Source organism: Lepisosteus platostomus, chromosome 4 (genome assembly GCF_059453375.1).
Source record: "Lepisosteus platostomus isolate fLepPlt1 chromosome 4, fLepPlt1.hap1, whole genome shotgun sequence".
NCBI classification, from domain to species: domain Eukaryota; kingdom Metazoa; phylum Chordata; class Actinopteri; order Semionotiformes; family Lepisosteidae; genus Lepisosteus; species Lepisosteus platostomus.
Window position 1 is genome coordinate 34388098 of NC_142614.1, and position 144179 is coordinate 34532276.

General features: G+C 40.4%; 2 protein-coding genes and 1 pseudogene across 6 annotated transcripts; 1 reads left to right on the forward strand and 2 right to left on the reverse strand.

Moving 5' to 3' along the window:
• Positions 1-5224: 5224 nt before the first annotated feature.
• rad23b (RAD23 homolog B, nucleotide excision repair protein) lies at positions 5225-64678 on the forward strand. 3 transcript variants are annotated; one of them, XM_088629463.1, is made up of 11 exons: positions 5225-5464; positions 19494-19575; positions 37011-37090; positions 39559-39770; positions 40241-40296; positions 47010-47137; positions 47864-47999; positions 49082-49209; positions 57913-58059; positions 63444-63540; positions 64138-64678. In XM_088629463.1, the coding sequence occupies exons 1-10, from the start codon at positions 5399-5401 to the stop codon at positions 63504-63506; spliced, it is 1098 nt and encodes a 365-aa protein (XP_088485589.1). In that variant the 5' UTR covers positions 5225-5398; the 3' UTR covers positions 63507-63540; positions 64138-64678. The 3 variants fall into 3 exon arrangements, with proteins under 3 accessions (XP_088485589.1, XP_088485588.1, XP_088485590.1); XM_088629462.1 differs by lacking the exon at positions 63444-63540 and having other exon boundaries at positions 5228-5464; XM_088629464.1 differs by lacking the exons at positions 19494-19575; positions 63444-63540 and having other exon boundaries at positions 5228-5464.
• A 9307-nt stretch (positions 64679-73985) lies between these two features.
• klf4 (Kruppel like factor 4) lies at positions 73986-79845 on the reverse strand. 3 transcript variants are annotated; one of them, XM_088629460.1, is made up of 6 exons: positions 78428-78732; positions 78201-78309; positions 76715-77504; positions 76464-76628; positions 75786-75921; positions 73986-75507 (listed from the first exon to the last, which is right to left on the reverse strand). In XM_088629460.1, exons 1-6 carry the CDS (start codon positions 78430-78432, stop codon positions 75474-75476), a joined length of 1239 nt encoding a protein of 412 aa, XP_088485586.1. In that variant the 5' UTR covers positions 78433-78732; the 3' UTR covers positions 73986-75473. The 3 variants fall into 3 exon arrangements, with proteins under 3 accessions (XP_088485586.1, XP_088485587.1, XP_088485585.1); XM_088629461.1 differs by lacking the exon at positions 78428-78732 and adding an exon at positions 79728-79845 and having other exon boundaries at positions 73986-75921; XM_088629459.1 differs by having other exon boundaries at positions 73986-75921; positions 78428-78731.
• Positions 79846-127727: 47882 nt separating this feature from the next.
• Positions 127728-144179, reverse strand: part of LOC148673151 (uncharacterized) — a 20690-nt pseudogene continuing 4238 nt past the window's right edge.

Here is a 144179-nt window from a genome sequence, read left to right on the forward strand (position 1 = left end):
GAGCTCTTTTAGTTTAAGTGTGGTGTGCTTATGTCACAGAGTGAAAAAATGGGTGTGACGCAGCACATATCAGAAACTACGTTGACTTTAAGATTACATCAAGTGACCAGTGTTTCCCTAAGTATTGATGTGCTTCTAACTTTGTTCTCTGAGCTTCCTTCCATTAATGAAAGACTCTCCTAGCCTGTCAATTACCACACAGATTTCCACACAGTTCAGAATGGGATTGAAAGACAGATCTAACTGGGCCTCAGACTAAGGGAGGGAATCTCTAGATCAGGGTCCAAATACGCAGTGAATCCTTACACCTGACCTTCTTCTTACAGACATTTGATAAGGGAGTCTTGAGCTGTTTTATTTCTCCATACCCAAGGCATCAAAGAGACACTTCCAGCCCCCTCACCCATCCGAGAATGCGGAGTTATGCGAAGAAGTGGAGGATGGCCCAAGCAATGTCTTCCTCCCCCACTATCCAAAAACTGGACTTGGAGACAAACAGCATGGTGGGGAACATCAGGGACCATGTTGTTCAGGACAGCCATGATTGGAGAGGATGCCTAAGACTACACAGAATTTCTTTGCAGTAGTGGAAGGAAGCATGCCGTGTCACAGACTGGAGCTTTTTTTGTTGAACAATGGTGCTAGACTGCTCTTTTGGAATATTTGTTTTTGGTAACTGGGGTCCATGGGGTTCTTCATATAATCTGTTGATGATTCTTATGGGTAAATTATGTTGTGGGTTCTATGCACTGTGTGGACAGTCTTTGAAAGTATTGCATTATGGAGATACTACTGTGTGATAGATAGATTGATAGATTACTTGGTCTATGGGTGCTGCTCTTGCTTGGTTTATGGGTGCATGGATAGTTCTGTTGCAGAAGGTCCTAGAACCCTTTAAAATTGCTAGCTGGCTATAAAGCAATAGCTGTTCCTACAGGTACCTTTTAGAGGTCATCATCTGTGACACTTACCCTCTGATAATCGAATGGGAGATTGAAGAATAAATTTCCCATTTTAAATCTGTCTTCTGCTGGGCTGCAAGTACAAAGTAATGACAATGTCTGTGTGAGGATAAGGTTCCTAGCACCTTTGAATTGCAAGGCAGTATATTCCTCTACAGTTTCAGTAAGTTGTCACTACGTTGAAAGTATTTATAAATTGGGAGGTTTAACAGAAACAAAAACATCAGTAGGTATGATTCTGTTGGCATTTGGTGGTAAAAGAAGACTGCAAATTCAGTGCAGATTGTGCTCAGACAGTGCAGAGCAAAACAGCTCAGTGGGAGCTTGTCAAAGCTTAAACTGTAATATTTTATCTTAAATGTATAACAGTCTTATTTTTGGCATATGGATAAAATAAAGCTATCAAAAAACTAATTATTTTTTCAAAAGGGGTCTAAGTAAAACTGAATCAGAATTAATTTATATATTTATTTATACAACACAACAAATTTGATAGAGAAACTAGGACAGGCCACACATATCAAACTACGATAAGTACAAGAAATGCCTAAACCAGTCCTAAGAGAAGCAGAAATGCACTGTAGGTCAATAGGGCCAAGTCATAAGGGGTGATTACGTTTTGAGCATCAAAGACATATTGGTTGTCCTGGAATCATCCTGGAATCAGTCCAGGTACTTACAGTAGGTTAAGAATCTTTGATCCAAACCTTATAATTACAGTTCATGTTCACAATGTTGTGAAGATGATTTTTTATCTTTGTAATGTTTATCATGTTCATTTGTAACTGTTCTATCAGATGCCGAAAAGCTAATGCATACTTTTCCAGAATTATTTATTATAGTGCAGTGCTGGTAGTCCTAAGCATGTTCATAATGTGTGCATTTATTTCCTTTGTTAGCTTGCTTGCACTGGCTTCTTTGCAAGACTTTGTGCAAGAATTAACCACATTTTATTAATTTAAGAATAAAATTCAAAACAGTACAACAACAGCTACAGCTACGGCCAGTGTCACTTCATCTTCCTCTTCCGGGTCTTGACTTTTTTTTCTCCCAGCCACCATGTCATGGACTACAGGACAGATCTCTCTCTGTTTTTGTCGATTCAGGCTCCGAATAGAACTTCCTAGATTCTGGACTTGCTTCGTCCTGGAACATTCCCTGGTTGCTGGTCACCCCTCCCATTCGGGTCCTCACTCTTGATGGTTCTCCTCTTTCCCCTGGTCTGGTGAAGAGGCAGACCCCTCCCCTCACTCTTCTAATAGGCGCCATCCACCAGGAAGTCATTCAGTTCCTTATCATCCAATCCCCTTCTCACCCACTGGTTCTTGGTTTCTCTTGGTTACAGATGCACAAACCACACATTTCCTGGTCGCAAAGTGAACTCAGAGCCTGGGGATCCCACTGTCTTTCGCATTGTTGTCAGTTCCCTTGGAAAGTTTCCATTTCCTGTATTTTTCCATAGTCTCTAGGAGCATGTCTCTCATGTGCATGAGGTACTTCACCGTTTTATACAGAACAAACTTTACGCCAAACTAGAAAAATGTACTTTCCATGTTTCCAGAATCCACTTCCTTAGCTACATTTCACCCCTGGGCATTGAAATTGACCCTCCCAAGACCGACTTTATTACAGCCCTGACCTGAAAAGGTACTGATCAAAGTAAATGGAACCCTGAGGCAGACCAAGCTTTTGTTCATCTCAAGAGACTGTGAACTACAGCCCCCCCTCCTCCATCACTCGGATCCCAACCTCTCATTCGTTCTGGAGGTGGATGCTTCAGTCAACGGAGTCAGCGCTATATTATCTCAGGAGAGAAGGGTATCCTCCACCCCTGCACCTTTTTTACAAAAAGTTTGTTTTGGGACGAGACCAATTATGACGTTGGAGACCAAGAACTCCTGGCTATCAAACTCACCCTGGAGGAATGGAGACACTGGTTGGAGGGGGCCCTATGCTTAAATCCACGCCAGGTTCGCTCGTCTCTCTTTTTTTCTAGGTTCCATTTCTTCATTACTTACCATATACACCGGGATCCAAGAATGTAAAGGCTGATGCCCTATCTCATCTCCATGACCCTCCTAGCTTTTTGGATCCTCCTGAACCTATTATATCTCCTGAGAGAATCGTGGCTGCTCATTTCATTCCCCTTCCTGCTCTTCTGTCCGCTTCTATCCTGCTCTTCTATCAAGACGTGGCCGACCTCTTTATTCTTTACATCTTCAGACTTCACGGCATTCCTGCAGATATCGGATCGGGAACCCCAATTCATTTCAAGGTTTTGGAGGGCTTTTTGCAAATCTCTTGGGACTTCCACATCTCTCACATCTGGCTACATCTGTTCTCTTTCTTTTTCTTTTTCCCGTTTACAACCACTTTTGTGCAATATATGCCAGGGACCTGTGCAATACATTTATATTTATATTTATATCTAAGGTTACATCTATATTTATATTCATACGTGTGATACGATTTTCTGTGTACTGTTCTGCTCTAGTTTCCTCTTGTGTGTCTGGACTGTGAGTAACTCTTGTATTGTATTGTATGTATTGTACTATTATTATATAATTCGTTACACTGTGGCTGTGTTGTGTGTGTTAAGCTGCTGTTGCACTGCAATTTCCCTCACGGGATCAATAAAGTATCTATCTATCATCCAATGGACTGACAGAAAGAACCAACCAGGACCTTCTTACTTACTTCCGAGCTTACATCTCCGCTTCACAAGATGACTGGGTCTCTCTCCTCCCTTGGGCTGAATACGCACATAACTCTCTCTCTTCCTCCCCCTTCTATTGCTCCCTGGGATACCAACATCTCCCTTTTCCTGGACTCTATCCCCGAGTTAGACATTCCTTGCTTCCAGAAACACCTCACCTTCCTTAGGAGAATCTGGAGACACGCCAGGTCTGCCCTCCCTGCAACAGAAGACCACCGCAGACCGTCATCGACAACCTGTGCCCAGATTATGACAAGGACAATTCATCTGGCTGTCTACTAGGAACTTACCCCTTAGATAACCTTCACAGAACTTGGGACCCCGTTATATTGGACCTTTCCGCATCCTCTCCCAGCTCACCCCTGTAACCTATCGTCTTGCCCTTCCTCTGACTTTCAAGGTGCATCCCTCCTTCCATGTCTCTCTCTTGAAACCGTACCACAGATCTCCCCTCTCCCGTCCTCGACCCCCTCCACCCATCAGTCATGCTAATTAAGCACCTTGAATTGAAAGAGAAAAAAAAACACACTGGGGTCTATTCGGGTACAGTTGCACAGGTATAGGGGTAGCAATTGGGTACAAGTATAAAAGGGGTGCGAAATAGGGAACTATTTCCACGAATCCGGACAATCTCACCACTCTGTACACCCAATGGGTCAGCTGCACTGGTCAGCGGCCTTCCTAGTCTCCGCCCTGACCACTACTACTCCCGTCCTGCCCCTCGCCACGTACCCCAGCCGGGCACTCTTCAGCCGCAGCGCCAGGCGAATGCGCTACAATAATTTGAAGCCCCGCCCTGTTGAATATGTTATATATGTACAGTAGTCACTGATACTCGTTAATCTTAACACTCTATCATGCTTTATTAGCGCGATTATTTTAATTCCATCAAATTTATGCTTTTCAATAGTATCCAACGACACATCCACCGCCTTTTTTAATTAGATAAAAAAGCCAAGCATTAAGTGTGAAAATATTATTTTATGAATAGTTGCTACTAATATTCATTCAGTCTGATTGCACAGGTAAATAATATAATTGATCTTTGTAATAGCGGCCGCGCACAGGAATTCTTGTAATTAAACGCAGGTTTTTCTTTGCTTGTTACAGGATATTTTTGGTTTTACATGGAGGGGTGCTCAAGTTCGAAATCCCCCCAACCTTTTCCAGATTTCCTAAATTTAGTGTAAAAAAAGTAGTTGCCTTTTAGTAACTCTAGCTATCAAAAGCAAATTAACCAGAAAGGGTAGGTTTTTGTAACCCTTTCTCATGTTTCTACACCACTTAACACCCGTAATGAATAAACAATCCACATATATATAATTAATGTCGCATAAATCTGTAGATCTTAGATGGCTTTTCCACAATTATGTAGTTACAACTAAACAACACATCAGAACAAACCTAAACAAACGTCTGTGGTGTTACACACATTCATATCTGAGAAACTTGCTCAGTCATACTGGTATGTGCTCCTTCCAAACAACCCCGATTGCTACGCAATTCCTCCCCCCACCTCCGGGACTGCTTTGCCTCCACTGTTGGCGCATGCTCATTATGTTGGTTGGCAGATTTGTTTATGCGCTGAAAAAAGGTTGAGAGTAATAGTGGTGATTAGGCCGTGATGAGCTAGCGAAAATACCCTGCAAACTGAATTCAACTTTTCGACGAAACTCCAAGGGAAATATATTACACATACGGTGTAACGATAACTGTCAAAATGCAGATTACACTTAAAACGCTTCAGCAACAGACGTTCAAAATCGATATCGACGGAGAAGAGACGGTAAGAGGGGGGTTAAAATGGTGGAAGGTAGGGTTGAAAACCTAACATGAATACTCCCTAATGGAGAAAAAAGTTTCTGAAACGTTATCGGTTTTTGCTATGTGTGAGGTGGAAGTAGAGAAATCTGGAGGGAATGCTAGAGTTTGAAATCTTTGTTAAGGAGTTACTGGTTTTACGTTGTTGTTGAGTGCAGATATCCTGGCTGGCTGTGGCTGTGTCTCTGTCCTCAACACAGCCGTGAGTGAAAATGCGTACTTTATAGGCCTACTGAATGGACGTTCATTATTGTTTTTAAATCAACGCCACGAAAATGAGTTTAAGTTATGTTAAATTTAAAATAGTGTCGTTTTTGCCTTAAAGGAGAGCTTGGGACCATTCTGCCCCATGCATCATAATGAAAAATAAAAACACGGTTTAAGATAATTCAAGTAATTATAAATTGGCGCCGTAGTTGCCGATTCACGCAGGCCGTTTTCATTAGAACATTTAACTTAAAAAGTCATGACAATAGTTTTAACTCATATATTTTGTTTCTATATATATGTTCACAATTATGTACATGTAAATATACGTTACGTTATATTCATTGTATTTAGACTTTATTTTAATATTTGTTTAAGATGTTTTAAAAACAGAATCTTGTTTGAATGAAATCAAATTTATTTCAAGATTTAGGGGCATGTGGTAGTGATTTCTAGATGTATGTTCTTATTTTTAAACTATCTAAGCTTGTTTATTCATTTTAAAATGATAATGATGATTCTAAGAATGGACAGCATCCTAATCTCAGCTCTAAACTTTCACTGAGCTGTGTTCTTATGCAGAGTTATGACAAACGTTAGACGAGAAATGGATGGAAAGCTGTTATGGACCTCCTCTCCTTAATTGCAGCCTTCCATTCAAGTTATGACTGAAGACTGATTACATGTGGAAACTGAGCTGGAGTTTATTTTGAAAATAAACCATGTTAGAGGTGTAAAATTGTAGAGTTCTACCTTTCACTCATTCTAATATGGGGCTCCCTCCACATATCCTAATACTAGCAGTTCAAAAATGATTTGAAGAGATATGAAAGCAGTAATGTAGTATCTTCAGTTAGCATTAGTAAATCATAGAAGCTTGTGTTTCAGTAAAGATAAATTCTCATAAGAACAGTTAGGCTTAGCCTGCCCTGACACTGCAACAGATGTCTTTTCAACATTGAAAAGCAAGAATCAGCCCAAACTGATGATAAAATATCAATCAAGTTACAAAAAGACAAATTAAATGTATTCTAAGACTTTAGTTTTTTTCCAGTTAAGAAAGGAAAACTTGCTTTACTGGTTGTCCTCTCTTCACTACAGCTGCACTCTCAGACTACAAGATGAAATTTACAGTGAAACTAGATTGGGGTCAATCTAAAACTCCAGTGGTCCTGGATACCCACAGCCCTGCAGATCTTATAAGTCACCTGTCAATTCTTAGTTTTGAAAGACTTGGAATAATAATAATAATAATAATAATAATAATAATAATAATAATTGCTTACACTTATATAGCGCTTTTCCGGACACTCCACCCAAAGCGCTTTACAGGTAATGGGGACACCCCTCCACCACCATCAATGTGCAGCATCCACCTGGATGATGCAGTGGCAGCCATAGTGCGCCAGAACGCTCACCACACATCAGCTATCGGGGGAGGAGGATTATTAGGAGGCTATGATTGGTAAGGGCCAATGGGAAATTTGGCCAGGATGCCGGGGTTACACCCCTACTCTCGAGAAACGCCCTGGGATTTTTAAGGACTCGGTTTACACCTCATCCAAAGGAGTTTACGGTACAGTGTCCCCGTCACTATACTGGGGCATTAGGACCCACATAGACCGCAGGGTGAGCTGGCCCTACTAACACATCTTCCAGCAGCTACCTTAGTTTTTTCCCAGGAGGTCTCCCATCCAGGTACTGACCAGCCTCACACCTGCTTAGCTTCAGTTGGTTGCCAGTTGTGAGTTGTGAGTGATATGGCTGCTGGAGTTTTTATTTAGTCATATTGTTCAGTCATGAATGGCCAGCTGTTGTCCTTGAGAACTATTGTGATATCCTTTCCAAATGGTCACTATACAGCATAATTGTGCAAACGCCTTCTAAAGATTTTAAAAACATTGAGTCAAGGGTGACGTGTACAGTGTACTGGATTGTCACCAGAACCAGGTTTGTAATGTACGTAAAATGTCAAAAAGCATATTGGCAATTACGAATGTTTAAAAAAGGTCCCTGTGCAATGTTTGAAAAATCTATGTTTACTCATTTATCTAAATGTGTTCATCCATATTCTGAAAAGCAGCAAGTACAACTTTGACTATATACCTAAAAAAATCACTGACAGTTATGAGAGTTTTTCTGACACCAGTTGTATGATATCCAGTGTTAATTTAGTCAACAGTTTTTGATATATCATAGTCTTAGTCAAGTCAACTAAAATGCCTATTAGTATTAGTCACTTTCTAATCACCCCTCACTAGTTGATTAAATTTTGACTATTTAGTTTTACTTTTAGCCAACTAAAATAATAAAATGTATTTTTAAGAACCTTATATCAAAAAGCACAAGTCTTTGTTGCAAATCTAAAGTGTATTGATACCCATTAGATCACCATTAATCACCAGAGAGGTCAAATATCAAATACAAGAAATAATTGTGTACTAAATAGTTAATAAATAATCTACACAGATACTTCTTATGAATAAGAATCTGTTTTGGCACTGTAAGTAATGGTTCTTTACTTTTATACAATATTTTTTTGAAGTTATTATTTCAAAGCAACTTTTTTCAAAGTTTCAAAGCAATATTATCATTAACTTAATCAGGGGTGGCCCCTGAATTTGCAATAAATACAGGGAAATTACTGCATGAATTACTTAAAAATATTCAAACTGGACAAGACAAGTAATATATACATTCAGCTCACTGGGTCACTGGTGTAATATTAATAACAAGCCTGCCATATTATTTCAGATGGAAAACTACCATAGTTGACAAGTTGTCTAAGTGCTAATGTCTTTGTGCTAGTATCACGCTATTAAAGTGACAGGCCTGTGATCTCTATTTACTCTACAGTCTTTCTTCTGAAGAAGTAAGTTGGAATGCCTACTGTGCTATAAGATCAACAATAATATTTTCTTGGCTAGCAAAACACCCAGTCATGTTAACTAAATGCAATTAAAGAACATTTTTTTCTGATGACTGTTACATGTTGTGAAATGTACCATACACAAAAGCATTTTACAGACTCATTTTGAAAATAAAATATGAACACAATATTTCTGAAGAAGATAGATTATTATGAAGCTGAAATGCAGTACATGTGAGAGTTGGTCGAACTCACTATATTTTAAAAGTGTGACATATTTCTAGCCAAGACACAGAATTAGTAACTTCTAAATGTGCAAACAATAAAATATGGTTTATTCTTGTTTAGTTTTCTATTAAATGTGTTGGCTAGCTACAAAGTAAAAAACGGTTCTCTTTTCAGTGTAAAAGTGTCTGGGTGCTGTGATTCATATGGCGCTTCATATTTGTTGTAGTTTTTCACTCATAATGTAGCTGCATTCCGTTTCTCTATCTTCAGTAATGTCTTACAAGAGCTTTTCCTGGTTTTCTTATTGTGTATGAAGTCCTGCCAGACTCCAGGTGGAAGCATAGAGTGCCATAAGCATCTATGTTTCAACGGCTTTTCTTTTTCTAAGCGATGTGCTCTAGTTTTAATATTTAATCTAATTAATATAGCGTATACGTCTCTTTGTTTATTTGTACCAATCAATTAAAAGGTAAGAATTCATTACATGAGGGATGGAAAAGACCAGCTGGAAATGAGGGACAATTATATAACAAAGGTGGAGAGAGATTGGTACAGCCTGATACACTAGTATCCCTGAGGCACCACGCAGTCCATACACAGCCAAAGCCCTATGAACACCAACTGGCACTGTGTGGAAAAAGTAATTGTGAAAAAGTATTAAAGGGATAATTAAGCAGCTGATTGAACACAGCCAGGTTTGATTACAGCCAGCCCTGCTCAAAATAAACCTCACTTACTGTATTTTGACCCTTACCATCAGAGTCAAGTTGCCAGCACAAAGATTCAACAAGTACATTATACCATGATCAAAGGCAATTCCTGAAGAGATCAGAAAAAAAAGTTGATGATGTCTATCAGTCTGGAAGGGGTTACAAATCCATTTCTAAGGCTCTGCTTAATACTCTGGGACTCCACCGAATCACACTGAGGGCCATAATCTCCAAATGGAGAACACTTGGAATAGTAATGAATCTTCCCAGGAGTGGCTGGCCTGCCAGAATTTCTCCTAGGATGCAGCAAAAAATCATCCAGGAAGTCACAAAGGATCCTAAAAAAACATCCAAAGAACTGCAGGCTTCTCTTGTATCAGCTAAGGTCGGTGTTCGTGATTCCAGAAAGAGACTGGGCAAAATTAGGCTTCATGGGAGAATTGCAAGGCAGAAACCAAGAAGAGCTAAAATGCTCGTCTCTCATTTGCCAAGAAGCACCTGGATGATCCCCAAGCCTTTTGGGTGAATGGTCTATGGACAGATTAGTCAAAAGTGGAACTTTTTGGATGACATGGGTCCCATTATGTCTTTCGTAAAGCAAGCACAGCATTCCACAGTAAGAAAATCATGACAACAGTCAAAAATGGTGGTGGTAGTGTGATGGTGTGCGAATGCTTTGCTGCCTCAGGACCTGGACAACTTGCCATAATTGAAGGAACCATGAATTCTGCTATTCTCTATTAGAAAATTCTTAAAGAGAATGTCTGGTCATCTGTCCGCTGAAACTGAAGCGTAGACATGCAGCAAGACAATGATCCAAAACACAAAAGCAAGTTCCACACCAGAATGGCTAAAAAGAATCAAAATTTAAATTTTGGAGTGACCTAGTAAAAGTCCAGATGTAAACCCAATAGAGATGCTGTGCCAGGACCTGAAATTAGCAGTTCATGCTTGAAAACTTACCAATGTTTCTGAATTAAAGCAATTACTTTTTCACACAGGGGATAAGGGTGTTGGATAACTTTGTTTATGTAAAAAATTAAATAATAAAAAAATGTTACTTGTTCACTTTGGTTCCCTTTATCTAATTTCAGATTTTTTCTAAAGACCTGAAAACATCCACTGTGAAAAAATGCAATATAGGAAATCAAATACTTTTTCAGGGCACTGTAAGGCAGCATATCACAAGCTCAAAACGGGTTATAATATCTGTGAATTTTGGATTTAACGTTTCTTTGATTAAAGAAAAACTAAGGAAAAATGTATTCTAGGTTAGGGCTGAAACAATTATTTTTTTGTTTACATTTTCAGACAGGCTTCCAACCTCCAGCAAGTTAATGACTTAACCTGAAGAGGGCAGCAATGCTGCTATAGCGTTGTAACTATAGAACAGATCGGAGAAAAAATATAGTTGTGGAAAACTAATAGTCTGGTTATAAAATAACATTTGTGCAAAAAGGTTACTATTAGCTAATTAAAACCACAGGCTTTTCATTACTAAGCAACTAGGTGTGGATTTATTTAATTTATAATTTACAAATGCATGGCGTTCGGTGGCATGGGCGGTGTTCTGACAAACAGCTACCCACTCAAGGTGAGCTCAAGGTGAGCTACTCAAGGTGAGCTACCCATAGTTCGAATGGTTGGAGTAATTCATACACAGCTCATCTACTGCCATATATAGCTCATCTCGTGAAATAAAAATACGATCAGAATAGAATACGGTGTTAACACGGTTAAATGATACTGCAGCCGAGAGAGAGAATCTACATGTTTATTATTTATCAGTGTTCATCACTGCAGCTCATATTGGCAAATCCTACAGTCAATCGAAACATTTACTTACTGGTGTTCTGAGTTCACAGTTGGATTTCAAGTGACTTATTTGAAGTTTATTTTGAACTTTGAACTTATTTAAATCCTGTTTTATTTATTTTACTTTTTATATTTAAATCTGAACATTATTTTGAATTTTATTTTTGTACAAAAAAAGTATTTTCCTGAAATTTATGTGAAAGACAATGCAGTAAAAAGTAGGAAGATGTTAATGAAGTTTAGACTTTTTGTTTCTCATTATTTTATTGATTAAAGGTTTATGGCTACTGAACAATGCCAAACATTGTCACAGCCTTTCTCATTTACAAGCCATAAGTTTCAGCTAAGCCAATTTATTATTGTAATATTTGACTGAATAATCACTTATGCCCTATTCTAGATACTGTATTAATTTTAAAAACTTTTGCCCAGTTTGTGATAGTCAAATTTTCCCCTTTAAGGGAATTAAATGGCAGCTCTTAACCAAAACCATATTAAGATATTGCAGATTTAAAACAAACAAAACCATATTAAGATATTGCAGTTGACACAAACAAAAAGAAAATACTGTTTTTTCAAATCAAAACATCCACCCCCACTATAATATATAAAATTTATACAATTGGCAATGTAGTGTACATATCATTTGAAATATTATAGGGCTGGAAATTCATTTATGAAAATAATGGGGAATTCCCCCTTTACATGAAGGTCATTTGGGGGATTTCAGCATCTTGTGGGGGAATAATAGACTAATGAAACGAGTGTATTGAAATAATTAATATACAACACAAACTGCATGAGTTCATTTTAAATAGTGCTACCTAAATACAGATTGTTGTCCGTCTTTCATTGCCAGCCTCCTCTAAATTGAAGGTAAAAGAACATTAAAGGAGAAGGATGATAGTTTTTTTTCTCTTCCTCGTCAAACCCATGTATCTGCTTCTCATGTTTTCAAAGGCAGGCTCTTGTGTATGACAGTCAAACAGTTTGTCTCCTTCAAAGTTGTTACCTTCAAGAAAGCTGAAAAAATCCTGCTCTGAAGGACAAAGATGGACTAATACCTCTTTCAATGCCTCTTTAGTATGCTGGACTCTGGAGAAGATGGTCTTCCCTCTGAAATGCTTTAAGAGGAGGAATACATACACCAGTACATCTTTCATCAAGTGACAGAGGGCCACAAAGTTGAATTGTCTGACACCAATGTAGGCATCCTCTCACGAGGCAGCAGTAAATGTAGGGGTTTTGTGCTTAACTGGGACAATTATTAATTGTAGCAGCAAGTCACAAAATGATTCTTCTGATGACTATTAGAATCAACCCTGCGGGATAACTCAAACAATGCACACTGGATCCTTTGGTTACGTGCTGGCAACCTCCGTTCTTGACTCTTAGAACAAAGGAAAGTTCTGGCACTCTGACACACTGGCCGTTACGTGGTGGTCTGAGGTCTGAGGATGTTCAGGAGGCGCTCAGAGTCAGAAATGTCCAGCAGGCCCCGAACTGAGGGGGTCTGTGCTGCCTGTTTTATCTGGAGGACCTACCGGTGGTTCATTGGTTGAAAGTTTCATGGGCATTCAAGACCCTGTACTTTAATAAGCCTCTCCGCTACACCAATAAGAAGGCCTTTGCTTTTATCAGTCCTGAGTGTTGGAGGCAGCCATGTGTTCTAGTACATCTCTCATGGCTTTTAGTGATCTCCATACAACTGAGACTGCACTTTGAATTGAGAACAACCTCACTGTATGCAGTAAACTTCAGTGTTGGCTCCTCCAGTTGTTTCTGCAACTCATAAAGCTTGTTGCTTCTTCTTACTTGCCGTCAAGTCTTGCTGGAACCTTTTCACTTTCCACATATGTGGCTGCATTGCTCGGAGCAATGGCAAGCAGATTACACTGTATGGCTCACCTGGTTCATTCTGAATTGAATTTTTTCCTGAGTTTTTGAACAACTCCTTGGGGGCTTCCTGTCATAATAGCAGCTTCATCTGTGCATACTGCAACATATTTGCTCCCATTTCATTTTTTTTTCACTCATTATTTGCTTCATATCAAATGGTCTCTGCCCTTCCATCTGCAATTTCAGTTTAACTTTCTCATGTATGTACCTTACATAGGTATGAGCTGCTTACTGTTACTTATATCAGTGGACTCATCTGATATTAAAGAAAACGCAGGACTTGTCCATACAGCTGCATCTAATTCTTCTTGGAGTGTGTTTGCAATAGTTTGATGCATTTCTGACAAACCTTTATCATCCAGATAGCTTCCACAGTTCATCAATCTTAAGATGCTTTAAATAACGAAACTCCATTTCTTCTATGAATCTCACAAGTTAAATGAAATTCAAACTGCTAACTCGTTTTATGCAACAAAGTATGCAGCTTTAAGTAGCCCTTTAACCCGTTCCTCACCACATGATTGTGCAGCTTTGATTGCACTAGCCACAGCATTACGTGATTCTGCCTCGCATTTTCTTTAGAGTGCTGCGTAATGAGCAACTGCATTCAAGTGTCTAATTTGTGATTTTTTTTTAAACACCAACTAGTAAACCTCACACTATTGAACATGTTGCAATCTGAGCAGCTCATTTCTCTGTCTTTCATTTCAAGCCATGGGTATATTTCCAGCCAACTTGCCTGAAACGTATCTTTAAGCGCTTACTCCTCGCTGCTTCTTTTGGCAATCTCCTGATCACCGTCATTGCACTTTGTAGTTCGAGGGGCATTTTTTCTTGAGAGCTTGCCTTTCCAGAAGTAGACTTTCTTTTCAACCATCGCTCCATTTTTTATCAAATTGACTAGCTAGATTTTGAAGCTTTCATGTTGAACTAATGTAAACCATTTTAATCAAAATCAACCCATTTTCTTGTCCTTTTCGTCTGCCTAAAACAAATGTGAGATGTGCAACACAACCACACAAATAGTGTGAGGTCACCGAATCATGCAGTAGTCCCTTGCAACATCCTGGAAAAACACAATCTTGACAAAGTATACATTTGAAAGAGTTCTCCCAGGACCGATGTATTAGTGTTGTAATGAAAAGATCAGTAAAGTGGGCTTAACGCATGGTAAACTAACAAAAAACTTACCAAACTGTGCATCAGGAAAGTAGTGTAGTTCACATTGCTGCAGTGTTTATGTATTTTAAAAAGGAAATACAGGGGGTACCTTTAAAGCGGAGACAACGGCACCGAATATTTTTGGTGCGCCCTCTCTTTAAAGCCCTGGCCAAATACGAAGACAGTACGTACGGTTATAATTCAAACTGAATTAAAAACTACACATCCCAGTTACCATGGTGGTGCTTGTGATCATTGCGTTTAACCAATGAAACAGGGCGAAAAATCAGTCACATGGCTTTGGGGCTTAACCTATCAGCAACAAAGCGAAATCTACACGATAGGCTACCTCAAACTGTCAGTTACACGACTGTGTATGTCGCTTAAGCCAATCCTATTTGGCATTTTAGTTATGGAGGCAGGAAGACGCCCCCCCCGCCTCCCTCTGGGTGCCTGAGTTAACGCCATCTTTAACTGTTCTTGTGCCGAGCCGCAGCGAATGAGAGAGACCCCGAGAAATAAAAAAAAATGAATCCAGAGAAAACGCTTGTGTGCCCTGGTGGTAAGGGGAAGCAATACATCAGTAGCTACTTCGAGGAATTGGGGATAGATGTAGAGTTAAAATTTGAACGAATACAAAAACTAGATGTTAAAATCTTGACGAACAGAGCGATGATGGAGATCTACAAATTTTCCGGTGCCAAAAAATCAAATAGCAAACAGATGCTTTTTGATATCTTAAATCATAATTTCGACCTAGGTTTAAGAAATGAATATTTTCAGCGAGTTATTAGTTTGTATGTACAGAGGATCATCAATAAGAAATCCCACTTAAGAAAAAGTGAAAGGGAAGATTTTGACCGCCAGATCTTTGCTCTGCCCCTAGTAAGAAAGGAGAGCAGTAAAATTTCAGCTGCAGAAGATGCACAGCAAACAGCTAGCGCTAGCTCAGCTTGTGATGTAAGATCAGGAACGAGTGAATTAAATTATGTAAAGTGCACTAATGAGGTAGTTAGTGAATTAGGAGCACAGTTTAAAAATGTGCATAGGTTAATGGAAGAATGCAGGAAGCTGGATGATGAAAGAGCTAGGTTAGACAAGAAAAAAGAGAGAGAGGACTTATGCTTTATAAGGCTAAAAATGAAATTCAAGCTCTCAAATTAAGCAAGGCAAATGAAAAGTTAGGACATGGAAGTGTTAGGAATGTGAATAAAAGGCTTAGACGCAGGGATAGTAAAATTCGGACAGCAAAAAGTTGTGGAGTGTGAGCAGGTAGTCATTTTGAATTAACAGGAGAAAAGTGAGTCAGAGAAGGAAAAGGCACAGCTAGAGAAGAGTATTGATGAATTGCAAGAGCAGTTGGAAAAGCTTAGATATACAAAAAAAAGGAATCACAGAAGGTTGCGTATTATAAAAGGAAATGTGATTCTGAAGCAAATTTAGCACATAGGGTGAGGGACCTGAATGAGGAGGTACAGTTCTGGCAGGGAGAATATGAAGGCTTGAAAACAGAGATAGACAGGCTAGTGAGTCACAATGTTAGCTCAGTGCATATTTGACACAGTTAGATGGTGCAAGATCAAGGATTCAGATGCAGCATGTTCTGAGAAGGAAATTTTCTGATTTCTGAAGCTTGAATCAGCACCCAAGATGAATGTTAGCTGTGAGAGTGATTTTGGAATCTTTGATAACTTTAAGTAAATTAAGGCCAGAGCAACAGCATTAGCTGTCGAGGGTATGATTATGTTCAAGGAGAACAGATCTTGGCAGTGGCTTGAAAAACTGGATTCTGAAAAGAAGACAGAAGTTTTATCTCAAGCTATAGAATCAGTTAAAGAGCAGAGGGTTGTGTTTTGTGAGAGGATGGCTAGGATAAGAGATGCCAAGTTGCAGACACTTAGAGAGAAGATGGAAAAAAAGATAGAAAAGGAAGCAAGAGATATAAGGACAAAGGAAGTACTAGCGGTAGAGATAGGCAAGTATGGGGGACTTTGTAACAGCCAGGAAGAAATAGATGCGCAACTGAGGAATTTAGATGAGGACAAGAAGCTTCCTGCAGTTACAGCACAGTTGAAGTTTAGGAGATTTGTGATAGGAATGAAAAATGAAAATAGAGTTTTCAATTTTTCAAAGGACAGGAAAAGGCTTAGTCTAGAACAGGTGATTGTTAACTTAAAAAGTGTTGTCTGCAGGCCAGAGGAAATCCCAGCTACATCTAGAGAAGACAAAGATTGTTTGGCACCGTCAGAACGTATTGTTGAAGAAAAGGCAGAGTTATTAAAGGAGGCTGTTAAGCAGCATTTTAAGGCTGGAGATCTAGGTGAAAAAAGGTTGGTATGGAAGGATTAAGAATTTCTATGTTAATTAAACCAGAACACTTGTTAGGAAAGAGAGTTAGACATGCTTTTGATGAGAAAGGTAGGAAGGTGTGGTACAAGGGCACAGTTGCTGAAATTAGACTAGGTGGCCAGGAGTATATTTTTAAAATAAAATATGATGGATTTAGAAAAATGTGGTGGTTTGCTTTGTGGAAAGATTATATGGATAGTTATTTAGAATTGCTTAGTGCAGAGGACTTTGTAGGCAAGAAAGTAGAGCACATGTTTGTGAGTAGTGAAGATGGGAGTGAATGTTGGTGGCCAGGCAGGGTAGTAAATGTGAATAGAACAGGAGACTTGTTTGTTGTGGATTATGTAGAGGAGGGCGATGATGAAGTTAGTGGCATAATTGAGTATCCATTGTTAGATGATTACATGAATAATGAGGTGAGGATTGTTGCTTAGGTTTCTTAAATTCCAGGCTATTGCTAATGTTACACTGTGTGTCAGATACAGATAATTTTGAGGAATACGAATAGGAAAACATCTTGTAGCCGATGCTAATGTGCCAGGGAGGCTGGTGAAAAGTTGATCCCTGGAGCCAGCATCTTAAGATATCTGTATTTGTAGATACCTGGGAAGTAAATTAATTTGAAAACATGCAGATTATGGATGCTGATGCACCAGGGAGGTCAAAAGGCTGATCCCTGGAGCCAGCAATATGAAATTAATCCTCTATATATAACTGCTGATGCAACTTTCCCGTGCCTTCTGAGAGGTGGTTTCCAGCACTGTATATAGTTACTCGTTAGTTATAATTTTTAACATTTACATGTTCTTCTTTGAATATGTTTGCTGTTCAGTTATAGTTTATATTTCATTATTTACTTTTTTGTTTACTTTCATTTTTTGATATTTTTATTTTGTCAGATCAAATGCACATTTGACCAAAGTCTTGTAAATGATTACGTTTTAAAAGACAGAAAAAAGTGCAAAAACTAATTCCAGCACAATTTTAATATTTCTATATTTGTCATTCATACCTTATATTGTGTATGACAATTATTATATGTATAATTTATGCTAACACTGTTTTGTATAGATGAAACCTTTCCAAAATGTATAAATCATTAAAGATTATTAAAAACGTATTATTTTCCATGTGTAATATAATTAGGAAGTACAATAAGATGTTGTTTTAACAGTTATAAAATGATACGTCTAATTTGTTGAAACAGCTGTTTGTTTAATGATAAGTAAAGGACTTAGAAGTAAAAAGAGATGCTTCATATTGCTTGATTAATTTTAAAAGTTATAAATGCAGAGGCAATTGCTGCCACAAGTGCTCCAGGCAACAGAACGTTCGTTCTGTACTGCTGAGCTCCGCGCCTCCTCACCTCTCTCGGTGCCGCGCCCCTCTCTGACGGAGTGCAGTGGGCGGTATGCTATTTTCAGAGCTTCTGATTGGGGAAAAAAGACCTGCTGATCAGTTTCACACAACAGGAAGAGAAAAGAATGGGATTGGGACCCAGACTGGAGTGTAACCGCTTCTAAATAACATAAGAGTTGAATCAGCAAGTTTTCACATAAGTTGGCAGCTGTTCAGAAAAGCTGAGATGTGAGTGTTGGGACAGTTGCATGCTGAGAAGCGGCATCCAGGGGTGTCGGGTTTACACCCCATCTTCTCAGCATGCAACTGTCCCATCTCAGCTTTTCTCGACAGCCTTATGAGAGTATCTCCCTTTTTCAGAGTACCTCAAGCTCCAAGAACTTTGCAGTAACAATAAGGACGGTTACATAACCAAGCCCTCAAAATGCACTCTTTTTTCATTAACAGAGCCTTAAGTACATATTGTGTAGATAGTGAGGAAACCATCTATTGTCTGTAAGGGATTTGCAACAAAATACTTAATTTCAGAATGTATAATGTATTTTCAATTGTACTATTTTAATATTGCATTGTACTTTTATATTTTAATCTCAAGATTTTAAATGCAAATTGATTCACTGTTAAGCAACAATAATTTCTCAATTTGCTGTCCCAGTACATGAGAGGGTCCTGTAAATGACAGAATACTCCATTATTTTACCTGATGTGTGGGAATTGTGTGCTGTCATTATTACTTAAATTAGTTCTTGAAGTTCTTATTTTGCTGTGCTTGTAAACTGACTTGAGTTGGGACTATTCAGCAACACTTCAAAGTAGGCAGGTTCATTGATTGCTTAGGTGAGATTTTAATAAGAGTAGTAGGTTCATTACGAGCATTTAAAGAAGCATGTAAGTAGATTGTGTTAAGTATAAGTAGTTTTGCACTTAGTACTGCTGTATTTGATACTAACATGGGACACTTTCATTGTAACATTTGTATGTTCTTCCCAAGGTTGAGTAGGTTTTGCTAGATGTTCTGGATTATTCCTACCTTTCAAAGACATGCTGGCCAGGTTAATTGGTATATCTGATTTGTCCCTGTGAGTGTGTATAGTGTGTGCCATGACTTGTATCCTATGCTCCCTGGAATTGGTACCAGATTACCGTGGCACTTACCAGGGATTTAGTTTTTTAGAACGTTTTGGAGGATGCAAACATATTAAACAATTAGCATGTGAAGGTCTACCAGATCCATTGAAGATTTTTTTTAAACCTTAGAGTGATACTTTGAACCAGTGTTGCACCAAAAAATCGTATCCTATTAAATGCATTCATTACATGTGCTGTTTGTATAGTCATACTTTGAGTTTGGAACCAGGTTTGTTAAACTTTTCATTCGTAACGTTTTTTTTACCTAGGTAAAAGCCCTAAAGGAAAAAATTGAAAATGAGAAGGGAAAAGATGGTTTTCCAGTAGCTGGACAAAAATTGATATATGCAGGTATGTTATCCTTTGTACAACTGTTTTTTAAAGTTTTAAAGTTGTTCATAGTAGTAATTTCTAATTTAGTTTAATATTGATTTCAGTTTATACAAAATACATACTCTGTTCAGCTCATTTTTGTATTCGAATTAAAAATCAAGGAGAAAGCCATAGACCAATGATAACTTTTCAATGTTCAATGTCTTCTGTAATTACTTTTTAAAATGTGATTGTATGTTATTTTTAGAAATTATAATAAGTGGTTCAGTTTTCAAGGGGAAGCTCCAGGGTAAGATAAGACTGAAACTTCATATATAGTAGGGATAAGCATAGTAGGGATGCTCCGATCAGGCTTTTAAGAGCCGGTACTGATCACCGATTCCATGTCATTAGAATCAGCCGATACCGATTTTTTTCTTTTAAAAACATTTCATTAAGCTCCTACTTAACCAGCCATGTACAAGCCTCATGCCCAATTGTAAAGTGTTAACCGTGTTATTTTTCCCATTAAAATAAACTGTAGACCACAGGTGTTATTAACAAAATGAAATGTAGTGGGTTTATTGTTGAATTACAATAAAAAAAACACTTCTTACTAAAATAAATAAAATAATCGGTTAAAATAAAGACACTTTACTAATAAAACACGTACACAAAACATGTATATAGATATACATATGGCATATTTATAGCAATAACAAAAAACAAGCTAAAACAAAATAAAAGGCTTGTCTTCATCAGAACCCACAATTCTAATAAGATGTTCAATAAGATGCATAACAAGACATAGCAGCCTACTACAACCAAAAGGAAACAAGTCAGCCTAATGTAGCTCTTTACCTACTAAGCCTATTGTTTACTAATCATCGAGGGCAGATTCTTGTTTATGAATATGAGCGTCTCTGCATGTTTTGAAGACAATCTGTTCCTCTTCTCATCCAAAATCTGTGCTGCTGAATAGACGGTCGCTGTCCACACTCATACAGGGAGTGTAAAGTAGACCCAAGCTGCTGAAACGCCTTTTATTGCACTTCCAGAAGGCCATTGGCTCTGCGCTTCCTAAGATGAGTTGCTCACTGAGGTAGAGGTTACCTCCGACGCTGTTGAGTCATTCCTATCCTAGCCGTCCCTTTTATATTCATTTAGAATTTCCTCATACATCGCTTGCAAAGATCCTGTCTGTAGTACTTTCACTTTCCTACTGTAAGGCTCGTTTTTTTTAAAGTGTTGCTGTTATTGATGGCTGAGCGAGAGTTGGCTTGCTAGTTGGCGCAGCTTTTGCACATGCTAATTTTTCATACTCTGCATATTCTTTTTGGTGTTGACTTTTCAAATGTCTAATAAAGTTTCCGGTGTTGCACATTTTAGCTGATGATCCCCCCACGAGCGACTTCTTTTGCACATGTATTGCAAACTGCAATTTTTTTGTCTTATGTAGATGTGTGGTAACGTCGGAAATTTAGTCAGTGCAAAATCAGTTTTTGAGATTGGTCAATTTAGAGACCACTGATTGAGTCATTTGGAGTGAAAATCATCCGATGGTAGATCAATCGGAGCATCCTTAGTACATATGTGCTACGTTTGTGCCATTAAATACAGTGTTTATGGTGCATTCCTCTCTAAGATATAATGCATTAATTTCAGGTAGTAATATTGGCTTAAGAGAACCAAATCTGTATTGTTGATAAGCGCTGCAAAGCTGCATTTGTGCTGTTCTGGATTCTGAGATATTAGGGATTCTTTTTTGGGAGAGTGATGCTACTCAACCTCTGAAGTTGCTTCCCTACAAACTGGACAAACAGGGACTCCCAGCTCATTTAGAAGTGAAACCAACATTCTTGCTTCTTTGATTTCCGAGATATTAAGCTGCTAAGATCTTTTACTCATTGTAAAACTCTTCTTGATTTTAAGTCAGACTTCACCCCAACTGAAAGATGTATACAGTCAACACAAGAATTATTGGCACCCTTCATGAAATTGAGCAAAATATAAAATAAACGACATACAATGAGTCATATTATGGGCTCAAACATATGGGGAAGCCATGTTCTTCGCAATACATTTTCAAACAGAAAACATTTTATTGAGTAGTACAATTTTTTTCTACAAAACATAGGTTTCTAAATTATTGGCACCTCTACAATCAATAGAGGTGAAGCCTCCCCTGAAGAGGATAACAATACTGAGCCTCTTCCTGTAAAGTGTGTGACAAAGTTGGAGCACACTTTTGGAGGAATCTTGGAGCACTGCACCATGCAGAACATTTCAAGATCCTTGATAGTCTTAGGTTTTTGCTTGTGGACTGCCCTCTTAAATAGGATTCAAATCCGAAGACTGGGATTGCCATTGCAAAACATTGATTTTGTGTTCCCGCAACCATTTCTGTGTTGATTTTAATGTATGTTTGGGATTGTTGTCTTGTTAAAAGGTCCATCTAAGGCCAAGTCTCAATCTTCTGGGTTTTGGGCTAAAATATCCTCTTACTTAGTGGAATTCATGATCCCATCGATCTTAACGCCTGGGCCACTAGCAGCAAAACAGCCCCAAAGCAACAGTGATCCACCACCATATTTTACTGTGGGTATCAGGTGCTTTTCCTTGTATGCAGTCTTTTATTGGTTGCTCTCAGTAAGGGTTTCTTTTGTGCAACCCTTCCAAAAAGCTTGTTGACATGGAGGTGGCAACTAACAGTTGATTTTGAAACTCAATAACCCCAAGATTTCACTAAACTGTGATCCTTGGATTCTTCTTTGCCTCCCTCACCATCTTCCTCACTGTGCGTGGTGGCATTATGCACATGCATCCTCTTCTTGGGAAAATTTGCAACTGTTCCAGACTTTTGAAACTTTATGATAATTTCCCTGACTGTGCTTAATGGTATTTTCAACTGATTATGTATTTTTTTATATCTGTTACCTGATTTGTGTAGGTCAACAACCATCTGTCTTTTTTCAGCTGAAAGCTCCTAGGTTTTAACCATGGTGATGGATGACAAAGGGATTTTACATGTGTGCAACTTCATAATTATATGCCAGAAACTGGTGAAAGGCAGCAATACAGTTCCTGGAGACTGTTTGGTTTTATTTCAAATATTCTTTAGGGATGTAAAAAGAATAACTTATTAGAACAAAGGTAAGTAGTTTCCCCAAACATTTGAGCAGAATATTTGAATCATTGTGTATTGTTTATTTTATACAGTAATTTTTGCTCAATTTCACGAAGGTTGCCAATAATTCTTGAGTTGACTGTATATAGTCATTGGAAGAAGCAGTGACTATCTTTCAGCTGGGGTGAAGTCTGGTTTAAAATCAAGAAGAGTTTTATAATGTACCTACCTTTTTATTTCTTTGGAATATTGTATTGTTCTGTATTATGTATTTGTTTCATATAATGCCTGCTTAAAAGATGTTTAGATATAAAATACATAAAGTTAACAGCTGCTTGATTGTGGTCTTCAAGCTCTAAAATGGTAGAAACTTAACTGATGTGCAGTTTGGCCAGGTATGACCTGATGCAAGACTGTCAAGATAATCAAGATACAAATGCATAATACATACACATAATCTAAACTGTATATAAGAACTGTAACAAATTCTGTGGTCCCATAAACAATTGTTTCAGTTGTTTATGGGACCACAAAAGAAGATACCCGAAGAAGGCTCCACAGCCAGAAAGTTTTTTTCTTTTCTTCTATTTTCAGCATGGAGAAAACCTTTACTTCTTCAGTTGTATTTCATTTAAATTACATTTATGAGGTTGTAGCATTATAATGTTTTACTGACTTGTTTTAAAATAGTTGTCTCAGTACATAGTAATGGCAGTACGAAGACAGACAGTTATCCAGTCGTCTGGTATTATTCTATGTTTATATTTTAGCAGAGCTCAAAATACCACATAGTTATTTCGGTAAAAAAAGGAACACATGCTGTTTTAATGGCTCAAAAGGATGAGACCTGTTGGGTACTCCTTCACAGTTGTAGGTGGAATGAGTGATGTGGCACCTTAAGAAAAGAAGAATGAGCTACAGATGCAGCCATCTTGAATACGCAAGGTGTTAACAGTGTTTTTATTCTTTTGAATAATCTGATGCAGTACTGAACTACTCTATAAGACCGCTGGTCTACGCAGTTTATCCTGCTAGATAAATTAGAACATTTTTTAATATTTATTAAACGAGAAGCTATTACTCGTTATTACACAGACAAAAGTCTCTAAATTGGTTTTTAAAAAAGCAGGATTAAATTGCATCTGGCTAAATAACTGTAGCAACATATCCTCTGTTCTTCACCTGCTTCGAGGAGGTTAGTTTTAACTGAACCTGGCATTATGGTTAAGAGCTCAGACCAGTCAGCGCCCTGCAAAAAATCACCTTTCTTCAGGGATCCTGCTGACATTGAAGCAACTGTCTGGAAAGCTTTACGTAAAGCAAGAATAGAGATCACCAAAACCGCTTACATTTCACCGATAAATTTATTTTCAGAGTGTTTCGACAGAGAGGGTATGCTTTACCTTCACAATTTCTTAAGCCCATTAAATAGTTACCAGTTGCACCACAATCAGTTAGCAGCTTCCCAGCACACAGAAGCATTTCAAACTACTGCATCACCATTTATCTCCAAAGGGGGAGTTATTGCAGTATGTTTTTCTAAATATTAGATATTAAACTGAGAGAAACATACTGCAATAACTCCCCCTTTGGCAGTTTTTCTTTGCAGAGTCAGCAGTGTAGGAAGAGAGGCAGAAGACAGTAATTGCAGTCACTGACAATTCTCTTTGCGTGCGTGCTAGTCACTAAGAGGAGATTTAGAAAAGAAGCACTGAGAGGAGTAACAGCTGCTGCACGGGTTGGCGGAGACGAGAAAGTGTTTTTGTTAAATAAGACTATTTATTATGACTTAGATGAAGATCAGATCAGATCACATTGTAGGAGACATTCATGTGGAAATCCATATAATTCCTAAGGGTTCACAAATTTTCTCAAAAATGTACACACACATTCAATTACAGTTTCTGTTTAAGGACATCTTTAAATTCCCTTACTCTATTCAAGCACACTGAAGATTGTTGGACCAGTGGCTGGTAAAACTGATTCTCTTCACTGCAAGACTCACACATTTGCTAGGTTTTATGAAACACTTAAATTTTCTTTAAAAAGATTTAACCAGCATTTCATAATAATAATTAAGAGGTTATAAACTGTTTTGCATCTTGTTTGGTTCTTGGTAGCAGCTAGAGAAAATAATTTTACTGAATATTAGAAATTTTCATCTTGTTTCACACAGACAAGTTTATTCACCTTTCAATCATGCTGTCCTGCTTCCCCTCCAGGAACTTGCCCAAGACACAAACCATTTCATTCTCATCTGAAAAAAACAGACTGGTTGAGAAAAACATCCCCCTGCAACAACATAAATATGCTTAACATGCTCACAACCACTAAGTTTAATCTGTTTCAAATTACTATGAATCAGAAATTGTCTAGTTAAATTGTATTCAATTGTTCAAACTAATTATAATTTTGATTCAAATGGTGATAACATGTATTCAAAATTTAGCTGCAAGTACATTTGTGTTAAATATTAAATTACTGTGATATTTATTAATTATGGATGCTGGCTATATCACCCTACAACTCACAACTGACAGCCTTAACTAAAGCTAAGCAGGTGTGAGCCTGGCCAGTACCTGAATGGGAGATCTGGGAAACACTAAGGTTGCTGTTGGAATAGGTGTTAATGGAACCAGTAGAAAGTGCTCACTCTATGGGCTCTGTGAGTACTAATATCCTGGTATAGTGACAGGAACACCACACTGTAAAAAGCTGTCCTTCAGGTGTGATGTAAAATCGAGGTCCTGACTCTCTGTGGTCATTAAAAATCCCAGAGTGTTTTTAGAAGAATGTAGGGGTATTAATTTCCCCCTGGCCTTTACCAATCAAAGCTTCCTAATAACCCCATCTATGAAATGGCGACATTACTATTCTCCTCCCCTCCGATCACTGATGTGTGATGATTGTACTGGCGTACTTTGGCTGCCATCTTTTAATAATACTATTGCTAGTACAGTTTGAATACAGTATGATTAGACAGGAAAGCACTAATGGGTTAAAAGATTGCACAGTTAAGAATTTGTATCTGATTTACCTGTTAATTCAATGTATAGTGCAGTATTGTTAATACAGGTTAAGTGCGATTATACTGTTTATTGCATAATATAAGATGACTTTATTGGCCATATACAATTTCTTGCATTAGGAATTTGTCTCTTCCCATACCCCAGCTTGCTCTCTATGAGACACACAGGCACACAGATGGGGAGAGAGGAGTTTAATGTCAGAGCGCAGGGTCAGCCATTTATACGCACCTGGGGTATAAATGCAGCTGGGGTTAAGGGCCTTGCTCAGGGGCCCAACAGAGTAGGCTTCCTCTGACGGACGATAGATTTGAACCGGCAACCTCCCAGCCACAGGCACAGATCCTTGGCCACAGTGCCACCGCACCGCCCATATAGCGAGTTATACGTGTGTTGTATCAGTGATGTGGTTGGGTGTACATGTTCAGTCTTAGTGTTTTCACAGAGAACATTCCGGTTTTGATGATTGTATTTATTTGTTTATTATGTTCGTTTCCATGCAAATCCACACAGAGAAATGCTTATTTTTTAATTTGTTTGTTGGCTATGATTATTTGATTGGAAAATCTTCTCAATATGAATCTTGATAAATTTCCACCTGTTAACAGATACTACAAATATCAAAATCCCCTGACAGCAGGGAGTATTTCTAAAGAAAAAAAGGCATTAGAATAGAATTGATTCATTTTACTTTACACTTCAAAGTGGCATTAAAAAGACAATAAACAGCAAAAATTTAAGATTAGTGATATTATGAAGCCAAACCAAAAATGTTTGCATCTCCTTTGAATCTCCCTCCTCCCCTTTACCTCTTTGAGGATGAGGAGACTGGGCCTCCTTGCAGAGTGAGAAGTGACCAAGGGGTAGCTGCAAAAGTAGAGATGAGATCGAGGAGGAGAGCAACAGATTAAATGTGAAAAACGAGGAATTTGATATAATGAGAAATTCAGTAAGATAAGTCATGCTGTAGTATGAGTTATACTTTACCTGGCCATGTTCTTAAGCGTGAACCTTAACCTTAACTAATAAGAGCAAAGATATGAAGAAAAATGCTGGATTTGTAGTGCTAAAGGGGACTTAAGGTGACCGTGTTCCCTTATCCCCAATTTTTCCCATTATGTATAAATTATTTCATAAAAAAGAAAGGACAAACTGTCTTTTCATGTTTATTTTGGTTTCCCTTTATCATTTAGGTTGTGTAATTAGCATTAAGACCAAATATAACTTATTTTAATACATATGTAAACCTGAAAAAACAGTGTTCACAACAGACTATATAATAAACTGTTTTTAAATGTCAGGCTAACTGAGTAATCTTACTTTGTGAAACAGCCCCAGAATTTTATACTTGATGTACTGTACACAAAAGACATTACAAAAGTCAGGACATTCTTAAAAGTCCTGACTCTCTGTGGTCATTAAAAATCCCAGGGTGTTTCTCGAAAAGAGTAGGGGTGTAACCCTGGCGTCCTGGCCAAATTTCCCAGTGGCCCTTACCAATCATGGCCTCCTAATAATCTCCCTCTATGAATTGGGTACATTACTCTGCTCTCCTCCCCCCTCAATATATTAAAATACTGCAATATATATGCAATAATATTGTGTGATGTGTGGTGAGCGTTCTGGCGCACCATGGGTCGCATCATCCAGGTGGATGCTGCACATTGGTGGTGGTGGAGGGGAGTCCCCATTACCTGTAAAGCGCTATATAAGTGTAAGCAATTATTAATTATTATTATTAATTACAAGTGCTCTTTTACTGATTAGTTTGCCCAAAGGCGATTGTGACGGTATTTTTGTTATATGTAATTTAAACTGTGCGTGGGACAATATTATTGCATATATATTGCAGTATTTTAATATATTGTGGCAATATTTCCACAATGTTATCTGTCCATACATTTTTGCTCCGCTTTTCCTGGTGAGCGTCGCAGTTGCAGCAATCCGAGTAGATCAGCCCAGACTTCCCTATCCCCAGCAACAGCTTCCAGCTTGTCCTGGGTGTTCCCCAGGCGCTCACAGGCCAGCCGAGAGATATAATCCCTCCAGCATGTCCTGGGTCTGCCACAGGGTTTCCTCCCAGTGGGATGTGCCTGGAACAGCTCCAGTGGAAGCCGACCAGGGGGCATCCTAATGAGATGCACAAACCATCTCAACTGTCTCGTCTTGATATGGAGGAGCAGCAGCTCTTCTCTGAGGAGAAACCTAATTTCTGCTGCTTGTATCCACTTGTCCCTGCCTCGGACAGTGTTAACGGGACCTGCCCCTGGGTGGCGTTGGTCGGTGAGTGCCTGGTGGTTGGGCAGCCCACATAATTCAGCCGGGCTTTGCCCAAAAAGGCAATTTGGGGCCGTCTTCTGGGCTCACCACCTGCAAAATGAAGGGTGAGGGTTGGGTAGGATGCCACCCTAATGGTAGGCATAAATGGAAAGGACTTAGATGGACTAGACCCTGGTAATGTAATTATGTCATTTAAAATCCCGATGCGTTTTTCAAAAAGAGTAGGGGGTGTAACCCCGATGTTGTGGCCACATTTCCCCCTGGCCTTTACCAGTCATGGCCTAATAATCCCCATCTATCCTTTGGCTTCATCGCTCTGTTCTCTTCCCCACTGATCACTCACCACACATCTTACATGTGCAGTTTGGCTGCTGTTGCATCATCCAGGTGGGTACTATACATTGGTGGTGGCTGAATGGAGTCCCCATTACCTCTAAAGTGTTTTGAGTGGGTAGTCTAGAAAATTGCTTTATAAGTGCTTTGTAAGAAATTATTGTATCTTGAGAATAAAAGTAGCACAAATGCTTTTTTTAGTGGCACAAACAAATGTAATGGGAGTCATGATTGTGGGGGAGAAGGGGACAATTTCACTAAGCTAAAACCAACAGCTCTTGTGGTCAGATGGACATGGATTAGGAAAACCTGTTCTGGAAGGTTACATTTAAAAATTAAGGTAAAGTAAACCACCTGTAAAACCAAGTTAGTTTGATCAGTGAATAATAAGTTGAAAATACTAATTCATACTCCAGTGTTACTGCATTTGTCTTGCATGATCTTGTCATCTGTGTATATAAATGCTTTGAAATATGGAACAATGCAGACCCAAAAATGTCAGTTTAGCTTTCTCGGTCCAGGCTGCTGCTTTCTTCAGAGTTTACTGTACTTTCTTATAGCTGTTTTATATAGGTTAGATTGTATATGTGCATGTACAGCAGTTGGAGATTTTTTGGTTTTGGCTATCAAACGTGTATAAATGTATGACTGTCATTATTGTTTCTAGATATTAAGTGCTGTTTTGTGATGAACACAATACCTTATTATTCATGAGAACTGATGTTTGTCTTACCTTTGTATACTGTTAAGCATTTCAATTTTGTACAACTGAACCTGAAATTACCTGATAATTTCAGAATGGTGTTCTACCAATGATTTTGTTAGTGTACATTCCTGAGCTACCCTTTCTGTTCCTTTAACTTTTTTTAAATGAATGCTAGTACTTTTATTGCCATCTGCTGGAAAACCAACAGTTGCACAAAATTAAGTTTTTTTGTTTATTGATCATAAAGTGGGACAGTTGCTGGTGTATAAAATATTTATAGTTCCTGGCTGTTAAGTCACAGTGCATTAATTACGATTATTTAACTCTTAGAAGAAAATATTTTTCCTGAGGTATTCTTGTACAGTTTGGTGTTAGTACAGTTGGAAAATTGTGATATCTAACGGGTAACATTTTCAAAGATTCACTTATTCTTGAAGAATTTAATTTGTCCTTGAGCTAAGCTTATATGAACTGGTTGTCTGCAAATTTGTCTCTTGTTTGGGGTGGATTTCAGTCATTGGCATTCCTCGGGAAAGACAGCAGTCTTGGCAATATTGGGCAATACCCATCCCCCCACAGCCACACGCTCCCTAACCCTTCACAGCTGCGACTGCCCAACACCTCCTCCATCCCCCCACAAACATGGCCGCCTACACCTACAACCCCGACAGCTACTCACCCACCCATCCCCCACAGCTGCCACTCTCCAACACCTCCGCCATTAACACCTGCAGCACTGAAAGCACTATGAGCACCATCCCCCAGGCCAGGCTGACCATCACAGTATGTATTGTACTATTATTATATAATTCGTTACACTGTGGCTGTGTTGTGTGTGTTAAGCTGCTGTTGCACTGCAATTTCCCTCACGGGATCAATAAAGTATCTATCTATCTATCAATGAGAGCTAAAACAAAAAGCCAGTATAAAATATTGGACTCTGAAACGTCACTATTTGCGAGTTCCACATTTGCATTTTTGTATGTTTGTGCAAAATGTTTCCACATTTGCAGACAAAAAGTGTCTGTTCTTGGGTTGCACAGTAGGAGAGTAAATGCAGATACCCAATTACCCATCTTAATGTAACGCATCTACTTTGCCTGGCCAGGGTCGGACTCTGTAGTAAAGGCATACCAAGATTTTACATGTTTGTTAAGCTTTAGTTATTCAGTCGAAAAAGAGTTAGATGTACATTGTTAGATGTACAAATTAAAGAAGAAAATTAGACAAATGCAGGAGCAGGGCACTGGGTTGATTGAGTGGGAAGAAATGAGTACACCTAATTTACTTTCTTATTATTGTGCTGTTTATTACAGTACATTACTACAAAATACAGTACATAACAGCAAAATCAGTTTTCCTCCTCAGCTAGTAAAATGCATTTCACAGTGTTTTACTCAATCTCTTTGGGGTTTAATGGGTGAGGGATCTCACTATATTAAGAAGCACTGCATCTCTGAAGAAGCGATGAAAAATATTTGATCAAGTAATTTCCAAAAGTCAACATCTGTGTTAATACTATTAGAAACCTCTCAATAGTATTAACTTCCCACCTTGTCATTTGTACAGACTAGCCCGAGAAGCTGTTTGGTAGTGGGCCTTTGACAGCAGATTAAGTGTGGATTCTGACTATATCCTACACGAAGGGTTTTTGTTTCAGGTGCATAAGGCATGTTTTTCCACACAGACCATGGGATTCATTTTTTCATTAGCTTGGATTTTGTAAGGTATCCTTTTTAATTCCCTTCAATTTTGATTTGAATGTTCCTGTACAGTCCACACTGTAGCACAGGAAGGTAAGGACTTCCAAGTTCGGAAACTTTCAGAGTTAGTCCTGCTGCTTTTCCACATGAGTGCAGCTGTCTCCACATAGAATCAATATTGACTAAAATTTAGATGTAGCTTTCACTGGCAGCACTGCATTAAATCACAGCATTGCTCTCGTGGCAAAACTAGTCATTGGAGGAGAGATAGCGTTTTGGGTTCTGGAGGGTGAGGTTTGCAATCATTCAAAGCTCTTACCAACCTAAATCATCTTAATGCACTTAATTGAACACCAGTTTCCAATCCTGAAGTGCTGGTGTTTTGAAGAGACCTATACCTGCTGACGTGCCAAAAATCCAGAAGCAGCACAGTCCATACCTGAATTAAAGGGTTCATGTTGTATTAATTTTTACATTTGTAAATTTCTAAACCATATATTTGTATGAAAGACATTTCTTTTGTTATATAGATATTGATGAGTTAAAGGTCCAGTAATATGTAAGTTTGCCCTGAGAGCTGTATAGCCATGAAGGATGTGAATGTTACTCGATGTAATTTTTTTTCTGTTGTTTCTCCACATATCATTTTGTTCTAAACCTTAACATTCTTAAATACTCTATTCAAGATTGTATTGATTCATCAGTTCCTCAAACATTTTGTGGACTCTTTCAACATACTATTTATGATATGTATGTTGCACAGCGTGTCAGTGCTTGAAAGTTAATTGTATTAATTGTAGGACTTTGTTATAGGTTTATATAATAGAGATTTATTTAGTTAGTCTAAATAACATTTTGCACAACGTGCAATGTATATACATCTCTATATCTACAGCGGTTTGAATGTTTCTTGTATCTGGATGTGCTCAAAGGAATAGATTTTGATGTAGTTTACATTAGATAGATCAAATAGATTTTGATGTAGTTTGTACTTTTCTAGTTTGAATATTGAGAATTTAACAGATTATTTAGATCATTTTCAGTTGACAAGTTAAAAGTAGTTACGCTATACATCTGTTGTTTAACAGACTCATGGCTCCTGGTGTAGATTTTGGAGACTCGGCACGCAGAGCAATAACTTCTAGTTAATTCCAGAAAACTAAGTAGTGGATGCGTGTTGTTTAAAGTACTCCCTTCTATCTTATTTTCATTTTTTCAAAATGGAAGCAGCCATAAGCACAATTTATTACTCGAGTGCTTTTTAACTTACAGCTATACTTTTTTTCTGATCCTTTAAACGTTTTAAACTTTAGAAATAGGCTCATGTTTGTGCACTTATTGAAGATACTGTTTTTATTGTGAGGCTCTTTACCAGCTATTACTCCTTGTCTTTACTACTGCTGGGGTTTTCAATACTAGTCTTGGAGAGGCTTGGTGTATCTACTTAAGCTACTGCCTGCCTTAAGTGGATGTAGGTGTTGCTGCTTCAAAGAGACCTTGAAAACCTGCCGATACACAGGCCCTCTAGGCCCAGAATTGGACACCCCTGATTTACAGCACACTTCTTTTTCATGTTTGTGAAACCAAATGCCAGTCAATCTTTAGTTAGTGGACAAACCAAATGGAAATGCCAATGTTATAGAATATCCCAGAAGTAATTGGATTCAGATCTGATGACTGATAAATGCCTTGACATAGGAAGAACAACTGTGTCACGCTAATCAAACCTCTGGTTTGCATTGTGGATAGGGGGAATGGTCATCTGACAAGGCATCCCTTTTGGCTAAAAAGAAATGCTGCAACATGGGCTGAAGATGATCATTGACTATCAATATGTTGCAGTTACCACTGACCTGGTCTTCTAAGAGAATGAATGGTCCCAAACATGTAAGAAAATTTCACCACACAAAATTATAGAACCACCAAAACCCTTGTCTGTTGGAACAGTTCTCAGGATTGCTGTTTTGATTGAGTACTTTAGACTGGCATCACACATGCACTCATCCAATTGTTGAGAACATAATGAAGAATGATTCACCTGACCATATAACATTTGTTCACCACTCTGTAGCCCATTGCCCGATATCTTTGCACTGACAAGCAAGCATTGCTAAGTGTGATGAACAGTTTGTGAACTGCAGCTTGACTACAGTATCCTGCTCTGTGGTGTTCCCTGCAGACCATTGAGGAATTGAATATTCCAGCCACTCGGCTGTAAAACGAGCCTGAAGACAAGTAGCTGTGCTCCTGCACAGGCTGCTGTATTGCAGAACCAGCTACTGACCTACCATTCAAGCCACAGGGCTGAAGATACAGGCTACAGCATTAAGGTCCTAATAATGCATTAATGCTGTAATAACTCTACAGGTCACCAGACTACCATACTTTCTGCCTGGACCAGAATACTTATCCACTGCTTTTGGTATGTCGGAACTAAAGCCCGCAATGCGTTGTGTTGGGGTGTGTCTTTGGTCAGGACCACCTCGAACCTGTGTCCCTGCTGCGAGCCACTTCATTAAAGTCATTAAAGCTAGGCAGATGGCCTTAATTCAAGTCAATTCAATGTATTTATATATAGCACATTTCACAACAAGGTTGCCCCAAGGTGCTTAACAATACAATTGACGATACTTTTTGTCAATACAGAACAGAAGACCGGAAGACAAGGAGGAGGAGAGGAACCAAAAGCTCCTTAGTAAGGAGAGAAAAAACCTCTAGGGGTCCAAGGTCAACTGCTTGCCCAACCCCTTTGGGCATGCTAACATTATATAATTTAAAAAAGTAAACAATGAGGGTATTAATCCATCCATCACGTCTTCTGTATGTTAGCACTCCATGCAGATCTCTGTAGACCAGTAAATTCCTCCTAAACGATGGCTATATCCACGATGTCCCTCTTGGATCCATGGCAGTGATGCGGCATCCAACTCAGATGGTACCCAGCCCGGGCACCATCTAGACATGTGGGGAGGAGAATAGGATAGTTTGGTCAGAACAGATGTATTTACCTGGTTGGCCACCATAGAGATACACAATGGCATGTACAGCAGCACCAGCAACCATGGTTGCAGCAGGCTATAATGTAATGTTCAAATTGATTTCAGGTTACCTTTGCAAACAAAGTTTTGCTTCATGATTTCAGTTAAATCTGCCTAGTCATGAGTTAATTAAGCCGTTACTCCTAAGTGGGAAGTCAGCAGTACTATTGATGAGAGTGTGTTATCTTACCTTTTTTTTAATTTGTAAAGACCGCGTTAAAACATTTATGGTAATTACAGAAGTTAACTACATGTAAAGAGAAACCATGTTGAGGTTGTTAATGTAGTAAGGAGCAATTGAATATATACATAACCTAAATGTATATATCGGATGTGGCATGGATGCAGCATAATTTAAATTCAGAACACGGGTTCTAATTTTAGTTGTGCTCCAATGTGAGGATATTAGAAAAGGTAGATAATACATTGAAAAAATGAACTTCTTCTTTACCATATCCCTTCTGTACTTTTCCAAATTTAATTTATTCAATAGCACTGAACATTCTTGGAAATGTCTCTCCTCAAGAAGTGGCAATTATGGTTGTCCTTTAAATGAAGTATTATCTTGTCACCACAGCCAATGTTGTATTCTTACTTTCCATTATGGAATTAACCTTAAGTATTCCTTTGCAGTTCCCCACTCAGATCTCTTTAAAATAATTTTGTTAAGGGGGCAGTTTGATAGAGGTGTCTCCTTTTTATGAAGTATGTCATCTGCATAAGTATGTCATCTGCATTTCAGAAGCAGCTCTACAGCCCAATCCTTAATTTTGTTAATCATTCAACAGTGGAGGAAATTGTTAATATTCCATGATGATTACATAATTTAAGATGTATCAGGGTGAAAGCAATCTTGGTAGCTAAGGAACAAGTAAAGTTTTTTTCTACACTGAAAAGAGAAGAAAAACATTTCGAGCTGTGGAGCCTAAATATATGAAACATTTCTTCTGTTTTCAGTGTGGGATAAACCTTTCCTTGTTCCTTTAATAATTATAATAATTGCTTACACTTATATAGCGCTTTTCTGGACACTCCACTCAAAGCGCTTTACAGGTAATGGGGACTCCCCTCCACCACCACCAATGTGTAGCATCCACCTGGATGATGCGACGGCAGCCATAGTGCGCCAGAACGCTCACCACACATCAGCTATCAGTGGGGAGGAGAGCAGAGTAATGTAGCCAATTCATAGAGGGGGATTATTAGGAGGCCATGATTAGTAAGGGCCAATTGGAAATTTGGCCAGGACACCGGGGTTACACCCCTACTCTTTTCGAGAAGCGCCCTGGGATTTTTAATGACCACAGAGAGTCAGGACCTCGGTTTTACGTCTCATCCGAAGGACGGCGCCTGTTTACAGTATAGTGTCCCCGTCACTATACTGGGGCATTAGGACCCACATGGACCGCAGGGTGAGCGCCCCCCGCTGGCCCCACTAACACCTCTTCCAGCAGCAACCTAGTTTTTCCCAGGAGGTCTCCCATCCAGGTACTGACCAGGCTCACACCTGCTTAGCTTCAGTGGGTTGCCAGTTGTGAGTTGCAGGGTGATATTTGCAGCCTACACATGCTGATGCAGCTACCTACTTTAACTATCTTGGTAGCTGTTTCTTTAGATGAAAATAAATAATAATTGCTTACACTTATATAGGTAATGGGGACTCTCCTCCACCATCACCAATGTGCAGCCATAGTACGCCAGAATGCTCAACACACACTAGCTCTCAGTTGGGAGGAAAATGGAGTGATGAAGCAAGTTCATGGATGGGAATTATCAGGAGACCATGATTGGTAAAGGCAATGGGAGGTTTGGCCAGGATGCCGGGGTTACACCACTACTCTGTTCGAGAAATGCACCAGGATTTTTAATGAGCACAGAGAGTCAGGACCACTGTTTTATGTCTCATCCGAAGGCAGTGCCTTTTTACAGTGTAGTGTCCCTGTCACTATACTGGGGCATTAGGACCCACATAGACTGCAGGGTGAGCACCCCCTGCTGGCCCCACTAACACCTCTTCCAGCAACCTTAGTTTTTCCCAGGAGGTCTCCCATCCAGGTATTGACCAGGTTCACACCTGCTCAGCTTCAGTGGGTTGCCAGATGTGAGTTGCAGGGTGAATTTAAATAAAGGGAATTTTCAACACAATCTTTGATTTTTATGTCAGCCTTGGGAAAAAAAGGTATTAAACTATTTTTGAAAATTAAACACTCAACATAATATACATACTGGGTCTTAATCTGACTTTATTCAATTTTAATCTCAAATTCATTCATTAATTGAGAGATTTTATTGATTGAGAGATCTAAAGTTTTTCTAACAGGAAAGAGCTTAATCGGATTTAATTTCTCATTTCTATGCTGATGATACTCAAACCTACGTGCATACTGAACCTGACACTAAAGTGGCTGTCTTTTCACTCTGATTGCATCTGTGAAATAAAAACCTGGATTACTCAATTTCCTTAATTTAAACTGATAAGACTGAAACCATCAACTTTTTAAATCTAATGCAACCTGTGTTTGTGGTTGGCAGTGTACTTGAACTTCAATCTAAATTGAAGAATATGGAAGTGATATTTGATTCAGATTTGACATTTGTTACTCATATACAATATATTGTAAAAACATCACTCTTCCATCGAAGAAATATTGCCAGACTGTTCTATGTTGTCTCTGACATGCTGGTCAACACATTTGTATTTTCTAGAGTTGATTATTGCAACATCCTTTTTGCTGGGGTATCTACATCCATACTGAACAAACTTCATTATGTCCAGAATTCAGAGCCAGTATCCTGTCCAAGTCGCATGCACGTGATCCCATTACTCCTGTCCTGGAGCCTTTTCTCTGGCTTCCTTTCAGGATTCGCTTCGACTTCAAAATCCTCATGCTTACCTCTATGGCTCTACATGGCTTGGCACCTCAGTGCCTGTCTAATATATCGTCCTACTCTCCACCTTGCAACCATTCTTCATCTGACTATGGTCTCCTCTTTGAGTCTTAAACTTGTCTACATATTAAGGGTGACAGGGTCTTGTCTTGCTATCTCTTGCAGACTGAAAACCTTCTTCAAAAAGGGTTTTACTTAATTGGTCTGTGTATGCCCTATTGCATTTTCTACCACACTCAAAACCCTTGTATTTATTGTGCTATCTTCAATCATTATTTTTCCTTACTGTAAAGAGTTTAAAGAAGCTATTTTGAAAGGTGCCATATAAAATATTTTTGTTATATCCTGCTCAAAGGTTCCCTTTTGTTTTAGGTAAAATCCTGAATGATGATACAGCCCTCAAGGAATACAAGATTGATGAAAAGAACTTTGTGGTGGTCATGGTGACAAAGGTGAGCAGGATAAATTTGGAGATGGATTGACAGATTGTGTTCTAGGTTTATTTCTGCCTAATAAAGCTGTAAAGTGCTTTTCACTTTTGAAGGATTGTGTCTTTCAGGACGATTTGGTTCTCTTGGACTTGTACCTGTTTGACTTAAATAACGTTTTCACGGGTTTACAGTTACCAACAAGAATAACTAGAAGAATACTGTGTGTTTATCTTCAGTTTGAAAAAATATGTATTAGTGTTAGAATCTTTATTGCATGAACTCATTTATAAGTAGTAGGGATCTTCCGAAAGGGTATTGCTCATCATTACCAGACCCCCCTTTTCTCAGCAACAGTCTCCAGCTTCTCCCGAGGGATTCACAAGCAATCCTAGGCCAGTTAGAGATCAATCCAGTGTGTACAGAGCCTGCTCCAGGGTCTCTTCTCAGTGGTAAGGTGCCCAGCAGGCATCCTCACTAGATGCCTGAAGCACCTTGATGGCCTTAGCTCTATCCAAAGGTCCAAGGTCCTCCCGGACCTCCTGACCCTGTCAGAGAGAGTAAGGCTAGCAGCCCTATGGAGAAACCTCATTTCCAACACTTACACCCATATATTTTGTTTCGGTCATTACCCAAAACTCATGAGCATAGGTGAGGATAGGGACATCAATTGACAGGAAGACCGAGAGCTTTGTCCAAAATCTCCTGCTTCACCACCACTGTTCTGTACAATGTCTGCATTACTACAGTCATTGCACCAAGCAGCTGGTTAATCTCATCATCTCCTCTACCCTTGTAAACAAAAGACCCTGAGGTACTTAAACTCCACTGTTTCTCCTCCTCTATTCCTCTGTTCCCCCTCACCTGGACAGAGCAATCCACTCTTTTCTGGGAGAGATATAATTTAAGACATTTTACTCTAAAATCAGTGATACAAATGCTGCATTCATGTGAGATCCTACATATGAAATACATATATGATAAACTGTTAAAATTAATATATGATTATATATTACGTAATAAATATATCATTATATAAATTAATAAAACTGTTGTAGTTAGTTTATGAATTATAGATTAAAATAAGTTTGATATTGATGTCATTTGAAGTGCTTCCTCCACCAAGCAGACTCAGTCAATTCTTAGCTGGTTTAAGTCTAGGTATTTTCTTTTGAAATGGAGGTGCGCAACATCATTTACTTATAAAATCACACAATGTGAAAATGGGTTAGATTGTCTTATGTAGGGAAGTGCTTTTTCAGTCATGATTACCACTTATGTGACTGCCTACTGTGTGGTTGTAGGTTTGCCACTCTGCGTGAATTGCTCAAAGTTTTTGTGCTGATGGTACTACAACACAGGTCTTTCATCTTTGTTGAAAATGTTGTGCAGTCATCAGATGTGTTTCCACCACCGAGAAGATTCAGTCAATTCTTATCTGGTTTAATTCTCTGTATTTTTTCTTTTGAGCTGGAGGTGTGTGACACCATTTGCTTATGAAATCACACATGTGAAATGGATTGTCTTAAGTTGCAGGTCTTGAACTTCATTTTGAAAATAAGGGGGAATTCCCCCTTTAAATAAAGCTCATGGGGGATTTCAGCATCTTGGGGGGGGGGATACTAATAGACTAAACTCGTGTGTGAAATAATATGCAACCTGAGCTGCATATGTTCATTGTAAATGCAGTCCTACCTTGTTGCCAATCTGTCTTTCATTGCCATCCTCCTCTCCATTGAAGGTTAAATAACTAAAACTATTGTCCTTCTCAGTGTTTCTCTTCTTTGTGCTTTCTCTTCTCTATCTGTCTCAGGTGCTCTCTCGCTCTAAACTATAAACATTATTGTTCTTCTCCTTATTCTCTCTCCCCACTGTCTCCCTTAGTTTGTCCCTATTCTCTCTCTCTTCCTCCTCATTTCCATTTCATAACTGCCGTGTTGAAATTGAAACTATCCTCAAGAAGGCCTAAGCTCTGAAATGAGCATTGATTTTGTGGTGTTCGTGTTTTTCAGTGAATTTCTGAATTTTGTTTAAATTCTGTTTTGAGCACTGAATCCACATTCACATAACACACTTGCAACTAGTATCACCATGGCTATTTGAAGTAGCTTCTCCATTTCAGTGTATACACCACTATGCTTATTCAGCACAGTCTCTTCAAACTGTTGAAAGGAAAATGAAGCATATGAATCAGTGGACAGCAGTGTGAACTCTGGCCTAGCTTCCTCTGTACTTGCAATAGATGAGAAGTGTTTCAGCAGGTTTTCGAGTTTCTTTTGACCTTAAAGGCTGAAATCTCTAATTAGACTGTCTGGCAGCTAACCCTTTCTTTGGTTCCAAAACAGCAAACCAGGACAGAAGATCCATAGTATGAGCATCACGTATGCTGAGTATGCAAGTATCTGTCCAAATGAATCAACTTTTTTAGGGAGGATAAGCGTATTGGAAGTTTGTTAAATTTTTTGATGGCTCATTTTAAGTTCGTCTTGCAGCCTAAGGCAGCTCCATCTGCTGCCCAGCCTTCCTCTACTACCAACACAATAAGTACTATATCTCCCAGTGCTACAGCTACAATATCAGCCCCTCCACCTCCTGCATCAGCAGCTGCTGCACCAACCAGTGCAGAAAAGGGGGGCAAACCCTTTGAACAAGTGGAGGATAAACCACTAGCAGCCACAGACAACCCTACAACATCTACCATCAGGTACTAAGTATAATCATTAGCTTTCTGCAGGTTATTTATTTTGTATGATTAATGCTACAATGAATTAGTTTAAAAAAGGAAGCACATTTTGAAGGAGTATTGCAAGTTTCGGTTTCAGGAATGTGCTCTTCCTTTAAGGTTCAATGGCATTGTGTGTTTTTCACTTTAAACTAATTCACTTCTAACCAGGTATTGAGAATCAGGCGTGTACTATCCATCACGTCACTCTTCAGTATTAACTGTACAAAACATTTAATAAAATAAATTCGTAGAGATTTGAAAATTGCTTGGCCTTTTGTTTTACTTGCAAGAATCCAAATTCTAATCATAAATTGACTTTTGTTTTAGTTTCTTGATTGTGTTTTAAAATGAGAATAACAGCGCAATTTTATCAATTTTGAAACTGTCCTTGGTAATGGTGTTTTCGAATAGGTTTGTATGAAAACATCATTTTTCTTGTTTTTCTGTAGCTCTACAAATCCAGCTGGAAATGTTAACATTTTTGAGGAGGCCACTTCTGCTCTTGGTAAGCATTTTCTATGATGCTGTGTCAAGCAAATGACAGCAATTTGGGTGTCCATGTAGCAGAAGTCTTCTTTATTACATATGCATACGGGAGCCTAGCTCTTGCAGGACAGACTCAAAGAAGTATTACAGAGTGGTCTTTTTATACAGTAAGGTCTGTAAAACTTGTCCATAAAAGGGATTTGACATTGACATATGGCAGTTATGCCTGTCAACATAACATACGTTGACAATTCAACATAAATAGACAAAAGCAGAACTGCATACTTTCACAACAGTTGGAGTAGAAAGTTACAAGTTACAAGATACAAGTGTTTAAAATATAAAAGACTAATCAACCAAGGAATTAAGAATAATTTCCTAAGTGTGAAACTAAGAATACTAAAAGATCTTATGATTTTAGACATTAATATTTTTATTTAGTCCTGAAAGTAGTAGTGGATGTTTGAACTTCCAACATGCATTTGCTTCTTAGAACTTTGAATGTGTAATTAATTATTAATGTATTGGTACTTTTTTATGTATTAATGTATTAAGTACCAGTAGTTGACAGCTGCTTTTTGTGCCCACTCTCTATTGTACAGAAGACTTTGCAATAACTGTAGTACACAATGATATAAGAAAGATTACAAATGTGAGGATGCCATCTAATCTGTTAGATTATCTGTTGACTAAATCTAAATTCCATAGCCATGTGGCTATACCAAAAAAAGGCTTTATTCCCCTGGAGCCTAGTCATAGGTACGAGGAGGTTTCAGATTTCCATGTAGTTTGCACGGTAAATTTACAGGGCCAAACAAGTAATGGCAAAGCAATTTCTGAAAGACTTCGTCATGGAATTAGCTGATAAATTTGCAATTAAAATTTAACATTGATACGTTCAAAGTAATCCGCACATAGTAATAGTGTGTGCCCACCATATATTGTGTGTGTCATTCAGAGCTGCAGGAAGCTACACAGAAGGGATCTGGTCACTTTTGTAGATACTTCCATGTCCATATCAATACAATATGGGTAAGGAAAGTAAATGAGATGCTTGGGTATAAAGCAAAAATTGTCATTTAAATCCAGGTAAGTGATGATTAACATTTACAGTGCACTAGTGAGTAATTCATCCCAGACTCCTGTACCACCATACCCATTAGTAGTTGTTAATCCCCTCTGTCTTGTATATGTTACCTTGAGAGTTTCAGTGAAGACATGGCTGCTTTTTTGACTGTACTTTTGTTTTGATTAATTCAAAGGCCTTGAAAAGCAGTATGGCATGAAACCCCAATGCATCTGAAAGTAGTAGTGTAGAGAAGGATAGTCGTATGGTTATGACAGTAGCAAAAAAAAAGTAAAGATTATGAATAAGCTAAGGGGTGGTATGTGTGTCCTAAGATTTCACCATTCAGATGTTAACAACTATTTACTATGTCAGAATTGTTTAATTTTATGGGTAGTATATGTTTTCATTTTGTGTACTTTTATTATTGGAAGGGCCATTCATTTGTGCATAAAACTACAGATGCAGCCATTCAAAACGAGCGAGGTACACTGCGTGTCGCATCATATCACGTCATACCACATTTTACTACATGCAAATTAAATTAATAGTATCCGGAATCACCTTGTACAACCACCAGCTGGAGCTAATAAAGCTTAACCTCTCATGTACAGCATTTGAACTGTCACCAGAAAACACCCAGTTTCAAATCCCGATCACCGCTGAGGAACGATCTTTATCCAATTAAGAATTTAAGTTGTATACTCTTTAGACTTTTAATTTTAAACTGTATTACAGCATGTTAATCATTAAACATTAAAAAGTTGGTATATTTTATAAAAGCAAGATTGCTCAGTTGGACAAAAGTACACAACCTACCACCTTTATCATAAATATTTTAATTATGCAGAAATATTTTGTGCATCAAAGTCTTTACTGAAGATATTACTAATAGTTTTAATAATGACCTTGGACAAGCTGTAAACCCTGGTCCAATTTCTTTGTAATCGTCTTTGTAAACAAAAAGACTATTTTTTCATTGACAAAAAGTAACACCACAGAATTTCGTTGATCCGATCACGTATTTGTTTCCAATCATACCAAGTAAGTTTTGTATCACCATGCCTTTCACATGCTCATAAACGATATTAATTTAGGAACATAAACATCTCATGTAAACTGTATATGGTTGGTATTGGTATTTTAAAGAAAAAATACACACCAGTATTCCACTTTCTCCCTAAGCATCAAAGTCTTACATGTGGTTATTTTGGAAACGTTTTTATGTGCTCCTTCTGACCATATTAAGTTTATATACTTTGTGAAAAGTGATTGTGTTTTAACCTTTTCTGTGAATTCACTTGTTATTGGCGTAAACAAAAGCATACTTTTAGAATTTGCTTAACAGGGAATATAATATGGAATCGTGTATCTAAACAAATTAATAACGGTATAATTATATTCATGTACTGTAACACAACCAGTAGTATAAGACTTTCTATTGATGTGTACGGATGTTTCACTGCTTTCCACATGACTGCGGCTGTGGCATGATGGCTTAAGCGTCTGCCTTATGTCTTGAGGTCTGGCATTCAAACCCAGCTATCGGCATGAGTTTTCTTTTAACAAACATTTCATTGAAAAACTAGAATAGCAAATATTATGGACACTATATTGACATTTTTTATATCACAACATGTTTGAAGCTAAGTCATTTATTAATAACAAGGAATAATTCCAAACTGCTACTGATTTTATTACTGATAATAAATATAATTGACTATATTGAATTTGTTGGTATTTCTAAATATCACAAAACGCATTTTAAAGACCTTGACTTGTGAAACGTTTCACAGCTTCTACATAAGACAGTGAGATAATTCTCTTTTTGTAAACCTCAGGTTTTTCATCGATGCGTAATTATGCACTAACTGAAACACTGGGGGACCACTGTGTACACACGTTCACAACACAAGATATACTGCTCAATACGTCTTAGAACCATAGGAAGCAGAACAGTGCAGTCTGTTTGATTTCTGAAACCCTTTCTTTATTTCCTGTTTTCATTCAGCAGGAAAATTCATATTCTTTACTCAACAGCTTTTTAAAAACAGCACCTAATGATGTTCAAATCCATTATTTTCTTACACAGAAGACTGACAAAGCTATATTCGGCTAGTGTGAATTGTCAGTTTAGGGTTCTGTAGCATTCCAGTTGTGTTTGTACTTGCAAGAATAGTGATTACAAACATTAAAAAACATACTTGCTTTCTACTGTCCAACTGAGCAATCTTGCTTTTATAAAATATACTGACTTTTTCATGTGTAAGATGCTGTAATACAGTTTAAAATGATTAAAATTCTAAACAGTATTAACTTGAATTCTTATCTCTATTAATGTAACTTATCAAGTTGTATTAAATAAATACAACTTTTTAGTATGGATTACAATTTTCTAAAATGTATTTAAAATATAAAAACGATTACAATCTAATCTTTCCACGTTTGATCCCAAGAGGAAGTACAATACACTCCTGCTTTGAAAGGATAATCCTTTCTCAGATAGTTGGGCATTCAGGTAGATTACCAGGTGAAAGGATTTGTAAATATATTTTGTTAAAGCAATTCAGTTTCTTACAACACATAAAGACATTTTTCCAAGAAAGATCTTATGACGAAGAAAAATCGCCCGTTTTTCGCGCATAAAAAGTGGTTATTAACTATCGAAACCTGCTTTTATAGCTTTTAAAGTCATGCAATGTCTAAGTTAAGCAGGAACACATCATCTAATTTTTTTTCTTTTTTAAAAATTAAAAAAATTGTTTGCCCAGCCTAAGTGGGGGGGGGCACACTCCTCCATACACTTAAGTGAAAAATTAACGCCAGTGTAAACATCATATTTACAATTTGTTGATAATAAAAATGTTAAGTTCTCTAAAGCTTTCTCAGTCAAGTATCATAATTCACCTAGGGAGCTGTGTAAGCATGCGTAGGCAGCAAAAGATCAGCTAAACGGGGGAGAAAACGCTTTCAGAGAAAATGTTTCAGGTGTGAAGAATACAGATCCCCAATTCAATTTCAGGCTAAATCTGTCCCCACGCACCCTGTCCCCACTGCAATTAGAATATACACAAAGCACTGAAATCTTTAGAGCAAATGATCAGGTGTTTTGCAGATGTAGGCATAGTACGTAATTCAGGCTTTATGAACTCTCGCCTGGGCAAATTAGGGTTATTATTAGGGTTCATAAAGCCTGAATTACGTACTATGCCTACGTCTGCGAAATACCTTTGCTAGTTAATGCTACTTCACTTTCTCTGGTGTGATTTTTTTAAGCGAAAACCAGGCTAATGGGCTTGTTTTGTGTTCTTTCTACGATTGTTATGTGCAGTGTCAAAATGTTTCCATATGAAAGCCTTTGTCATTAATTAAACCACTAAAGATATATAGGAATCCCTACATTACAAACTCCAAGCGTTTCATTTTGTCTGTTGCTACAATATCGGCAGCAGTGTAGTTTATTTAAGCATAGCTTTCTCACCATTTAGATTTATTTTTCATAGCAGCGTTAAACACCGGGGTAAAGTTAGCTTGAAGTTAGAAAACGATTTTGGCACGCCTGTAGCGTTTTCACGAAACCTCCTGTGAGAACATTTGCTTTGTGTATAAAGTACATTGTGAATGTTTTCACAGCCTTCACTTTGTCATTTTTATGCCATTTTTTTTGACCACGCACGAATATTCTTATGTCCAAATCTTCGCAAAGGAAACGCAGAAAGCCTTCAAACCAAATGCATTTTAAAGACCACAACTTGTGAAAATTTTCACAACCCCTACATAAACATATCTAATTATTGTGAGCTAATTATTTTTTCTGACACTCGGGGAAACTCGAGGTTTTGATTGATGCGCAATTACGCACCATCTGTTGTCAGATTGTGAATAAAATAGTATGCTTTTGTTTACTGTGATAACGAGCGTATTCGCAGAAAAGGTTAAAACATTATCACTTTTCAAAAAGTATATAAACTTAATATGGTCAGAAGGAGCACGTAAAAACGTTTCCGAAATAACCACACGTAAGACTTTGATGCTTAAAATGTTTAGGGAGAAAGTGGAATACTGGTGTGTATTTTTTCTTTAAACTACCAATACCAGCCATATAGAGCTTACATAATATGTTTATGTTCCTAAATTCTTTTCATTTATGACCATCAGATGCGTTATGCTCCTCTTCTTTTTATGCTCAGCTACTAAAATTTCCCTTTAGTTGTAAAATTCCATCTAAATATTCAATACTAAACAGATTACAATGTGCACAGTAAAGAGATTAAATGATTAAATCTTTTCCCTAATGACCAATGCACCACGAGTGCCCCTGTTGGTCATTTTGGCCAGCCAATCATGTACCGCGGTACGCCGCAGTGGCTTGTGGGTAGTTGCATGCAGTACGGGTTTGTACCATGCATTTTGAATGGCTGCATCTGTATACACGTTGTAATACAAGTATTATTGGTTGACTTTACAATCTTCTGCATGTGCTGAGGTAGATTTTATGTAAGCACTGCATTTTCACAGTCGCACTACTCATAACACTATTTTTGTGCAGTTTTTCTAAAAATTTTATTCGGTCACATTATTTAAGGTGATCTGTGTGTGTGCATTTTTGTAGCTTCTTAAAACTAAGCGAAGTACCACGGTCGAAGTTACAATGGCAGTGTCATCCGAACCCACAGTATTCAAATTAAGAGGTTAGAACCTTAATTACTGCTCTTTGCGTGGATAATTAAAAAAACACTAGAAGGCAATTGCACTATATTTTTTTGCAGGATGTCAACAGAATTCTAGTTTCAGGTACTGTAATAAGAGCAAAGATGGGTAAAATAGGATGTGCAACTCCTGGATATATCTTAACTGCTGATACCCAGTTAAAGAGCAAACAAGTCATTGTTTTTCAGTTTTCTTAATTTTTTAATCTTAATCTTTTTATACATAGTATTATGTATATAAAAAAATACTATAATGCATCCATTATTAGGAAAATGTAGTTACATATTTTGTAAATTGATTATGCATGGCTCACCATGGTACAATAAAGTGACATTTTTCCAATGAGCACTTAGTCAGCTGATTGAGAGAGTACATTGGACATGGGTAATGAGATGATTCATTTTGTAGAATGTCAAACCTTATATGAGTCAAGAAAGCAAAATACAGAAAGGTGCTATGTTTTTGCCATTTTTAGACACAAGACTATATCAACGCACTGAATTTGAAGTGTTCACATTACAGACATACATTCTGACACTTCAGCGTTGTGGTCTTGAAGACCATATGGCACAAGGTTGTAGGTGGAGAGGTCCAAATGGACATTGTACAGTTGCTCCCCCTGAGAGGAGTGTGCTGATTGCTGTATGTAGCAGTTATTAATGGCAAGCTGATTGTGCAGTTCTGCATTGATAATGTGTCTTGGAACATATTGTTTTGCGTGCAGCCATTCCCACTAACTCAACCTGACACTACAGTATTCTAGGAGGAGTGGAAAATGTCCTCATGCTGCTCATGTAACTATCTTTCTTGCATTGACAGGTATACTATGCAAGACATATGCTCCAGCCCTGAGCCCCATTGAACATTTGCTGAGGAGCTGGAACATGTGGCATCTTGGGCTTTTGTGGAGTGTAGAAAGAGCTTGTTCCCTCATAATTCACTTCCTTTATTTACAGTGACAGGACAGTCCTATGAAAACATGGTAACCGAGATCATGTCAATGGGGTATGAAAGAGAGCAGGTTGTTGCTGCACTAAGAGCCAGCTTTAATAACCCTGACAGAGCTGTTGAATACCTTCTTACGGTAAGTTTAGTGCCCCTGCTCTATGAGCCATAACTATTTATAATTTATTAATTTTATTAAACTTGCATTGTTTATGCTATGCTTCCCTTTTCTTTTTATGTAAATAATCTGAAACAGTTTATTTAATCATTCCACCTGTATGCCTACAGCTCTTCAATTTAATCAACTAGTAGCTATTAAACACCTGAGATAAAAGTCTGAAGGTATCAACCCATGTGGTTATCCTAAAAAAATATATTTTCTTTATCAGAGTAACTTTGAAATAACACATTTTTAAATATTCATCACCATTAGTTTTGTGGCATTCTTTGTATTTGTATTTAAATGTGTAAAGCTTTGACAAAATTATTTTACTTAAATATAGTGCCATCTGTGGTGTAACGAATACACAGCCCTATCCTACCCCATTGCAATGTCTACTTTTTTCCATGAATGTCATGTAGAATGTCATGTAGAAAACTGTGCCAGACAATATTTCCTGCCATTCTTTAATCTAGATAACAAGGCTATACAAGGCCAAATTTCTGCAAAGTATTGAAATCTCTGAATCCCTTACAAAAATCTTTTTTAAAACTCTGCAGTTTTTAAATGTTGGATTTCTAACTTCTGAAAGAATGTGTATTTATGTGATACTGGTACCGCATAATAAGATATTTACATAAATAAAGCAGTACGGTTGTTCTCCCTGATTGCAGTGTGCTCATTGCTATGTTGCCTTTCCCCTAGGGTATTCCAGCAGAGAGAGAGAGCCATACGGTGGCTGACCCAGTCATGCCTCAGGTTGGTACTCCTTCTTCCATCACAGGTTCCTTGTCCTCTCCTTCCACCACAGGGTCTGTGCAGCCAACTCCAACCACAGAGGGTGAGTTGTCTCTGTACTGGAGCACCTGTTATATTGCTCTCTTTGCTGTCTGCCATCTCTTATGCATATTAGATCATGTCATTATGGTTAAAAATGCATTAACAAAAAGTTAATAGATTTTTTACTGAGGTTTCTGTTGTCACTGAGTTCATAAGAATTACTTAAAAATTCTTTAAAAATGTGTGACTGGCTGATCAAATAACACACCATTGTCTTTCATCAAAAAGGTAGATCGTAAGCAGTCACTTGTTCTTTTGACTAAAAACTAAATTAAAACATAAACATTCTGATTCATCTTCTGATAGTCAGTTCAGCTTTTCTTTTTGGGCTCTTGTAGTAGCACAAAATGATAGCCAGACTGAAAATTGCTACTTGTTGTTGTTTTGAAAATCTAATTTCCTGTTGTTGCTTTACAAATTGTGGCATTTATAAGTTAGAATACAAATAATACAATATATAAATAAAATTGTAACAGGCTATTTTTCTTTCCATGCCTTTTCTTGATTATTTTATATTCTACGCTTTTAAAATTCTACTTCTGTCATTTTTCTGCATTTATAGTTGGAACTACATATTACATGGAAGCAGAATTTCAGCAGTGAAGGGATTTTTTTTCTATATGCATTACTTTGACTCTAAAATGATGTATTCTATATTTAGTTGTGTAAAATTATTTTTTTCCTTAATTTAGATATTGTTAAAGGGGGGTGCTTCAGCCAAAGTGGCTTTTTCTCAAGGCAATGTTTTTGAAAGTATGAAAAGTGCTTTGGGGATCATTTTATTTAGAGTGTACTCTTGTTTGTCTCCTATTTTTCATTTTCAAATTCCATTAAGAATCTTTAGACATGGTGTGGATTAGCAGATATGTTAATTGAGTTCCTAAATTTAAGGTCTGGTATTTTGTCTATTAAAATAAAGCTGAATTCCATGTTTTAGCTGGGGGACCCAAAGTTTGAGCTTTGTAGCATCCGAGTAATTGAAGTGATATTTAACTTATTAATACAGTATTAGACACTGCAGCAGAATCCAGAGTGCCCTAATGAATGAAGGCCTACCTAAGAGCTATCTCATTGTCTTCCTAGCCAATCCATTGGAGTTTTTGCAGAACCAACCTCAGTTTCAGCAGATGAGACAAATTATTCAACAGAACCCATCTTTGCTTCCAGCCTTACTGCAGCAGATAGGAAGAGAAAACCCTCAACTACTACAGGTACTGCAGAATGGAGTGAGAGTTCATTCCTTTTTTAGATTTTAAACAAGTTTCAAGTATATGTAAACAACTATTATACAATGGAACAAGTAATAGGTTTATTCCATGCTGAAAAAAAAGAAGAAAGAAAACACAACGTTTCGGCCGTGGAGCCTTCTTCGGGTGTGAGAAAGACAAGGCAGTAAGCAAAGATAATGTAGCAGGAGAACAAAGACTGGGAGAGAGGAGGAGTGAGAGGTGGGAGCAGGGGACAGAAAGAGGCCAATCAAGAGGTGTGAAGTCAGAATAGGTGTAGAGGTGTGAAATGAAACTTCCAATGAATGGAGAAAATTTAGAAGAAAAGTAGTCTGTCGTTAAGAGAAGGGGGAAGGTGTGATCCTAGCTGCAGGATAATTTTGGTTTCTGTAGTCTTTCTGATGTATGAAAACCATCTTTGAGAACACAGACGGAGAGATTAGAGTGGTCATGGCCATCAAAGGTGAAATGAGAAACAATGGGCTTGGAGAGATCTTTAATCTTCACAGTCCTGACTTGTTTTCTGAAGCGGTCTCCGAGTCTCCTTCCTGTTTCTCCAATGTAGATGGCTGGGCATTTACTGCAAGAGATACAGTAAATAAGGTTGCTGGAGGTACAAGATGCTATCTGGGTGATCCGGAATTGTCCTGAGGGGCCTTGAATGAGTGTGGTGTTAGATGCAGGTGTTACAGCGAGCTCTGTTGCGAGGGAAAGTGTCTGGTGTGGATGGTTGCTGAGGGCGGTCAAGGGAGCTGTGAACAAGAAGGTTGCGCAGATTAGGTGATCGGCGATATGAGATGATGGGGCGGTCAGAAAAGAAGGCCCCAATGGAGGGATCATCCTGTAGGATGGAAAAGTTGTCGTTAATAGTCCTGAGGATAGGAAGTGTGTTGGGGTTGTAGGGAAGCACCAAAGGAATGCGGTTGTTACTACGGGAGTTCCTGATTGAGTTGATGAGTTGAGTTGTACGCATGCTGACGCAGCTACCCATCTAAACTGTTATACAATGATTGATGCTACTATCAAATCCTGATCCATGTTGGTATCATTTAAAATGGTTATCAGATTTTACTCCAAAATCATTCAGACCCTGAAAAATAGGTATTTTTATTTTAACAGAAATTAACAAAATTTGCATTATAGAAAATTATCAGCATTGATTTAGCCATCAAAGATGTTCACATTGTAAAATCTGTAAATAGTTGTTTACTTTTGGAACTTTTTTGTTTACGTTTTGTAAACAGTAATCCTTTGTCAGGTAATTCTCAAATAAGATAAGAAGCTGTTCTAGTAAAGTAGCTAATTTGCATAAGTTATTTGCCAAAATTGATATCCCTAGCATCTTAAAAGTTCAGGTGGGTAGCTGCGTCAGCATGCGTAGGCTGCAAAGGAACAAGTAATAGGTTTATTCCATGCTGAAAAAAAGAAGAAAGAGAACACAACGTTTCGGCCGTGGAGCGGCCCTGTGAGAGAGACAGGGCAGTAGGCAAAGGTAAAGTAGTGAGAGAACAACTTTACAACTTTAGAACAACGACAGAGAGAGAGAGAGAGAGGGAGAGAGAGAGAGAGAGGCAGCACAGAAGATGAGCTCCTAATTTCTTTGAGATTTTATTGTTTTCTGGAACTGAACAAATAGTCTAGGAATAAGGCAACATCTAACAAAACTAAAGAAAACTACAGAAGTAAAGTAAATTTGCCATTGGAAAAAAAAAAAATCAACAAAGCAAACATCTAAAAAACTGAAGATCAACTATAAGACACAGCTACACCTGAGGATAAAGGACCTGAGGAAAAACTCCAAAAAGAAAAATCCCCAAGAGATGAAGAGGAACAAACAGAAAAGGAATCATTAAAACAAGGATATAAGAATAAGAAGACAAGAAAGAAAGAAAGAAAGAGAAAAAGTACACCAAAGGAAACAAGAAGGAAAGGGAAAATACAAGCAGCATCAAGAGAAGCCAAGAACTCAGCCATCAACACGAAAAACACCTGGTAAGCCCTGTTCTTTCTTCTCCTTTCTTGAAGAAGCCTCTAAAAAATTGAACTGCTTTGCTAGATAAAAGTTTAAAAAGTCTTTAGAAAAAGGTACCTTAAAGTTTAAATTAAACAAAATACCACTTGGGCCCACTACACTCAAAAGGCCAAAGTTGAAGAACCTGTTCCCAAGCAACAGGGGGCTGATTGTATTCAAAACGCCCGAGCCAGGCCGTCTGTTTGCTCTTCTCACCTGGGCCCATTGTATTTAAAAGAGCAAGATGAGTACAGAGCAGAACACAGCCCCACTGGACCAGCCCTGCCCCCTCAGCACAGTACTCCAGTACCCTGAGGACGTGAAAACCGTTAAGACCAGGAAACAGTACAAAGACTCCTGGATGAAAGAAAACCCAGAGACCCTCATTGCTGACTACTGCCAGGCAGGAGAAAAACACATAAAAACCAACCTGCTCTTTTTTACTGAGCATCCGAATGCCTGGCACACAGCTGTGTGTAAGAATTATACAAACACCACCAGAAGGGGCATCAGCAAAGGCAGGCAAATCTCCATAGGGGGCGACAGTGAGGTAGAAGACACTGTCCTGACTGTCAACACCTACCACAATGTTACAGTGATGATACAGGGCAGTGAGGCCGCTCTGGAGCTTTTCGAGGAAAAGTTCACAGACCTTAAAACACAGGCCGACCTGGAGAAACCTCCCCCAGAAACAGGAGAGAGACCCAGCAGCCTGATGCCCGCCACACCGGAGAGTTCAGCTCCACCTGACTCGGAGCCCACAAACACAGCCTCAGCCACAGAACAGCCCAGCAAAAGTGTAGCCCTCGGCAACACGGAAACACACCACCCGGACACACACAGCCCACACCAACCCCCCTGTGACCACAGCACAGTGCGCCTCCTGAGAGAGAAACTCTCTGCTCTGGAGCTGGACTTCACTGAGTTCAAGGAGCTGATGCTGGGGAGACTCACAGAGGGGCAGACAGCACAACAGCTAAGAGATGAGGTTAACAAACACAGGAACGAATGTAAAACCTCCAACAAACAGCTCAGGGCACAGATGGAGGAGCTGCTGCGGGACAACAGTAAGCTGCAGTCGGAAGTAGCAGAGCTGAGAGAGGAGCTGCAGCTCGCGGAGAGGACAAGCAAGACTCTCAAAGACCAGCTGAGGAAACTCACTACTTCCCACTGCAGCCCTGACTGCAACAGAACAGCCCTGAGACCCAGAACACACAACTCACAACACCCACCACCAACCCGCAAAGACACACCCACCTCCACACAACCTGACACCCCTACAACCCCCACCACCAACTCCCACTTACCCAGTACCCCCACCGTAGCAAACACCACACCCACTGCACCCCCCGGCACCCCAAATCCCCTCACAACTCTACTGCCCAAAAGCACACCCACCTTGCCGAACACTCAGGGTGACCCACACACACACCCGGCCCCACCCAACTCCTCCACCTCACACACTGCACCCCCCCAAGCAGCCCCCCGCCCGGCAGCACAGCGCCCCTCCAGCAGACTGGTCACCAGAGGCAGACGCATGGAAGTAGCCCTTCTCATCGACTCCAACGGGAGGTACATCGATGAGCACAGGCTCTTCCCGGGATTACAAACAGCAAAGCTCTGGTGTCCGACGACAGAGAAGGCCCTGCAGCTGCTGTCCAGGTCGGTACTGGGAGCCCCTCAGCACATCATCATCCACACCGGCACCAACGACTTGAGGACCCAGAGGGAGCAGGTGGCCCAGTCCATCAGGAGAGTGGCAGAGAGGGCCATACAGGAGTTCCCTCGCGCCCGAATTGTCATCTCCACCCTGCTGCCGAGACAGGACGAGCAGCACCACACCATCCAGAGAATCAATGCCGAGATCTCACGGTGCTGCGCCCTGCTCCCAAACGTCTATCTGGCCCATCACTCCACCCTTGGACCACAGCATCTACACGACCATAAACACCTCAAAAAACAGACCATTGGACTCTTCACAAAAACTCTAAAAGACACCACACTGGGCAGACACCCAAACAGCATCCCAGAGAGAAACAGGAGGACTACCAGAGGAACGCCCCAGCACCCACACCCCCAACCCAGACCAGCTCAACCCACAAAGAACAGAACCAGCACCACCCTACAGCCCTCCAACCCAGACCAACGACCGAACAGGACCAGAACCAGCGCCCCACCCCATGCCCCTCACCCAGACCAGCAGCTGAACCGGACCAGAACCACAACCCCTCCCCACCCAGCACAACAACAGAGCCGGACCGAGCCCCTCCTGCACAGCTACGCCGCAGCCCTGGCCAGACCAGCAGTCCCGAGTGGTTTGGAGCTGGGAGAAATCCGGCAGCTCCTGAACCTCATCTGCACCCGGCTTATGAGCTGAACTTCCATCACCCACAGCGACAGACAAAAACCCAGCACAATACTTGTTTCTGTTGATGATGTAAATGTCCGACACAAATTTGATACAGTTCCAGAAAACAATAACAAATTGCAAAGATAATTCAAACGATAACAATGAGATCTCTAAAGATAAGTATGTGGAACATTCAGGGTCTGGGCTCGTCAGCATTTGGGCTGAAGAGCACTGATCCTGAATTTATCAAGGATGTAAAGGAGACAGACATCATGATCCTACAGGAGACATGGTGTCGGGGAGACTTGGCTACCCACTGTCCCCCAGGCTACAAGGAGATCATGGTGCCCTCTGTCAAAAAACCCCAAATCACCCGGGGCAGAGACTCTGGGGGGATCATTGTGTGGTACAGAGCGGAGCTCAGTCACTCCATACAATTAGTAAAGAAAGAAGAGTCACGAGTTTGGCTTAAAATCAAAAGAAATACCATCTGTACAGAAAACGAGGTTTTCCTGTGTGCTGTCTACATCCCGCCCTCAGAATCCCCCTACTACAGTGAGGGAATTCTCCACAGTCTCCACACGGAGATCGGTCACTTCCAGGGCCAGGGAAACGTGCTGCTCTGTGGTGACCTCAACGCACGAACAGGCACACTGGCAGACTTCACCAGCACACAGGGAAATACTCACATATTTGGACAATCACCTCTGTACCACACACCGGTCACCTCACACAGGTGCAGCCATGACACCACGGTCAACAGCACCGGGCGCGAGCTGCTGCAGCTCTGTCAAGGGCTGGGCCTGTACATCATCAACGGCAGGACTAGAGGGGACTCTCTAGGCAGGTTCACCTACAGCTCAGCTCTGGGCAGCAGTGTGGTGGACTACGCCATCACCGACCTGGACCCCTCCTGTATCAGTGCCTTCACTGTCAGGCCACAAACTCCCCTCTCCGACCACAGCCAGATCACACTCTACATGAAGAGAACACACCAGCACAGAGACACACTGACACAGCCCAGCCAGCTGTATGACCTCAACCAGGCATACAGATGGGACACAGACAGCCTAGACAGATACCAAACTGCACTGGGCCATGACGAAATTCAGACACTGATGGACACATTCCTAAACACTCCGTATCAAACCAACAAATTAGGCATAAGCTTGGCCACACAAAAACTAAATCACCTATTCCACAAACTAGCATCAAAATCTAAGCTAAAAACAACTACATCAAAAAACTACCAAAAAACAAAAGCAAAAGAAAAGTGGTTTGATACGGAGTGCAAAAACATCAGAAATGCACTACGAAAAGTCTCAAATGAAAAACACAGACAACCACACAACACAGATCTGCGACTCAGGTACTGTGACATGGTAAAACTTTACAAACACACGCTGAAAAAGAAAAGAAACACATACATAGACAAACAACTTGCAGAAATTGAGGAGTCACTAAATCAGAATTGTTTCTGGGAGAAGTGGAACAACTTAAACAAATCAAAACCAGAAGAATTGGCCATCCAAAATGGAACAATCTGGCAAACATACTTTGAAAATCTCTATGAAAAGCTCCCAAATACAAATCAATCAGACCAAAACACCATCTATGAAAAACTCAAAATTTTGGAATTGGCTATCAAAGACAACCAAAACCCCTTAGACTCCCCAATCACTGAGCAGGAGCTACTGGACAAACTCCAGGCCCTCAGACCACGCAAAGCCTGTGGCCATGATGGAGTCATAAATGAGATGCTGAGACACAGCAGCACAAAGTTGCAACAAGCCCTGCTCAAACTCCTCAATCTCATCATGACAGCTGGATGTTTCCCCGAGGCCTGGAACCAAGGACTGATCACGCCCATCTATAAGAGTGGAGATAAACTCGATCCCAACAACTACCGGGGCATCTGTGTGAACAGTAACCTGGGGAAGGTATTCTGCAGTATCCTAAATACACGAATACTGGCCTTCCTTACCGAACACAATGTCCTGAGTAAAAGTCAGATTGGCTTCTTGCCAGATCACCGCACATCTGATCACATTTACACCCTACACACACTGATAGACAAACACGTCCACCAAAAACACAAAGGAAAAATTTTTGCCTGCTTTGTTGATTTCAAAAAAGCATTTGACTCGATTTGGCATGAGAGATTGTTTTATAAACTACTCCAAAGTGGCATAGGGGGCAAAGTGTACGACATAATTAAATCAATGTATTCAGAGAGCAAATGTGCAGTGAAAATTGGAAACAAAAGGACTAAATTCTTCACCCAAGGCCGCGGGGTGAGACAGGGCTGCAGCCTGAGCCCAACACTGTTCAATATCTATATCAATGAATTAGCAGGAATGTTGGAGCAGTCTGCAGCTCCTGGTCTTACACTACACGACACAGAAATCAAGTTCCTGCTCTACGCAGATGACCTGGTCCTGCTGTCGCCCACAGAACAGGGGCTGCAGCAGAACCTGGCACTGCTGGAGCAGTACTGTCAGACCTGGGCACTGACAGTCAATCTGGACAAGACCAGAGTTATGGTTTTCCAGAAGAAAGCCAGACCTCAGGGAAACAGGTACAAATTCACACTGAACAACAACACATTGGAGCACACATCCAGCTACACATATCTCGGTCTCACCATCAGCTCTTCCGGGAGTTTTGACCTGGCAGTGAAGGCACTGAGGGAGAAGGCACTCAGGGCTTTCTACGCAATAAGAAGGAGGCTCTTCAACATCAACCCACCAACAAGAATCTGGCTCCAAATATTTGAAAGTGTAATCCAACCCATTGCCCTATACGGCAGTGAAGTTTGGGGTCCCCTCACAGACCAGGATTACACCCAATGGGACAAACACCCCACAGAAACTCTGCACATGGAGATCTGTAGAAACATCCTCCGTGTGCAGAGAAAAACTCCTAACAACGGGTGCAGGGCCGAATTAGGCCAGTACCCACTATTGATAAACATACAGAAGAGAGTATTAAAGTATTGGCTACACCTAAAAAACAGTGACCAAAATTCCTACCACCACAAAGCCCTGCTCAGCCAAGAGCTGAGCCCAAAACAGAGCCCCCTGAGCCAGCTGGTCCTGAGGCTCACCGACCTGAGCCACACCAACACTAACCAGCCTCAGGACAGCACTGCTAGAGCACCACAACCCAGACTCAACCACATCACAGCACAGATCAAACAGCAATATCTCACACACTGGGACACACACACACACAAACACAACATAAACTGGAATGCTACAGAACCTTAAACAGACAATACACACTAGCTGAATATTTGACCAAAATAAAAAATAACAAACAGAAACAGACCCTGACGAAGTACAGGCTCAGTGACCACAACCTGGCCATAGAAACTGGGCGACACAGGCAGACCTGGCTGCCCAGAGAGGACAGGCTGTGCTCCCACTGCCAGCAGGGAGAAATAGAGACAGAGGTGCACTTCCTACTGCACTGTGACAGATACTCTGGGATTAGAGAAACATTCTTCCCGAAATTCAGAAATCTAATCCCAGAGTTCCCACACCTGCCAAAACCACAACAGGTCCCAATCCTACTGGGAGAGGGAGGAGGGAACTCAGTTGATCTGGCAGCCCAGTATGTGATCTCCTGTCACAGCCTGAGGAACAGTGAGTCCGTCTCCCAATAATGCTCCAGCCGCCTACAGTATATGTCGATATTATATAATATGTCTTTGTTGTAAATGTCTGTAACATGTCTGTAGATTTTACTTTACTTCTATTTTTTGTTTTGTTCTATGTTAATTTTATTATTTTTATTTGCTTTGGCAACACTGATTGTACCCATCGGTCATGCTAATAAAGCACCTTGAATTGAATTGAACAAAGGTTGGGAGGGAGGAGGAGTGAGAGGCGGGAGCAGGGGACAGAAAGAGAGGCCAATCAAGAGGTGTGAAGTCAGAATGGGTGCAGAGAGGTGTGAAATGAAACTTCCAATGAATGGAGAAAATTTAAAAGAACAGTAATCTGTCGTTAAGGGAAGGGAGAATGTGTGATCCTAGCTGCAGAATAATTTTAGTTTCGGTGGTCTTTCTGATGTATGAGTTCGGAAAACCCATCTTAAACATCTTAAAAGTTGTTCACTGCTTTCGTCTCTCCCAGCTAATCTTTCATAATGTTATGCAACTATTTTCAACAAGAAAACTTTCCTTTTCTGAATGTTTTGAACCAATGTTAAATTGATGACTAGAGACAAGCAATGCAAGTTCAATGTAAGTTCAGAACTTTGGCTTTATTAGAGTAAACTCACCTGTAATAATGCTAAAATGATTTTCTTTTCAATGCTGTAGCAAATCAGCAGCCACCAAGAGCAGTTTATCCAAATGCTGAATGAGCCTGCGCAGGAGGTTGCAGGTCAGGGGGTGGTGGCTGAAGCTGGAGGTGGACCCATGAATTACATTCAAGTAACGCCTCAGGAAAAAGAAGCCATTGAAAGGGTAAGTTCTTAATCCATTACTTAAATGTTATTTTAAACTCCCCTCTGTGTTGGTTTAGATGTAGATTTAAATACTGTACATCCAGATAACAAGGTAACTTTCTCCTCATTCAAATAAGTTACAATACCATCAGGCAGACAGTTTTAAATTCTTCTAGCAAAATTAGCTGTTTTAGTTTGTCAGAATCACATACTTTGCAAGCAGTGCATGCGTTTTCAAAATGAACCCCTTTGTCTCATGAGAACTCAACAAAGGTTTACAGAATTTTGACAGTATGCCCAAAGACTAATTTGTAGTATAAACAAAATACCCACTGGGCACACTGATTTCACATGCAGATGTGAAATAAAGTAGCATTAATAACTTCTGTTTTAAAATATTTTGGATTTGTTTCAATATTTGTATCTGTTGTAATTTTTAATACAATGGAGAATATTATATATAAGGATATAAAATCTACTGTTTATCATATTAATATTGCGATATGCGATATTAATATGATTTTGGTTGGGCATACAATATTACTAACAGTTTCAGTCTAAGCGTTTTCACATTGAAAAAAAAATGCATGTGCTGTGTTGTCAAATGGTTTTATAATAAATAATCCTGCTTTATTACTTCATTTTTCGATAGCATTTCCTGGTGCCCAGCTTACATTTTGCCTCGGCCCTAAAAACCCACAGCATAAGAGTTCCTGACATCTCAAGATAAAAAAGCTGGTGACTGAAATAGATTCAATAGCTGCTGTTGCCCCCTTTGGCAGATATCACTTCTTGTAGGCGTTTCTTGTAATTGTCCATCAGTCTCCTACATCGACTTGGGGAGATTTTTGCCCACTCCTCCTTACGGAACTCCTTCAACTGTGTTATGTTTGAGGGCTTTCTTGCATGTACTGCCCGCTTCAAGACCCCCAACAGCATTTCTATGGGGTTAAGATCTGGGCTTTGACTTCACCATTCCATAACTCGGGCCCAATGGAGTAGGATTCCTCTGCCAATCGCGGGATATGAACCGGCAACCTTCCAGCCACAGGCACAGATCCTTCGTCACAGAGCCACTGCACCATCCCCCTTTTCCGCATCTTGGAAATTTACAAGTCATTATTCAAATGTACGTTAAATCTGACTATCAGAAAATAAGTAAAATCCAAAATGAGGGTAAAATATAATTTAAAATGTTTTGCTAACAATCAATAATTATTAACATTCTTACAGCTGAAACGTTTCTTTTTTATTTTCATCATGGAATAAACCGTTAGTTGTTCCTTTGCAGCCTACGTATACTGACACAGCTACCTACTTGAATTTTTTCTTGAACTTGAACTTTTTCTGTATATTGTATGTTTATTTTTTTCGGAAATACAACAGTAGCACCAGTCGTCTCGGTGGCTTTCAAAATTAAATTACGCATGCAAATCTTTGAACTAGAAAGATAAGTATCTATCCATACATTAACACCAGCAGTAATATCACAGCTGGCAACCCACTGAAGCTAAGCAGGTGTGAGCCTGGTCAGTACCTGGATGTGAGACTTCCTCGGAAAAACTAAGGTTGCTGCTAGAATAGGAGGGGTCTAACTAGGGGTGCTCACCCTGTGGTCTGTGAGGGTCCTAATGTCCCAGTATATCGAGGGGGATGCTATACTGCAAAAGGCGCCATCCTTCGGATGACATGTAAAACCGAGGTCCTGATTCTCTGTGTTCATTAAAAATCCCAGGGCTTTTCTCGAAAAGACTAGGTGTCTTTCTTGGCCAGATTTCCCATTGCCTTTATCAGTTATGGCCTCCTAATAATCTCTGTCTATAAATTGGCTTCATTGCTCTTGTTTTCCTCCCCACTAATAGCTGATGTGTGGCGAGTGTTCTGGTGCATTACGGCTGCTGGTGCATCATCCAGAATGATGCAGCACATTGGTGGTGGAGGGGAGTTCCCATTACCTTTAAAATGCTCTGAGTGTAGTGTCCAGAAAAGTGCTATATAAGTGTTAGGAATTATTAATATTATTTCTAATTGTGGTGTAGTGTTCAGCATTGCTATCGCTGGGGCCCTAGGTTCAATTCCTGGGGTATAATACATGTGGAGTTTGCACATTTTAGCTGGGTGCATGTGGGTTTTCTCCAGCTGATCTGATTTCCCCTGGCAGTCCAAAACATACTGGTAGGTTAATTACAATACATACACTGGTAGGTTAATTACAATTACAGTAGGTTAATGGGAAAACTGGCCCTGGTGTGAGTGTGTGTGTGTTTGTCTGTCCTGTGATGGACTGGCGTTATGTCCAGGGTGTATTCTGTCTTGCGTCCGTTGCTTGCTCAGATAGGCTCCAGCTCCCCTGTATTGGATAAAGAGATTGAAGATTTAAAAAGGTACTCTAACTATACACATTGATAGAAATCCACTATGAGATGGCAGCATCTCACTGAGAATAAATTATTTTATAGTGCTGGCTTAAGGAAACAGAAGATGCAAAGGAACAAGTAAAGGTTTATTCCATGATAAAAAGAGAAGAAAAGAAACAACATTTTGGCTGAGGATCCTTTTTAAGGTGTAGCTCCATGTAACAGCATCAGCTATGTTTGCCCATTCCTTCAATTTATGTGCCTCACAGTTCAACACTAGCAACTTCACAAAATCTAAAATAAAATCTTATTTCAGTATCTATGTAAACATTCAACAGCGGATATTCAGCGAGTTCATTAACTTCATCTTCCTCTGCAGCCTATAACATCTCCTGTGTAAAAGGTATAAAAACAGTTATAAGCAATATACCTATTGTACTGCTTTGAGATGCTGCTTTTAAAGTTGCTATATAAAATAAAGTTTATTATTATTATAGAGAAACATGATCATATTTTCCATGGTTCAGAAAAAAAAGATCAAAACTATACTTTTTAGTCCCGGTACCAAAGAAAGGGCGCCCCTCTGTCCTCAACGACTACAGACCAGTTGCACTGACTTCTCACATCATGAAGACACTGGAGAGACTGGTCTTATCCCACCTGAGACCCATGGTCAGCTCATCACTGGACACCCTACAGTTTGCCTACCAGCCCAGTGTTGGTGTGGAGGATGCGATCATCTACATGCTGCAAAGGGCCTACTCACACCTGGACAGGGCTGGCAACACTGTAAGGATCATGTTTTTCGACTTCTCCAGTGCCTTCAATACCATCCAGCCCTTACTTCTAAGGAGGAAGCTGGAGGAGATGCAAGTCGATGCCTCCATGACCTCGTGGATCACTGACTACCTGACGGGCAGACCACAGTCTGTGAGACTTCAGAACTGCGTGTCTGAACTGGTAGTGAGTAACACAGGGGCACCTCAAGGGACAGTTCTTTCTCCATTCCTCTTCACTCTCTATACTTCGGACTTTAAGTACAACTCAAAGTCATGCCACCTGCAAAAGTTCTCAGATGACTCTGCAATTGTGGGATGTATCAAGGGTGAGCAGGAGGAGGAGTACAGAGGACTGGTCAGCAGCTTTGTGGAGTGGTGTGGGGTGAACCACTTGGAACTGAATGTTACAAAGACAAAGGAACTGGTGGTAGATTTCAGGAGGAAAAAGGTCAAACCTACTCCTGTCTACATCCATGGGAGTGGCGTGGAGATGGTGGACTCGTACAAGTACCTGGGAGTGCACATCGACGATAGACTGGAATGGTCTAAGAACATCGAGGCCATCTATAAGAACGGACAGAGCCGACTTTACTTCTTGAGGAGGCTCAGGTCCTTCAATGTGTGTAGTAAGATGCTACACATGTTTTATCAGTCGGTGGTAGCGAGTGCCATTTTCTACGCAGTGGTGTGCTGGGGCTCTGGGATTAGAGCAGTAGATTCCAAAAGGCTGAACAAGCTCATCAGGAGAGCGAGCTCTGTCATTGGGTCTGACCTGGACCCCTTGGAGGTAGTGGCTGAGAGGAGAATGATGTCCAAACTGGAGGCCATCATGGACAACTTCTCCCATCCCCTCTATGACAGGCTTGCAGGAATGAAGAGCACGTTCAGCAATAGACTGATTCACCCACGGTGCGACAGGGAGCGCTACAGGAGGTCATTCTTGCCGTCTGCCATAAGACTGTACAATGCATCCACCTTGCGTCTTGGCAGAGGCAACAGCGACAGTGACCTGTTTCTGGACTAAACGCATATACACATATACTGCTACATCTGTTCTCTTTCTTTTTCTTTTTCCCGTTTACAACCACTTTTGTGCAATATATGCCAGGGACCTGTGCAATACATTTATATTTATATTTATATCTATGGTTACATCTATATTTATATTCATACGTGTGATACGATTTTCTGTGTACTGTTCTGTTCTAGTTTCCTCTTGTGTGTCCGGACTGTGAGTAACTCTTGTATTGTATTGTATGTATTGTACTATTAGTATATAATTCGTTACACTGTGGCTGTGTTGTGTGTGTTAAGCTGCTGTTGCACTGCAATTTCCCTCACGGGATCAATAAAGTATCTATCTATCTATCTACTTGTTTGTCACAAATGGCTTCGCATACTGATCAGATCAAACAACTGCGACAAAATATACACTGTGATCTTTTGTAACAGCTGTGATTTTTTTTGGTATATCTAAGCCTTTGCAAGTGTTCCTGCATCCCTCTTCTTCACAATGTCTGGTCATGGCTTTTGCCTGTTTTCTTATTTCAGTGCAACACATGCTCCATTTAAAAAATGTTTTGCTCATGTGCATTTTTGTATTTTTATATTTACATCTTTAACACTTTAACATCCTACATTTTCATTTGCCTTAATTTTTTAGACTGAATTTTAGACTCAGACTAAAAAAGCTTGTATTCTATATCTTTTGTTACTTGTCCTACAGACCTCTTTAATTGTGAAGTTTCCAGCATTTTAACATTGCTCAATGCAGTTTTTAAACTTTTATTACTGGTCACTAAAGTTATTGCACTTGACAAGGCTTAATTCACCCTTTCCTGAACATAAGAAGAGCTACAGCTATCTCTGGTGCGATCTTCTGCAGCTGAAATTTCACTGTTTAAATGAATAAGAAATGAGATTGCTTATAAATCTAACTTATTCCATGTAAACACTCTTTCTTTTTCGTTTTGGGGACCTTGACTGAAACTGATTTGAGATGTCTAAAAGCATTTATTTTCTTTTAGTATTTCTGCTTCAGAAAAAGTGTTTCCAACATTGCTCTGTTTATAGAGATTGTAACTTTATATTTGGGCTCAGATTTCAACTATAAATCTTACACTAATTACTTGAGGTAAATACTGATGTTTTGTTCACCCTTACTACAAAAATATATTTGTATTGTAGCTGGGATTCACTTTTTTCTGTACGTGTCTATTCCTACTCTCTCTCTCCTATGCTGCGATTCGGACACATAATGGTTAAAGATGGCAAGAAGTCAGGCACCCAGAGGGAAGGGAGGGGGGTCGTTTTCCCGCCTCCATAACTAAGCGACGTACACAGTCGTGTAACTGACAGTTTGAGGTAGCCTATTGTTTGTAAATTTCACTTTCACTTATAGGTTAAGCTTTCGAAACTCAGCACCAAAGTCATGTGACTAAATAATTTTTGCCCTGTTTCGTTGGTTAAACGCAAGGATCACAAGCACCACTATGTTTACTGGGATGTGTAGTTTTTAATTCATTTTGAATTTTGAACTGTGCGTACTGTCTTCGTATTTGGCCAGGGCTTTAAAGAGAAAATTTTCGGTGCCATCGTCTCCGCTTTAAAGGTGTCCTCCTTATGGACGAATGTTCACCTCATACGTTTTCCCAGCCAACTTACAGATTACTTAGTAGTTAGTGTAGCCCTTGCTGCAGAATTGCTTGGTGATGTTGTCATTAACAGTGGACAGAACAGTCACTATCAGCATCTCTGCTGAGAGGCTGCCAGCAGTGAGTCTTTCTCAAAGAGAGCTTGTAATTTCTCAGATGATCTTCAAAGCTTTTTGCTTGTTTATGGATTTTGATAAACACAGAAAACTACACTATTGTAAACCTGTAAGTTCAAGTGTAGGGCAATTCTTAATATGTAAACCTTAATTTGAGCTTACTAACCTCTTCTGCTTTCTTTCTCTTTCAGCTCAAAGCGTTAGGATTCCCTGAAGGACTTGTAATTCAAGCCTACTTTGCCTGTGAGAAGAATGAGAACTTGGCTGCGAATTTCCTTCTACAACAGAACTTTGATGATGATTAAAGGGGAGATAGAAACTGCATTTTTTTCAGTTTAATATTATATTGTACACAGGCTACTTTCCTAGATTTTGCAATATATTTTCATGGTAACACTGGATGAACAATTTATATTCAGGAAAATGATCTTTCTGACTTCATAACAGGCAGTGCAAGTCAACTTGCTTTGTTAGAAATAACTGGTGTGCGCAACCTTTTTAATTTTTAAAAAACTAGGACAAACATTATTGTTTTCTTCATAAATGGGAAGCAAATCCAATTTTCAATGCTGATCATTGTATATGTTTTACAAATTACCATTTGGGGTGGGAGGGTTCTATGGTCATTCTTATGTCATTTTCCTGTTTACAATTTTTCTTTCTTTTGTTTGGTTAATTGGGATTCCCAATACTGCTTAATTCAGTTTGAAAGAGTAAAATTTTTAAACATTGTTTCTTTTTCATTTGCTTTTCTATCTGAAGAACATTTCAAGATTTTTTTCCCGAACTGGCATTAAACCAGCTGTTAAAGGATGTGCACAAAGTATATAAATATTCCCTATAAGGTAAAATAAACACTTTTTAAAACATGTAAGTTAGAATGAATATTGAGACGACTTTAATGCAGGCACGAATAGTGTATTTTGAAGTGCTTGTTAATCTTCATGACCTAGAAAGATTTAATCTTTAGATATAGCTCCCACCTGGGTAATGTACAGCAGTCACACTATACAGCATTAGAGAAGTGAGAAACTGTTTCACCAGTTGAATGAAGGTTTTTTTTTTAAGGCTGTATGTAGCCCTTTTGGGCTTGGATACTCCAGTCTTTCATAAAGTCTCATGGTCTTTTTAATGACAAATAGTCAGAACCTCCATTTAATGTCTCATCTGAAGAACAGCACCTACTGCAGCACAGTCTCTCCATTAACCATACTGGGGCACCAGTTTAGAAATGTTGGTCCATAGGGAAGACTGGTCCATTTAAGACTTCAGCCTGTTTTATCTTGGATGTCTCCTATCCCAGGACTAATTGCAATAGTACTCTTCACCACATTGGTTACCCCTCTTCCAGGGAATGCGTTTGTGGTAATTTAATGATGAATCTTTTACCTCGTATTGAAATATGTGCATAGTTCTAGTGATGTCAGTTACATTGTGATATTTCTGTAAGAGACAATTAGATATGTTTTCGATCTTTATGCATTAAAAACGGTACTTATAAAAATACAGGGATCTGCTGGGATCGTGCTAGAGGTCAGAACACAACTACACTAGCCCTTTGCTTGCAGAATCCCAGGCTCAGGGTCCCAAGCACTAACTCCTCTCGACACTGTTGTACCCCTTGGTTTTTCTCTTGTGGACTCAAGCCATCAGGGTATGGACAACTGTTTCACACCTACATCCTTCACTTGTAATTGCAGTAGAAATCTGATTCCTTTTCCTTTTGGCCAGTACTGCTCTAACACCTTCCTAATATTACCAGTGGCCAGAAATGGCACTGACTGAGTCAGCTACAAGTTATGTAACTTCTGATGTTAAATTTTGAGTCCTCATCTCTTCAGTAAACTCTGCACTTTTTACTCCAGTTTACTTGGAGCCCTCAGTTCTGTGGTGTATTATTTTGGTGCATCCGGCTCTGTGGTGGATTCATCTATACCATTGTTTCTCAAACTGTACATGGAGTGCCCCCAGGTGGTATGCCAGATGACCCTGGAAATGTGTTGTGTGCACTGAAAATTTGGGAATTAAAAGTTTAATAATGAATAGTTAGGTAAATTTATCATCTGTAATTTACTCAATCGGTTTCAGAAAGCTTGAGATGGGTTTTCTTATTTTATATTTTAATAAAATTAGTTTATGTATCAAATACACAGCAGTACTTAGCTACATCGATACAGTGCACGCTAATAATTGAGTGTTCATACTCTCGAGCTTTCAGACACAGCTTAGCGCCACATTCGCCAACTATGATCAAGTGATCGAAAATTCAAGATTGCAAAAATCAAGTATGTCATGGCTGAAAGAAATAGATGCCAAGAGTTCTGACACTAGCTCCAATAGATCATGCACACCTGTTGAGAACGAGGAGGATTATATATCAGCCACTAAGGTTAAAAAAAGGGGGACACCCTGAGAAACATTCCTATTGCCTTATCTGTGAAGGGGGTCCGGATAAAGAGGGTTTTTAAAATATCCCACGTTTATGTTCATTGGTAAAGTAACGTTGATGATGTTTAACTGTGTGCAATGCTGCAATAACAGTACCCTCTGTTTTGCTGCCAGATTTTATAAAAGAATCTGTAAATTTGGTTTAGGAACTCTCTCCTCGAATTGCCTTTTTGTGTCTGTCTGAGTCAACAAGAGCTTGCAAGCCAAGTACACCTTTATTAGCCACGGAGACAAAACTACCAGGCTTACATACCAAACATTCAGCTTCCCAGTCTTCCCTGCCACTTCGAATACACTGAAATTATTTTTTTAGTTCTGCTGTGAATTGACACTTTCACTTTGGCATTGTGTTTGAGGGTAGGAAAATGAGAAACAAAATAGGGAGCCTTTCGAGGAAATGCTTCTGCACTGCACAAACTGAATAAAGACACTAATATTGATGCCCGATTTCACTCTTGTTACATAATCATACATGTACAGGACAGAACCTGAACGACAACGTAGGTCATGAAGCAAACTAGAGTTCAGAAATTCTCTCTCTTTAACTTTTATTATTCTTTAAGGTGAAAATAATGGGATCGAAATCCCTGACATTTCTGGATATTTCAAAATTCCCCCCAGACGGAGATATAAGGATCAAAACAGAAGACGTGGCCGGGAAAATCTGGATGTATGGTAAACCTATCAGCCACCGACACTAGCTCTTCTGCTGAACCTGACACAGACAGCACTGGTCATGTTAGAAAGCGTCGGAAAACAAGGCAGTACGATCCAAATTAACTTAGTACTCAGTGCTATTTTTATGTGTGTGTGCACACGCTCATGTTGGTCATTGAGTTTTACTGTGGTTCCTTTGAGAAGATGACTTGTAGGTGGTATTTGGATGCTTTGGTTTGATCAGGGGTGGTACTTGGTCAAAAAAGTTTGAGAACCACTGATCTATACTGACTTACCAGCCTGAGACTCATCTGTTGTTGTGTCAGGCTGTCCTTTATTTTTGTGTTGGCATGCAGCAGCTGGCGATTCCACTTTGTATTGCACATAACAAAGACATTGGAACATAAGGCTCTGCAGTGTTTCTGCTGCCATAGTAGGCACCCACCAATTTGTTGGTGACTCACAACCCTGAACATTTAAGAACTGTATGCTCTGCTAGTGGCATTATTGCAACAATAAAGACTTAATGAACTGCACCATGTTCGGCAATGGCCATTGTAGTATATCATTTTAATCACAGTCAGGCATGCAGGGGCTTTGTATCAAAAGTAACCTTTAAGATGGAGAAGTGAAGCAAGAAGGTAGTAATACAACAGAATCCATAAGGGTTAAAGTAGAAAAACGATTTAACAACCTAATGCGAATATGGATGCACATAGCTTACTCTCTCATGACATCAGAAAGCTATTTAGTAAGTTATTTTTGTCAATTTCTGCTTTCCACACAGAAAATGGAGTTTGTGATGGAGAACACAGCTGAAATTTAGGTGGCTGAAGAGGTTAATGATTGCGTTTTCAGTTAGTTTTAAAAACACCAACTAGACGAGGTTCTTATTGTCTTTAAGTTATTGGTTTAATAGATTTCTTAGTGATTTAAAAAAAAATGTATAATTAAGGGAAGAGATGGCACAGAACCACTGGAATGAAGGAATGAGAGACTGTGAACAGATGCATATAGAGTCAATGTCAAATACAATGTTAAAGGTCCAAACAAATTTACTACTTAAATGGTGAAGTCGAATGCCAGGAAAATATAGCTTAAATGATTTAATGGAGATATAAAGAAAAAAATCAGAAGGAACAGAGGAGTGGACTGCATTGTGTGTCCATGATTCAGGGATATCCATGCATCCATTTTCTAAGTGCTTTATCTAATACAGGGTTGTGGAGTATTTGGAGCCTATCTTGGAAACCAGAACACACAGAGGAAACTACACAAACAAGGGAGAACGTACTTCATGTAGATGGCTTCCCAGGAATTAGATCCAGGGTCCCAGCACTGTGAGGAAACGATGCTAACCACTGTACCACCATGCTGCCCATTTCAGGGATATAAAAGGGTATATAGATATATAATGCACAAAATAATAAATAATGTAATGAACAAAAAAGGACAACTGAACCAGGAAACTACAGACCAGTTTTATGTTACTAGAAAAATTATGGAAATGATAGTTAAATTAGACGAATACAATTTTAAAAGACATGAACAAGTCTTTCCCTTTCTAAATCTAACTTGCTAGAATTATAAGATTAGCAACTTGGACATTAGGGTACAGTAAAGATGATATGATATATTTAGAAAAACAATCTGCGATATGGAAGTAATAATTTCAACATAGCCAACTAGTGAAATTTGCTGGTGTGACTATACATGTGACTATACATGTCACATGCGCTGGTCCTGTAAGAAGTTACATTGAAAGGGATGTTGGAATTTAGATTATTTTATGTCCTTAAAATATGGAGGAAAATAATCAAACAATGCTTGGATATATAGGAAAAGGTTTGGTATTTACTGTACATTCAGGGAAATTATAATTAAGATCTTCAGTCCAACAGAGACTGTTTTCAGTTTTAGTTGGTATACCACAGAAAAGAACAACAAAACTCAGGGGACAGTCATATGGACAAGTTGAAGAAACTAGATCTCTTCAGTATAGAACAGAGAAGAAAAGGGAATTGCAGTCCCAATTTCCCAGTTACGTTATTAAATCTTGTTAAAATCAATTTAATCAAATACATTCATTGATGGTATAGAAAAAACAATTTTCAAATTAAGTACATTAATTTCTGAAACTACTGTAAATCACCATGTTATCACAAACCCCTGATCTCTCCAATGGTGAGAGCAAGAGTTCCCATGAATTGTAACATGATGGGGCCCTTCCTGCTCGCTAGTCACTGTAATTAATGTAATGTGATGTACAAGCGAATTACAGGTTGTGCAGCAGATATTTCACTGCAGAAAGTTTCAAACACGATCTACATGCAGAGTTAACAAGTAAGTTCCATTTATTGGCAAAACTCTTCCAAGTCGAAGAGCAATATTTCTATTGGATTAAAATATATACAGTATGTCTTGAAGAGCAGTTCTATTGGATTAAAAGAGATATATTCACAAGCCTGCTTCTTTACGATGTAATAAGGCCGCTTCACTTCACTGGACATTCATTCTGAATCTCAGAATATGGTGTTGTGCATACCTGGAAATTATTTATTTATAATGTAAATTGGAGGTTTTACAAGTTAATGTGTTCATTTTACTTTTATTGTGGTTTGAAGTGTACTCATCAATGCTGATTCTTTCTAACCTTGAAATATAAAAATAACATTGCTGTTCCCCTTTAATGGAGATAGTGCAGGTCTAAAAATATAGGTATAAAAACTCCTAAGTGGTATAGGTATAGATAAAGTCTCTTATGTTGAACCTTTTTCACTCTGTAGCGAAACAATGTGGCTTCCCATTAAGGTGGTTCAGGTCCAAATTCATTAAAACATAAATAGAATAAAAATAAGAGTTGTTTAAATGACTTAGCGGACAAACTACCAAACAAGTAAGATGGGCCAACTGGGCATACCTCATTTCCCCTTCTCATTTCTTCTTGATTAGCATAAAGAGAAGGATAGAATTATGATCTTATGTTCCTCTGTGTCATTATCTTTTTTTTTTTGCTATAGAGGTGCTGATTAAATAAAGAGCATGTCTCCAATCATATGGAATTTGCAAGCCTGTTTCATCTCATGGTGCTCTCTCAGTTGCTGGAGCTTCTTCTGGAAATTTCTGGACTTTCACTTTCACTTTTCAAAAGAGGAACATATTTTGTTTCTTTATAGATGTATGTGGCAACATTTTACACCTAATCAGCTCCACCTATGATTCTAAAGCTCTCAGTGACATCAGTATAATGCCTCTGGTCTCCAAATCTTCCACTAACAATCAGCAGTCCAGAGAAGTCTCTCTTATGGAAAAAAAATACACAAAGGCATTAAAAAACAAATATTGCAGCTTTGCTTTTATGCTTTTTTAAAATGTAACAAGTTGTGTAATATGGGAAGACGTTAAATACTGAACTTATCTCACTGCTAATAATGGCCAGCAGCCATATCACCCTGCAACTCACAACTGGCAACCCACTGAAGCTAAGCAGGTGTGAGCTTGGTCAGTACCTGGATAGGAGACCTCCTGGGAAAAACTAAGGTTGCTGCTGGAAGAGGTGTTAGTGGGGCCAGCAGGGGGTGCTCACCCTGTGGCTCATGTGGGTCCTAATGCCCCAGTGTAGTGACGGGGACACTGTACTGTAAACAGGCGCTGTCCTTTGGATGAGATGTAAAACCTTTTAATGTGGTCATTAAAAATCCCAGGGCGTTTCTCGAAAAGAGTAGGGGTGTAACCCCGGCGTCCTGGCCAAATTTCCCATTGGCCCTTACCAATCATGGCCTCCTAATAATCCCAATCTATGAATTGGCTTCATTACTCTGCTCTCCTCCTCACTGATAGCTGATGTGTGGTGAGCCGTTCTGGCTCTCTATGGCTGCTGTCGCATCATCCAGGTAGATACTGCACATTGGTGGTGGTGGAGTCCCCATTACCTGTAAAGCGCTTTGAGTGAAGTGTCCAGAAAAGCACTATATAAGTGTAAGCAATTATTATTATTATTATTATTATTAATTGTCTACTGTTAAGAAGATGTTTTCATACCTTCAAAGCAGAATGCAATTCTAGTATAATCCACAAGGTGGAGTTAGAGGTACTTGTGTCAGTCATTCTGCAGAATCCAATGTTTAATTTTTAAAACCAGCAATAATGTGTTTTATTTATATTTTTGTGAATCTTTTGTTTTTTTTAATTCTTTAGTTTCATACCAGTTGATATGAAAATGCTACAGATCGTTCTAGAAATATTAAGATAAGCATCTTTAGATATTAAAGTTGTTTCACTATGTCTTGAAGAAACACAGAAAAGAATCTTGAGCCCTACAGTTACACTCACATACCAGGGACATGCTGGAGTGCATTAACATTATAATTTTAATTTCCATCCATCCATTCATTTTCTTTTCACCGCTTTATTCAGTACTGGGCAAGCCAGTGCCTATCCTGGTAAGCATCAGACACAAGGCAGGTTACCCTTGTACAAGATGCCAGTCCTTCACAGGGCACACACAGACATACTTTCACACCAGGGCCAAATTTCCCAGAAGTCTACTTATCTACCAGTATGTCTTTGGACTGAGGGAGGAAACCAGAGAAAACCAAGGGAGAACACGCAAACTCCACACAGTTAGCACCCCAGGTTCAGAAATTAACCCATTGCTGACCACTCTGCTTACATGGTTTCTTTTATCACTTACTGCTCAATAAACCATGCACTTTTTACTTTAAGACCTAGTGGTATACGAGTCATTCATCTTAGAACCCATGATGAAATGCTATGGTAATTTGGGTAGAATGACAGAACCTTACTCTCTGGATGCAACAGGAGCTCCCTGGAAATGTCAGTCTCCAAAGACTGATATCTTGGTAGCAGTAGCAGTATAGCAGAAACAGTGCTATACATGTTGAGAGGGTTCCAAGTAGCAGAAAAGACTACAGGAAAGCAAGGCAAATTTGACTGTTTCCCAACAAAAAGCAATTTGTGCCACCCAAGAGAGAATTAACATAAATACTCCTTTTACAGGGCTCTGTTTATTATTTTCTGCTCAGTAAAGCCTGCTTTTGTTGCTCTTAGAACTTCTTTATCCTACAACTCATGAAATATTTTCACTAAAACCAATTTAAGATGTTCTCCTAATAGAAGACTTCTGTATGCTGTATACAATATACTGTATAGTTTTTCCACATCATTAATATTATTATTCACTATGACTCAAGTCTCCTTTTTGTCATTTAAATTTGTGTACTTTTAACACCAAAAGCCACAAGTAATTGTACTAAGTGGTTTTTATGTTGTTTATGACCACCTAAAATGTACATTTTTAACAATCTCACAAGTGATATGCATGAATAGCTTAAGCTGTTTCATACTGTAAACATGAATGGATATAATAATGGTATGCTTTATTATCTCTTTATATTTACTCTCCTATTGAGAGTATTGAATGTAAGCAACTGAACAATACCAACTCAAACTTCAAATAGCTTCAAATGTTTTGAGTGGAAGAAATTAGATGTTTAGTCCTAAAGGGGCAGTAAAGGTTAGAATTTGTGGATTGTGACTGATATACTACCAGAGGCTTAGTACTACAGCAATGACTAAAAGCTTTGTGATACTGATGGTATTATAGCAGGTGATACAAGCTTTTAGCCATAGCCATAAATACATTACAGACTTCTGGCCCCTTCCAAAAACAGTTTTCCAAGAATTGTGTCCGAATAAGAGAAGGGTAAAAAGACATTGATAATGTCACAATAATGCAGAACATTTCGTGTTTTTATCCTACTTCCTTTTTGTTCTAGTAGACAACGGAATCTGTTTTCTTTCTTAGAGCTGTAAGAATGTTGGAACCAAATCTTTTAGATAAGATAAGTTCACTTTATTAGCCATATACAATTTCTTGCATTAGGAATTCATCTTTTCACATACCCCAGCTTGCTCTCTATTAGATACAGACACACAGACAGTAAGAGAGAAGCCTGGGGGTCAGACATTGTACAGTGCCCCTGGAGCAGTTAGGGTTAAGAGCTTTGCTCAGGAGCCCAATGGAGTAGGATCTCTCTGCCAGCCACAGGGTTTGAACTGGCAACCTTCTAGCCACAGGTGCAGATCCTTAGCCAGAGTGCCACCACTCCTCCCTCAACATGCCTTTTGATGCATATTTGAAAGAACAATGCATACTCTAAGCTAACACTCCCACTATTTTTTGGAGATGGAAATATGGCTTTTTCCTAATACTTCACAATTGCCTGATTAGCTGCCATCACCACATTACTTTAAAAAATGCCTTGGTTTTGGACAATTTCCTTCTCCAAAACTGATGTTTCTTTTAATGCATTTTAATTGTCTATCAAGTCATCCTTTCTGCTAATAAAATCCACATAAGTCTTGTTGTAAATCATATTTTATATGGGTTCTTAAAAATAGCAAATTGAGTCTGGGGAGTGTACTTCAGTCAGTGTACTGACAGTCTTGTTCAGTATGTGCCTTGTTCCAGACCTGCTTTTGGACATATGCAGAAAAACAAAAACATTTTAAAACATATTTGGTGATTAATGCATCAAAGAAAGCATATTTCCTCTTAATACAATGTGCGGTTGTGTAAAGGACTTAAATGAATTTGTTATTAGGTGTTAAATCTCTATCAGGGCTTCTTTCACTATTTATTTTACCTTAACTTGTTTATTTGACTAACTTCATTATGTACAAAATTATATTCATTTGAGAAGAATGCAGGTTAAGTTAAATGTGTTTGGTAGAATTAATACTATATTATTTCAGGTTGAAAAATGTAAATTGAAACTTTCACAGGACAATAAGCAAGAACTGAATAATAACTTACACATATGTTGCACATATGTTGTACTGTATGTGGTGAATCTGAGTACGCTTGGTAAATAGATTACATAATGAAAAAAAAGAATAGCATGGAAACAGGTTTTGTTAATATGTTCTCTTCAGGGTATAATTTTTATTTAGCTATGATGTTGCCTAACCATGCTCTGGGCAAGTTTCCCATTAACTTATGAAGACACTTGCGAGCTGTGTTATGAAATCATTTTAGAATAACAAAACTTTTTTAAATATTAAGCTTTTATAGGAAATATGCTGAAGACTACAATATAATTATTATTTATAGTATACATAATATATATAATATTCATATTATATATATTTATAGTTTTGCTTTATCCCAACATATGTATACATTATGAATTAATACATTGAAGTGAACTTAATTTAAGCATAAATAACAGGTATATGCAGAACCTCTTGCTATGGTCAAATTCCTTAAAGTTTTTTCTATTTTTAAAATTTCCCATTAACAAGTTATTAAGGGGAAAATGTTATTAGCTGGAATGTTATATTAGCAACAGTTTGTTGATATTTCTTAAGAAATTTGAGGCTTCCCACAAGCACATTCAATAGACAATGACTGGGTATTCCTATTTGTCATAGACTGCAATGCATTTACATTTACACATAAGAACACAAATTTATTTTTTTAAAACAAAAAACAAATATATGGTAGTGACATCACACTACTTAAAGGGAACCTATGGATATAACAATCACAGTTTATAAGGAGACTGCAATGTGCAGTGCATTATTTTAGATTTGGAAATTTTCCTCTTAGACAAATATTTGATTTTATAAGGTTATATGAATACTTCACAGTAAAAATCTTTTTCGTAGTTAAAATATCTTTAGGCATTTATATAAACCTCTTTTGACAAGTTTGGTTGTGTCTGTCAGGGACAGAGTGGAAAATGAGAGAGGTGTTCCTTTCTAGAGCAATATTGAAAAAAACTGTACATTGATATGTTGATAAGAACACATTTTTTTTGGAAACATTGTGAAAGAAAATGTATTTAAATACTATTGTTTTATTTAGGGAATTGTAAAAGAATACATAAAACATCATCCTTAAGAAATAAGTTTATATTTACAGATGTACAAAACTAAACATTACTTAAAAATATTTTACATTTTTAAAACAAAAATACTTTGTTCTGAGTGTTTAATGCATGTTGAATTTACTGTAACTAAACTTTATAGGTTATTGCACATTGCACCCACAGCAGATAGATTATCCTCACCATTAAAAGGAAAAACATTTACCTGATTTTGGTCAAGTACAGTATGTGGGAGAGAGATTTCAAAAAAATCACAGACAAGCATGCGGCACTAATGGCTTCCTTTTCCCTTTGGTACCTTTAAATACATTTATATCAATGAGCACCATCCAATAAAATCCTATAAAATACTTTTGTACCTGAAGAATATATGTAAAAAATGGCTTTCAAAAGTAATATTAAAAATATCTGTTTATATATGTTTAATGAACAACATTCAAGGGAAGACAAAGGGAATGTTGTTTGTCAAAGTCGTTCTGTTTTTTTCCCTGATGTCTACTATTTTCAAGTCATGTTTTGGCACCTGGTCCTCCAAGTCTCGCCCTGTTAAAAGCAGAAATTCCAGTTCAGAAGACCATCACTTAAACAGAGAGTGATCGTCTTGGGATGACTAATATCTGTGATATCTGTAGTGAATTAGGAAATCTCTAGGCTCTGGAAGACTAGTGTCATAGCATTGAAGTTACAGCTCTGGCAGCAGTTCCTTGCCCCGAGGAGATGAGGCTAGAATGCAGACTGTACAAAGGCAGTTTAGTACAGGTCCTATTTTTTGACTGTCAATTTACAAGTGCCGCTTCATGTGCAATGCCAGATGATCTGACCTTGAAAAAGCCCGGTCACATTTCTGACACTGGAATGGGCGATGTCCTGTGTGTTTCCTGTAGTGGCGTGTCAGTTCATCAGAGCGGGCAAATTTCCAGCCACATCCCTCCCAATCACAATGATAAGGCTTCTCCCCTAAAACAAAACAAAAAACACATTGCCATTCCGCACAAAGAATAAAACCTTTAGTAATCTATACATATAGCACCACCTTGTCTTTACGTTCCCTGGTATGAAAGGGTAAATGCAAAGCTGTGCCCTTAAATATCAAAATAGGTATTATTTTCATCAGCCTGAATGGTTCTATTCTACTTGTCACATGACAAAAAACATAGCTCTCTCGTAGTGTGATTTCTTAAATAAAGCATTTATTTTATATTTATTTATGTTTCTGACTGCATACTGTTGCATACAACATAAAATAGCTTGCTAAAGTGAGTTATAAAAACATACACACTTCATATAATATAGCATTGTATTAAGCCATGCTATGTCCAATACTATGAACATTGGTGAGTTAGTATTTAAAATAGTGTTGTGCAGAACATGCATTGGATTGACACAAATTGAACACTTTCTTTATTATATTATATGTGCATTTTTATATTACGTTTGCACTTTCTATATTTCAACTATAGGTGCATTTCATATTATTTCCTGTTTTCATCAAACCTTACCTGTGTGAGTACGATGATGTGCCTTGAGGTGAGAGCTCTTAGTGTAGGTTTTGCCACAGCCCACATAGTCACATGTGTGGGTTGCTATCCTTTTCCTTGGCCAAGATCGACGGCCTCGTCTGGGTTTGGGTTCCTCTGGCAAGCAGTTTCCTTGGGACATGAGCTCTAAAGTGAAGAGGGAGGAGTCAGCATCACCCCTTTAACCAGATGTGGAAAGTTTAAAGACTTAAACATTTTTAAATAGGACTGACCTTGGTATTGCAGTGAAGATTGCTGCTGGAAAGAAGGGTAGTTAACAGAAGTATGGTAGCCCTGGGGAAGAGACAGTGGTGGGTGGTTTAAAACCTGTGGGGAGGGATGTTGTTCTCTATTCATGACTTCCTCTGCAGAGAGTGATGTGGAAGGGCAACCTGTCACTGGCTGCCCAGAAGGAAAGTTGTGCTGGTCCACCAGGGATCTTTGGCTACTCCCAGAGGCTGACTTACTTCCTTGGTGCAGATCCACAGGTCTGGTGACGGTGCAAGTGCTGGGATTCTCCTGTTTGATTCTGTGACAGGTGAAGGGCAGAGAGGCATTTGCGACAGTACTGCTTTTGCTGATATTTATGGTCTGGCTGTAGTCCGCCATATCCATAGTGGTCTTGACAACAAATTTTCCATGTAGACTAGTAATCTGCAAATATGCTGGATCTAGCTCTGGCCTCATGAGCTCTGCCACAAAGCCCCCAGAGGGGGAAACATCATTGATGTCTGGGATAGTGAATGAGGCAGAGGTGTCCCTGTTGTATAACACATTGCTGGCAGTGCCCTGGGGTGACGGCAGTTGATAGGGGTATGAGCCAGGAGATGAAGCCAAGTTCTTGGAAGTGGTGATTACTGGCTCTTGTTGCTGCATAGAGTTTGACAGGATAAAATCATAGTCCAACAAGTCCAGGTCTTCAGGCTCTTTTTTGGTCAAGGCAGTGGGGTTATCCTGGCCTGGTCCTGTTGCTCCAGCAGGAGCACATGGTCTCTTCAGATGGGACAGCTCCTCTTTCCATCTCTATATATCACAAAAGCTTTGTGTCATTTCATAAAGTTGTCACTTGGCAGTAGTAGTAATCTGCTTTTCTTTGTTGTTCAGATACATACAGTGTACCATGTGACATAAAGTCAAGTATGGAATACCATTAAAATTTGGCCTACCATTAAAAAAATGAGAATAGTAATACTGCATTCAACAGAAAAAGACATCATTGTGTAAAGTGGTTCAAGTAGGTAGCCGGGTCAGCATGTGTAGGCTGCAAAGGAGCAAGTAAGAAGCACAATGTTTCGGCTGTGTCACACCCAATGAAGGCCCCATAGCTGAAACACTGTGTTTCTTTTCTTCTCTTTTCAGCATGGAATAAACCTTTACTTTTGTCATTGTGTCAATACTCCAATCTAGAAACAGTACTATATATACATTACTGTGATTTGAAACAAACGACCAGCTATGGACAATTCACTTTGCCATTAGAGACCGAACTCATGCCATCTCTGTTTTTGTATTTTTTGTAATTACATAACCGCAAACGATTCCCACTGAGGTAAATAAATATGATCACGATAGACGACTTTAACATAATTTTACCGTTACATCCTGAAGCGGTGCAAGAGAACAAAATCTTATGTTATACTGGCACGCGTGTAGCTTGTATGATCTGTCTTTACCGTCCTGAACACTGACGTTACGGAGGTAATGTTTAAGTCTACTCACAGTGTTAGCAGGTTCAGGTCCCATGGACTTGTCCTCGACGCCGGCGAAAGTAGATATGGATGGCAAAAGCGTCCCGGTCAGAGCCATATCGAAGTCACTTGGTGGCTGCCTATGAAAACACAGAACAATGTAATCATTCTGGTTCTACTTTTCCAGAGCCTGCATGAATTAAACAGAAAGTACTAAAAGCAAAAAAGAAGGAAAACATCAGCAATATAAAAACGCACCTCATCAATAAATAACTTGTTTTTGTATTCGCTTCAGAAATTTCAAATATTCTGTACAGAAACTGCACAGCCTGTTTTGCATGGGTTTATACAGCGGTAGTGTGCGTTATGCCAATATCTAGAGGAAGCAGCACATGGAGAAGTTCAGCAGCAGTTGTGGAATGGTGATGCAAATTGATCACGAAAGAGGCGAGACCCGGGGATTCCCTCTACGCTTTGGTATAGTCGCTGCCATGGAGAGACTGGCTTCTATTGCCCGAACGACTGACAGACCGCGTGAAGAGGGCTTCCCTACTTATTAAATCATGTTCAAGGACACGCCTTCCTTGTTGCTCCGACAACGGGAAAAAACAGTAACTTCGGCGGACTGGTAGAGGCAGTGACGAAACAGCGCCTTGGCAGCAGCTAGTTTGCAAAGAAGAAAAAAAAAACGAATGACGTCTCTTGTTACTGTGTTTGTATCAAAACACAGCGATAGCAACAGGGAGGCCCTGTGTGTGCTGTTGTTTGCTTTTATTTATTTTTAATGCGAAGAACCGGATTTAGCAACCCAACAGAACAGTTTGGACAAATAAAGACCATAATGGATGGCTAAAAACTGTTGAATGAATACAGTGCAGGATTCCTATATCAGTTTCATATAAACAAACTTATATACAATAGTTTTTTTAAACAATGGAGTGCCAAAGGTAGTTACTTATTTTTGCTAATTACGCACAAGCGTATAGAGTTCAATATAAGGATGAAACTGTACGGCTAGCACCCAGACGTCCTTTCGGAGGAGCATTGTCTTTTAATTCAACCCAATAAAGATAAGAAAACTGCACTTTTCACAAAATACTCCCTGGTTTAAATGATACTCAGCCGTTATACTCTCCGCCACATTTCATATTTTTCAAATGGTCGTGGTGTAAAGAATTCCGGTTTACCAAACCGTGATCCGGGTTGCAGCTTTTTGACGGAATGACCACCTCGAGCTCGAGATGTTTGCTGCTGAACGGGTTTAATGACGGTAAATGTACTGTAATTCTGTGTACTGTAGTTGTAATGTGCGATGGTTGCATTTGTTGTGGTTTTAAAAATAGTCAAAAACAGCAACTCCTTGTTCCTTGTTTAATGTTCTCCAACATTAACAATACACCAAAGAAACATTTGATTATTGTTGATCTATAATAAAAAATTCCATAATATATTAAATTAAATAATTATTTGTATATATTTAATTGTGAGTTGAAATAAATCTATCTCTCAATTCAATTTAGCGTTCCTTTTATAACTTAAATGTAATGAGAGAACGTACCGCAGTGCTCCAGTTAAAAATGTTTTGCTCCATGAATATCAAGGTGTGTAGTCGCATAATGCATTAATTATTCAAATCATTTCCGCCTGCAAAAGTCCGTTGAGGTGGCAGGTTTATGTATTGCGTGGAGTCGGTTTTATATACAGTACGTGTGTGAATCTGTTTCTACATTTCGAAACACTGCTTTCGGATATGGCTCCTAGCCAGTTACAGAGGTGTGTCATTGAAATAAAACTATGCTGTAGTCAAAGTAAAGTAAGAAAACTATGCACAATGAAGTAAACACAGAACCTCAAAAGCATGTGAATGTCACGTACATTTTGATGTATTGAGAATGAGAAGTATAACAGGGACATTAAATCAACAGTATATACTGTACACAGTACTGCTCCAGATAAAGCTTTGTTATAAATAGAAAAATCTTCACAATAATCATATCATTATGCCCTGTGATGAAATGTACATTGAAGGAAATCTTAATTCACCAAGAGACACAAAACTTCCTAGAATAATCTGTTATCATTGTTCAAAGGTCTAGTTAAAATCAGAACTCAATAAAGTCCAAAAAGGCAGTGCCCCTTGCCACCAAAACAAATTACTGAAAACAAACAGCAATTAGGAACATTTTTCAGCGATGTGTGAAAACCGTGGAGGATTACTTACTTGGAGGATTCATTTATTTGCCAGACACTTTTATCCAAATCAACAGTTTGGTCATAATTCAGACCAAACTGAATAACATGCTGATAATGTGATGTTACAGAAGATTCATAAATCTATGGCTATAAGACTTGGCTTCCAAAACTTGATGTCTTTGTATATAATGTTATTAAGGCACCATATCTGTCTCATGGAGTGATTCACAGTCACATATTTATTTCCATCTCATGTCATTTCAGTGCCTAGCACAACTGCTTCAATGCTTCTGTGTCCTGGACAGTTTGTGTGGTGTTTGCGTGTTCTCCCTGTGTGTAGAATACTTGATGTAATTGTAAATTTTCTAGGTGTTCTGCTTTCCTCCAACTTCAAAGGCATGCTGGTTAAGTTTAATTACTCTGATTGCTTCCTGTTCTCTTGGGGTGGTTAGTTGTTTTCATTCAAGGTGGGGTGTGTGTGAGGGTTGTTTCCAGTGCAGCCAGTACTCCAGTGGTTTCTGTGTGATAATAAAGAAACAGAAACAATTGAACCTGATGGATTGAATGATTTTCTCTTATTTGTGGCTTTTATGATGTTCCATGTATGATGTTGCCTATATTTATACAATCGGTCAAAATTATATAGACATCTAGACAATTTCATATAATTAAGAAAGAATCAATATACAGTAAATGAATATGAAAATTCAGTAACCCTCAAATTGGGACGTTGAATGGCATTTTACTGTAGACACGTCTCATCCAAAGTGCCTTATTAGCAATTACAGATTCACATTTTCTGGATACTATGTTAACCAATATTAGAAGTGTATCACCATCTGTTGCTGTCCAATATAACATTTTAGGTTCCTACTGTACATCATACAGTATGTTATGTGGTTACAATTTTATGTCAAGATTAACTAAAACAATCTTTAATGGAGTTAAGGTCAGGAAACAAGTGAAACTAACACCAGTTTCAAAACCTGTTATTCTTCATTATGATTAACATATTTTAGGTTGAGCCTGATTGTGTTTTAGTTAATTTATTATAATGAAAACATTCACACAAAAGTTCCTCTCCTTAGGGTTTGATCAATCCTGAAGAATATAATATTTTGCCTTTATATGTGTACCTTCTATTTTAACGGCATATCCTGTATGTGTAATAGATTGTTTTCACATGACAATCTCCATGAGCTATGCATAATAACTGTTCACAAAGAGGGGATTCTGTGAGAGGAGTACCAGGATATAAAAAGGAAAACTATAGAAGAAGAAGACAGCTGAATACTTACGGTAAATATCAGAGGCTAGACTAACAGAGGCTGCCATTAATCATCAACTAGAGCAGATAAATCTCTTTAGTATATCAACACTCTTAGACTTTAAGGCACGTGGTGCTAAGACATATCCAAGAAAAACAGATAATGAGTCGGTTACCCCTGTCTTACATATATGCTGAACTCCATGTGCAAAGGCATCAGGTCTGGTACCATTTCAAAGTCTTTGATATGCTTTGGTTTGCTTTTGAACCACCAGGTCATAAGATCTAATTTACATATAAAGATAGATACTTAATTGATCCCGTGAGGGATCAAATAAAGAAAACAATACATATATACATACAGATAGAAACTTTTAAAGATAGAATACATTTTAATTATTAAATTATAAACATTTAATAATTTCTTACACAGAGCAGTATTTGCCATTAATTCTATTTATTCTATTCTATCACAAAAAAGGACAAAAATACAGATCATGCATCTGAATAATGGTATCCTTTTAAAAACATGTAAGATAAAAAATGCACATGTAATAATCTACAGGGGGTAATGATACCCCATTTGATATAAAGTTTTAGAAAACTGAAAATCACCCATCCTCCAATTTCAGTCTGCCCCTGGTGAGGGTCACAGCTAAAGTGCTAATTAAATCAAATGAAGTGTTTTTTAAATTAGGTCTGTCATGTTTACACTCAGATCTAAACACTTAACCTAAAACATACTCTGCTGTCACACACTCTGCCTACCACATTCCCACACGAAACGCACCCTTGCTAATTACTCCCCAGCCCTGAACACTTCTGTTGAGCAAACGACACCGCTCCTGCAAATCAGCCAACCACGTCACCCCATCAATCAACACACCCTCTTCCTCGCACAATACTTAAGCCCTTCTGCACCCTCTGCTCTTTGCCTGGTATTGGTTGTTCTTTTGAGCTCCTACCTTGCCTTTGATTCTGTTTCTTACTCACTCCTTGTTACGAACCTCGGAACTTGCCTTAGACTATGTCTAGTGTCTTGCCCCATCGGATTAGGAAGCCTTCTCGTTGACCTACACCATTTGGATTCTGGAACTGCCTTTAGACTACGACTTCAGCCTTGCCCTATTCTGGATTGGAAACCTACTAGCCTACCTTTTTCTCGGACTTCACCTCTTGTCTAGCCCTCCTAAGGTACCGCACAGGGTTCATCTTCCTGTTTCCTCAGCGGGTCAATCGTGACAGAATACTGGGCCCTAATAATGGACCCCGTGGACCTACAGTCTATATCCTCCCTCTTTAATCAGCACTTGCAAGCTCTGACCCAGTTTCATCACTCCCTTCAGCTCCTCACGGATCAGGTCTCTCGGCTCTTGGCTCTCGGCTTCTCTAGCCCCGACCCCTGCACCAGCGCCTGTCCAGGCACCTGCCCTGCTACCTGCTCCTGCAGCTTCTGCTGCCTCGCCGCTTGCTACAGCCCTGCCGCTGATTCCTCCTGACAAGTTTGACGGGAATCCTGCGAAATGCCGGAGTTTCATCACTCAGTGCTGCTTATGCATTCAGATGCACCCGGAACGCTTTCCTTCTAATCGCGAAGCAATTGGATTCATCATCTCGCTCCTTACAGCTAGGGCTCTGGGCACAGCTCTACTGTCTAGAGCAGCTCCTGAACTTTTGGATTTTTACCTTTTCATCGAGAAATTCCGGACTGTCCTCACTCCAACAGGGACCACGACCCCTGCAGGACTATATCATTGAATTTCAGACTCTGGCCACTGCCTCCATCTGGAACAACTAAGCTCTTATTTGCCAATTTCATAAGGGTCTCTCCAAGGATCTGAAGGACCACCTAGTCTTTATTCCTCTTAGCTCTCACTCGCTGGATCTCGCTATCTCCCAGGTGGTTGAATTAGATGCTCGCCTTCAGGGCAGGAAGACAGAACATCTCCAGGAGGATGCAGGCTCCCCTCCCCTACCACCAGGGCAACCCAACTTACCCTGGAGGAGAAGGACAGAAGACGTCGGGAAGGACTGTGGCTCTACTGCGGCTCTCCAGGACATCTTCTTTCCTCCTGTCCCACTAAACCTCCCAGTACCCGACCTGCGCGCTCAATTTCTACCACAGTTTGCAATTCCTCCCCTTCTTCTGTGCCTTCGGCTCAGTTTCTTTCTGTGCTTCTGTCCTGGAATTCTTTTAAAATCTCCCTTTCGGCTTTTATTGATTCAGGTGCTGCCGAAAGCCTCCTAGACGCCTCACTCGTCAGGAAATGGAAAATCCCCACTGTGCACCTATCTCAGTCCACTCACTGGACGGCTCACCCCTGTCAACTGGATTGATTGAAGGGCAAACTGTTCCACTTATCCTCACTGTCGACGCCACCCATGTGGAACAAATCCAATTTCTCATCCTGGATTCTTCATCACACCCGCTCCTTTTAGGATACCCCTGGCTTCTTAAATACGATCCCAACTTTTCTTGGTCACGAAACGAAATCCTCTCCTGGAATCCCCGCGGTTTGTTGTCATGCTGCCATCGTCCTATCAGGATTTCCTCAGCCCAACTCCCGCAGGACAACCCTTCCCTCATCCCGTCTTAATACGCTGATCTGCGCTCAGCATTCAGTAAACAGAAGGCTCTGTTACTCCCTCCACACCGATAGATCTTCTTCCTGGAACCCTTCCCCCCCAGAGGGCGTATCTATACACTTTCTAGGGTGGAGTCTGGAGCCTTGGAGGAATACATCCGGGAATCTCTGCAGTCTGGTTTTATGTGTCCTTCCACGTCTCATGCATGTGCTGGGTTTTTTTTTGTTAAGAAGAAAGACGGCTCCCTACGACCCTGTATTGACTACAGAGATCTTAATAAAATCACTATTAAGAACCGCTATCCCCTGCCTCTTATACCAACCGCTTTAGAATCGTTACGTGGAGCTTCCATCTTTACCAAGTTGGATCTCAGAGGAGCTTACAATCTTATTCAGATCCAAAAGGGGGATGAATGGAAGACTGCTTTTATGACCACCCACGGGCATTATGAGTACCTCGTGATGGCCTTTGGACTCGTTAATGCCCCATTGGTTTTTCAGGCTTTTATGAATGATATCTTCAGGGATCTCATCCACAAATCCATATTGGTCTACTTAGATGACATCCTAATTTTTTCCTCTAACATTCAGGATCAGATAGCATACCTGCGCGAGGTCCTACCTCGCCTTATTGAGAACAATCTTTACGCCAAGCTGGAAAAATGCTCTTTCATATGCACGAGACCCATTTTCTCGGCTATGTCATCTCTTCCGGGGGTGTGGAGATAGACCTAGCTAAGGTCTCGGCTATCCAGGACTGGCCCTTCCATCGCAATCTAAAACAAATTCAACGCTTCCTTGGTTTTGCCAATTTCTACAGGCTTCTTATCAGGAACTTTAGTTCCATTGCAGCTCCCATTACTGTCCTCACCCGCAAGGGTCCCAATGTCAGCAGATAGACCCCAGAGGCCAACCAGGCATTCCTTCGACTCAAACACCTCTTTACCACTGCCCCCCTGTTGCGTCACCCAGATCCCTCCCTTCCCTTTTTAGTAGAGGTGGACGTTTCCGCATACGGTGTTGGGGCCATGCTCTCTCAACGCCATGGGGAGAAGAACCTTCCACATCCCTGTGCCTTTTTTTCAAGGAAACTATACCCTGCCGAGGTCAACTACGATGTGGGTAATCGAGAGCTCCTAGCCATTAAATTGGTTCTTGAGGAGTGGAGACACTGGCTCAAAGGAGCTCAACACACCTTTGTGATTGTTACTGATAAAAAACTTGCTTATATCCAGTCTGCTAAGTGGCTAAATCCTAGACAGGCAAGATGGCCTCTTTTCTTTTCCAGTTTCGATTTTGTCACCACGTATACGCCTGGCTCGAAGAACCTGAAGGCTGAAACTCTCTCCCGCCTGCACGACCCTCCAGACCTTGTCAGGGATCCTGAGCCCATCGTTCCTCCCATTAAGATCCTCATGGTTGCCCAGAGCTCCAACGACCGTCAGGTCAGATGTGCCCTCACCAACACAACTGTTCCCCCCACCAATACCCATCTGATAGACTCTTTGTACCCAACCCACTACATTCCTCTGTCCTGCAATAGGGGCACGATTCTTGCTCAGCAAGCCACCCCGGTTCCAAGCGTACTCTGGATCTTATCAGTCGAGAGATCTGGTGGCCCTCAATCGAGCAGGACATCTCTGATTTATGTCTGGGCATGCCCTGTGTGTACTAGGTCCAAGACCCCCCGATGTAAGAAGGCTGGTCTTCTCCAACCCCTTCCCACTCCGGATTGCCCGTGGCCCCACTTATGGGTGAATTTCATTACTGACCTCCCCAAGAGTTGTGGTAATACCACCATTATGGTTGTGACAGACCGGTTCTCCAAGGTCGTTCACAGGCCCGCAATTCATCTCCAGATTCTGGAAGACGTTTTGCAACTCTATAGGCATCTCCGTTTCTCTCACCTTAGGCTACCACCCGGAGGCTAATGGTCAAGCTGAAATTACTAACCAAACCCTTCTCACCTACTTGAGGTCCTACACCTCTTCCGCTCAAGATGATTGGTCTTCTCTACTTCCCTGGGAAGAATATGCCCACAACTCCCTACTCACCTCAACCATGGGACTGTCTCCCTTCTTCAGCTCTTTGGGATATCTGCCCACAGATATTCCTTCTGTCCGCCATTACTTCTGCCAAGGCTGCTCTCCAGAAGACCTCCCTACGTCATGTTGGGGCCGCCAACTGCCACTGCCGCCCGGCACCTCGACTTAGGAGGGGTAAATTTGTATGGCTCTCCACCAGGAACCTTCTGTACATCTGCACCAACCCTCTAAGAAACTCGGTCCTCGGTTCATTGGTCCTTTCCGCATCCTCTCCCAAATTACTCCGGTCTCCTACCATCTGGCTCTTCCCCCCTCACTCAGGGTTCACTCCACTTTTCATGTCTCCCTCCTGCGGCCTTTCTATTGTTCCCCTCTTCCAGACCTCAACCTCGACCTCCTTCCCCTCCTCTGATCGATGGTCTTCCAGCCTACACAGTCAACAAGATCCTAGTCTCACGTTGGTACAGGGGGTCATGGCAATACGTGGTCGACTGGGAGGGTTACGGACCAGAGGAGAGATCTTGGGTTCCCAAAAAGGACATTCTGGACCGAACTCTCATCCTCAATTTCCATCAGACCACTTCGCAGAAGACCACTGGGGAGTCTGGAGCCACCCGTGAAGGGGGGAGTACTGTCACGCCCTCTGCCTACCACATTCCTACATGGAAATGCACCCATGCTAATTACTCCCCAGCCCTGAACACTTCTGCCAAACGACACCGCTCCTGCAAATCCGCCAACCATGACACCCCATCAATCAATGCATCCTCTACCTTGCACAATACTTAAGCCCTTCTGAACCCTCTGCTCTTCGCCCGGTATTGGTCGTTCTTTTGAGCTACTACCTCACTTTTGATTCTGTTTCCTATTCGCTCCTTGTTACGAACCTCGGAACTTGCCTTAGACTACATCTACTGTCTTGCCCCTTCGGATTAGGAAGCCTTCTTGTTGACCTACACCATTTAGATCCCGGAACTGCCTTTAGATTACGACTTCAGCCTTGCCCTATTCTGGATTGGAAACCTACTAGCCTACCTTTTTCTATTAACCTCGGAACTCGACTCGGACTTCGCCTCTCGTCTAGCCCTCCTAAGGTACCGCATAGGGTTCATCTTCCTGTTTCCTCAGTGGGTCAATCATGACATCTGCTAGATCTGGATCTGGATCTTATCCATCATATAATCCTCCCAAACCTTGCTTTGTATTCAAGACAAGTTTCCATTTTCTCACATATACATAGAAGCTACAAATGTGCATAAAAGAACTATATGCATAAGTTTAAATGATCAATTACATGCAGTACAATATCACATATCATGGAAAAGACACTTAACTGGTATTTACTGTATACTGTATCTAGCAACTGAAAGTAGATATCTCTAAGGAGGATATCTATATAATACAAAAAATATATATTACATAATGAAAATGAGATTAAAGGGTGCTCATTGTAATATAGCAGGACTGTGTATTCTGCCTAGATTTTAGTTTATTTTCTTAAAGATGTATAGGGAAACCTGGTTTATTATTTGGTAATAATAAAACCGTCAAAGTTTTGTAACTACTTTTCTGTTATGTAGGAACATAAATACCAAAGCACATAAACAGAGAATCAATAAGAATTTGTAAAACAGAAAATAAAATAGAAAGAAATTAAGGAATTTATACTTATTATAATATCGGGATTATCTGTACAGCAGGGGTGAAATTCCTTGGGCATATGGACAGCGTTTTAAATGCTGATGATTTAAGAGCCACTTATATATTTATATATAGTTAGGTGTAACTAGCTGCACAGAGTAAGTTACATTAGCTTATTTTACAATCACTTTTAGTCCAAATCTAAAGCAATTTTTATTTAAATTCACAATGACATAGATCTGTTTTTTTAATCCATGCAGCTCAATCCTGCCAGAGCGGCTCAAAATGTAACTTTTTAGTACCAATAATTATAATGTTTTGCTTTTGTTTATTTCTACTTGATAATCTGTAAAACATCATTGTAGAAATTAAACCTTCAGCATTCTTAAATATATATATATTATGATTATATAAATGCTTTATGACGGAAAACATCTTTCTTTGCTTATTGCTGAGTCCAGTTTAAAATTATACTGAGCTTATAGTTTTGGGTGAATTAATAATAATTAACCCAAAACAATCAAACAAAGTCTTGTGCTCCCAATGCACCTCAAAATTAAAATGTCTATAAACACATTTAATAACACAAATACAAGACATATATATAAATATATGTACATTATACAAATGTGGTAAATAACATTAGAAACTGTATGTGAAATGCGTTTTAAAAAGGCATTTTTTAAGACCCATACAAGTTTTTAAGTTTTTCTTAAAGTTTTCTGTCAGACTATCCAGGTACACTGTATCTTTTCAAAATATCTGTGGTGTATTTATATAGTCTAAACTATAGAAATTTTCTTGAAATCTTATTAACTTTAGTTCACAAGTATGTTATTCTTAAAATGGGAAAAAATGTTTTTTTTAAAACTATCCCCACAAGAATAACAATATATATTGTCATGCAGAAATGTTTTTGCATTTTTACTAATACATCTGCTTCATGACAAGTACTTTTGTACTTTCCTAGTCTAGTTTTCTAGTTCCAGTACTTTTATTCATCCTACTTTGATACAGGCATACTTATCAAACACGGGTAAAGGTGAAGTTGTACTGCATAAGACTAAAATACTCATTAATAAAGTATTTCTCAGAACAGATACAGTCATTAAATACAGGATTCAAGTTTTTTTAAAAGAAACAAAACAAAAAAACTGTAGTTGTTGAAAGGTGGCATCAGAATGCTTAAGAATATTAAATGGCTATGGTGATTTAATTTTTTTTTATTTGTTATACTTCTTTAAACATGCTGAACAGCATTGTAATCTTAGAAGCATTGTAATGTCAGCATTGTAACATCTTAGAAGATATCTTAAAACAAGGAAAAATGTTGCTTTTAGCCTTGAATTGAAAGTTATCATGTTCCTCCTCATGCCAGAAATAAATTCTCATCCAGCATCTAGACAGGTAGAAAAATAAACTCAATAAATAACGTTTCCATGTTTATACCCAATACTCTGGAGTAGCTAAGACATATTTGATCCAGCCCATTTAATCTAACTATTACACCCACAAGGGGCTAAGAAAGTATCAAAACAGCTCTGTGTAAAGCAAAGAAAAACATCACTGCTAATAATTTGACCTCTAAGGTAAGATCACTTTATTGACCATATACAATTTTGTGTATTAGGAATTTGTCTTTTCACATACTTGCTCTCCATGAGACACACAGACAGGGAGAGAAGCTTGGGGTCAGAGTACAGGGTCAGTCATTGTACAGCACCCCTGGAGCAGGTGGGGTTAAGGACCTTGCTCAGGGGCCCAACGGAGTAGGATTTCTCTGCCAGCCGTGGGATTTGAGCAAGCACCCTTCCAGCCACAGGTGCAGATCCTTAGCCACAGTGCCACCACTCCACCCCTGGCAGAGTAGGATTCCTTTGCCAGCTGAAGGTTATAAACTGGCAACCTTTCAGCTATACAGATTAGCCACAGAACCACCATACCATCCCTAGTGAAACAATTATGGAAATCTTTGTATTAAGATTTTCATAAACAGGACTGCATTCTCCCTAAAAATGCATACAGTAAGTAAAGATCAATATTGACCACATTTACTTGAGTATGATAACCTGTTTAAAATGGAAAATTTTGTTAGGTTAGTATAGAAAAGTTAATAAATTTGATCTTTTGGATATGTTAGTATTGAGTGTGTTATGAGCAGAATGCAAATAAAACCACGGACATGCCAGACTCCAGGTAATATAATAAAGACATGAATTAATGAGCATGACATGCTCTTAAATTAAGACCCAGATTAATTTAAAATGTTGAAAAATCCAAACTGGATGGATGACAGATGACTTTCTGACCAGCTAAAACAGTGCAACAAATCTTCGGTTTGTAATTTTTATCCAACATATGACTTGAGATAACAATGCAAGAACATCTTAACTGGGGTTCAATACTAAATGTTCAAAAACAGTATTCCACTAGTGGTGTAGAAATACTTTTCAAATTTCACTCATATGATCCCATACATATGTTGCCTGGTTATATAAGCAAGTAGCAAATGATCAGATCAATGCTTAAGGGTTATCTGTATTGTGCTAAGCATTTACTAGCCAAGACTGAAGTAAATTACATTTCTAAAACCAGTGATGAATAACATATTGAAAATAATTTTATGAACCAATTCCTCTAATTCCTTGTTTAGCTTCCTATTTGAATTACTTACCACAAAAGCTTTGTTGCTGAATTTAAAATAATGGAGATTGTTTTTTTAAATGATGAATTTTTAAAATAATGTGTTTTTTTCACAAGTATTAGAGGTAATAGAAAACTTCCATATTACGTAATAGACACATTAATGTTTTACAGAGCACATTTACCAAAGAATAAAAAAGTCACACTTGTGCAATCGGTTTTCTGAATAGGATAGTAATATATAGTAATACACACACTCATTAAACAATGTCCAGATTCATGTTAGCAAAGAAAAACAAAGAAAAACATAACAGAAAGGCCATTGTTTTTATTTTTTTTTTTATGCAAAAATATCATAATTGTGAAAAAGAACCAGGATTTTTTAAAGGGGCACTTTGTACTGTAACACAACAGGGTTCAGATGGGCACTCTCGCCTTCCTGCTGCCTACACAGGTTGGCCCCCGCACCATCAGGGACGCGAACCCAGGCCTCCGGCGTCACTCAACAGGGACCCAGCCTGGTGAGCTAAAGAGAGATCTCTTCACTGTGGCTGTGGTCCTGCTATTACAGGGAAGGGCGGTGACGTCACCGCTCTGGTAAGCCGGGTCTTACACAGTGCCTGTCGGCCATATGCGTTACACTCTCCCCTGCTTAACTCGCCGTCCTCGGGGGAAGGGCTATCCCACCCCGCTCTGACACCAATGTAACGCTTTGGGGTTCTGGCAGGCGCCCTCGCCATTGCCGCTTACAGTCGGCCCTGCACAGTCGCATCTCTCTTTAGCTCAAAAGAATGGGTCCCTGTTGAGTGACGCCGGAGGCCCGGGTTTGCGTCCCCGATGGTGCGGGGCTGACCTGTGTAGGCAGCAGGCGAGGGCACCCACCTAACCCCCGAAGTGTTGCATTGGTGTCAGGCGGGGTGGGATAGCCCTTCGCCGAGGACGGTGAGTTAAGCGGGGGAGAGTGTAACGTATACGGCTGACAGGCACTGTGTAAGAGCCGGCTTACCAGAGCGATGACGTCACCGCCCTTCCCTGTAAAAGCAGGACCACAGCCGCTAGGCTGGTGAGAGATCTCTCTTTAACTCACCAGGCTGGGTCCCTGTTGAGTGATGCCGGAGGCCTGGGTTCGCGTCCCTGATGGTGCGGGGCCGACCTGTGTAGGCAGCAGGTGAGGACCACCTGAACCCCATTGTGTTACAGTACTAACTTGACCCAGGTAGTTCAACTCAACTACAAAACAACATTGGAAACATACTGTGTGGTCTGACACATGCAAATATTTTTATTTTCAGATAAAATAACTGAACATATATCTAAGGTCTTAAAAAAGAGTCATTATCCATGTCTCCGTATTTACAGTGTTCTTATGTGCAAGCTTAGCACGATTAGGTCACAGTCCTCTCATTTGTGTATTCCTCGTCAATCCTTGATGTAGAATACAGCGTGAAGGCACAACCTGACGTTTGAACACACAGATATACAGTAAGTGCCTTTCTTAAGTCGTCATATTTTACCCAGCTGAAATCTTGTCTATTGCAGTATGCAATTTAATGACCCAGGACATGTTTGCTTGTCCAGCTCAGGGATGACTCCCCCCTAGTAAACAGCACAATCATTTAAAACCAACGCATTAATTAGTGCTGCGTTTGTGCTGGTTTGTGCCATTTAAAGTACCGTTTGTGTTGCTTTTGTTACTGAGATGTAGCGCCTTGTTCTTTCTGCTTATCATGTGATTGTCTACAAGGACGTTTAAAGGTACCAACACGCTTGTTGCTTTTAGTTACTGGAAAATAACGGGAACAATTTGTTTTCATGTGAATTGTAATTGTAATTTATATTCACAACTTGTATTTTATTTGAAACATTATTTTTCAAGTTTCATAATAATGTTCACGATAGATTAAGTTTTCTAATTTCAAAGAGGTCTTCGCTGCAGACGAAGAAAATCCTTCAGTTCCACTCTAAATGGTGGCGTCAACATATCAAAGATCACAATTGAAAGATCTGGTGGTCGTGATTTTTCTGTATTTGCATCATGCTCCGAAAAGGAAGGCTCTATATTCAAAAGTTAAACATCCACCCCACTGGACTTAAATTGCACAAAAAGTAAACCATACGAAGACATGGATAATGACTGATTTTTAAGACCTTAGACACAGTATATGTTCAGTTATTTTATCTGAAAATCAAATTTTTTTCCAATATTTCTGCAGTCTGCATGTGTGAGACAGTAGAGATTTCAATGTTGTTTTGCAGATCAGTTATGAACTATCTGGGTCAAGTTAGTACTGTAGCGCTCTCTGGTTCACATGGGTATGCGCCCTCACTGCTGCCGCCACAGGTCAGCCCCCCCACCACTGGCGACTTGAACCCGAGCCTCCAGCATCATTCAACAGGGACCCAGCCACTTGAGCTAAAGGGAAATCTCCTATCAGCTCAACGGCTGTGAACCCTGCTATTCACAGGGAAGTGCGGTGACATCACCACGCTGGTAAGCCGGCTTGAACAACCTGCAATGGTGGCTGTATGCGTTACAGTACATAGTGCCCCTTTCACAAATATGGGTACTTTTTCACATTTATGATTTTTTGCATCAAAAATATATAAAAAACAATGGTTGTGTAATACAGGAAGTTGCTAATCCTAACCTTTTTAAATACATGACTAGTAGGACGGGTTGAATCTTTAAATGACCCTTGATTTGCATATTTAAAAAGGACACAAGAAACTCTATTCCCCAAAATTAAATGTAAATTTTTGTACATAAATATCAAACTTGCCCCTGTACTACCATGTAGCAGACCAGCATGTTCTCAAAAAACTCAAATTTAAAAAAAAGACACAGCTACAGTACAAGGTATTAAGACCTGCTAGTTAAGGCCTCTTTGTAAGAACATGCAGTTGTTTGTTAATGTTCGCATTTTAAAGCTACACCTGCAGCTCTTCTGAGAAATCAACAGCCGGGCAAATAGAGAAAAAAAATTGCAGGTATGTTATACTCACACCCATAATAGAGTGCTTGAACTCAACAGATGGGGTTCCTGATGGTCAAAATCGCCATACATGGTTACATGATCACCCAAAAAAGAAGGCATTATATCTCGGGAACAAAAGCAACTGGGAAGTTTCTTTCAACGACAAATCGGCACAAACGAACGAGACTGGTTTTGTTTCCCTACAATGGTGTAAGGGGGCTGAAATGAAAGCGGCACAAAAGCTACTTTTAACAGCATAAACAGGCACAAACACAGCAATAACTAATGAGGTGCATTTCATTGTTTGTGTTGTTTATAGGGGGGCCAACTTAACGGAGCTGCAGAACAGCTGTAGAGATAGTAGTAGTTTCAGTTGAGTAGTGGCCAGACAATGAGGTCTCTATTGTTTCTGTATAAAAGCTCTTTCAATTAGAACATTTCTTTTATTTTGTTTTACTGGGAGTTTGTTTCCCTTTTTCATAAGTGTGGAAAAATTAGAATGGTAGAAAATGCTAAATGATTTTGGCCCCAGATCTGCTAATATGCTCCGTGGTTCAGAAAGCTAGACAGCATGATTAATATACTGTAAAATATGTACAAATAAAATGTATAAACATTATAATATGTACAAAATGTGTGATGAAGCTTGTGGTGATAAAATTGCATTTTGTTTTGAACTTTCTTTCATAGCTTTTATTAAAGCATATTTTAACCAATATAATTGAAAAGTTCAATGAATGTGAGCTACTTCTACTATATTTTACAACAGAAATTTGACAGCTTATACCAAAGAATTGTTAAAGGTTAAGTTGTCATTTTTCTAATACAACTATGTTTATGTTAAAGATTTATGTGAAAATAACAATAGATACTGTGGAATTTAATATTGTTTTTTTGTTCAGAAAATCAAAGTTTGTAGATATGAAAAAGAAAATCTAGGAATATTTTAAGATTAAAAGTGTGAAATTCTCCAGAGATGCAGGAGAATTTGAGTTTGAGGAGATGCAGTTTTGAGTGTTTACACATTGCTGGCCAAATTCATCCAAGCAGCCACAGATATAGGAATTTCACAGTTGCATCATGGAGTTCATATAACAGTCTTGCTGTAAGAGAAAAAAGCTTGTGCTAGTTCAAGTGACCAGCCTCTGTCTGCTGTGGGATTCTGCAACAGCTTTAAATATGCCAGTTATTTTTAACCTACTGCGTAATATGATGGAAAACCATCCCACTCAACTACAATGTTTCCCTTCTCTCAGGAGGGGAAATGGATAGGAGACAGGCTTCCTGATCACATGGTGATCAAGTCAGAAAAGTAAAAAAAACAGAACAAAAAAAACTCCACTTCACAGTTCTGTGCAAACTCAACCCCCTCTTTAAGCATGTCTGGGGCCCAGACAAGGCAGCCTGTTTTAATCAACACTAAATACGTCAGGAGGAAAACGAACACCTCATGCAGCAGCAATTGGTGATTCTGAGACGTCGAGGAAATGAGAACAGGGTACGACACATCAGCAGACAGGGGACTGTGTGATGTAAGCTGTGAATCCAGGATTAGAAACCTCTAAAAACCTCAGGACACTCAATTCCTTCCCTGTAAAAGGCAGAGTACACATCACTATGAAAGCAAAGTAAGTGGAAACTCCAGCTGTTGTCATTGTATTATTTTAAAGTATTTTCCTGACTCCACATCATTAAGGAAAGATATTGTAAAACCAGTTATGTTTCTGTTGTTGCTAGTGGTAAAGTTTATGATTTTGTCTTCTATCCCCCATAATAAAAAAATAAACTTTTGTACACAAATTTCAAACTCGTCCCTGTACTATCGTGTAGCAGACCTGCATATTCAGAAATCCTTTCTGGCATTCAGATATTACAATGAGGCCACAATTTTTTTTTTCCAATCCTATATAGCCAAATTCAAATTCAAATTCTATAGAGCCTAAATTCCAAACTTAGTTTGTATTTTCTTGATACAAACACAATTAAATTTACATCAATTTACACAATTTACATCAACCTTTTTCTGAGATTTCAAAATAATACCTTTGTTGAAAAACAATTTTCACATAAAGGCCCATTTTTTCATGCTTCATTCAAGCAGAAAATGTAAATCTTCAAAATGTTTGTTTCTATGTAACAACTGGCTGCATTGAAATTAATCAAAATAATGTGTACTTCAAACTGTTGTTGTGAAAAGCAAATTAGATAACTTTAAGTTTTTATTTTTTCTAAATATAGCAATTTAACGGATATCCTAGCATGTTTTGATTTTTTAAGCATTTCTGTGTGTCATGAGTAGGTATTAATAAACTGAAGCCCTTCCAAACTATAAAGAGACATTTCTCTTCTTGTCAACACTCAGAACAAAACTCATTCTTATACTGTAGGTGTGGCAACATTTGTAACCCATTATGCCTGAATGATGTCTCAAACATTTGGAGGTCTCCACCTAGATAGTGTCGCAATAAAAGCATTTTGGAAAATCAGAATACTTTGGCTGCCAAATGACTATCTTCATATCTTTATTTATTTACTATCTTTATTTTTTTCTTAAAGTGTTGTTGGTGTCTGGTACAGGCTTTCTTTAGGTTGTGGTCTTAAATTTGGGATTTCTTGTTGTTGGGATAGGCTTTGGGTCCCCTGCATTAGAAGAAACAGTAGGAATTGGAAGATGCAGTTAACAAAATGGATGGATGGAATTATTAACAGAAGCACTTAACTGAAGTTTGGGAGGGATGACGACAAAAAATCCAATCTCAACCAGCTGTTTTTAAATCACAATAATTATTGACTTTCCCCATATATATATAACTCTTGCACACACCTCTACTTGAATTGTTTTGCATTCATTCTTGCTCCACCCAATCTCCACATTTGCAGCTACCCCTTGGTTCTCTCCTCTCTCAAAGGTTGTTGAGCCTCCTTGTTCTAAGGCCAAGATGCTACCTCTTAACCAAGGGATTAATATAAAAATACTAAAATACTTATATATAAAATTATTATATCAAATTTTAAAATAATGTATATAAAGGGTGGCATGGTGGTGCATTTATTAGCAATGCTGCCATGAAACATTGGGGTCTTGGGTTCAATTCTAGACATGGGGTAATATTTGGTTCCCCTGTGACCCAGAATTGGAAGAAGTGGTTAGAAAATGGATGGATGGATAAACTTTAAAATTCAAAAATTGAATTAACCAAACTATTCATTTTAATTAAAATAAGAAGCTATGCTGTATAGATTTAGAATTTCTAGATCTTATGTTATAGTAATAGAATCTAGAGACTATACACTGAGTATTCTAGATTAAAAATAGTTACCAAACAAAATACTAAGAAATGATAAATTAAATAATACTGATTTTAATATAACTGTATATAAATGCTTTTGTAAAATAATTCACATCCTTCCAATCATTTTCCATTTTATTTTTGTAATTTTGTCCAAAAATTACAAACTGATGTATACACATTTTTTAAATTTAAGCAGTTCTAGCAACAATTACAGTTACTGTACAAGCATTTTTGGGCAAGTTTTTATCAATTAAGAATTAAGAAGTGGAAGCCACTAGACACTATTTTAGGTTGTCCCTCCTATCTGACTAGCACTTAACTATTGTGGTGCAAGTTTTGCCTATTCTGCTTGGCAGATTTGCTCAGGCTTTCTCAAATTGCGTGGGAGTCACTTATGTACAGCAGTTGCCAAGCCTTCCCAAATATTCTGAACAGGATTTAAGTCAGGATTTTAACTAGACCACTCAAGGACATTCACTTTATTATTGTTATCCCTATGTGTTGTGTATACCACTGTTCTTTTGCTTTGGAATATCCTCCAGAAATGCAAATTTTTGTTCAAGTTTTAGATCTGAAGCAGTTTTGACTTGTCTGACCACAAAGCCTTTTGCCACATATTTGGAGTATCACTTAAATGCTTTGATGCAAACTCCATGTGATATTTCAGATGGGTTTTTCTCCCTGCCATGCTTTTTTTGTGGAGCAGCTTGAATATTGTTGGCTTGTGCACATTTTTATCTACTGAAATCTGGAACTTTCTCAAAGTTGCCTTTAATGTCATGGTGGGATCCCTAACCCGTTACCTTCTTGCATGGCTGTTCAGTTAGGAGGGACAACCTAAAATAGTGTCTGTTGCCTTCCACTTCTTAATCATTGATGTGAACATGCTCCAAGAGATATTAAGGGTCTTTGAAATATTTTTATAATCTCTTCATGATTGCTGCCTTCATACTACATTATTGTTTTGAGAGCTCCTTGGTCTTTAATCTTGCAGGTTAAAATTTCTTACCTGACTGAGGGGCATTACAGAAATATGCATGTTTATGGCAATATAAGTAAATATTACTTTATTAATACAAACTATAGTGCAACAAAACTGAAAAAGGTGCAAGGATCTTAATACTTCTACAAGGCACTCGACAATGTTTTATTTGGCATATATACACTATAAGCATAGTGTATAATTTCAGCAACCCCATTAAGCATGTTACTATAAATATCTTTATTGCTATGCATTAAAAACAGTGGCATGGATTATATTAAAAAACATTCCTTTCTTGCGCAGCATAACGTTGTTAAAAATGACAAAGTTTGAATATCTAGAACCTAAAAACTATATATGCTAAAGTAATGCACTTCCAAAACTTAAATGGTTTCTGCAATGTAGAAGTAATATATTAAAAAACAATCATTAATAAATTATATCACATCACATCTGTTTATTTTGATGAATTAACACAGCTTTGTGGGTCATATTTGAATGTATAATACAGTAAACCCTTTTCTTCTATTTAATAATTTATAGATATTTCTAGAATCTGATACACAACAACATTGTGATGACTACAGGTTAGTTCAGGATAAAGGACAAGATGAGACACACGTAGCTGTAGGCACACAAGTATCTGCTTCTATTCTCTTTTTCAAAACCAACACCAGGATTTACACACACATTAGGGGACAGATAGAACACATACACTGCATTAGGGTGGTAACTCTTTAACAGACTCTACATACTTATGGGACACTAAGCTTCAGAGAACACTTTAGCTAACACAGGTCTATTTACATGAGCAGGCTCAGTTGCTAGTCATCTTACGGACCCCTGGACTCCCCCTGGCTACAACTCCCAGCCGGTGCTGCGATACCCTCAGTAACTGGGTACACTTCCTCCTCAACACCGGGCAAGGGTGCTACACTTCCCCCACCCCTCTCAGGCTGTACTCATAGTCAGGTAATGGCTGTGGAACCCTGCATGAGTGGCTGCTGCGCTGCAGTGGTGGCTGGTGACCCACAGATGCCCCCTTGTTTGCCTGCTCTGGCCCCAGATGCTCCTCTGGCTCCTTTGGAGCCTCCCTGCCGGGCTCCTCCTTCCGGGCCCAGTAGGATGCCAGGTGGTCTCGGTGTAGGACAACTGCTCTCCCCCACTTTCGCAACCAGACCCAATAACAAACCTTGCCCACCACCCTAGGACCCCTAGGACCTTGGTGGGCCCCTCCCACGACGACACCAGCTTAGGGGTAAGGCACTTGCAGTGGCATGGGCTGTATACCCAAACTAAGTCACGGGGCTAGATGGTAGGCCCCCTGCAGCACCGTATCCTCTGCTGCAGGTCCCACTCGTAGTCCGGTCCAGCCGGCAGTGCCAGCTCATGAAGGCCAGATCCATCTGGGTTCGCATCTCCCGGCCCGGCATGAGTGAGGCTGGGGTGCACCCAGTAGAGTCCTGGACTATGGTCTGATATGACCAGAGTGCAAGGGGGACGTGGCAGACACCGTGCACATTGGGCAGTACTGCTGCATGTCCCAGTGGCAGAGACCTCAATAAAAGTACCCTCGGAGACGCTGCAGAGTTTTCCTCGAGCCGAAATGCCCCATGCCTGGGTGGTCATGCAGCACTTGGAGCACCGCCCCACAGAGCGACTGTAGCACCACCAGCTACCACCGGATCTTGCCAATGTAGAGTACCCACCACCCCCAGCGCAGCACCCCGTCCCTTACCTCCAAGGCCTCCCACAGAGAACAGAGGGCCTTTACGGACCTCGGGTACAGGGCAAGCTCCTCCTGCTTTCCAGCGGAGCACCCGCCCGACTTCAGGATCCTCTGCCTGTTGCTGCACCAGTTCTGACAGGGCCACCCCAAGCGGCGACGCTTGCCTCCGCCACGGTGTGGACGGCCCCCTCACTCTGCTCCAGCTGGGCGCAGTAGCGTCAGAGTTGCGACAGCGAGATCCTGCGATCCTGCAGGACCTCTATCCATCATGCCATCTGCCCCTCCGGCTCTTTAAAGTGGAGCAGCCAAGTAAGGCATGCATGGTCTGTCCGCAACTGGAACCAGGTCCCAAACAGGTATGGACTGCCACCACCAGCAGCTTGCGACCAGCAGCTAGTGTCAGCCCTCGTTGTGCTCAGGTCCTCCACCCCATAGAGACAGTGTAGGGGAAGAGTCATCTTCCGACCTGTCATCATCTCAAATGGTAGGACCCCCGTAGAGCAATGGGCCGTAGCTCGGATGGCCATCAAAACCAGGGGCAGTTTAATGTCCCAGTCCCTACTGCTGGTGGAGACAAACGTTTTGAGCATATTAACCACCGTTCGGTTTGCCCTTTCTGCCTGGCTCGAGGATTGAGGGTGGTAGGAGATATGCAACTGGGCCCCGAGCATATTCCACAGGGTTGCCATTACCATAGCCATGAAATGGGTTCCCCAATCCGAGTCCACGGTCAGGGGGAGTCCCCATCGATTGAACACATGGTTCACCAACAACACCGCAGTTGCCTCTGACGTGTCGTTGGGTGCCGGGAGGCACTCAATCCATTTTGTGAATGCACACGTAACAGTGAGAAAATATTTGTTCCTTCTGGATGACCTCACCAGTGGACCCACCCAATCCATTTGTAGATTGGACCGGGGAAATGTCATGTCCTTTTTCTGGAGTGGTGCACGGTGTAAGGGCTGTGACGGTTGGAACTGACTACACGTCAGACAACCCTTTACATACGCGGCGATGTCTGGCACCATGTGAGGCCAGAATGCCACCTGCTGGATAGTGTTGTACGTGGCCTTGATTCTCCGGTGACCCCCACAGGGTTCGTCATGAGCATGTTGGATCATGACCCCCCGATGACAGCAGGGAACTACCCACTTTGGGATGCCTTGTGCGTCTGGTACACAAACCAACAACCCCTTTATGATTTTCAGGTTGTCTTTCACCTCTGCCAGCTCCTTCAGCTCCGGCTCCGATTTGCCCAATCGTTGGGTCCTGTTTCTGCATTTCCACAAGATCAGTGTTGAAACACTGTGACCCAAGCACTACACATTGAGCGTCAGCTCTGCCATCCTGTCTAGCCCTGCGTCGGTTGACCGCCTTGACCTCAGCCATGGTTTCTGTGGGTAGCCATTCCTGCTGGAATTGCCAGGGTTCACCCTCCAAGGCGCCAGATTTGGCCAGCCTGTCAGCCTCATCATTCCCATCTTTGACGGGTCCCTTCACCTGGGAGTGTCCCTTTACCTTCCTCCAGTAAACCATCATTCCAGCCTTGGTCGTGAGCTTGTCACTGGCCAGGAACGACTCTTTGTTCTTTACCTCCTTGTCCTGGGCATTTTTCATGCCATTACTCTTCCAATACAGGTGATGGGACACGAAGCTGTGTCGTGTGTAGTTTGAGTCACTACAGATGACAAACTGTTTAAGGCCGTGTGTCAGGGCCTGATGGAGGGTGATCAGCACCCCAGCTACTTCTGCATACTGACTAGTCTTTGGTCCTACCTTATAGCGGGTCGGCTCACAGGGAGTATTGTCTTGCCAGACTACTCCTACCCCTCCTAGCACCTGCTGTTCGTGTTGAAAAGAGCAACTGTCAACATAGGCCATGGGTAAGCCCTGGCCCACGTTCTCATCGTAGTACTGATGATTGTTTGGTAGCTCAGCAGCGGGGATAGTTTCTGGAGCTTCCATGTCACTGTCACAGTCATGACACACTTGGCCCAAAGCCAGGCCCTGTCCCAGGTACATTTTCTTGCTCTGTGCATAACATAACTCTATCTCTTAGCCTTGTAGGGCCATCACCCATGCTACAATCCTGCTATTTGACACCCTGCCTGCTTTCAGTTTCTGGCTGTGCAGGAACATCACAGGTTGGTGGCAGGTTTCGATGATGATCTTTTGTCCCCCAACATAACTACCGAAATATTCTACAGACCAGACCGTAGACAACAGGGCCTTCTCGCAGTCTAAGAACTTTTGCTCCACTGGGCTCAGGGCTCGACTGGCATACGCCACCACCCTTCGCTCTTGGTCATATTGCTGACTCAGAGCAGCCCCAAGGCAGTGCTCTGAGAACCCTGCTTCAAGGTAGAAGACCTTATTTTTGTCAGGGTAGGCCAAGCACGGTGCACTACCGAGTCTGTTCTTCAGCTCCATCACAGCCTGTTCCTGGGAAGGCCCCCACTCAAATGGCATGTCTTTCTGCAACAGCCTGTGGAGGGGCCTTGCTATTTCAGCGTAATCCTCAGTGAACTGCCGTGAATAATTACATATTCCCAGAAAGCTGCGGAGTTCAGACAGGTTAGTGGGCGACTTCATATTCTGGATAGCTTGGACTCTGCTGGACTGTGGCTGTATGCCTTGGGCTCCAACCAATAGTCCCACGTACTCCACTTGGGTCCTACACCACTGTCCCTTAGCCAGGGACAGTTTGGCACCTGCACGGGAGAGCTGGGTCAACACATGCCTGATCTCTGCCATGTGTTCTTCCCAGGTCTGACTCTGCATCAGACTGTCCACATAGACCAGGTTGCCCCAGGCAGCTGCATCGCTCATGGCTTTGTGCAGAAATATATTGAACTTCACTGGGGAGTTGGAGTACCCAAAGGGGCATCGATTCCAGGTGAACTGCCTGTTTCCAAAGGAAAAGGCAAGTTTATACTGGTCTGTTGGTTCTACCTTAAGGGTCCAGAACCCATTGGCCACATCCACTGTGGGTAAATATTTCGCTGTTGTCACCTTGGCTAACTCCTGATCTAGGTAGATCATTGGCCATAGGGATAAAGGAACATGTTTATTCAGCTGCCGGTAGTCAATGGTCAGACACCACTTACCACTGGGTTTCAGTACCAGCCACAGTGGGGAGTTATAAGTGGAGTTATACTCCCTTATGATCTGACGCTATAGTAGAGCATCAATGTCTGCTTTATGGATTCGTATGCTGTGAGGGAAATGCGATACTGCCTGACATAGGTTGGGTGGGCGCCGGGGGCAGTGGGAATGCGCACTTTGTGCAAATCCATCACCCCGCAGTCATAGGCATCCCATGCAAACACTTCCTGGAAATCCTGGAAGATCTGACGCAGTTGCTGACGCTGGTTTTCCGTTTCCAGGGCATCTGCTTTACCAACCTGTTCCTGTATCTGCTCTAGGAACCCTGCTATTGACGGCATGGCGGTGTCCTGTGTCGCACCCTCGGCTGAGTGGTCCGTTGGAACACCTGTGTGTACTGACTCAAAGGCCTGTCTTTGCATTCAATTTTCAAGCCATAGTTCTCTCACATAACTATTTAGCTCACTATAGACTGAAAAATGATTTATTCACTGTTGTACCTTTAATTTTCTCTGGTACACAACCATCTCATCCTTATCGCTAAGGTCCACCCTGCACACCTCCTGGTTGCAGAATCCCTCTATCGGCATAATTGCAATCATCCGCCAGGGGTAGGTGTAGTACACCTGCTCGGTTCCCCCCTCCCTGGCCAAGGAGCCAGGGAGCTGTCCCAGCACTGGGATGGCCAGTTCAAAATCATAGAACCCATTATCAATTACCAGTCCCATGTCAGTGCGAGCAGGGATTCTGACATCCCGTTTTGCTATGTTCTGCACTAACAGGCAGGTGGCTCGGCCATTCTGCTCCAGTCTGGGGGTACCACAGACTGCTAGTTTCAGTCTGATAAACTGAGCTGATGGTTGGAAGAAAACCATCTCAGCATCCATTCTCTGTCCCTTCTTTAGGACTAGGTGTACCTGAAATCCTGCTGTCGACGCAGGAACGATCAAGTCCGACTCGTTTACTACCTGGCAGGCTTGAGGAATCGTCTGACCTGACTGAATCTTCTCAGGGTCTCCTCTTAGAGAGTGGGTTCACCCATGTCCACAGCATACTGTTTACTGTTTACTGTGTCCAGCTGGGCGCCCAGTTGAACCAACAGGTCTGCACCAAATATAAACTGAGTGGGTCAGCTGAGGTGTTACCTGGAAGTAGTGAGCAAACGTCCTTTTTCCGATGGAGATGGAAGCTACACAGCTTCCTTTTCTCCGTACAGGCCTGTGAGGTGTTGGTGCCCACCACAGAATCTGTGACTGTGTCACCAGGGTCACCTGACGACTTCGCGACAGGTGCTCGAACAGATTTTCACTGATTATGGACTCAGAGCTGAGGCTGCACGTCATCAACCTGCATTTCTGCCACCTGGACCCCTCCCACCACCACGGGGTGGTAGTCCTGGTCCCCCTGAGGTGCCAGGATGCAAAGAAAGGACTCCCATTCATTACCGGACAGGGAGATCCACTCTTCTTCAGAGATGAAAAAGGGGTGTGCTTTACCTGGCGGGTCAAGCATCTGCTCGGAGCACTGCTCTTGTGGTTGGGAGACCGTGGGAGTGCTGGCCTGGGCAGGACTTCCCCGTATTTTCGGAAAGCAAGAAGAGATTTATTTCTCGTCCAGAGGGACCAGGAGGAACCTCCAACTCAGCTATAGTGTTCGGTGGGCACTGTGTGTGCACAGCATAACTACTGAACCCCCCTTTTCTCTGTACGACAGGCTTAGGGTTTTTGACCTGAGCCCACAATTTTCCATGCTGGCAATCCACCAGAGGCTCCAGCCTGTCAAGCAGGTCTTGGCCAATGAGTAGTGGCTCTGTTTTAAACCTAGAGATGTAAACAGGATGCACTACATTCATTGGCCCAAACCTAAGTGCCACCAACACTCGGTGTGTGATCCTGGCATGATCCTGGGTATAGCTGGAAATATCTATCTTACACGGTTCTACCTTAAGTCTGATGCCTTTTCCTTTCGCTACTCGTTTGAGCTCGCTGAGTAGATCGGCTGACATCAAACTAATTTCAGCCCCAGTGTCAATCAGTGCTTCTCTATCTAAGACGTTTTCAAGAGAAACCTTGATAAATAAGCCTTGCTTTGCCACCCACACTCGGTGTGTGATCCTGGCATGATCCTGGGTATAGCTGGAAATATCTATCTTACACGGTTCTACCTTATGTCTGATGCCTTTCTCTTTCGCTACTCGTTTGAACTCACTGAGCAAATCGGCCGCCGGGGTTAAAGAAAGTGTTCTTTAGCTCAGCTGGCAAGACCTGGGTTCGAGCCAATGCAGTGAGGCACAAACTAGGGTGAGAGCGGAGAGGGGACAATAACAAATAATCTGTTGCAATAACAAAAGGACAGACAATGAAATGTGGGCTATTTCGAAGTCGCAATTCTGAGATACTAAGTCTGAATTCTGAGTTACTAAGTCGCAATTCTGAGATATAAAGTCGGAATTTTGAGTTACTAAGTCGGAATTCTGAGTTACTAAGTCGCAATTCTGAGATATAAAGTCGCAATTCAGAGATATAAAGTCAGAATTTTGAGTTACTAAGTCGGAATTCTGAGTTACTAAGTCACAATTCTGAGATACTAAGTCGGAATTCTGAGATACCATAGCGCGTTTTCTTTTACTCCCTGGCGGAAACGGGCTTCCATAGGGATATGGGATCGATAAAAGCCGAAAATTCTCTGATCATTGCCTGACACAGCTCCTCAAAGCTATTACAGTCCTTTGGTCCTTGTCTAGACATCCACTCGTGAACTGCTCGGCTGGTAGTTTTCCTTACTAACATAGCCTTTTCCTGTTCTGTTGCTTCATGCATAAACTGCAAAGTGTATTTCAGCTCATCGATGTAGGTCTCCACATTATTTCCTGACACTGACGGGTCAAACCTTTCTACAGTACATCTTTTGTTAGCTGTTTCAGGGAAGTTAATCTTTATGGCTTCTCCGCGGGCAGGGAGACGGCCTTGATCAGTCTCTGCCTGGATTGAATCGCCCTGGCGTTTTGCGCAGGACTCTGCAATCTACCCCATGCCGACCCGATCACAGACCCTGGCCAGGAGAAACCTCTTCCCGGCGCGCTGAGTGAGTGCTCCGGGCTGCTATGCTGCAGAATTCGGAGTACGTACAGGATCCTCGGCCTCGCGCTTAGAACAAAGTCCAAGTCCCACTGCAGACAACACCGCTTGTCACGTGAATGTCTCTGAGGGTACACAAAAATGGCCAAGGAGAGCCCCAACCTGAGTGAGTACTACCTTTTTGACCAAGACACAGATATGTGCTGATTTGGCGGGCATTGGAGACTCACGTGGTGTTACCACAACTTGCCAGTCCCTGATTGGTTGACCAAGGTGAGAGATGAGTCATTTACTCCCAACACTTAGGAATGCAGTCCAGATGTCCTCTGGCACTCCCTAGACAGATAGGCGCCAGGGATGACCGTTGCTCATGATAGCCAGGCTTAGCTAAGTGCATCCCCATCTAGGAGTTGTTCCTTATCAAAAGAAAACACCTTAAATCAGCCTGCATAAATATCTTCTGTATGGCTGCACCACAGAGATGAAGAGAGAGATGGGGCCTCATTTAGGAAAGCACAGCAATGCTTAATCCTGTCTTATTAATAAGCCTTGCCGCTACGCATACATCAGCTAAAATTTGTTAAAAAAACGGAACCCGGTCCCAAACAGGTACGGTATGAAGTGGTGGACCGCCGCCATCACTGCCAGCAGCTCGCAACGGGTCATGCAGTTGTTCCTTTCAGCCCTAGTCAAAGCCCGACTATAGTAGGCCTATGCGCTCCCCATCTGGCCCCTCCTGCGCCAACACCGCACCCACCCCCGAGTTATTCGCTTCGGTATCTAGGACATATGGTAACCGCGGGCCAGCACGTGGGCCCCCACCAGAGCTTCACATAACCGTCCGAAAGCTGTCTCACAGCCCAAGTCCCAGTCGAAACGGTGGCCCTTGTTGGTGAGGCGGTGCAGCGGGGCAGCGATGCTGGCAAAATCCTGGACGAACCTCCGATAGTACTAGGCCAACCCCAGAAAGCTGCGCAGCTCTGCGACAGTGCGGCGAGTCAGCCAGCCCCTCACTGCGGCGACCTTACCTGGGTCTGTAGCCACCCCTCGTGGTCCAACAACATGTCCCAGGAAGGTCACCTCCCGCCGCAGGAGCTCGCACTTGATGGGATTGAGCCTCAGGCCAGCACGGCGGATGCAGGCCAGCACTGCCTGGAGGTTCGTCAAGGCTTGGTCGAAACCCCGGGCACGAACCAGCAGATCGTCCAGATAGAGCACACACTGGTTCCATGGGACCGATGCTAGCCCCCTCTCCATCAGCCTCTCGAATGTCGCCGGAGCATTGCATAGGCCAAAAGGCATGACAGTAAACTGCCAGAGGCCCCGGCCGATGGAAAAGGCCGCCTTCGGGCAAGCATCGAGAGCGAGCGGTACCTGCTAGTAGCCGCAGCGGAGGTCCAGGGAGCTGAACCAGGTCGACCCATTGATGTAGTCCAAGGCGTCATCTATCCTCGGCAGGGGGTAGGAATCTTTCCGGGTGACCTCGTTCAGCTTGCGGTAGTTGACGCAGAACCTCCACGAGCCGTCTTTTTTTCAGACCAGTACAGCTGGTGCCGACCACAGGCTTGAGGAGGGCTCAATTACCCTCACTGTGGCCATCTCCCACATCTTTTCCTCAGCGACGGTCCGCTTGGCGTGAGCCATGCGTCCTGGCCGGATGCCGATGGGCTGTGCGTTGCCGCCGTCGATATTGTGCTGAACATGGGTAGTGCGGGTGCAATCTTCATCCCTTGCTGCGAAGAGGTTCTCATTCTGGGGGAGGAGTGCCTGCACGAGCCGTCTTGGTTTTTTACCAGTAAAGCTGGCGCTGACCACGGGCTTGCGACCATCTGCCAGATCTTTTCCTCGGTGGCAGGCCTGGAGTCGCTGCCACTGGTCCTGATCGAGGCTCTCGCAGATTCGCTGGTAGAGGTCCTCAACGGTGCACCTTGCTTCCACGCAACGCTCGGCCCCCGCCGCCGCCGCCTTGTCTGGCCACCCGGCCAACTCGGGGGCAGATCTGGTACGCACGCTCCCCGGCTGCCACCGCCACTGCCTCTTTTTCCCCTGGCTCCAGCAACCTCAGCCTTCACCAGGCCTTCCCTCCACCAGGTGAAGTCGCTCACCCTGCCACACCAACTCCTGCCGGCCCAAGTCCAAACTGGCCCCCACTCGCTGAAGTAGGTCCAGCCCCAGGATGCAGTCCTCCTGGATGGGTGCGAGGTAGCAGGGGTGGCGCACCGTCGCTGACTGCAGCGAGCTGTCCCGTCACGGTCCTTAGCCGCAGGTGTTGGTGTCGGGGAGGATGCCCGGCCGTAGTAGGGTTACCAATGAACCGGTTTGGAGCAGGGCCAGGCAGGGTTGGTCCTCGATTTGGTAGTGGAGGTACAGGCCCCGGCTACAGCCGACTCACCCCACGGTGGCGTGAGGGGTGCCGGTCTTCACAGCGCTCTCCGGAGCGGGGGTTGAGGTGTTCAAGGGCGGCCGTCCCCGCGCTGAGCAGCCCCGTTCCCGTTTCCCGACGCCGATCGAGGAGTGCGAGGTTCGGGTGCCCGGCAGTACCGGGCTCAGTGTCCCCTCTTCCCGCAGCGGTCGCAAAACAGTGTGCTGGGCTGTTCTGCGGGGGTCGCTGCACGGGCTGGCTCCTCTTCCCCCTTGCTGGACTCCTCCGTTGCCGACTCAGTCAGCCGGCAGGGCGCACTGCGTCTGCTGCCGCTTCCAGCCACCCCGAACAAGGCCTCAGCCTGTGTAGCAAGGGCCAAGGCCTGCTCCAGCGACGCCGGTGCGGCCAGCTGTACGTGGCGCCCCAGCTCCATCGGGTGAGAGGGCCTTGAGAAAGGCCTGGAGAGCCATCTCCTGCTGTGCCTCCCGGGGAAAAGCTGGGTATCCTCGGCGGGCGAGGAACATGACATCAGCGGCAACCAGGCCCAGTTGCTCTCCTGGTCGGCGCCGCCGCAGGGCCAGCCTCTCCCGGCAAGTTGTTGTAACACCACGTGGGTCTCCAATGCCCGCCAAATCAGCACACATCTGTGTCTTGGTAAAAAAGACTACACAGGACACTAGAACTACTATGACATTATTTACACAGGTAGGGTCAGCCGCTGGTCATCATGCTGACCCTCAGACTCTCCCCGGCTACAACTCCCAGCCTGCCCAGCAGTACTATGAGCGCCTAGGGGCGCTTCCTCCTCACCACCGGGGGAGGGCGTTACACTATTTTTGAAGAACTTTGTTTACCGTTGGCAAAAGAGCTGACACGTATTATGTGTGGAGAAAAGGCTGCTAAACAGATCGACCTGGTGCCCCCTCTGAAATACACAGTCACTCATAGAATTATCGATATGTCAGATGCTGTCAAAAGTACGCTGATTGAGTGCGTTAAGATGACCAACAAGAACAACGAGAGAGCACATATTTCAGCTTCTGAATGAATTTATCAAAGAGAATGGCATCAACTGGAAAACATGCGTCGAAGTTCGTACAGATGGTGCTAGAGCGATGACAGGCAGGCACAGAGGTGTAGTTGGACGAATTAGAGTTTTTGCTCCAGATATGAAGTGGATGCACTGCAGCATCCATCAAGAAAATGCCTGATGATTTAAAATCTGTTAGACTCTGTTGTGAATTTTATCAAGGCTCAGCCAATACATTCATATCTGCTTTGCTCTACTAAACAGGCTCACCCCTCTCACTGAAATGTTGCTTCTTTATTAGTTATTTTTAATTGTTGTTGTTCCTGTCATTCTGTAAAGCGCTTTGAGAAGCCACCTTTAAAGGTGCTGTATCAAATAAAGTTTATTATTATGATATTTATTATATGTGTATGTGAGTGTATGTGCATGCACGCTCATGTTGGTCATTGAGATTTTCTGGGGTTCCTATGAGAAGATGACTTGTAGGTGGTACTTGGATGTTTTGGTTTGATCAGGGGTGGAACTTGGTCCAAAAAGTTTGAGAACAACTGGTGTAGTGGTTTTGTGCATGTACTGGGACAATTATTAATTTTAGCAGTAAGTCACTAAATTATTCTTCATTGGCTATTAGAAAATCGACCTTGTGAAACAATGCAGCAATGCACACATAAGGATACTAATAGATGAGAATACATGTATTAATACATAAAATGTGCATATAAACATAACAGATCTTTATGTTTATATAAGGAATAGTGACAGGCTGTTGCTGGGTCCAATTGGTGTCCTCTGGCTCAGCCAGTCCTGGTATGGCTGGAGGTGTGGGAGAAGGAGGGAAAGATTTCCTGCTGTGGCGCATTGACAGTGACTTTCTGAAAATCTGGTTAGTTAGTCCTGGCTGAACTAGCAGAGTTCGTGCACGTGAAAAGTGACTGCAGGTCCGAGCAAGTCATACTTTTTAGACGGGAAGAAGACCAGTTCGTTTCCGAAGTAGCACTAGTCCTGAATACTAAGATTCAGCTTTCGACAGTATCGACTGTAGTTCACTTGTTGATCAGGCGAGTATTCACGGTGGGTAACCAGTGGTTAATAAGGCTTTCTGCTGGGCTAACCTCAGGCAGATCCTTTAGTTATGCATGGGCGACCTCCTTTCTCGTAAAGTCCTAGCACTCAGACACAGTGGCCATCACGTGATTGTCCGAGCTGAGTCTGAGAATGTCTTGGTGTGGCACCCTCTGGGCCCTGTGCTGCCTTTTTTATCTGGAGGAACTACGGTTGTTCATTGGTTGAAAGTTTTGCGGGCATTCGAGACCCACATGGGATTACCCAGTTCTACCAGTTCCTGATTGGCTGATCAAGGTGGAGGATGAGTAACAATGCTCTCTGACCTTAGGGTTGTAAACACTTTGGGATGAGACTCTCCCTTGGAATGACCAGAGATGACCATTTATTAGGGTGGCTGTAGTTCCCTTATCAGGAAACTCAATCAGACAGAAAAACTCCTTAAATCTGAACCATATAAAATGGCCTCTCTGTGCCCATCACCACAGAGATGAGTAAGAGAGAGACTGGCAAGGGGACAGCAAACTTAATTCCTGTATTTCCAAGCATTACCACTACAACTGTGTGCATGTTAGTTGATTTGTGCCTGGGCAAACAATGTGTCATTCTATCTTTGTTGATTGTCACCTGCCCTACTGTTTTACCAGGGAGGCTTGGAGACCTTGCTAAGAGGTAGAAAGATAAAAAAACATGTTTTTACAAAAACCCCAGCATGATTATGTCAACATATTACATATTTAAACTCGTAGTCAATATAGTCCCCAAACCACTGCCCTACACTCATTTTTGTTACTCTGTGAAAATTATATAATTGTTATTATGTGCAAGGTTTGAAATAGGCTAACTACCAAAACTATCATAAGCACCACTTATAATTGTTGTGATAGTCAATTTTGTTCTTTTTAAAGATTAAAATTAAGATTTTAAAAGATGAAAGGTTATTGATTATTGATGTAGTCAAGATTAATGTACTTGGAGATTACTTGTTTTATGTGAATTTTCCATGTTTAACCTTTTTTGTTCTACATTAGGCCTTTTTTGGAAACTGGCTGGCATTTCACAGACTATAGTGCAGTGTCTTTCATGCACCTAAGGGTGATTTTTCAATTTGTAAAAACATATTATTGGTGAAGTCATATGGAAATTAGAATATATATACAGTATATTCAGATTTGAGTTTGATTACAACAGTTATTGTCAGAGTGAGATTATAAGACTGGTTCAAAATGTCCATTGTCTATTAAACACAATCAGGAACTGTATGTGCTCCTAATGAATAAATGTCTCATTTGTACTGTATTAAGCACAAGCAGGTCCTAATTCAAGTAGGAAAGCAAGCACCAGGGAAAGAAATTGCTGATGTATGTACTCTAGGCTGAATATGCTGAAATAACAAATGCACAGTAATTTTAGATTACTTTGTTATGATAATAACACTGAATAATAGGGAACACTGAACCATAAGTAATTCCTAAGCAAAAGGTCTCTTTTTTTCACAAAACCACTGGCGTTTCACCATTTATTATGATCTAGCAACAAATGAAAACATAAGTTGTTTTAAACACCTGCGATTTTTACTACTATCTAAACAGTTGTAACAGAGACCACTGCTTACATGCTATATCTAACTCAGAAATGTCCAAATTATCTCTTTTCTTAGGTGAATTGGCCTCTGAATTCCCCATTAACTTCCTAGTTATCATGTAAAATGTGTCATTGTACTTAATTCATTTCACCACTTTATTCATAATTTCAATTATATTATGCTGACTAATTCATTGGCAAGATGAGAAAAGTAAATGCATTAATTTGAATGTGCATTTTTATTTTGAAAAATTGTATAAATCATTTTGTATATTATTTTCCTAAATCTTTCTGAACATTACTTTCATAAACAGCAGTGTCAAAGGCAGTATACGTTTTTTTCCAATTGAGCTTCTGATACTTTTCCCAGCAGTCATGGTTTTTGTGTTGCTGTTGGGTTAATATTCACCTGCCATTTTTTTAAAACCAGTTACTATGTGTACTGCACAGGAAGTCCTTAAAAGGATATCTTTTATGGCTTCAGTCCAAAGGTTCACCTGTGTAAAAAATGAATTAATCACTCCTTCTGTCAATCTCCATTTAACTGCTGTTCTCAGATTATGTTAGCATTGTTAACACAGTTTATTCTGTTTTTCTATTTTCTATAAAAGCAGACATCAAATTATCTTTCAGAATTGCAAATTTTCATGTGGTTTGAAACTCAAGCAATTTGTTTTCCAAAACATTGTACTAATGTTTTACACAGTACTGTTCTGTTGTTATCATTGTAGCACTGCAATGCATAATTTCTCCATACATCATTCCTTGTAATGCAATTAAAATGTGAACAGAAATTAAATACAGTATCCTCTTGTACCAGTTTAAATGTAAACATTCCATAATGATTCATTCAGAACCTGTCAGATGTTTCATCCAGAATATCCAAATTAGTGTTTTCAACTAAAGGTGGAAGTCACCTCCTTTATTCCACTTGTTTATTTTCAGAACTTACTTAAAATAACCTAAATCAACAGATAAAATATCTTAAAGTTAATTTAAAATTTACTTAAATTAACTGATACAAACATTCCTTTGTTCCACTATCCATTAAAGCTGTCAACACAAATGTCAAGGATAAACACAGGTTTGACTCTTACAACCCACTTGAGTGCAATATGTTTTGTGATGTGTTATACATGTTACAAAGTGTGCTCTCTGAAGGCACCAGTTCTGTAGGGTTTGGGCATTTACTGGGACAATTATTAATTGTAGCAGTAAATCACAAAATGATTCTTTTAATGGCTTTAGAATCCAACCTTGCGATACAACTCAAACAACGCACACACACAGGTACTAATACACGAGAATACATTTATTAATACATAGAATATGCATGTAAACCTAACAGATTTTATCGAGAGGGTTATCAGAATACAAAAGGTATATATTCAGTCAGTTACAAAGAGTTACATATATCAAGAGGACATATGTTCAGTATATCATTCATTTAGACCGTTTCGTAATTGAACATGGTTACAACTTCTACATTAGATACTCAAAACAAGTACATAACTCTTAGGAATTAAATTGATATCAACTGGTTGGGATAATTGAATTCTTGAGCTGTAATGCATTGAAGTTGAATACTCATCCAATCTCTGGGGATTCAGATCTCCTGCAGACTCAAAGAAGCAGTTGCAGGCTGTTGCTGTCCAATCCGCGCTCTCTGGCTCGGTGCCAGGCTGTGCTGTGCGGCTTGCGACGGTGCGCGGCTGATGCTCACTGACCGGCTAGTTAGTGTTGGCTTTAACTAGCAAAGTTTGTGCACAGGAGAAAAGATGACTGTGGGTTCCAGCAAGTCAGGAAGAGGACTGGTTCGTTCCTGATGAAGAGCTAGTTCTGAATAGTGATTCAGCTGTCCACAGTTCCGACCTGTTCACGAGGCCCGCTGCTGGTGTTAACCTCGGGTGGATCCTCTGGTTACTCTCTGGCAACCTCCGCTCTAGACTCTTAGAACAAAGGAAAGTTCTGGTACTCGGACACACTGGCCGTTCCGTGGTTGTCCGGGCTGAGTCTCAGGATGGTCAGGAGGCGCGCTGCGAGAATGTCCTGCCCTTGGGAGCCTTCTGCTCCTGGGCCATCCTGCCCTGGAATTCTCCTTTGAATTCCCTTTAGAATTGTCCGAAAAAGTCTACTACAGGCTCTCTGTGTTGCCTGTTTTTACCTGGAGGAACGTCAGCTCGTTGATTGGCTGAAAGTTCCATGGGCATCAGAGTCCCACGTGGGTTACTCGGCCCTACCAGTCCCTGATTGGTTGATCAAGGTGAGATATGAGTCACTTACTCCTGACACTTAGGAATGCAGTCCAGATGTCCATCTGGCACTCCCTAGACAGATAGGTGCCAATGGATGACCACTGATCATGATAGCCAGGCTTAGCTAAGTGCATCCCCCTTTGGGAGCTGTCCCTTATCAAAAGAAAACATCTTTAAATCAGCCTGCATGAATAGCTTCTCTGTGGCTGCACCACAGAGATGAAGAGAGAGTTGAGGCCTCATTTGGGAAAGCACAGCAACACTAAATTCTGTCTTATTAATAAGCCTCGCCGCTACATGTTGTTATGCGTTATACTGTACATGTGCAATAGAGTGATGTGCAATGTTTTTCTTATTTTTTGTAACAGAATAATGTGCAATGTTTTTCCTTTCTTCTTTTTCTTGTTTACATTCTATTTAAATGTACAGGAGTGCTGGGTGTCCATAAAAAAATTCCCTCAGAGGACAATAAATCTTATCTTAAATAGGTCCAATCATTTTCATATTCTGCAGTCATTACCCTATGATCACAATGTAGTTTCTAAGATATAAATGTGGTATATATTTCATAAATACAAAATGCTCTTCTGATGAAGTATAACCTTCGTCAAGGGCAGTTTTATTCCAGGACGTTGTTTAGTCATTTAGGGTTTGGGTGAACCATTGGATGAGCCCAAATGCATTTCAAAAGCTGTAGTACAGATATGCACTGTTGTTATTTCAATATTTAAACTTTTCTACAAAATGAGTCAATTGCGTACCATCTTAAAACAAAATAAGGGGGTGGAGCGGTGGCTCTGTGGCTGGAAGGTTGCCGGTTCAAATCCCGTGGCTGGCAGAGGAATCCTACTCCATTGGGCTCCTGAGTAAGGCCCTTAACACCAATTGCTCCAGGGGTGCTGTACAATAGCTGACCCTGCGCTCTGACCCCAAGCTTCTCTCCCTGTCTGTGTGTCTCATGGAGAGGAAGCTGGGGTATGCAAAAAGACGAATAAAGTGAACTTATCTTGCAAGACTTCTTAACTCATTAAAGGACTGAGAAAAACATTTTTCATATTTTCATTGTTTTATATTTTACTTTTGCTAAACTGTGTGAAAGTAAGGTATTTAAAAAAAACACAGTTCTAGGAAAGATGCGAGGCAACAGATCTTTGACCCAAAATGGCTGACTCATTGTACCATTTACTTTAACAACATACTGTAGTATGATGCACACCAGCAACTGTTGTCTCTTTCCAACCAAGCTAAACACTGGAGTTATGGGACTTTACAGAAAAGGAGTAACTATGAAGGAAGTCTCCTTAGATGGAATAGTGTTTTAAAAAATATAGTCTGAAAGCAATCACCTTGCCTTTGTAAGCATGTGTTTTAAAAATGTTAATACAATAAAGTTAAATTTATTAAAATATACCACCCATTTAAAGTTAAGAAATAAAAATAGTTTTTTGTACAAAACACAAGGCCATCACAACATATATATATATATTATTTTAAACACAGTTCTAGGACAGAAGTAAACATACTGCATATTACATGTATAATATATTTTTATGTTACAGCCCCAGAGTAGTTCAACATTCCATAAGCCACAGTTATCTGACAAGTATCATTCACTGAGTAAAACTGTGTCTTATAAACAGAATTTTTTCAATTTAATAAATTGGTGGATAACAGTTTCAGATACCAGATTTATCTTCATTTGTATATAAACCATATTTAAATAATTAATTATTTAATAAAGAAATTATTCATGAAGAAAGCACTACATTGCATGGAAAACTAATTTTTATTTGCATTTATATTTATTACAATACACATTATTTCTATATAATATATTCTACATATATTTTTCCATATAAGTGGCAGAAGAAACTGGGTGAATTATTAATTAGGTTGACATTACCTACAGCCTAGGCACTGAAAGATCCACTAATTAACTCGATTAATTTTTTATACACATGCATACATTGTCCTAAACAAAGAATTGTACATAGTAAGTTTTTTGTGTTTAAAACGTAGGATTGTTGCATGGTTAAGGATTGTCTGCCAAACCTATTTTTGAATGTCTAATTCCATTAAATGCTCTAGCAGTTCAACTAGTTTAGTGAATGACTCATTCAGAAGTGCATAAGCAAATTCTATAGGCTTGCAAGTCGTGTTCCATTACCTTCTTCTCTTAGCTTTGCCAACATGTAATGCAAAAATCTTATATTTTTTGTGCATAATTCCATGGTAATTTAAACATTTAAAATTAATGTCTAAGATTTAACCATAAGTCATAAAAATAACAGTTTTCAATTTAAATTGAAATTGTAACATTGTTTGGTGAATTTATGAATGGGAATTTATTAAATATGTTAAGATAAGCCTTAGTCCCAGACTGTCCTGGGGTCAGCTGCTTTGGTTGCTCTTCTCCATTTGTCTCTGTCGAGCACATCTTCCTCACTCACTTCACATACCTCCATATCTTTTCTCACACAATCTATCCATCTCTTTCTAGGCCTGCCTCTTCCTCTGTTACCTTCCACCTCAAATTCCATTACCCTCTTTGTTACTTCCTCAACGTCCCTCCTCATGATATGTCCATACCACCGTAACCTCGCCTCTCGCATCTTCTCAACCACATCCACCACCCTACATCGTCTAAGGATTTCTTCATTTCTGATCTTATCCTTCATTGAAATCTGCAGAATCCATCTCAACATCCTCATTTCAGTTCTTCTCATCAAGTTTTCTTCCCTCTTTCCAACTGCCAAGCATTCAGCTCCATATAGTAGTACAGGTCTAATCACAGTCTTGTACATTTTGCACTTTAACTTTCTGGGAATTTTCCTGTCACAGATTATTCCAGTTATCTCTCTCCACTTGTTCCATCCAGCTTTCACTCTTTGTTTTACTGCCTCCAGTGTTTCTCCTCCCTTTACCAGTTTTGATCCAAGGTATTTAAAGTCATCAACTTGTTTCAGTTTTCCTCCATTTGTCTCCTCAACATTGGTCATAGTATCTCCTCTTCTCTCCATTACCATTATTTCAGATTTTTCTGCATTCATTTTCAGTCCACCCTTTTCCAGACTCCTCTGCCATTTGAACACTTTCTCCTGTAGTTCTACTTCTGAGTCTGCCATCAGTGCCACATCATCAGCAAAGATGAGTTCCCAAGGCACTTCTGTTCTTACCTCCTCTGTCAGTGTGTCAATAATGTTTATGAAAAGGAAAGGACTTAGTGCTGATCCTTGGTGTACTCCAACTGTGATTTCAAACTCTTTTGTCTCTCCCTGTTGTGTTATCATCTTCGTAGTTGCATTATGGAACTCACTACCACATTTTATTAGGCAGTCAAGTTCATTTAAAAAAAAACATTTGAAAACATATGTTTTTAATTTAGCTTTTAGTTAAATTCGTTTTGTTTTTTTATTTATCTTTATATTTTGTTTATTTATCCTTTATTGTTTATTTTATTACAATGTTCTTAATTTTTTATTTTTTCTTCTTCAAGCATAAATTGACATAATGTTGCTTTATTATATTACTGTTTTTCTTTACAACTGAATGTATATATCTTAATTTCAAGATTGTATTTTGACACTTAGTTTGTAAAGTACTTTGAGCTGCTATTTGTATAAAAGGTGCTCTATAAATAAAGTCTAAATTAATACATTTTATTATTATTATTATTATTATTATTATTATTATTATTATTATTATTATTATAATATGATCAAGTACATACTGGCTAGAAAACTCCTAACAGTAGATTAACTAGAAATAAGATGAAAAACACAAATTCACTTCATATAGTCTAGAAAAGAAATGGTGGCACAGTGGCTAAGGATCTGTGCCTGGGGTGGGAAGGTTGCTAGTTCAAATCCCATGGCTGGCAGAGGAATTCTACTCCATTGGGCCCCTGAGCGAGGCCCTTAACCCCAACTGCTCCAGGGGTGCTGTACAATGACTGACCCTGTGCTCTGACCCCAAGCTTATTTCCCTGTCTGTGTCTCATGGAGACCAAGCTGGGGTATGCAAAAAGATGAATTCCTAATGCAAGAAACTGTATGTGGCTAATAAAATTATCTTATCTTATTAAACAAAAGATCAAGCTAACTAAAACAATTTACATTCTTGAAGGTAAATCCAAGTCTGTATTATACTATGGAAAACCCACCTGCATGTGGAAACCCATCTGCTAATCCTCCCCATCTTTCAAAGCTTGGGCTTTTTCTATACTCTCACAACCCTTTGATTAACTTTTACCCTTTGACTGTAAATAATGTGTTAACATAATCAACCTAATCTTTTTGTAAGTAGCCCTGGTCCATTTTTTTCTACTACCTGGTTTTACTACCTGAATGAAAATCCTGCCACATATCTATGTTAAACATTATCAGTCATGATAATCTTGACTTTTATCAATTTAATTTGGTATCAACTGATAACTTAATTAGTTCACTAAGTATTCAATAATTTAGTTTATAGATAAACATTAGGAACAACAGTGGTCCTGGTACAAATTCCTGTGTACTCTGTACTCTCTGTTTTCACATAGAGAATCTCAATATAGAGATACATGAGTAAACAGTCTAATAGTTCTATCTTTTGCATCCATCACATTATGCATGGTTATTTTAAACAAATCCCTTTTAAACAAAGCTCTGTGCCCCAGGTAACCTTATAGCAGCATGAAGATTTATATAAAAATTGCCTTGTTAATTAAAAATGTATTATTCTTATGTTTATTATTACTTATACAGTATATATATAGCACTTTTCCGGACACTCCACTTAACACGCTTTACAGGTAATGGGGACGCCCCTCCATCAGCACCAATGTGTAGTACCCACCTGGCTGATGTGATGGCAGCCATAGTGCGCCAATACGCTAACCACAAATCAGCTATGAGTGGGGAGGAGAACAGAGTTTTGAAGCCAATCCAGAGATGGGGATTATTATGAGGCCATGATTGGTAAAGACCAATGGAAAATGTGGCCAGGACCCCGGGGTAAAACCCCTACTCTTTTCAAGAGACACCCAGAGATTTTTAATGACCATGGAGAGTCAGGACCTTGGTTTTACAGTATGTCTCATCTGAAAGATGGTGCCTTTTTACAGTATAGTGTACACTATACTGGGGCATTAAGACCCACACAGATGGCAGGGTGAGTACCCTACTAGCCCTACTAACACCACTTCCATCCGGAACCTTATCTTTCCCAGGAGGTCTCCCATTCAGGTACTGACCAGTCTGACTCCTGCTTTGATTCAGTGGGTTGCTAGTGGTGAGCTACAGGGTGATATGGCTGCTGGTAAGTGACTGAAGATCCTGGAATGATAGGTATCTTTCGTGACGTATGCCAGTGTGTGAATTCTTAGTTAAGACCACTGAGAAAAAGCAAAAATTAGAATGAATAAAATGAGAATACTACTTTGTTTGAAATTTACAGAAAATGTGCAAGTGCCAAATTTTGTTGTGTGTAAGGCAGAAGAAGGAAACACTATTCAGGTTAAATGTTTATTTATGTTTGTATTCCATAATTTAGTAAATTAATTGATAAAATTAAATGGATAAGAATTCAAGTAAAGAGTGTTTTCTGGGTCTTATGCCAATTGAGAGACACCTATAAAATCTGTAGGAAAGAAACATTTTAGGACCAGGGTCCTGGTTAGATTGAGACTAGATTTTTATGGTGTAAGGCAATACTTTTTCTTGTTGTCATCTTAAAACAGGAGCCTTGGCATCAAACCAAAGTGCAAATGGACACAATATGAATGAACATAAATAGACATTGATACAATGATCAAATACAGAACAAATAAAAAAGAGTTACCAAATTAAAGCCTCTATAGCCTGTGTTAGAAGCACCATTGAAAAAGACTTTGACCATGGCAGCAATAGCAATAACAGTGAAAGCATCCACTATTCCCCACTTTAGCACTGTGGATCTGAGCAGTAGAAATTTCCATATAAATAATGACACCATACTCCAGCATCCAATGATGTCAGAGGAGGGAATGCAGAGGCTCAATATCAAGCATACATTACAAGTAGTAACATGGAACATCTCTATTAAGATGAGAGTACTCTCCATTTAAGGAGAGACGTTTCCAGAACCTGACAAAATCTTGATACTCCCAAAACTGGACAGACTGGATAAGTAATTGATATTCATCAGTCCAGATATGGCGGATTGACAGCTAAGGATTTGGGGCTCCACCTGTCAATCTACCTTCAGAAGGTTATCTTACCAAAAACTTCCCAAGAACAAACTGGAAAGTTACTGTAAAGAGCCCCAGACTAATATCCAATGAACTGCAGGCCACTCTAACCTTAGCTAATGTGACTGTTCATGATTCACTATCTGGAAATGAACAGAAAAGGTGTTCATGGAAGGATAGCAAGGACAAAAGCACTGCTCTCCAAAAAGAACACTGCTGAACATCTGAAGTTTACCAAATAGCACACAAATGTAATCAGCAGATGAGTCAAAGGCAGAACACCTTGGCCACAATTAGAAAATGTATGTTTGATGAAAACCAAACAGAAGAACCACATCCCAACTGTTAAACAGCAAGGTTTGATGCAGCCTTACTGCCTCAGGACCTGGACGTCATGACAGCATTGTCACAATCATGGATTCTATATTGTATTAGAAGATTCTAGAGAAGGATATCATTAAGGAACTGATGTTGAACAGAATTGAGTGAGTGTTGCAGCAAAAATGAAGATCCTAAACAACTTCAAACAAGCTGTCCATGAAAGGCAGCCTTCAAACATCACAGAGTTGAAGGAGTTATGGGAAACGTATTGTTGCAGTCATTGCTGCAATCAGTTACTGAATCTATAGTTTCACATACTTTATCATACATGGATATTGAATGTTGCATCATTTGAGAATAAACATGTTGAAGGAATATAATATTTTGTCTTTTTATTTCATTAGGTTAACTATTAAAGGATTTAGATAACATTTTTGGTTTCATACTGTATGTGCAAAATATGTGAAAATCCTAAGGGTTTCTCAAACATTTTCTCTGCACTGTATAGTATGTACTGTATGAATTAAACAATCACTGAGAAGATAAGGTGTGAAAAGAAATGTGAAAAAGTAGGCAAATCAGAGTAGGTTTCATACCTTCTGGCTCTTGTAGTGTAAGTGGTACATACAGAACTAAAGGTCTGCTTGGATCCCCTGCGTACTTGTAGTGAGGTTGTATAATTTTATGTACATGAAACTAAAACTATAGATTACAGGGATATTAAATCAATTCTGAATGTATTTATTCTGAATCTGCACTCACAAATTCTGTAAGATTATTAGAAACTAGTTACATCTATTCTGCAGTATGACTTATGCTGTGTACAGAAGGATTTAAAATAATCAAGTATCACAGATTAATCCATGGAAAATCTCATTCACACTCTTGCTATTTCAAGAACATGAGTGTGACACTTAGTGGCCTTGAGAAGCTATTGCAAGCAATGCAGCCAAAGTCCCAGAGGAACTGCTGGAAAGGGACTGTCACCTTGAGTTGGGAGTGGTTTAGGAAATATTTTGTACTATAGACTTGGCTTCATGAAGCCCATTAAAAAAAGTTCGTGTACTGTAGTAGAGTGCTTAGGATCTGACTCTGAATGGGAAAATATTATTAAAGTTAATTTTTTATTCAAGTCAATTTCCAGTTTAGGGGGAACATGGATGCATCTGGCTGCAGTTCCTCTCACCAGTTTTCAGTTTTCTTGTTTATTAATTTACTTAATATGTTTATTTTACTACCACAACATCTGTAGCCTTTTTATTATTGTGCTTCTCACAATAATAACCTTATTGTAGACTTTTACTGTGACTCTGATTCTACTGACAACTACCCACTGCTATGCTGTTTAATTGAGAGCCCTTCAAAACCACTTGCTATCCCCTGATCCAGGATTTGATTCCTGTTTTTTGTCATGTCATCCTGGACTCCAACAAAATAATCATTAGGTACTCCTTGGTGAAACTAAATTACCTGACTAGTGTCCTGTGTGACTGAAATGCCACTGGAAGGAAAATGAACTAATCTGATTGGTCCAGCTGTTAATTCCACATTCACAACTGTCATTTACCGTCAGGGTATCTGTCCACTGTCAGGGTATATACTGTTAAAATTAACCTCCATTTCTGGTTGAAGGGGAACACTGGTTCATTTGACTGCCATTCCTCTCACAAGTTTCAGTTTTATTTACCTACTGTATATGTTACCTGTATTACCTATTTACCCGTCTTATTTACCTTTTGTTAATCTTCTTCTTTTGCTACTGTCTAATTTTTAACATTCCCCAATAACTTTAGCAATATTCATTTATTGCTTTTCTGTGAAATCCGACTACCACTACTATTCTGCTGATTCAAAGTGCTCTTCAAACTGCCTGCAATTCCCAGATCTTGAATTTTTAAAATCTTTTGTGTCACACCATAATGCTTGTAAAGTACACCTTGTCGCAATACTGCATCTTGTTGACCTCTTAAACTGTATATTCTGCTTTTATAAACAAGTATATTATCATTATCATTATTTCTATGGATTCATTTTTCTTACTTTATATCTTTTACATTTTTGTGTTTGGTGTCTGGATAATTGCAGGTAAGTTAGTCAATGTATTGTGCATTTTACAACTGTTAATTGTTTCAAAGAATTACACAGAAATGGCTGCAGTCAAAAAAAATTTTCAGGAAATGCATCATGTAAGAAATTAAGTAATAGGAAAATGATCACCTATTAGTGGGGAGGAGAGAAGAGTGATGAAGCCAATTCATAGATGGGGATTATTAGCAGGCCATGATAGGTAAAGGCCAATGAGAAGTTTGGCCAGGACGCTGGAGTAACATCCCTAGTGTTGTTATATTTTTTGTTTTCTGATCTTGGGAATTTCCAAGGCACATTACTTACACCCTGTCTACAGTATTTTTTTTGGTGTGATTAAAAATTAGAAATTGTAATATCATTGCATATTAACAAAAAAATTCCAACTTAATATTTTTGTTTCAGCATTAGAATCCTTGTTGCAAGTAAAAAAGTGTGTCCACACAAGACGTGAATTTTTCACTGCTTGAAACCATCTAGTTTTATTATTTCTCAAGCCTGCTGAGATGACAGTCTATCCTCATGATCTCCTATCCTTACTCTCACTTGGGAGAAATTGGATTATTGTGTAATTTGTTCTGGAAATGACAGTGCACTCTATCATTGCTATGAAGCTGAGTGCTCTGAACCAAAAGTCACCTGGGTATCATCTTTCATACATAAGCCTAGGTATTGGGAAAACTGACCCTTAGGAATATTAATGATAAACAAGATCTCCATTGCTTCAAAATTCTAAGAAATCATAACTTACAAATTACTGCACTGAAACATTTGTAGAATAGGAAATGAAGAAATAAATATTCAATTCAGTAAGAAATAAGTACACCGATCACAAGGGAGTTTACTATTTACTATTCCTATACTATTTACTACCCTTTAAAATATTACTTCATTTTTTTCATGTTAACAATTCAAACTAATATAATTATGTGAGCCGGGCTAACAAACTTTATTTTACGTCAACAGCAACAACTCCTAAGTTAGTCTCCTAAAATGTCAGTATTAGGGCATAAAGAATATTAACGCAATTTACCCTACCCTTACAAAGCATAGAGTGAAACTGAGATTACAATATATTCAGGTGGGTAGGTGCGTCAGCATGTGTAGGCTTCAAAAGAACAAGTAATAGAAATAGAAAGTAAAAGAAAAAAAACAATGTTTTGGCTGTGGAGCATTCTTCTTCTTCTCCACCCAAAGAAGACTTTGCAGCTGAAACGTTTTCTTTCTTCTCTTTTCAGCATGGAATAAACCTATTAATTGTTCCATAACAATATATTGCAAAGAGCTGAAGTCGAATGCCATCCTTTAGCTTGACTGTTTTCAGTTGCACTGAAGATTCATACTATATTTAGAAATATTATATGTAATAATGAAACCATACCAGTGTAATACAAATTATATTTCAAGCAGAGGACCGAAATCTGCTGTCAGATATTACAGTGAGTAGTGTGACACCAAGCGGCTATTGCAGGGAAGGACGAAATATTAATTACGCAGCCTCTTCCGCAAGGGGTCTATGGTGGGAAAGGTCTAAGAGTTACTCAGGTTTGGAGTTTTAAGCCTCTATCCTAGGAACCCATGGGATAATCAGACATGCTTAAAAAAAACTAAAAAAAAACCTCATCAACTAACCCACTTGAAATGTGTTAATATAATGTATTTAATCCCACATAAAACATTTTGAATGCGGCCTTCTGATGCCTAAGTGGCCTATTAAATTTCACAAATTTATCACTAGATGGGGCTCCAATACGACTTTATCATGACTGATCCAAAAAATCCAAGTCTGGCACATTATATTAGTAAAAAAAAAACAACATTTGGAAACACTAACACTTTTCTGTTTATAATAATAATAATAATAATAATAATAATAATAATAATAATAATAATAATAATAATAATAATAATAATTGCTTACACTTATATACTGTAGCACTTTTCTGGACACTCCACTCAAAAGCACTTTACAGGTAATGGGGACTCCCCTCCACCACCACCAATGTGCAGCATCCACCTGGATGATCTGGATTCATTTATAACAATGAATTAAATGCAGAAAATTATTGCAAGTACATGTACTGTATTTCACAGAAATATTGTGGTTAAGATGATAAGCATGTCTATAACATAACAAATGTGAGTTGATTTAACATTTTACAGAGACTTGAACATTCTGGAAAATTTAAAATCATTTGTGAGCATTTAAGAAAATTTGGGAGCATTTGGGATCAGGCTCTTTTGGCAATTGTGATCATATCTAAGAGCTTTTGAGAGTACTTTTGAGAAAGTTTGAATATATTTAGATACATGCGGCAGTCAAGCATCTCATTACAAAAGATTTTGAACATTTGTGAGCATGTGAGCTTTTGTAGTCAACATTGGTAACATTTTGGGAACTTTTGGGAGCACCAGCTACTTTTTGTAGTGTTTCGGGGGATTTTTGTGAAAATGTCAGTTTCTGGGACATTTTGGTGGGCACTAGCTACTGTACATTGGGAGTGTTAATGTACATTTAGGAAAATTTGTGACAAGATTAGGTAATTTTGATTCACTTTGTACTGTTGGAAATGTTTAAGATCATTTGTGAGCATATTTTAACTCTATATTAAAAATTTATTTGGGAATATATTTTGAAATATCTTTTTAAATGTTATATCTAGGAATGCATGGGAGCGTTTGAGTACGTTTAGTCAAATTTGGGTGTTGATTAAGTTGCTATTGAACTTTTTGAGCGTTTGAATGCATTTGTGATTATTTGGAAGCATAGGTGTGCTTTTAAGAACATTTTGGAATATTTTGAATGTTTGTGCAAGTTTCAACATATCTCCAAATTTTCCACAAGGCTCCAATGTACTCCTAAATTTTACTAAACCTACCTAAACGCTGTCAAATGTAACTATGGCTCCTGTGGTGTCGCCGGGGGAAAACAGGTGTAAAAAAAAATCTAACTCACACCACACTGGTCTTCTGGTTCTTCGTTGGTACGTCTCTCCAAATCCGATCCGCAATCCGTTGTCAGTATCCTTAAACGATCCAAAGTCCTAAATCCATATGCCCACACTACTCTGCGCCGTATCCAAGCCGTAATCCGTAATCTTTGTCTAAACCGTATCCAATAGTCCGTTATTCTTTAATTCCTCTCAGTATACTCCTAAATCTCTCCTTCCTCTGAAACACTTTTACCTTATCAGCTTCCGCACCAGCTCACCGCTTCTGGGGCATTTATATCCTGTTTCCTAATGTCGTTCAGCTGTGTCTCCCTGTTTCGCTGCATAGGGTTTTCCCAATAGCGGGTCAGCTGGTTATCCTGGGTGGCCAGCTTGCCCAGGTCTATATCGAGTATTTTCAGTGTTTCGTTCCAGAAATACCGGTTATAAATGACCCTTCCCCGGGTCCTCTTACATACCCTCCCCCTGTGATCAGCCCCGACCTCTGGCAATCTAGAAAAAAATAAACAGTGCATTCTGGAAAGGGCGTTTACATTTCCTTGTTTCCTTCCGGGTCTATATACCGTTTGGAATTGAAACCTTTGCAGACTCCATCGTGTAATTCTATCATTTTTATCCATATTTATGTTATAAATGTTAATGGTGCATTATCTGTGTATAATATAAATTGTCTTCCCAACAAATAATATCTCAAATAGACAAGTTATAGGTTTATTCCATGCTGAAAAAAAGAAGAAAGAGAACACAACGTTTCGGCCGTGGAGCCTTCTTCAGGTGTGAGAGAGACAGGGCAGTAGGCAAAGGTAAAGTAGCGGGAGAACAAAGGTTGGGAGGGAGGAGGAGTGAGAGGCGGGAGCAGGGGACAGAAAGAGAGGCCAATCAAGAGGTGTGAAGTCAGAATGGGTGCAGAGAGGTGTGAAATGAAACTTCCAATGAATGGAGAAAATTTAAAAGAACAGTAGTCTGTCGTTGAGGGAAGGGAGAATGTGTGATCCTAGCTGCAGAATAATTTTAGTTTCGGTGGTCTTTCTGATGTATGAGTTCGGAAAACCGTCTTTGAGAACACAGACGGAGAGATTAGAGTGGTCGTGGCCGTCAGAGGTGAAATGAGAAACAATGGGCTTGGAGAGATCTTTAATCTTCACAGCCCTGACGTGTTCTCTGAAGCAGTCTCCGAGTCTCCTTCCTGTTTCTCCAATGTAGATGGCTGGGCATTTACTGCAAGAGATACAGTAAATAAGGTTGCTGGAGGTACAAGATGCTGTCTGGGTGATCCAGAATTGTCCTGAGGGGCCTTGAATGAGTGTGGTGGTGGCTGTGTACTTGCAGGTGATACAGCGAGCTCTGTTGCAAGGGAAAGTGCCTGGTGTGGATGGTTGTTGACGGCGGTCAAGGGAGCTGTGAACAAGGAGGTTACGCAGATTAGGTGGTCGGTGATATGAGATGATAGGGCGATCAGAAAAGAGGGCCCCAATGGAGGGATCATCCTGTAGGATGGAAAAGTTGTGGTTAATGGTCCTGGGGATAGGAAGTGTGTTAGGGTGATAAGGAAGCACCAAAGGAATGCGGTTGTTACGGCGGGAGTTCCTGATCGGGTTGATGGTCCGGGGGGTGTTTTTGGCTCGGGCAAGGGCCCTGTCAATCACACTGCTGGGGTATCCTCTGTTGAGGAAAAATGAGTACATTTCGAGGGCTTGGTTCTCGAAGTCAATGTCGTCGCTGCATAATCGTCGTAACGAAAGGAAGAGAGTTTTTAGTGCGGTTGGGGTAAAATGAGCTGTACAGGAGGTAGCTGTGTGAATCCGTGAGTTTGTAATAAACTGAAGTGGACAGTCAGGGGTGTTTGATAGACAAGTGGATGTCTAGAAACGGAAGAGTGGTGGAAGATATGTTAACCGTATATTTGAGGGACGGGTGGTCTTACCTTCTTCCCGGGTTCCGTGATAATCTTATGTTGTATAAGATGGGTTAGGGTTAGGGTTAGGGTTAGGGTAAAAAAAATCTTTGTTTTGGGTTAGGAATTCTTGTAATTCCTGTTTCTGAGCCAGGTCTCCCACGGCTACCGCACCCGTTTATTCTTCCAGAGGGTCCGGGGAAAAGTGAGTGAGTAGAACTTCGGAACCATGCCATTTCTTCAGCAAATTGACGTGGTATATTTGATGCTACCGTCTCCTGTCATGTTGCTTGACCTTATAATTGACCGGCCCCACCTTTTCCACCACTTCATAAGGCCCCTGCCAGGGAGCCAAGAATTTACACTCTGGGGTTGGGACTAAGACCAGTACTCTGTCCCCAGTCTGAAATTCCCTCGCAACCTCCAGCTTTTCTTTCACTATGGGAACAATAACATTTATTCTTTCTCTCATCTGTTCCACATGCTCAATGATAGTTTGTAAAGGGGCAGGTTGATGCTCCCACGATTCTTTGACCACGTCCAATAGGCCCCGTGGTTTCCGAGAATATAATAATTCAAATGGGGGAAAATTCGGTCGAGGCCTGCAGTACTTCCCGAACCGCAAACATGAGATACGGGAGCAGTTGATCCCAATTTTTCCATCCTTTTGCATAGTCCTCCTCAGCATGCTTTTCAGGGTCTTATTAAAACGTTCTACTAGACCGTCGGTTTGAGGGTGCTAGACTGAGGTTCGGATCTGCTGTATACCGAGGAGCTTACATAAGTCTCGCATGACTTTGGACATGAAAGGAGTTCCTTGATCAGTTAAGATCTCTTTAGGAATTCCGACCCTAGCGAACAGTTGTACCAGCTCCCTAGCTATGTTTTTGGCAGTGGCCGGAATGGCTTCGGGGTACCTTGTAGCATAGTCCACTATTACTAAAATATACTGGTGACCTTTGGTGGTTCTGATCAGGGGTCCCACCAAATCCATCCCAATCCGTTCAAGGGGGGTTTCAATAATTGGGAGGGGAATCAAAGGGTTTTTATAGTAGGGTTGTGGTGCACTTTTCTGACACTCGGGGCATTCCTGACAATACTTCTCGATGGCCTTATAGATCCCTGGCCAAAAGAACCTAGAGAGGAGTCTCTCAGACGTCTTCTTTACCCCCAGGTGTCCTCCCAGGGGGTGGCTATGAGCCAAGTTGAGGAGCTTCATCTGGTAGGCCCGGGGAATAAGGAGTTGTTCCACTTCCTCCTGTCCCTTCTGCTGCACCTGATAGAGGAGATTATTCCTTGTCATGAAATATGGGTAACTCACTGTGCTAGGATCTGTACACCACTTCCCATCAATTTTCCTGACATGTCACCACGCATATCTCAAGTTTCCATCCTCTAATTGGGCCGTCCCAAACTTACCACGACGTTCTGGGGGTTCCCAGTCCGGTAAATCCATATTTTCAAACTCAACTCCTCCTTCTTGTGGGATCGACTCATCAGGGTCGTCGTTAGGGGCGTCACCCTAGTCTTCAGGGCAGGGGATTGGTCTTCGCCTAGCTGTTTGCACAGTGTTCCAAATTTGGAGGAAGTGGGGACAGAGAGTAATATCTGTAGGCAAACACAAGCATATGTTAAAGAATAAAAGTCGTCAACTTAAAAGTGATTATTTATGATTGTTCTTCAGAACATAGTCCCTTCTCTGTAGATACTGTGAGATCATCGACTCTCTCAAATGTAGAACACATTTCAGATATAACAAGAAAGAACATTCTCTGCAGCCACAAGATGAGACTAACTCTGACAGAGAAGGTGCCTCTGGCCTGGACACTCATGTAAGCCGGTGTAGTGGAGTGGAGAGTAGTGTAGAACAGTGGTTCTCAAACTGTGGTACGCGGAGTGCCGCCAGGCGGTACGCCATATGACCCTGGAACTTTGTTGTGTGCACTGAAAAATTAGGATGGGTTTTTATATTTTCTATTTTAATAAAATGAGTTTGTGTCAAATACGCAGCCTACGTACTACAATACAGCGCACGCTAATACTTGAGTGGACACAAGAGCTACAATGTAATTCTATACCATTCTATAAGAATGTGTGCTACAAACAAAAGTGACCAATTGTATTTAAAAAAAAGTTATCTCCAACAAATCGCAAGGTAGGAGAATGTGCGGGATTTTGGAATAATGCCAATGTTGTAAGCACAGGAAAGCATAGAAATGCGTACTACGAACGCTGGCAATCTTGTGAGCACAGGAAAGCATGATAGATAGAAAAATATTTAAGAACTGTTCTAGGTTAATTTGAGAAAAATACACAGAGCATCTCTGTGTTTCGCTCCCATGTGCATGAAATAAAAACTTCTTTTAACTTCGGAGGCAAACTCCTGAAATAGAAACTGAGGAAAATGCAAGCTTGCAGATTGCTAAAGCAGGTAAGCGCCACACTACTTGTGAAGAAGTTTGTTTACCGTTAGCAAAAGAGCTGACACATATCATAATACGTGCTGCTAAACAGCTCGACCTGCTGCACCCTCCGAAAGACACAGTCACTCAGAATTATCGATATGGCAGATGATGTCAAAAGCATGCTGATAGAGTGCCTTAGGATGAGCAGATGCTTTTCACTGCAATTAGATGAGTCTATTAATGTCGTTGATTTGGCCAATTTGCACGTTTATGTTCGATACGAGTTTGAGGGCATGTCACATGAGGACTTTCTGTTCTGTAAGCCGCTACCAACAGGAACTACAGGAGAGCAAATATTTTAGCTTCTGAATGAATTTATCGAAGATAATGGGATTGACTGAATAAAATGTGCCGGAGCTTGTACAGACGGTGCTAGAGCGATGACAAGCCAACATACCGTGTGTAGTTGCACAAATTAGAGGTTGCTCCAGATATGAACTGCAGCATCCACCGCGAGGCCTTGGCCATCAAGAAAATGCCTGAGGATTTAAAATCTGTTAGACACTGTTGTGAATTAAATATCAAGGCTCGACCAATGAATTCACATAAACACTAAAGACTAGACAGGCTCACCCCTCTCACTGAAATGGTGCTTTTTATTGTTAATTTTTAATTATTGTTATTGTTCCTTTTGTCATTCTGTAAAGTGCTTTGAGAAGCCACCTTTAAAGGTGCTATATCAAATAAAGTTTATTATTATAATATTTATTATATGTGTATGTGAGTGTGTGCACGCACACGCGCTCATGTTGGTCATTGAGATGATGACTTGTAGGTGGTACTATGCTTTGGTTTGATCAGGGGTGGTACTTGGTCCAAAAAGTTTGAGAACTACTGGTGTAGAAGCTCCCAATAACCAGGCAGAGGGAGATGATCAGCCAACACGATTTAGCAGAGCAACATGCCAGAAAGCTCTTCCCCACTTTGAAAGGAAGATGTTGGAACTGTCTACAGAAGAACTTAATTTGTAACGCACTGTAAGCTCCTGCTGACACAGGAGGAGAGAGAGAAAAGTTTATTTCAAGAGAAAATGAAAATTCTCAAAAGTGAGCAAAAAGGCACACAACGTGATAAAGGTATTACCTTAAACAATAGAAATGCTTAGAAGGTCAGAGGAACAATGTTTCTTTTTTTGCTCAAGTAATTTATACGTTTAATTTCCAGTTCTATTAAAAAATAAAACAGTTAACTTTGCTGGTCATTAGTTGGTGTCTTTTGTAATGATTTAGCAGTAGCAATGTGTTCGCTTGTTCGTCCGGAGTGTCTTGTTAAACAAAGGAAAATAAAGCCGCAATAGTACAGTAGCATTCTGTTTCAAACGTGCAGCTGCTGTTCTCATTTGTTTTGTGACTAATAGCAATTGAGTATCTTATTAATAACTATGTACCATCATCCGGTAAATTGTTGCCTAAATGCAGTTCTCAAGTTAAAAACTTACATTGTCAGGAAATTTAGTTTAAACATCTGACACCCGTGCACAGTCCTACAATATTACAAGAGCAGCGCTATAACAGGAGTCATAAAAACGCAGGATGGCTCTGCTTGTCTGTTATTTGGTTTGCATACCAGCCATCAAGAGCCAGCACCATCATCATGTCATGTGCAGTCCTACACAACCTTGCGATTGACTGGGATGAGCCACCTCTTCCATCTCCAAGGCATTCAGCACACTCTGGCTGTTTCAACACAGTCATTATTGGACCACAGCCACAGGACAGTGAACTATCATAAATCACTTTTAAGATGCCATTTTTTTTCTTTAACGTACTGTATGCTTGGGTGCCACCCATTTCCTCCTTATCCCTGCTTTCCTCTGATAATCACAAATATGGAGACCCATCACAATAAAATATTTAAGATATATTCAGTTGACTCACAGATTTTAAAGAACACATTAAAGCTCACGCTCCATGTACAGTGGCTTGCGAAAGTATTCGGCCCCCTTGAACTTTTCAACCTTTTGCCACATTTCAGGCTTCAAACATAAAGATATAAATTTTTTATTTTATGTGAAGAATCACCAACAAGTGGGACACAATTGTGAAGTGGAACGAAATCTATTGGATTTTTGAAACTTTTTTGACTAATAAAAAAATGAAAAGTGGGGCGTGCAAAATTATTCGGCCCCCTTGCGTTAATACTTTGTAGAGCCACCTTTTGCTGCGATTACAGCTGCAAGTCGCTTGGGGTATGTCTCTATCAGTTTTGCACATCGAGAGACTGAAATTCTTGCCCATTCTTCCTTGCAAAACAGCTCGAGCTCAGTGAGGTTGGATGGAGAGCATTTGTGAACAGCAGTTTTCAGCTCTTTCCACAGATTCTCGATTGGATTCAGGTCTGGACTTTGACTTGGCCATTCAAACACCTGGATACGTTTATTTGTGAACCATTCCTTTGTAGATTTTGCTGTATGTTTGGGATCATTGTCTTGTTGGAAGATAAATCTCCGTCCCAGTTTCAGGTCTTTTGCAGACTCCAACAGGTTTTCATCCAGAATGGTCCTGTATTTGGCTGCATCCATCTTCCCCTCAATTTTAACCATCTTCCCTGTCCCTGCTGAAGAAAAGCAGGCCCAAACCATGATGCTGCCACCACCATGTTTGACAGTGGGGATGGTGTGTTGAGGGTGATGAGCTGTGTTGCTTTTACGCCAAACATATCGTTTTGCATTGTGGCCAAAAAGTTCGATTTTGGTTTCATCTGACCAGAGCACCTTCTTCCACATGTTTGGGGTGTCTCCCAGGTGGCTTGTGGCAAACTTTAGACGAGACTTTTTATGGATATCTTTGAGAAATGGCTTTCTTCTTGCCACTCTTCCATAAAGGCCAGATTTGTGCAGTGTAAGACTGATTGTTGTCCTATGGACAGACTCTCCCACCTCAGCTGTAGTTCTCTGCAGTTCATCCAGAGTGATCATGGGCCTCTTGGCTGCATCTCTGATCAGTCTTCTCCTTGTCTGAGCTGAAAGTTTAGAGGGACGGCCAGGTCTTGGTAGATTTGCAGTGGTCTGATACTCCTTCCATTTCAAGATGATCGCTTGCACAGTGCTCCTTGGGATGTTTGAAGCTTGGGAAATCTTTTTGTATCCAAATCCGGCTTTAAACTTCTCCACAACAGTATTACGGACCTGCCTGGTGTGTTCCTTGGTCTTCATGATGCTCTCTGCGCTTTCAACAGAACCTTGAGACTATCACAGAGCAGGTGCATTTATACAGAGACTTGATTACACACAGGTGGATTCTATTTATCACCATCAGTCATTTAGGACAACATTGGATCATTCAGAGATCCTCGCTGAACTTCTGGAGTGAGTTTGCTGCACTGAAAGTAAAGGGGCCGAATAATTTTGCACGCCCCACTTTTCATTTTTTTATTAGTTAAAAAAGTTTCAAAAATCCAATAGATTTCGTTCCACTTCACAATTGTGTCCCACTTGTTGGTGATTCTTCACATAAAATAAAAAATGTATATCTTTATGTTTGAAGCCTGAAATGTGGCAAAAGGTTGAAAAGTTCAAGGGGGCCGAATACTTTCGCAAGGCACTGTATATAACGTTCTCTTAACACTTCTGTTAATACACACGTATTAATAAACTTCATTATTAATAAATGTGGTATGAGTGTTAAGCAATTTGAGTTAAATATTGCAATAAATTTCCAAGCGATGGATGCATAAATTCAGTACCTAGTGACGACACGACAGTATTTCCACCACATTCGGGATGCTTCTAATGCGATCTAGCGTTACACCAAGTACGGTACTAATTTGCCTAAACCATCTGAAGAGGTGGTTTAAGTTAGTCCGCTACTTTAGTCACCTCTAGAGGGCACTTTGCGTTCGTTGCAATTGAGAACAGGTTTAGCATGGTGCTGCGGACTAAGCACAGCGGCAAAGTTCATTGCAATTGGTCTTAAGGTGGAGCACAAGTTTAAACCGCAGCTGTGTGCTAAGCACGGGTTTAACTCCTGTTAGTACGCTACTTTCAGTTCATTGCAATTTACCTTCAGAGTTTGTGTTTGTGTCTGAGTTCCTACAGATAACAGGAACTGATTTCGAAATAAAATGTGGTTATGTTTTGCATGTATGAAATGGGAAACTGCTAGCCGAGCCCCGAGTGTGCATCCTCATGAGCTAGCTAGCTGACAATAAAGTGGATGCATGAATGTGTGCAACTTAAGGGGAATAATGTGTGTAGTGTACTGTACCATCCGCGGACGGTGACAGAGATCCCTCTGTCACAGAGGCACAGACAGACAAGCTTGGGGTCAGTGTGCAGGGCAGCTATTTATACAGCGCCCCTGGAGAAATTGGGGTTTAGGGCCTTGCTTGGGGGCCCAATGGAGTAGGATTCCTCTGCTGGCTGCGGGACTTGAACTGGCAACCTCCCAGCCACAGGCACAGATCCTAGCCACAGAACCACCACCTAAAACGATTTAACTATTGTAGCTAGCTAAATCATTTTAGACATTACATAAGAGACTGAGCAATAGTAAATAGTATTTTATTATTTGCTTTTTAGGAGATTATTAATTTGATGTCTTGGCTCGTGTGTAATGTTTAATAAGGTATTCTTTTAAATGAGAGAGATGGTTGTACACGCAGTGCGCTCTGCATTTCAGCCTTGAAATGGCGTTCTGTCAGAAATAAAATGTGATATCTTTTGTTGAGGTTTTATTTTTAAAACGTTAGTGTTTAAAATCATTTTGTGTACTGTACATTTTACACCATGTAATGACCCTCAAAAAAGGATGTTCTATACTTGCATTACAATTTATTTTATACCTTGGTGTTCAACCGAGAAAATATTATTGCAGCTTGCTGTGATGGACCTGAAGCACAGCCACGTCACATTGTTAGCAGGTGGTCAGCATGATTATTAGTATTTAGACTACATTTAGACTATGGTAGTTTTTTATGGTAGTTTACTAATCAGTGAGTGAAAAAATGTACAGTATGTATTTCTTGTCCTGTCCGGTTTTAATATATATATTTTGTAACTCATGTAGTAGTTATTGCAAATTCAGTATTGGCCTGGACCTGTATTGGATACAGTAATCATTGAAACACTGCAAAAAGATGCTTTGAAAAAGTACCTTAAAAATGTTATATAAAAGAAGGAAATATTATTAATAGATTTTCTTTTAGGAAAGACTCATATGTTATTAATTTATTACTTAATATTTATTAAACAATTATTTCTTGCATTCGATTGTTGACCCCTCTGGGTCAGATTATCAGATGTGTGAAATATTTCCTTGGATTAGCAGTTAAAGATTTCTGATCTGTTTTATACACTTGTTTGTTCCTTAATGTGGTGTAAGTAAAAAGTTACAATTATATGCCTGTTCAATCCATTGTCTCCCTCTCTCCCCTGTGTCTACTCCAAACCGATCATGTCCATCATTTCTGCATCGTTGTCTCTCACCCAGCCCAGTGACAGCACGTAATGTCCTTCAGAACTACTTCTATGTTTATCTCTCCTGGCCTAGTATTAGCTCTACACCCTTTGTGCTCATTAGTATTGCCATTGTGTCTCTCTCACCCGGCCCAGTATGAGCTCCAAACCTTTCTTGTCCATCAGTTCTGCCTCAGTGTCTCTTTCCCTCTCTTCCAGCTTAATGTGAACACTAAAGCATTCAAGCCTTTAGTACATCAGTTTTTCTCTCTCTCCCTGTCCAGTGTTAGCTGTAAACCCTTCATGCCCATCAGTATTGCCTCTGCGTCTCACTCTGCACTAGCCAGGTGACACATCTTCTTGTCCATTAGTACTACGTTGTGTATCTCTCCACCCTATCTATTAGCTAGCCAATATGATAAAGAAATAAATGATTATTTTGTTTATTTCTTTTGCACATTTATTTGAACATTTCCATCGATTGTACAAGCACTTGGAAACTGTCCAATCCCTAGTTCATCAGGCATTTTCTTTTACGCTGCGGGCATTCTCCCGGTCTGGCGCCAGTCTGTGTCTTCTAGGATATAATACCAGCAATTTGGTATTGGAAAATTTGGGTTTCCAATAACGCCGCAGCAAACTCTTGTTTTTATGTCCACTATAACAGACAACCTCCTTTGTATGGAAGCCTGTTTCCGCCAGGGAGTAAAAAAAAACGTGCTATGGTATTTCAGAATTCCGACTTGGTATGTCAGAATTGCGACTTAGCAACTCAGAATTCTGACTTAGTATCTCAGAATTGCAACTTAGCAACTCAGAATTCCGACTTAGTATCTCAGAATTGCGACTTAGTATCTCAGAATTGTGGCTTAGTAAGTCAGAATTCCGACTTAGTAACTCAGAATTGCGACTTAAAATCATTCATAAATTGTACAAGATCTAAAAGCATGAAGACTTGTATTGTCAAGTGCCCTGATAAAAATCAAATTAATGCAGGTCTACAATAGTTCTGCTCGTTATAATCCCTACACGGTTTGCAAGATGGACACCATTATAGAGGACTTATTTTGTCGTGGTTACACAAACCATGAAATTTTGGTGTTATTGGAGGAATCACACAATGTAAAACAATGAGTCTTCGGACCTTGGAAAGAATGCTGTGTAAGAATCAGCTCTGGCGAAGGCGAAACAAGACAGATGAAGCGGAGGTTGCCTCATTCATACAACAACAGCTACAGACTTCTGGCAGACATCATGGCTATCAGTGGATGCACCAGAAATGCTGGATAGCAGGGATAATAACGGATAGAGAGACTGTCCGTCAGTTACTGTGCCTTATGGACGGGCGAGGAGTAATAATAATATAATAATTGCTTACATTTATATAGCGCTTTTCTGGACACTCCACTCAAAGCGCTTTACAGGTAATGGGGACTCCCCTCCACCACCACCAATGTGTAGCATCCACCTGGATGATGCGACGGCAGTCGGGTATGACAGAAGGGTATGACAAATTAAAACCTTACGGGATATGCATCAACGGGTGCATTGATGGCTTCTCGAGAAAAATGATCTGGTTAGAAGCATACAAAACCAATAATGACCCACGAATTATTGCGGGTTATTTTATAGACGCTGTCTATAAGAACAACGGTCTTCCACAAAGAGTACAAATTGATCATGGAACCCAAAACACCCACGTTGCCGTAATGCAAAGGTTTCTGCGCGAAATGAATGAGGATAGCACAGAATCTGTCACTCTTGGCCCAAGTACTGGGAATCAGAGAATTGAACGCTGGTGGGCTACACTAAGAGCATAGTGCAGGCAGTTTTGGATGGACCATTTTGAACAGCTTAGAGACAATGGGCATTTTGTTGACACCTTCATCGACAAATCACTCATTCAGTTTTGCTTCCAAAACACCATACAGGTAAATGTAACATACCTGTCATTACAGATTTTTATATGAATATTAAAACATAAAATTCGACTATGTTTTATACTATTATACTTATTAAAGATCTCTTCTTTGAGTTCCATAAAGTGATTTAACAAACCTTATTTTAAAACAATTGATTTCTATTGTGTAGGAGGAGCTCAATGAAGCGCTGACTGCCTGGAATAATCACAGAATAAGGCCAACCCACAACCCTCGCGCTCCCAGTGGACGACCTTCAGTGATGTATGCTACCCCCAGTTCATATGGCGCACAGAACTATTTGCAGGCAGTTGACCAAATCAAAGTTGATATCTGTCAAGAAGACTGTTGTGTAAAGGACTACCCCTGTGATGAGGATGTCTTCCATCTTTGTGTTGAACTGATGGCTGAACAGAACCTTGCAATGCCAGGTGATGTGTTTGATATCACTGACCTTTACTTAAGACTACGTGAAATGGTCCTCAATGGGCTGGACCTTGAGTAGGAATAGGAGAATAGGGGACTTTGCACTCTCTGGATTAGATAAACTGCTTACAAATGTGGGATCTAGGTATAAGGGTGTTTTGTTTTTCTCAAATGCCACAGCATTTGATGTTACACATTAAAAGTGGTAAAGATGTTACCACTTTTAATGTGTTGTCTTTAGATCTGATTTAACATTGAGTGTGAAATAGGATGAAACAAGGAACAAATGAACAGTGTCAACAATCTTTAATGGACTATAGATAATGTTCACACATAAAAGCAACCCAACTTTGATTTGACAATAACATTATCTAACATTATATGAAATGTTTGACAATAACATTACCTCACCTCTCTCATTTCCTTTCACCAAATGCAATGAAAATAGAGTACAAATAATATTCACTAAACGCAAGGCATTTGAACTCATTGAATTTGAACTCATCTGCAATCTTGACGTTTCATAAAAATGTCGGACAAAATCCACAAATAGCCAAACTAGTCAAACACAAATAAAAAAAATCAGATTCTGCAAAGTTACCGCTACCCCAAGAAACATCTAACTGAAGAGTTAATGACAAAGATTCATTCTCAATCAAGTGCTGACCAAAGTGATCTTCTTTGCCATGAACTGTCCAGTTGTTGATCAAATAAACTCTGCTTCCATATTGTGACTAAATTACATACAACGCAAAAATTGTAACATTATTAGACACTACATGGCAGCAGAGTTCATTGGCACAAAAGTGCTTGGTAGCTTAGAGAATGCACATGGCTCAAAAAAGAACTTTTATTAAACTGCATCACCATATTTTTTTAAGGTGAAAAAACATCTATTAGTTTCTCACTCAATATACTGTATGAACAATCAGTCTAAAAGAAATTATTGTACCAAAATGACAAAAATAAAAGTGCAATTTAACCTGAGAATTTTTAATTTCTTAAGTGAAATTATGAACATTCTATCATAAGTACACTCAAAACACAGTATATCTTATATGCTTATATGTGTAAAGGTACAGACTTGGTCAGATGGCCTTTAAATGCATGCTGTGAATAAGTATACTTTACTTAAGTTTTGAATGGTGAAAGATGCACATATTTCTAATACTAAACTATGTCCATTACCCATATATTACCCATATATTACTTTCCAAAATTTTGTTCATTCCACACCTGAAGTCAGGATAGCTATCATAATGAATAGACACTCTCAAATAACAGCCACATGTATGTGCCATAGGTCTTCTCTCAAATCCTTGCATATCCATGAAGTCAACAGTTACAGTCTTGCCAAGAAGCCTGTGCAGAACCTCAGGAACAGAGACTGTTTCCTTCCATCACACTCTCGCAGGTGTAACGTTGCCGGCCCAGGGACGCCAAATATGTAATCATAGCCGGCCCAGGGACGCCAAATATGTAATGTAGTGGCTCTCTGAAGGCACCAGTTCTGTAGGGTTTGGGCATTTACTGAGACAATTATTAATTGTAGCAGTAAATCACAAAGTTGATTCTTTTGATGGCTTTAGAGTCCAACCATGCGATATAACTCAAACAACGCACACACACAGGTACTAATACACGAGGATACATTTATTAATACATAGAATATGCATGTAAACCTAACAGATCTTATCGAGAGGGTTATCAGAATACAAAAGGTATATACTCAGTCAGTTACAAAGTGTTACACATATCAAGAGGACATACGTTCAGTATATCATTCATTAAGACCGTTTCATAAACGAACTTGGTTATAACTTCTACATTAGATAATCAAAACAAGTACATAACTCTTAGGAATTAAATTGATATCAACTGGTTGGGATAACAATTAAATTCTCGAGCTGTAATGTATTGAAGTTGAATACTCATCCAATCTCTGGGGATTCAGATCTCCTGCGGGCACAAAGAAACAGTTGCAGGCTGTTGCTGTCCAATCCAAGCTCTCTGGCTCGGTGCCAGGCTGTGCTGTGCGGTTTGCGACGGTGCGCTGCTGTTGCTCACTGACCGGCTAGTTAGTGTTGGCTTTAACTAGCAAAGTTTGTGCACAGGAGAAAAGATGACTGTGGGTCCGAGCAAGTCAGGAAGAGGACTGGTTCATTCCTGATGAAGAGCTAGGTCTGAATAGTGATTCAGCTGTCCACAGTTCCGACCTGTTCACGAGGCCTGCTCGGGTGGATCCTCTGGTTACTCTCTGGCAACCTCCGCTCTAGACTCTTAGAACAAAGGAAAGTTCTGGTACTCGGACACACTGGCTGTTCCGTGGTTGTCCGGGCTGAGTCTCAGGGTGATCAGGAGGCGCGCTGCGAGAATGTCCTGCCCTTAGGAGCCTTCTGCTCCTGGGCCGTCCTGCCCTGGAATTCTCCTTTGAATTCCCTTTAGAAAAGTCCACAGAATCCTCCAGTGAATCTTATTGAATCTTTGTGTTGCCTGTTTTTACCTGGAGGAACTTCAGCTCGTTGATTGGCTGAAAGTTCCATGGGCATCAGAGTCCCACATGGGTTACTCGGCCCTACCAGTCCCTGATTGGTTGATCAAGGTGAGATATGAGTCACTTACTCCTGACACTTAGGAATGCAGTCCAGATGTCCATCTGGCACTCCCTAGACAGATAGGCGCCAATGGATGACCATTGATCATGATAGCCAGGCTTAGCTAAGTGCATCCCCCTTTGGGAGCTGTCCTAGGAAACCTTAAATCAGCCTGCATGAATAGTTTCTCTGTGGCTGCACCACAGAGATGAACAGAGAGATAGGGCCTCATTTGGGAAAGCCCAGAACACTTAATTCTTTCTTATTAATAAGCCTCGCTGCTACATATCCCCCCTTTTTGAAGGTCACGAGGTCCTGAGGCATTGTTGCCTTCAAAACAAAACAGAGTTAAGTGATGTCCCTTGCCATTAGAACATTAATCTTAAATGTCCACATTACTCCTTGAGAATTCATACCGGAACCAGCGTTGGATACAAACAGGATGAATAACATCTGGAGTATGTATAAACACGGTAGGAGACATCGTCTCAGTCTAGGCATTACACATCAGGAAGTTCACTGTTAATATCTGATACCTCTGTAGTAGATATTTGGGGAGAAATCACTTCCTTTCTTTTGACATGCTACCTTTGACTCATTCATGCTACCCCGAGTACATCTTGATGTAAGACTACAGCATTCAGAGTACACTGTCAGTCATGATCCAGCTTCCCAGCAGTAGTGTTACAATAACACCAGTTCCTGTTCCCAGCCCCCCGATAAACCACAACACCTGTGTTGGGTATCTGCTAGGGTGGTTTGGAGGTTTGTTCCATTAAAGCAAACTCAACTACCTGTACCTCTTCAGGGCTTACTGTTTCTTGGATTTCTATCCAATTCCTTAGTGTGGCACCTGAAGGCATCCATGACCTCAAGTTTGGTCTTATATTGTCTGGTTCCAGACCGTACAGTGTTAAGTTACCATGCTGTACTATGGCCTCCTCGGGAACTTGCAGGAAAACTGTTTGATTAGGTAGCTGCATTGTGGTAGCTGTATCATGCCTGTCACAAGTCATAGTGTCAGTTAAATGTGGTGTGCTGATCAGCCATTTACTTCCCACCTGCTCTTCATGGGGTTCATTAACCTCCATCTGCTTGTAAGTAGCTTTACACCCTTCATTGGTGAATCGTTTAGACACAGCCAATGGATAGCTTTGGTAGCCATACCCATCTCAAGATTTGGAACCGAATTCAATCTTGGATTGCCTTCTGGGTGAGCTTTGAGCGATGGGGTTAATGTCACATACTACTCTACTGAGAAGAGTGGAATCAAGTGGGTTGGGAATTGTGCCATGGCTAGACTGGCTACAGTGGCACTAAACTCCCTTAACAGGTCTTGTGTCAACATTCTGGCCTGTTGCACACAAGCATATACCCACTGTATAACACCAACAATCATGTCCACTGGTTGGGGAATAAGCCTGTTGCATAGGAAGTTGCCTTTAGGGTTTTCCCTAAGCTTTCCAAATTTTGCTGCTGTTGATACAGTCTGTCACTACCCTCTGGCATTTCTGACACCTGCCTTCTTGGGGCAGTCAGGGTGAGAGTGCCAGTAGCACACAAACCTACCAGAAATAGCAAACGCACAACAGTGGCGGCAGCAATCAGTCCTCCCAAAAGTCTTTTCGGGTGGCTGATCCCAGTCATCTCCTTCTGAGTGACTGTTGCCTTTCTAAGCTGGCACAGCGTGTACATGGTGTCTTTCTCAGTATTCCCTGTGGCATCTTGGGCACCAACATCCTGGAAATCTGGGGAAATCTGACGCAGCTGCTGATGCTGCTCCTCCTTTTCCAGGGCATCTGCGTTTTTGATTTGTTCATGCCTGTGCTCTAGGAACCCTGCAGGGGGCGGTGCAGCGGTGGAGCATGCCTGACCCTCGGCTGAGTGGTCATCTGGAGCACCTGAGTGATCTGGGATTGTTATCCCATTCTCACTGTTCAGGTCCACCCTGCACACTTCCTGATTGAGGAATCCCTCTATCGGCATGTTTACAATCGTTCGCTGGGGGTAGGTGTAGGACACCTGCTCGCTCCCCCCTTCCCTCGCTAGGGGTTCAGGGAGCTGCCCCAGCACTGGGATAGCTAGTTCACTGTCTTTGAACTTACTATCACTCACCAGGCCCATGTCAGTGCAGGCGGGGATTCTGACACCCCTCTTTGCGATGTCCTGCACTGGCAGGCGGGTGACTTGACCATCCAGCTCCAGTCTGGCTGAACCACTGTTGGTCAGACTCAGACTGACAGACTGAGCTGGTGGCTGTGAGAAAACCGGCTCGGCTTTCATTCCCTGTCCCTTCTGGGGGACTGGGTGTGTAGGCAACCCTGCCGTTGAGGCAGGAACAATCAGGTCAGTCTTACTCACTACCTGGTAGTTGTGAGAAATAATGTTACCTGACTGCAGGTTCCCTAGGTCACAGCAGAGGGAATCGGCATCTGGGATCAGGTGTGTCCACAGCGCACTAGTCTCAGCGTCCAGCTGGACCTCCTGTCTAACCTGTGAATGTTGCACCAAGGGCACCTGGCGGTGGCCCCGTGACAGCTGCTCAAGCAGATCCTCACTAATAGAGGACCTCTCAGGGCTAAGGGTGAGGGCTACATCACCAACCTGCTCTCCTGCCATCTGGATCCCTTCCACCACTACAGGGTGGTGTTCCTGACCCCTCTTGGGTGCCAGGGTGCACAGGGAAAGCTCCTTTTCATCACCAGGTGGGGAGATCTGCTCCTCTTCAGGGATGTAAAAGGGGTGTGCTTTACCTGGTGGATCAGGAGGCTGCTTGGAGCACCGCTCCTGTGGCATGGAGGCTGTTGTGACCTCAGCCGGGACACGACTTCCCTGTATATCCGGGGAACAAGAAAATATTTTTATTTCTTGTCCAGAGGGAACAGAAGGAATCTCCGCATGGGCTTCTGTGTTCGGTGGGCACTGTGTGAGCACAGTCTGCCTCTTGGCCCCCCTTTCCTTCTGTACAGAAGGCTTAGAAGCCTTGACCTGTTTCCACACTTTGCCTTTCTGGTGATCCACCAAAGGTTCCTCTCTGAGTCGCATGCCCTTTTCTTTTTCAACCCGTTTGAGCTTGCCGTGTGACATCAAACACCTTTCAACCTCAGTGTCAATCAGTGTCTCACTGTGTAAGACATCTCCCATGGCAGCCTTGAGGTAAAAGCTTCCTGCTTTTCCTCTGTGTTTTACTGCCTGCTCTGTGACTTCAGGGGTGGAGTCAGCACTCGCTTGGGAGTGACTGACCTCATCCAGGCAGGAACCCTTCCGCTCAATCAGATAGACTGAGGGAGGGAGAGGGGGCGGGTCTCCGCCTCCTCCAGTGGAGAGTATCAGCTCATTCACGCTTCCGGCAGCCTTGGGGAGCGGTTGTCCCTGTCCTAATAAAGCTTGTTCAAGCCTGGCCAGGCGGGCGGCTACTGAATCCTTTTGTTCAGCTTTTTCTAGCCCTTTCCCTCCCCCGGTGTTCTCATGGCACTTAGGACGCTGGGTGCGGTCCTGTGTGAGTGCTTTGGAATGGGGCTTAGCCAGCTCAGGAGCCTGTGCTCCTTCGAGCAGGAGGGAGTTAACCCTGCTGGCTCTGACGGCGAACACAGTCGCTTTAGCAGCTTTTTGCTCAGAGCGACTTTGGACATCATACTCCCAGGCTTTCTGCACAAATCTCTTAATATCAGTCATTTTCATGGTCTGTGCATCTGTATGCATTAAGATCATCTTTCTGACTGATGGGTGGAGATTTGCAATGAATAAACCCTTGAAATGTGTGTTCTCTTCGCAACCCTCATCATTTCGCCCTGCAAAATAAGTTCGTCTAAGTCTCTCGTAATATTCGCGAGGGGACTCTTAAGAGCGGCGGCTATCGCAACAGTCGGGTCCATAAACGCACTGTATTCTTCGATAAGTGCTTGACACAGCTCCTCAAAA

Coding starts and splice junctions, on each gene's coding strand:
- rad23b (XM_088629462.1), top strand. CDS start 5,399: ATGCAGATTACACTTAAAACGCTTCAGCAACAGACGTTCAAAATCGAT. Junction 40,297..47,009: donor GGAGGCCACTTCTGCTCTTG/GTAAGCATTTTC, acceptor CTTTATTTACAG/TGACAGGACAGTCCTATGAA. Junction 47,138..47,863: donor CTGTTGAATACCTTCTTACG/GTAAGTTTAGTG, acceptor CCTTTCCCCTAG/GGTATTCCAGCAGAGAGAGA.
- klf4 (XM_088629459.1), bottom strand. Junction 77,505..78,200: donor GACCTGAACCTGCTAACACT/GTGAGTAGACTT, acceptor TGTGATATATAG/AGATGGAAAGAGGAGCTGTC. Junction 75,922..76,463: donor ACATCATCGTACTCACACAG/GTAAGGTTTGAT, acceptor GTTTTGTTTTAG/GGGAGAAGCCTTATCATTGT.